This window comes from Thalassophryne amazonica, chromosome 7 (genome assembly GCF_902500255.1).
Source record: "Thalassophryne amazonica chromosome 7, fThaAma1.1, whole genome shotgun sequence".
Lineage (NCBI taxonomy): Eukaryota > Metazoa > Chordata > Actinopteri > Batrachoidiformes > Batrachoididae > Thalassophryne > Thalassophryne amazonica.
Genome location: NC_047109.1, coordinates 118441216 through 118585394, shown reverse-complemented (window position 1 = coordinate 118585394; position 144179 = coordinate 118441216). Strand labels below are relative to the sequence as shown.

The 144179-nt window shown below is 42.5% G+C and overlaps 3 protein-coding genes across 3 annotated transcripts; 1 reads left to right on the top strand and 2 right to left on the bottom strand.

The window, feature by feature from the left end:
* Window positions 1-13213: 13213 nt before the first annotated feature.
* LOC117514822 (trophoblast glycoprotein-like) lies at window positions 13214-27288 on the bottom strand. The gene is made up of 3 exons (XM_034175417.1): window positions 27284-27288; window positions 15403-15407; window positions 13214-14728 (listed from the first exon to the last, which is right to left on the bottom strand). The coding sequence occupies exon 3, from the start codon at window positions 14719-14721 to the stop codon at window positions 13648-13650; it is 1074 nt and encodes a 357-aa protein (XP_034031308.1). The 5' UTR covers window positions 14722-14728; window positions 15403-15407; window positions 27284-27288; the 3' UTR covers window positions 13214-13647.
* An 8846-nt stretch (window positions 27289-36134) lies between these two features.
* On the bottom strand, window positions 36135-37671 carry LOC117514821 (trophoblast glycoprotein-like). Its single transcript, XM_034175416.1, is given in 5 exon segments — window positions 36135-36595; window positions 36598-37084; window positions 37086-37501; window positions 37504-37561; window positions 37563-37671. Coding segments are annotated over 5 exon segments (1068 nt in total). The 5' UTR covers window positions 37644-37671; the 3' UTR covers window positions 36135-36569.
* A 7834-nt stretch (window positions 37672-45505) lies between these two features.
* Window positions 45506-139069, top strand: ibtk (inhibitor of Bruton agammaglobulinemia tyrosine kinase). The gene is given in 32 exon segments (XM_034175415.1): window positions 45506-45668; window positions 46421-47344; window positions 56906-57002; window positions 74490-74614; window positions 75663-75773; window positions 76693-76863; window positions 81205-81322; window positions 81707-81887; window positions 96523-96646; window positions 99171-99348; window positions 100603-100756; window positions 103162-103546; window positions 108050-108306; window positions 108388-108474; window positions 108553-108635; window positions 108871-108908; window positions 109074-109170; window positions 109302-109403; window positions 118466-118583; window positions 118841-118901; window positions 124953-125080; window positions 125788-125827; window positions 125830-125902; window positions 126747-126750; window positions 131110-131251; window positions 131538-131656; window positions 131849-131865; window positions 131868-131962; window positions 134836-134981; window positions 135297-135482; window positions 138156-138291; window positions 138600-139069. Coding segments are annotated over 31 exon segments (4068 nt in total). The 5' UTR covers window positions 45506-45668; window positions 46421-47008; the 3' UTR covers window positions 138759-139069.
* The last annotated feature ends 5110 nt before the right edge of the window (window positions 139070-144179 follow it).

Here is a 144179-nt window from a genome sequence, read left to right as displayed (position 1 = left end):
TTTATACTCTTGTATGACTTCCCAAAGTCTGCTGTACTTTTAAAGCATGTTTTGTTGGTTGTTTTGTTGTCCCTGTGTTGTCTCTTCCTTTGTCCCTGTTCCGGCCCCCTATCCTGCTCCTGCTCATCACTCTTTCCCTGGTGTCTCCCGTCTGTGTTGTTTGGTTGGTGTCTTTGGTCTTCTGGTCCAGCCCCTGAAGGGAAGGGTAGAGTTGTGTTCCACTCCTTGTCCCTGTCTGCATCCTGTTTGTTGAATGTTGTTGATGTTTTGGTCACGTTATCTTTGTTTTTCTGTTTTTTCCAGCTGCCTGCCAGAGCGCTCCTCATCATTGTCTTTTTAACCAATTTTTACTATTTTTTTCTTTCTATACTTTCTTTTACTTCATAGTTTTTAATAATTTATTGGCCAGTGAATACATGCTGCTTCACTCATTATTTATCGTTTCCCTGGTGTTTGGATTGCTTTTCCCGTGCAGGGTCCTGGCCATGGCAGAGCAGCTCCAGGGCTCCTTTGTCTGCGCCAGGGATCAGCAGGATCTCTGACGCAGAAGCCTGAACGGGGAAAGACATGATATCCCTAAAAACTGTGGACCGGGGCTGTAGAGCCGGGATGAAACGGTTGCAAAGGAAGAGGAGATATCAGTCGTATCTGCCTTCCATTGTGATGGGGACATAAGATTGCTGGTGAACAAAATGGACAAATTAACATGACTTATGAGCAGCGACAGTGTGTTTCGTGAGGGCTCAGTCTTGTGCTTCACAGAGACACGGCTGCACAACAACATACCGATGTAACAGTTTATCTTCCCCCCTGGGGGAAGTTGTCCTAGGATATCCTATCCCCCCCAAATTTGTCAGTATGTATGTTTGTTTTTTTTTTTTTTTTGTTTTGTTTTTTGGTTTGTCTGTAATTGTTGCATTTTTCACCTTTAACTTGCTGTACAGCACACAGTTTACATCACATAGCAGCCCTAGTAAAGTACCTTTCAGTACACAAAAGGATCAAGCTCAAGGTCAAGGGCACAGGAAGGTCAAACACTAAATTCAACTAAACAATTTTCCTGGTTGCAATTTTTGAAATTTTGCCTTCAAATTTGACATGCACATAGGGATAGGCCTTGCTTATAAGCCATTACCCGGGATAAGTGATTGACCTTGACCTTCAGTGTTTCATTTGTGGTCAAATGTCACCTAAATTCAGTCAAATTTCAGATTATAGCCCTAGTGGATACAAATGATTTATTAATATCTTTATGATATCTTTATTAATTCTTTCCAGTGAAAGAATTAGTGACAGTGAGTCTTTGTCCTTATTAGTTGCACAGGGAATTCTCACACGCTATTGTGCTCATTGTTTACATCCCACCAGCACCAGACACGTCGCGGGCCTGTGACATCATCACCTCTGCGACCGCGAGGCTACAGACGCTGCACCCCAGTACTTTCATTGCTACATCAACATCCCGTCCTACTTTCAAGCAATTTGTTGATTGTAAAACAAGAGACAGTAAGACAATAGACATCCTATATGCTAATGTCAAGGAAGCATACAGTGCCACAGCGCTCCGCCCGCGCCACAAAGCGAACCATAACCTGGTCTATTTAGAGCCACTTTACATCCCTGCAGTTCGGCAGCAACCTGTGATCACCAGAGTGGCTTGGAGGTGGTCACAGGAGGCTGAAGACAGTCTTTGTGGATGTTTTAAGGGGACCGACTGGGGTGTGCTCTGTGAAGCACAGCGAGAGGACACTGAATGCATTACGGACTGAATAACAGATTAGATTAACTTCTGTACAGACAATATCATCCCAACCAAGACTGCACCATTACCCCAGTAACAAATCATGGGTGACCAAGGACATCAAGGTGACACTGAACAGGAAGAAGGCTGCATTCAGGAGTGGAGACAGAGAGGAGGTGAAGAGGGTGCAAACTGACCTGAGGAAGATGATTGCAGAGGGGAAGGACAGTTACAGGAGGAAGCTGGAGAGCAAAGTCCACCAGACCAACATGAGGGAGGTGTGGAGTAGGATAAGAACCATCACTGGTCATGATAAGGTGGACCAGATGATGGAAAGACACATACATGAGGCTAATAAGCTTAAACTGTTCTTCAACAGGGACTCTGCCCACCTTCCCCAGCTCCTCTCAGTGCTCCCCCTCCCCGCGCACTCACTTCACACCCCAATTTGTACCATCCCACTCCTCCCAGCAACCTGCCCCCACTCCCCTCCCTCCACTACACCCCCATCCTCCTTGTTGCCTCCCATCACCATCACTGCAGAAGATGTGAGAAGATAATTTAGTCGCCTGTGTCCAGGCGGGTCCTGATGGTCTCGGCCCCAGAGTGCTGGGGAATGTGCTGTCCAGAATGGAATGTGCTGTCCAGCTTTTCTAGCACATCTTCAACTTGAGCCTGAGCCAGATGGTTGTTCCTGAGCGGTGATAAAACCTCATGTCTGGTTCCTGTGCTCAAGAAGAAGAACCCCAACACACTTAATGACTACAGACCTGTGGCACTAACATCACATGTTATGAAGTCACTTGAGCGGCTCGTCCTGAGGCACCTCCACACTGTTGTCGAATCAACACTGGACCCCCTGCAGTTCACGTACCAGCCCAACAGGGGAGTGGAGGACACCATCATCTTCATGCAGCACAGAGCTTATTCTCACCTGGAGGAGGCAGGCAGCACTGTGACAGTCATGTTCTTCAACTTCTCCAGTGCCTTCAACACCATCCGGCCTGACCTGCTCAGTGATAAGCTACATGACATGAAGGTGGAGGCTCCACTGGTGGCCTGGATTATCAACTACCTCACAGGCCGCCCACAGTATGTGAGGCTTCGGGACATTACATCTAACACCATCAGGAGCAGCACGGGGGCACCACAGGGGACGGTCCTGTCTCCCTTCCTGTTCACACTCTACACCTCAGACTTCAGGTTCTGGTCACAGTCCTTCCACCTGCAGAAGTTCTCAGATGACTCTGCCATTGTCAGCAGTGTCCAGGAGGCTGAGTACAGCAGTGTGGTGGACAGGTTTGTGGAGTGGTGTGGACTCAACCACTTGCAACTCAACGTATCTTCAGAAGACAGAAGACCCGAACCCAGTTACATCAATGTAACTGAGGTGGACATGGTGGACTACAAGTACCTGTGTGTCCTCATAGACAACAAACTGGACTGGACTGTAAACACAGATGCTGTGTATGAGAAAGGTCAGAGCCAACTGTACTTCCTCAGGAGGCTCAGATCTTTCAATGTCTGCAGAAATATGTTACAGATGTTTTACCACTCTGTGGTCTCCAGCGTCATCTTCTACGCTGTAGTGTGCTGAGGCAGCAGGCTGAAGGCAGCTGACATGAAAAGACTCAACAAGCTCATCAGGAGATCTGGCTCTGTCCTGGGGTGGAGCTGGAGTCCGTGGTGGGGGTGTCAGAGAGGAGGATGTTGAGGAAACTGCTCAGCATCCTGGACAACACCTCCCACCCCCTGCATACAACACTGACATCCTGTCAGAGCACCTTCAGCCACAGACTGAGGCCACTGAGGTGCACAACAGAACGGCACAGGAGGTCCTTCCTACCTGTGGCAACCAGACTGTGTAACTCCTCCCCCTTCTGCAGGATGAATACATAATGAAGAGAGTTATTCAGTTACTCAGAGTTATGTGCAATATTATTGAACAATCGTGCAAATGTCTTCCAGTCATTTCATATAAATTTGGTGTACTTACTGTAAAATAAATTAATAAATAAATAACATTGTTCACAGTTTACTGTTTTCTGTACTCTTGCAAAATAATTTCCTTCTGGATAAATAAAGTTGATCTTATTTTATCTTTTGTGCTTTAGCCATTTTTTCCACTTACCGGTTTTATGTTGTAGTTATTTGTTTTAATTACACTCACTCAGGTTCATGTGTTGTTTTCTCTCTGAACTTTGTTTTCTTGTTTGATGTGTGTTTGTAGGTGTGCCTCTCCAGCTGTTCTCTCTCACAGCTTTATCACATCGCCTGTACCTCATCTGCTTGTTTTGTGTCACTATTTATGTAGGTCACTGTTCTGGTTTGGTTGCTGGTGTGGAAATTGCAATGGATGAAAGAAGGAGCAACAATTTCCCATGTTAGCAATAAATTGCTAACAGCTCAGACCTGCCCATTAACCACACAGGGGTCCTGACAGGAAAACATCAGAGGTTGAGACGCGTTGATATGCGCTTTGCACATCTCAGTGTGTTATCACGTGTAAAACAGGGACCACACTCTAACCACAGGTGATGACACTTGGTATGGTGAATTATGTCCACTATGTTCATTACGTGTTGAATGTCTGCCACACTGGATTATTTTCTCACATTCCTTGTTCCTGTGATGTCATCTTTTGTCTCCTTTCTCGCTCCTTTTGTGATTCTTCTTCCTGACACTCCCAGCACAGAGCAACTCGACTACTTTCCCCTAACATTTTGGACTGCACTCCATCTTTGGACTTCTTCGGCTCTCCATTTGGTAAATAAAGCATGATTCATTTCATGTGTGGATTTCCTGTCTGCATTTAGGTTCATTTAAGAGTAATCATACCAAGGATTGCTGCAACTGAGAAATGCAGACTGACCAGGAAAATCTGCACCATTAATGTCCCAACTGGAGCCAACATTCCCCGTCCAAATGGCCAAAGAACCCTCTGTGCTCAGATCAGCGCAGCCGGTCACCCACACCCACAGACCTCAACTCCAACCCGACATGACTGGACGGCCCTTGTCATTTCTCCTTAGTGACAGATACTTTTTTACCTGGATGAGTGAGAACCTTTGATAAAGTCAATAAATGTCTTTGTAATGCTGTTATAAAAATTATATGAAACTCATAAGAGTTCTGTTAACATTTTTAGCTGTTAACATTTTAGCTGTTCATAATGTGTTATGCTGCACTCATGTTTTGGCTTTAAGTGGCAGATGGTACACTGGCTGGTCTGTCGTTTTCAATAAATGGTTGATGGAAAACTTATGTCACCTCTGGCTATGAGTTTGGCAACCGCACACTGCGAAGCCACGTACCATCAGCGGTTAAAAATGATCAGCTTTTAGCGCTTGCTACAACATCAAGGACAAACTGGATGTTGTTTAATCTTCAACAAGGAGAAAAGAGGGACCATGAGGAATGGTTTATTTAAGTGCAGAGAGTTTTAATCAGGTAACCGTGAACAATTTGTGTCGTATTACAAAGAGAAGTTAATCTACAACCTCACTAAAGGTCGATTTTTGAAGTGGCCATCTGAGCTGCACCTTCCTGTTTTAATCTAATGCTGTGCAAAGGATTAAAAATCTGTTGTGTCTTTCAGTGAAGTAAATTACTGTCCAAATCGTTGCCTGAAAATTGACGCACCTCACGTTGTCACCTACAGTCTGCTGCAACAGTTGCGTTATAAGAAGTGATGTGACGGCTATTCTACTGCTGACACGTGAAGGCAGCACTAATGAGATTGTTTTAGGTGAATGTGAATGACTAATTATTTAACAATAAACATGTTGATTATCCTGTTACGAATGCTTATATTCGGTGTTTCAACATTTCCCATAATGCCCCTGGCGGCCGGCTGCGCTTCCCAGAATGCACCGCAGTGCCAGCAGAGTTCCGCTGTCTCACTGCACATGTAAACAATGGCGAAGCGAGGATGTGGATGGCCTTAATTTAGCGAGTTCATGGGCGATCATCATGATTATACGCTCTCCCAAGTTGAGAGGATTTTCTAGGGGAGGTGCAGCACCTGTGATGGACTTCTGCTGTGCCCAGATGTTGTCTTACTGTCCATACTTCATGAGATTTGTTTACACTGTGAGTGCTCACCTCCTGACACCAGAACTCGGCTGAAACCGACCTCTCACATGAGTCACGGACCGCGAGACGGCGTGAGATTCACAACTGCAAAACACTGAATATTTTTGATAATACATAATGTTAATGATCCTCTTATAAAGACTTATGAGAGCCTTATTACTCAGTAACATGGATCTTAATATAATCTGTTACCGAAGTATGTTTTTAATCTTGCTCGTGTAGCGGCTGCTCTGGGTTGTGATTGTGACTCCTCCCCTCGGACACGCGACCTCCAGCATGGGAGGCGGACGCTCTGACCAGTCGGCTAAAAACCTCTAGGCTGAGTGGCTAGAGTATCCTTTAGGTGTGTGTTGGGGGCAGTGAGGCCTATTGGCTACCACATGCACAGCGCCTCCTGCTGGCCTCTGTCACACTAACAAATCAGCTAACAGATGAACTTATACAGGAAAGGATGATGTACATTTCCTGACATGTTGCTTTTAGGTAAATATGAATGACCAATTATGTAACAACAATTGTGATTATTAACACCTGCATAGTGTTATCACATAATAATGCTAATAAGCATCTTATGACTTATAAAGGCCTTATTACTAAGTTACTAACAATTATTACTAAGTGACTAACTCAGTTACAAATGCTTTGTTTCTGGTAACACGAATAACACAGTGGAGATGCTGGTGGACCCCGGGTTTACTGGGGACTGTAGTTTGGTCGCGATACATGGACGTAACATTGAAGAAGTGGATTCATGCAAATATCTGGGGGTTCACACTGATACCAGCTTAAGATGGCACACGCAAGTGTCAAGTGTTTGTGCCCGAGTCCACCAGCACCTGCACCTTCTCTATCAACTGAGATTGTTTGGTGTACATAGGAATATTATCTTGATTTTCTATACAGCAACTATTGACTGTGTGTTACGGTTCAGTATTACCAGCTAGTTTGGCAATTTAACGGTTAAATCAAAAACTCAAATACTGAATTTGAGAAAAATAGCTTGCAAAATCATTGGTGTGGTGTTACCTGTAACTCCCCAAGATATGTCTGAACAACCAGTTCTCAGACTTCAGACAATATTTTATGGGATGCACCTCATGTACTGCGTTCTGAAAATATTTTACTTAACTCGGGAAGGAGGTACAGAGTTCCTCTGTGTAAATATAGAAATATAACTGATACAAGCACTCGTTTATCCCACTGTCAGTGAAGCTCACAAATGAGCAGACGGCTCAGGCTGGACAGAAAAGATAGTTTAAGGTCATGTGATGCTGAATTTGCACTGAGATGCTGGTATGATTTTGTTGACTATGCATTTGTATTTATTATGTAACTGTTTTTATGCATGGGTGGAACGTATCAAATGTGCTGGATGTGTTGTTTGTGTGCTGGATGTGTTCAGATCAAAGACATGCTTATTTAGGGTCTGCTCCTTTCTCTGCCCCTGACCAAGGCAGCGTCTACATTTGGAGTTTTTAGCGATATTATATAGTCACGTGTCATGTTCACCGTTAAATCCTGTAATTAATATAGATGCTCTAGATGACTGTTACTGTAGATGACTAAAATACATGAGTTAATTCTCTCTTTCCATCCATCCATTTTCTTCCGCTTTATCCGGAGTCGGCTCACGGGGGCAGCAGCTCCAGCAAAGCCGCCCAGACCTCCCGATCCACACACACCTCCCCAAGCTCCTCCAGGGGAACCCCAATGCGTTCCCAAGCCAGCCGAGAGATATAGTCCCTCCAGCGTGTCCTGGGTCTTCCCCGGGGCCTCCTCCCAATGGGACATGCCCGGAACACCTCTCCAGCGAGGCGTCCAGGGGGCATCCGGAAAAGATGCCCGAGCCACCTCAACTGACTCCTTTCGACGTGGAGGAGCAGCAACTCGACTCCGAGCTCCTCCCAAGTGACGGAGCTCCTCACCCTATCTCTAAGGGAGCGCCCAGCCACCCTGCGGAGGAAACTCATCTCGGCCGCTTGTACTTGCAATCTCGTTCTTTTGGTCATGAGCCAAATCTCATGACCATAGGTGAGGATCGGAACGTAGATCAATCAGTAAATCGAGAGCTTTGCCCCCCTACTCAGCTCTCTCTTCACCACGACAGTCCGATACAGCGACCGCATCACTGCAGATGCTGCACCGATCCGTCTATCGATCTCACGCTCCATCCGTCCCTCACTCGTGAACAAGACCCCGAGATACTTAAACTCCTCCACTTGAGGCGAGGACACTCCACCAACCTGAAGAGGGCAAAGCACCTTTTTCCGATTGAGAACCATGGCCTCGGATTTGGAGGTGCTGATTTTCATCCCGGACGCTTGTTAATACACCATGTCCTTCAGTACTGTTAACCTTTGCAAGTTATTTGTAAGTTGTCACTTTAGATGAGCTCACATGGTGAAGTTAATGAACCATTAAAAACGTCTCAGTTGCTCATGAATTACAGTATTGGAATAAAACATGTATAACTATGACTTACTGATGAGAATGAAAGCATGAACAATGTTTTATAAAGGATGACCACAGCACCGACATAACAGCTTACAAATGCTGAATAAATCATTCACGGCCTTCAGTTATTCTAAAGTGTTTTTTAATCCTGCTAACAGACCGACAGTCAGACGTAGCCTCTTCCACCAACACGCCATAATGTGCTTTGTTTTAAATATACTGAAATAGAAAACTCAGGTTGTGTTGCTGTCTGGAAAACTGCGCTGAAATTTTATGCAACAATACTGCACAGCAAATTTCAAAGCAGCAGCAGGTTATGAAAGAGCAGCTTTTAGATGCTTCATGTTAGAGACGGCGCCATGTGCACGGAGGTGTATATCATTCAGTCATTTTTATCCATCGTCAGTTTGTATTGATAAACCTCTCATTATCGATCTGAATCCACTTAAACCTCATACGGCAGATGGATCTGTAGTTAACCAGACAGAAAACACTTTCTGGGATGCTGGTTCCCCAAAAACAGAGTCAGATAAAGAGCAAAGCCAATTGTTCTGGTTTCTGTTAACACCTCAGCACCCCCTGAGATAGAGTCACAATTTGCCTTCATCTGCATGTGCCGTGAAGCAATGAACATCTGCTACGCTTCAGCAGCTGTTGACGGCTCTGAAAGTCTGACAGTGAGCTTGTGTCTGTTGGCGCCGGTGTCGCTGTGAAGTCTGTCAGCTGGCTACAGCTCACACACATTATTTTGGGGAATTCACAGAGGAGCAAATTATTATTTTTTTTTAATTAACAGCAGGAAGTAAACTGGCGAGAAGATGACCGTTGGCTGCTGTCGTTACCTGCAGATAAAAAATCCAACGGCATGTCCTCTGCTCAACTTTCGCAAACCACCAAGGAGATTAAAACCGTCGCTGCAGGTGAGCGCGGAGCCACATTTGACACTGAAATAGCAGACATTTAATCAACTTAACCTCACTGCTGGCTGAAATAAGGTTCCATTTGACGTACGGTTTAACACAGTGTTTGTGAGGAGAACTCGTAAAGTGATAAATGGGTTTTTCATGACTGTTTCTTGGTTTGCACAAACTCTATTGGGCCATTTGCAGCCCAGTCTGATCAGACGGAGGGACCAATCTGTCAATGGGGGGACCGATCAGACTGTGACCAGCGCTTAAAGGTTTAAAGAGTCACAGCGCATCATTCATTCATGGCAGCGTTTATCACAGCCATCAGTCGACTCATCAGCAGTCTGCATGTGATGAAAATAAATCCCACGATCCATCAAGTCAAAAATAAAACGAAATATAATAAAATAGCAAATTAGTCTGTTTTGCCCCCATGTGGAGTGGAGATGCCACACTACACCGTGCGTGTGCTCAATGACCTGCTCATTAATATTTAAGTGCTCCACCTGTCAAACAATAGGGTTCTGCTGCCGATAGAGATGCAAACCAAGCCAGACTGAACCGACCTGAAGCACTCGGTGGAAACGAGACTGTCAGCATACACTGGACAAATGGTCAGGGTGCGACAGTGACATAACTTTACAAAAGATTAGCCCTTATCAAAGGTAACTTTTAGCTTAGCTGTGCCACCACGGGACAGCTGTTTTTTTTATAACACGAGGAGAACGAGCAGAGCATGAGCCAAAGAAGAACCTGTTAGATTCTGGAGCAGATTTGGATCAAGAGTGAATCCAGGATTGTTTGAAAAGTCATTTTCTCTAACATTGTGAGAATGGGCACTAACTTTTTTTTAAATTCCCCAGTAAATATTGCATAAATATTTATGAAAAAAAAAATCCAGGCATTTTTATTTTTCTAATGTCTATGAATGTGTCAAATTTTGCGTAAATCCAAATAAAAGTTTGGATGCTGTGCAACAAATTTATTTATTAATTTTCAATCTCTGTAGAACAAACCCTGCTAAGAACACGCCTGGAAAGAAGAGAAGATTTTTGGTCTCTGACTGTCTTTCTACTGATGCTTTTCTTTGGAGAAGTGATTCAACGTTTGGATGATCTGGATTTAGTTGCAGATTTTTTTTTTATGTTCATCATTTTCCACTGAGAGACAAAAAACATTTTCAACATATTGCCTTCTTTGGACTGAATTAAAAATTTGCACCAAGGTGAGGATTTGCCACGGTTCAGTCAGCCTACAACTCCACCTGGACCCTTTTTTTTTTTTTAAATCAAGAATTATTTTCCATGAACAGATTAGACCCTTTTATATATATATATTGTTCTCAGTATTTGGTGCTATGATTTTGATCATGACAATTTAACATGATAAGTCAGTACTCCTCCAGGATCGCACAACTGGACCAGGATCAGCCCATCTGGACCAGGATCAGCCCGACTGGAACAGGATCAGCACAAAGGAGAAGCCCAAAAAATGTACTTAGCAGTTATATCAACCAGTTCCAGAAAAAAAAAAGCGCGGTTGTTTAAAACAAGTTGCTACAATTAATTTCATATTGTTTACCACTTAAACAACCAGTGTTTTGTAGGACTGGTTGACATAACTACATGAAATAAATGCAAATTTCATTAGAGTGAAATTTGACCTCACCATCAAATCTGATGGAAATCCATTCATGAGACTTCCTGTTAACAAACAGCACAAAGCCTTGACAAGAAAACTCACCGAGAAATATCACAGAAAGGAAAGGCATCTGACACAAACCCTGCAGGTTCTGCACTCTGAGAGGTCTCCATATGTCCGATAGCTCGAGTAGAAAAAGCTTCCGAGTATTCTGATAAGAAAAACCCGTGGTGACAGTATCTTTAAATCCTCCAACTTTTTGTTGAAAGATTTATTATTCTCTCTCCTAAATCTAAAAAAAAAAAGACATTCTGAACAATGTATTTTATGAACAAGCATGACTTTCTTTGATGACTTTATCATGACACCACTTTGTTGTTGTTGTTCATTCGGCTGCTCCTGGTTTTGTTCTGGGTCTCCACAGTGGATACAGCCAGATCCGCATTGGTATTTGGCACAAGTTTTACACCGGATGCCCTTCCTGACACAACTCCAGTGTTACCTGGAGAAACATACACAGCCGCTGGTGTTCCAAAGAGGTCTCCCATCCAAGTACTAACCAGATCCTGCACTGCTTAGCTTCTGAGATTTGACAGAATCAGACTGACACAGAGCAGACCGGCTGTTTATCATGACACCACTTATACCAATCAGATATTTTGCTGATGAATTACACAGTGCAATTAATCAACAACTAGTCCCTTTAGAATTCAGGGGTGCCCAAGTTCGGTCCTCGAGAGCCACCTTCTGTTGTGTGGGCCGCTGAAGAGGAGGTACTGCTGGCCCACCACCACAAGATGGCGCCCTGCTTGAAGTGCGGGCTTCAAGCACGAGAGGGCGTTGGCTTTGCTGGAGGTGACAGCTGTCATCAATCAACACAAGCTGTCACCCATCACCACCACTACAAAGACCGGACTGCAACTCCACCTCCTCGCCGAGAAATCAACTACCATTCAGGTAATTTCTCTGCTGACTGACACTGTGTGTGTTTAACCTGAACTTCTATTTGCAGCCGTTTTCCTGGAGTGTTTCCTTATCTGGAGGATTGGCGTTTGGTGTGACAGCGACGGCTTCGCCTCACACCCCAACTCAGATAAGTGGTTGACCAGGAGCTGCATGAGTGTGTGTGATTGGAGGTGGAGGTTTTCCCTCCTTTACTTAATACAGACTGTGGGATTACTGAGTGTGTGAACTCACACTCATCTGGACTGTCTCTGTTCTCTGCCAGCAGTACCGGGTCTGACTGCTGAAGACAGCGGCCACCTGGGGCGCAGGGCTTGGCGGCTCCGGTGTTCTTCCGCTCCGTTGGTGTTGGAAGCTGTGTGGGGATCCAGCTCTTCTCTCGCCAGGCGTCTTCTATCGTCGAGCCTGCCCACACGTCACCTGGTGTATGATTGACAGTCACCATATTGTTATTGTCTGTACGTTGTTGTGCGATTCACAACATTAAATTGTTACTTTTTGGCTTATCCATTGTCCGTTCATTAACGCCCCCTGTTGTGGGTCCGTGTCACGACACTTTCACAACACCTTCCTGACACTCTTAGTTGTCTCCCTGCTCCAACACACCTGAATCAAATGAAAGACTTGTTAGCAGGCTTTTAATGAGCCTTTCATTGGATTCAGGTGTGTTGGAGCAGGGCGACAACTAAGAGTGTCAGGAAGGTGGCTCTCGAGGACCGAACTTGGGCACCCCTGCTTTAGATCGTCTCTCTAGCTCCACTGGTTGAAGACATAGTCGAAAATGTTTTCCACAACATGCTTTTGTTGACCTTGACCTTTGTCCAATTCTCTCCAAAAGTAATCATCTTGAGATCATCATCCCAAATAATATTCACACCAAGTTTGGTGAAAATCTGTCCAGCCATTGTTTAGTCATCTTGTTCACAGACACACGGAACCAATTAAAATCCCATGCTTCAAAGCTTGGTTGGTGCGCAGAGTAAAACATGGAGCCAGCGTTCTAAGTTTTCCCATAAGCATATTCTCAGAAAAATTTTAAAGCAGGTATCAACTAAAAACAGTTTATGACCAAAATTTTGGTGAAATCTTTTCATTATTTTTTAAAAAAATGACACCTGCAGGAAAAGACACACATGATCTAATAACCACTGACCTCCTGTCAGTTGGCAGAGGTATGATAAAAATAACGTTGAAGAAAGAGAATCAAATGATTGAGGCAAATGACCCCCCCCCCCCCCCCCCCCCACACACACACACACACACACAACTTTGGAAATGTGCTGCTCACATAATCTTTCCCCCTCAAGAATTTGGCCTCTGCTTAAATCTTGTCTCTCAGTGCTGTTACACCGTGGCCCACAAAAACCTTGACAGCACATTCCGCCGGCCCTTATTAGTCGAGACTGACACCAGCGGTCCAGTGGGATTTTATTGAGCTAAATATCTTCACAAAGAGAAATCAATCACATCAGCTTACTGCATAGATAACGATGCAATGTACACTATAGCCATTCGACAAAGGCTTCTAACTCAAACAAGCAGTGCAGCAGATAATAAGGATGCAACGACCAGCAGGACACGTCTTTGATCTACGGCTTTGACAATACCCCATCACCTAGCAAAAGTCAAAAAACAGAGCAGATCTCTCCTTCCCGCCTCAAAGAACATTTTGTTAATATTAATCGTCTGAATAGCACTGGGCAGTCACACCTATCGGATGCTGTCGATGACATGCTGAGGGTATGAAGGGGTTAACAAGGTGCTGTGACATCTACAGGAAGACTCTCATGCAAATCTCAAAGTGAAGAGTCTTTTTTGTTCTCACTATGATGTCCCAGTCCTCACTCACACATCTGAGTTGATGCTCAGGTTGGCCAATCGTGGGTCTGAGTTGATCTCGTACCTGTAATGATACCCTTCCATGTGGTCCCTACAAGCATCCCGGATGTTGTACATCCACCTCTTGATGCCTTTTCTGTTCAGGTAGAGCACCAGCAGGAATACGACACCAATCAGAGCGAGCACCAGCCCCAGAAAAACATAAGAGGTCTCCAGCACACCATCCATGTCACTGAAACACTTCAGCAGCGGCTGCTGGACTTGGAGCAGGGGCTGGTGCCTCAGGCCTTCTGGGTCTGCACAGGTCAAGTTCTGCATGTCGACGACTTGAGTGGAGTTTTTCAGCCACGCAACCATGTCATCGATGAAGCAGTTGCACCTCCAGGGGTTCCCTCCCAGGCGAATGCGGAGATCAGGTTTGAGGCTGAGCTCTGCCAGGGTGGTGTCGGGCAGTGCCGTGAGACTGTTGTCCCTCAGGTCGAGGTCACGTAGCCGTGGCACCTTCAGTGTGCCGTTCTGGATGGAGATGATGGAGCTGTTCCGCAGGCTGAGGTTGAGCAGGTTGGAGAGGCTGGTGAACATGTTGTCTGGAAGAAAAACCAGGTCGTTGTTGGACAGATCCAGGACACTGAGCTGGTGCAGGTTTCCCTTCTGTAGAAAGCTTAGGGCCACGTTCAGAGAGTGGTTCTGCTTGTGAAACGACCTGCTGAGGTTTAAAACCTGTAGTTTATTGTCATCAGGGAAGGCGTTCTCACCGAAAGTCTGGATTTTGTTGTTGCTCAGATCCAGACGCACAAGGTTTGGCAAGTTGTCAAACACCAGGTCGTCCACAAACTCCACCTCGTTCCCACTGAGATACAGCTCTGTTAACAGTTCCAGGCAGACTGGAAAAGACTTCACGCTGATGTTTGAAATGATGTTTCCTGTCACAAAAAGGATTTTGGTATTGTCCGGTAAAGAATGCGGAATCGCGTCCAAGTCCTGATTTTGGCATTTTACGGTTTGTGACGAGCACACACACTTATCCGGGCAGCATTCACAGGATATAACCAACACAAGGATGAAAAGTAAAGAAATCATACCGAAACTGTCTCGGATTTCCGCGAGTTTAAATCCGCAGACACTCTGTGCGCAGTCCGTGCGTAAAGACCGCGCGCGTCCAAACCAGAACGCCGCCTCGACCTCCCGCAGGGAAAAGTTTCTCAGCCGTACGTATCCTTCAAACACCGCTCCAAAGTCCAACTCAAACCCAGTGTAACTACCCCCAAACCATCCTCCTGTAGACAAATTCTACATCTCAGTCAGGATAAAGGCGAGAAGTTTGAAATGATCCTTTTCCAAACCTCGAGCTGCGCACAGTGTAGCAGCTACGCCAAGTTACTGAAATAAATGAGTCCCACGCAGAATGTGAAGTCGGTAAATTTGCGATGGATGTGAAACAAAGAACGAGCGATGCGTCCCAGAGGTGCCATTCAAAACCCAGCCTGCGCACTTCCAGCTTAGCGCGCTCCAAAATACAGAGTGAAAGACCGGAACAGCTCGGTGCAGAGCAGAGCCAGCGGGGAGCGTACCATTATCCCAGCAAAGCGGGGGGACACACCACCACATCACTGTCACATTTATAACGACCACACACACTGCAGCTTCAAATGACACGAGAATAATAAAGATTTAATTTGAATCATTAAATAAGAAACACAGACTGTTGAAAACTGTTGCGATGTGACGGTGGATGATGATGTGGTCCGGTACCTCGGGGACCTCTGCTCCAAGGACCTCTGAAAGCCCTCGAGGTCGTGTTCAGTGAAAAGACAAAAATTCAACAGGAAATTTATTAAACCAGAGTCGCTTGAATTGTTTTAAAAATGACTGACACCCCAAAATCCTGGTGAAATGAAGAGCCTGCAGGTCAGTGTGTGTCATTACATCTGAGCACAACATGCAGAAATCTGAGTGATGCCTTTTACAGCAAAACCATTTCATCCACTGTAATATGCAAATACACCAGTAAATCTTCAAAGCTCTTCTATTACCCACCCAGTGGGTACCTATGGAGTCAGTGTCAAGTGTTTGTCAGATGTATGCACAAGAAAAAAACGTATGCTTATTACAGTTTTTCTTGATTGTTTACACACATTTTCACACACGTGCACACGGCAAAACTCCTCAGTCCTACTGCATAATGAAACTTTACATTCAAAACAATGTTATTTCTACTCAAAATTGTATTTTGTTTTCAAATGACACACAGACCATCATATCAACAGACGTTTCTAAGAACCAGCTGTTGTGCTGAATATAAAACACTGTGATCATCACAGTGTTTTATATTCATTCATACATTTACATTCATACATTTACACATATTTTCCATCCATCGGTGATGGATGGAAATTATGTCTTCTGCATTCATCATAAAGACTGAGGCCTTTTTGTTCAGTGTCACATTCACTACAAACAGTACATACATACATACGTGTGTGTAAAATATATTAGAATATTGTTTTTATACTCAGAATGCACAATTACACAGTAACAAATATATTTAATTTCTCCCACAAAAAGAGTGTACATCCCAACTGACACAAAGCTGCACACACACAATATGGAGAATATGGAGGGAGATAAAGAACTACAAAGTGTGGGTGGGCAGACAGAAGACCTTCCTGACCACCTTGTGTAGGTAATCTTTCAGTTCTGCAATACAAATAGCAAAATACTGTAAATACTGTGTAGGAATACATTTCCCAAATGCTTGAAACATACTTTATTTTTACAGTCTGACAGAACAGTCCACAGGCAGTACTGTACTACTGTACTTGCTGAGTACTGTATTGATATGCAGTACTGCAGTTTTCGAGTAAGAGTAGATTTCTTACCTGTTCTCATTTCATGATGAATGCGACAGTGTACCTGCTCAGATTTGGCTGTATTCTTTAACTCCCTCGTTGTTTGACCACACAGTCAACCAGAGTGTCTCGGATCTCATCAGAGATTACGATCCAAAGCTGTCCTCGTCCTTTCCGCCCTCATCCTTTTCCTCTTGCTCCTCTGGCTCTGTTTTGCAGTGATGCCACCCATCGCTCCAAAACAGAGGAACTCACCTGTTGCCCTTTTCTGCTGGAGCTCTGATTGCTTTAGTAAAACTGTGAGACAAGGTGTTTGCCCATGTGATGAGTCAGTGTGCACAGTTGGACAATTAACTTCAGAATTTTAAATGACATGTTCCCTGTGAAAACAAGATATTTTCTTCATAAAAATTGTTCAAAATGCAGAGAATTATGTGTAGTGTTTTGAAAAAAATGTGTTTTACAACTGCAGTTTGAGTGTAAAGCAGGAACTGTGCTGGTAGCTGATCAGAGTCGGTTCAGGGGGTTTTGGTGCACAAGTTACTTGTTGTAGTCATTGTACCAGGATTTGTGTGTAAACAATTGTGAAAAACTGTAATACGCAAAACAACCCTAAAAGTATTGAGCTCACCTTGTATTCTTCATGAGATATTATGTTCACAACAAAAACCCTTTAACTCTCATTAATGTGCTAACACATGCACTAAATAAGCCTAAAAAGTTATCTGCTCATTTAAACCACAGGGAGTACCTATGGTGTATGTCTCAAGTGTCTACCATGTTTTGTTAATGAAGTGCCATTATCAGGTTTGATGGACAGAGATGTCTGGACGCAATTGCAGAACTTTTAAACCAAACAGCTCTGGTTAGTAAAAACGTTTACTGAAATATTCGGTGGGGTCCAGTACACTGCAAGGCAGTCCAAGATAAGCAAACAAATCCAAAGCATCAAGCACAAGGTGTGGTCAGTATGAAGAGGCAGGTGGTCAAAATACAACGTGGTAGCAGGACTAGGAAACACAGAAATCAGCGCTGGAAGTGCAGGCACAAGGCACAACAATCTGGCGGAGAATGAGTGCAACCTGTGAATGTTATGTGTCGGACGCAGTCGGAGAACCGAGCAGCGTTTGAGGTAGGACCCAGCATAAAGGAAACGGAGCACGGGTCAAAGGATAACAGAATTTAATAACATAACAGTGAGTGCTAAATTACTAACAAATAAGTGCGCGGTCTGGCGAGGTGGAAGAATGGTGCGCTCCCAGCAGCACAAACGGTCCAGAGCCAGAACAGTTCGGACCCAAGGACCCTGCCGACACCCCCCAGGTGGCCGCGACCAACCGAGTCTGTGAAAGAAGAAACCATCATGTGAGTCCACCACTCCACACACAGAGAGACCACTCAAAGGTGTACATAAACAGCAAACACTTCCTGGCTTAATCACCAATCAGCTTCCCACCCTGCAGGCATGGAACACCCAGTTCAATTCTCCACTGCAGTGGAAGCTGATTAAACGACTAACATAACAGCTCAATATAATAGGTGTGAGGGACACCACATTTACTGACTGTACTCATGTTAGTCACAAAAACCTAAAGTACCTCAGGAAGTGTGCTGACGAGCGTGAGACCTCACCCCCTCCTCTTTCACTGACCATGGCATCAAACCTGGTACAGTCTCTGCATCCATGATGATGAGATGGTTCTCTAGACGTCGATCTCACCCGTCTGGTCACAAGGTCGAGTCTCTGGCCACTACACACTGTGTACTCCAGACTTAAATGCAACCATGCCCACAATCCATAAAGATGCACCACAGCTGTGAGTCCTGACGAGCTGCACATGACCAGCCTCAGGTGATCAGGGTGAGGTCCTAATAACTCAGCCACACAGCCACTCAGTCCTGAACGCATGCCACCTGGAAGGAAAAACAGAAGACAGAAAACAGAAGACAAACAAAAGCCAGCCAGGCACGCCAGGCACCCCAGCCACAACAGTGAAGCTTCAATACACCCTGGTGATGAGCTACAGATTGGAACAGGTGTGTGGAAACTCCAGAACAGGGTGTGGCTCAGACAGTGTGCACCGCTCATCACCAAGCACCAAGAGGGACAAAGAAGAGAGATAGGGAAAGACAAAGCCCAAACAGGAAAAAACCCAACAAGGGAAAATGCACAGACAGAAAACCAAATCAAAACTAAACTAAGCAGAATAAATCAGAACCAAACATAATACAAAAGCTCAGAATCATGACAGTCATTCTCTCTCTCTCTTTCTCTTTCTCTCTCTCTCTCTCTCACAGACACACACACAGATGTAAGTATGATGACATGAAGGGCTGTATATGGTGTATTTACAGTATTGTTGGGACATTACTGTAAAACAATAAAAAAAATTAAGAGCTGGTGTGCAGATCCACACCAGGTCCACTTTGACACTGAAAAAACCTACTTACATGGTAATTACACATATTTTTATAAAACATGGTGGAAAAAGGGCTAATTTGGTCAATCCTCAAATAGAAGAAGAGAAGAAACAGTAAGTCCTACAGGCTCTGAAGCCCACTGGTAAAGGTGTGTGAAGTGGATCAGAGTCTACAACTCTCCCGGGAAAGGACACCAGTCCAGATTACTTCCCAATCAAGGCTGGTGCCATGCACAGCTGGGTGGACCAAGACAATGCAGATGAAGTGTCTTGGTCAAGGACACAGGCAGGTGGCATGATTAGGAATCATGCCAGGAATAGAGCCCATGTCTACCTATTGGGAGCTCCATGGAGCACAGAAAATATAGAGCAGTAGTCAGATGGATGGATGGATGGATGGATGGATGGAGTACAGATGGTTGGATACAGTGTTTTGGACCAGAGGAAGGTAAGCACCAATTTTTTTTTATTCTGGTAGAATGAAAGTCTATAGCACCAATCACAACAAAGTTGCCTCAAGCTGCTTCACACAAGTAAGATCTAACCTTACCAACCCCCAGAGCAAGAACACAGGTGACAGTGGTAAGAAAAACTCCCTCTGATGATTTGAGGGAAGTAAACCTCAAGCAGACCAGACTCAAAGGGTGACCCTCTGCTTGGGTCATGATACAGACACAACTTACCAACAACAATAACAATACGAATACACAGGAAATGTTTGGCGTCTATGCTGGTGCCCAGGATGGGAGGGTTGCAGGAAGTAGCACCACCCATCTCTGGTGGAGTCGCACCTTAAACAGAGAGAAAAAAACAATCAAACATCAGAAAGACAACAAATACAGTATAATTTGTCAGCATTAAGCAACAAGAAAAACTAAGGTGATCACCGGCCACTAGCCCTAAACTTCACTAAAAGACCCACAATTGGGTAAAGTTGAGGCCGCGGCACGCTCCATTTCCTAATAAAATGAATTAAAATCAGTAAAAAGCATAGTAACATACTATACCAGTATGTTGCCATATGAAAGGTGAAGATAAGTGCATCTTAAATCTGGACTTGAAAGTCTCCACAGAATCTGAATGTTTTATTGATGCAGGGAGATCATTCTACAGAACAGGGGCACAATAAGAGAAAGCCTTTAAAGCCTTATTAGCTTTTAAATAGTGGATTAATAAAATGGCATTAACAATACAATCAAAATTTACTCTGTTCTACTTCCCCTGAAGGGTAAAATATGAAAAGAACAGACGGACTTGAACTAATTACGACAGTGATGGTTGACACCAATACAGTCTGACGGTGACGTCATATATCATGTGGGGGCTTCCCCAGACTTGTGCAAGGCATTATGGGAAGCACACAGTGGCAGCCAATCAGAGTAGAAAGCTGGCTTGTCTCACTCTGGCCCATCCTCCAGCATGGCAGAACATGCTCTGAAACTGTGACGTTTCTGTGTAAATCTAACATGTTTCTCATAAATTATGTAAAAGATAGTGAGAAATAAAACCTTCTAACATGAAAAATGCAGTTTTTGTAACCTGATAACACCTCTGGAGTGTATCACCAGTTATCCATCTTCATGATGAAGTGGTACAGAGGAGGGTTTTCTTAAAAAGATGACCTGAAAGTTTAGCTACAAATTGCCAGAAGGTACATCTGAGATACAAGCCTTGATTTGATCTGTTTTGGTGAAAGAAAATCCTTCTCTGTTCTACTTGACTATGAAGCTAAGAGTAGTGATACAAAACGCAAAGCTTGCACTGTGCACAATTTCTCCAGTCACAGCCACGTAAGGCTATAACTTCTCCTGGGTTGTCTGGGTCTGTTGGTGGCTTTCCTCACTCTTCTCCTTCTTGCACAGTCACTGTTTTTGAGAACTGTCTACTCCATGCAGATTTACCATAAAGTGTCATACTGTTTGTATTTCTTTGTAATTGATGTAAATAAAGTCCAAAACATATTCAGTGGCAGCTTCACCATCAGAGAGCCTCGTCCACAACCACCACAAAAGACTCCAAGCTGTCAGTGATGTTAAAGGGGGCAACACACAGTATTAAGAACAGGGGGATGGAAACTTTGGATCAGGGTCATTTGGGTAGTTCTTTTGTCATTTTGATTTAAAAAGAGGAAACACAGCTGTTTGACAATAAATGGCTTCACCCAACCACTAACCATGAGTGAAAAAAAAGTTTTTGTGTTGTCATTCATATTCTCTTAAAAATGACCAAAAAAGCAAAAACATTCTGCCAGGGTATGTAAACTTTTGAGCACAACTGTATGAGTCCTTGGGTGTTATGTTCATAACACCCAAGGACTCATATGTAGACAAGTCTTATGCAAATTATTGTTTGGGTCAATAGGAATAGTTTGCACCATCTGTCATGTTTAGTTATCATGTTACAGGGTAACATATGTCACACGTCATAGAATCCAATGGACATCGACCTTGTTTGGCCTTTACTTGGAGACCAAACATCCAATTATTAATCCTTTTATTTCAAAAAATAATTTGCATATTTTTTTAATGAAATTGGAGCAACTTTAGCTTTTGTCACCCGTATAAACTGACACTGAGATTTGTTACCATTTCTGCTGTTTTTAACCAATAACTCCATAACATTCAGTCATAGATAGTCCAAACTATACCTTGTTGGAATTGTTATGATCAGACAAATAAGGTAGTATAGTTTTCAACATGATTGGAGCAGTTTCACATCTTGACCACTGTGTAATTCTTCAATGACCCCGAGCTGGCTGCAGCTGCCACCCTGGGATGGTGCTACTACATTTTTGTGTAGGCCATGATACACTGAGGCTGGATTTGTCTTTGTAGTGGAAAAAGACGCACCTGGAACTAAACCAAGTAGAGCCGAGTCGAGTTGAGCTGAGTAGTGCTGGATCTGTGTAATGGAAAAGGACCTTAAGTGTTGTGTCTTCACCTTAAGTGGTACCAGTTAGGTCAAAATTGATGACTGGCTCATGGACTAAATAGACAAAGCAGCTCATCCCACACTTCCCTCTCCTCCTCTAACTCTTTCTGGGGGATCCAGAGATGTTCTGAAGCCAAGTGCAACTCAGTTTAGACAACATGAACAAATGCAGAAAACATAAATTCAGAAAACATGTGCATCAATTTAGCAAGAGGTAGTTTCATCAAAAAGCATCTTGCAAATTGAGAAAATGCTTGCAAACAGAAAGAACACAAAACATTCTAACATACAGCACATGCAGCAACTTATTCTGATCATTCGTGTTAGTTATTTAGTTATTTTGCCACAATCAACAACCCAACAGAAGTACTAAACAGCACAAAACTCTGTTTCTGTGGAGATACATTTTTCACTTGTTTGGCTAATTGCTTACTCTGCAGTGAAAATGTCATTTTTTTAAATGAAATAATTAAATTAATTTTAATTATAGACTGATGTGATGTCTTCTAATTACTTCTTCAATCTGTTCAATTGTCCAAAAACCAAGACATATAAATCTACAGTGATGAGACACAGTGTTAGTATATTATTGTATTGTATAGCACAGCACAATATAATACAATATAATAATATAATATAATATAATATAATATAATATGTAACATAGGTCACGGGACACGAATCAGCTAATCAGATTTAGGATACACACGCTTTCGCCCAATCATACGTCTTGATGTTGTTGCTGGTTTACTAATCTGCAGACTCGCAGAAGCGATTAAAACAAAACAAAAAAAAGAAACCGTTATCGAGTCGTTCTATCGCATGTATCGTAATGTTGCAGTGGACTTACGTTGTTGATGTTGCTGAAGACATGTCTTCTTTTTTCTTTAACTAGCGTCAAGTAAGAAGTCGCTGTAACTACCTTCATTTTAGCGGCTAACGCTATCCGCGGTGATGTGTCAGTAGGCTAGCTAGCACTAGCTGCCCAGCTAGCTTAGCTGTTAGCGTCCTGTAACATGTTGAAACTGTCATGAAAGTGAACTTTGAAAATGAACAGAAATATTATTCTGCTCGGGACCCGTTACTGCTTCAGGCTGTCTAAACCTTCGTTGTTAAAATAGCACATTATCCGAAAGAATATGAGTGGAAACTGCTGAACTTTAAACGTACCAGGCTTCCTTATTATTATTATGATACGTGATCTCATCCCTCTGAGGTAAATATAACATCGTGCAGCCTGTTGCTTGTGCATTTTTGCTTCATACCATACAACATTGGATTGTAAAGTTTGTTTTTTAGCAGTTGTAGTTTTCATGTCTTACGTGGGGCTTTTAACCTGTTCAGGACTTTTGGGGTTCCTGGACCCCATGGCAATTGCTTTCTCCATATTGTGGTCACCTAAAGTTCTGAATATGGTTAATAATGAATTAATAATAGTAATGCATACAATTAATGATTATTCTCATTTGCTTGAATGATTGTTACTTTACAAATCTTGAAGTTTACAAAATGTCACAAAATAGTATTTATTTGTGGGAATATTGTTAATGGTCATGTTTGTTTTAAATGTATTTTAAATATGAAATTCATAGTCTAAAAGTATTCTTTTTTTTTTTACTCTGGCTCTAACTAATAATCTAATCTTATTCCTCAGGTACACTCTACAATTATGGAGTCTTGAAAAAGGAGCTGAGATTTGTGGGGGGGGGTGGGGGGACCCTTTCCCCTCAGGTTGATAGAGTGCTGAAGAAGGTCAGAGGACTGTTGAAATTATTGGCCTTTTGTAAATTATGTAATGACTGTACAGCAGAAAAAAAAAGATTTTTGCAATCAACTGATATGTACAACTTTTGTATAAAAAAAGAAGCACATAGATTTTTTTTTGTATTTATTCAATTCTTGATTGCCAGTGTATGCTGTGAGAACCTTAGGTTGTTGTCGTGGTGGTCGACATGGTGGACCTGAAACAAGTTACAGAAAGCTCTGGGGTCGCTAGGGTGCAGTGGAACCTCAACACAAGCACAATTCTAGCCTCCACAACCATCTTGACCTTGATGACATTTTTTTCTCTCCCTTTTGCAGCTTTCTTCTTCGAGTGCAGCCCTGTTATGTTTTTTAGAAATATTTTGGTTTGTTTCCAACCAGTTTTTGTTACTTTGAGTTTATTGTGATTGTGGGGGTGGGCTGTCCGAAGACTTGTGCTTGCGGAAGGAAGGAAGGAGATTTTTTGGCAATACCTGGATGGAGGTGAGGAGGAGTCTGGCAGCGCCAGACTGTATGCCCAAATGTCGCTCACTGCAGCATGCAAACGATGTTGTGGCGGCAATAACGCGTGGCTCTGAGGGGCAGCTGAAGGCCTTCTTGACTTCGTACTGCCACAGTGCAGCCACCCTGAAGGACGTGTTTGGTCGTACAGCCCTGCACCTGGCTGCCTCGCTGGGGAAAAAGGCTCTGTTGGAATGGCTGCTGGAGAGTAAGAATGCAGACCTGATGGTGAAAGATAAAGAATCTGGATGGACTGCTCTACACCGCAGCGCCTTCTACGGACAGATTCACTGTCTCCTGTCACTGCTCAAGGTAAGTCTGCAAAGGGGATTACAAAGTACTGATTCCTGCATCCAATGAAAAGTGTTAAGTTTATCTGTAAAACCCTGTCACATTCAGCAACATTCCAATTAAGTCCTCCAAAAATTGGGTGGGTGCAGTAAGAGCTTGTACAACATTGTAGGAATGCAGTAGAAACAGATAAGAACATGCTATGGTCTTCTCTAAACATTGGACATGTTTAACAAAATAAATAAAATGTGGTGAAGACGTGGTGAAATCGGGAAGCAGTAAGAACTTACTGACGTAGTAACTACTAGTGACGTTACGCTTGAAACAGACGGCTGGCCACAGTAAATGTCTTTCAAAGCAGATATGTCATTGCAAGATATTTTGGTGCCTCGCTTCACTCAGAAAAATCATGCGACTCCCCAAATGAAGCTTGGTTACGTCACACGTGTATCGACGACGTGTCACAGAGATGTGAAACTCTCATAGTGCTTATAAAAGGGCACAGTCCCTCTGTACTCATTGAGTTTTTTGAGAGGAGGAGAGATTTGGCGTGTGTTATGACAATAGTTTCACCGATTCACAACCAGAGATTTGGGTGAAATAGATTAGATAATCCATCATACATTTATACACTAACTTTGAAACACAGACATTCAGGCACTATACACACTGGTTTACACTATGCCACTTACACATTAAGTACACATACAGAGAAAGATTAATAGTTAGTGGAGCAGTGTAAAGTGAGTGTGAGAACATTAGAAAGTGTTTGTGTGATAGTCTGTAGTGAGTGTTTGAGAGTGTGAGGAAAGGAGAGATAGGGAGGATGGAGGCAGTTGTTTATCCAACTCTTTACAACCTGGACAAAATCCATCCCCATATGCCACTGACGTCTGTACCATGTGAGAGGGTCTTCTCCAAAACTGGAGAGATAGTAATGAAGAGGATGACTCAAATCCAACACCACTGAAATTATCTTGTTTTTAAATAAAAAACTTTTGATGCCCCAAATCCCCTCATTTTTGTGCAGCTATGGTCATAACAGTCCCTAGTTGTACAAGCATTTCTCAATTTATATCTACCTTATATCTATCACCTTTCCTTCTAACAACACTCAATAAGCATTTGGGAAGTGAGGACACTAATTGAGTTTTGGGTATAAAAGCTTTACTTTTAAGATTAGGCTTAAAACTTTCCTTTTTGCTAAAGCTTATAGTTAGGCTGGATCAGGTGACCCTGAACCATCCCTTAGTTATGCTGCTATAGACTTGGACTGCTGGGGGGTTCCCATGATGCACTGAGTGTTTCTTTCTCTTTTTGCTCTGTATGCACCACTCTGCATTTAATCATTAGTGATTGATCTCTGCTCTCTTCCACAGCCTGTCTTTTTCCTGGTTCTCTCCCTCCGCCCCAACCAGTCCCAGCAGAAGACTGCCACCTCCCTGAGCCTGGTTCTGCTGGAGGTTTCTTCCTGTTAAAAGGGAGTTTTTCCTTCCCACTGTCGCCAAGTGCTTGCTCATAGGGGGTCGTTTTGACCGTTGGGGTTTTTTCTGTAATTATTGTATGGCTTTTGCCTTGCAATATAAAGCGCCTTGGGGCAACTGTTTGTTGTGATTTGGCGCTATATAAATAAATTGATTTGATTTGAAAAGGAGCATCCCAAAAGACTCAGCCATTCACAAGCAAAGATGGGGTGAGGATCACTACTTTGTGAACAACTGCGTGAAAAAATATCCAACAGTTTAAGAACAATGTTTCTCAACGTTCGATTGCAAGGAATATAGGGATTCCATCATCTACAATCCATAATATAATCAGAAGATTCAGAGAATCTGGAGAACTTTCTACACGTAAGCAGCAAGGCCGAAAACCAACATTGAATGCGTGTGACCTTTGATCCCTCAGCCGGCACTGCATTAAAAACCAACATCATTATGTAAAGGATCTTAACCGCATGGGCTCAAACCATTGTCAGTTAACACAGTTCGTCGCTACAATCTACAAGTGCAAGTTAAAACTCTACCATGCAAAGCGAAACCCCATACATCAACAACATCCAGAAACGCCGCCGCCTTCTCTGGGCCTGAGCTTATTTGAAATGGACAGACACAAAGTGTAAAGTGTGCTGTGGTCTGATGAGTCCACATTTCAGATTGTTTTTGGAAATCATGGACGTCATGTCCTCCGGACAAAAGAGGAAAAATACTATCTAGATTGTTACCAGCACAAAGTTCAAAAGTCAGCATCTGTGATGATATGGGGGTGTGTAGTGCCCATGGCACTTACACATCTGTGATGGCACCATCAATGCTGAAAGGTACATCCAGGTTTTTGAGCAACACATGGTGCCATCCAAGCAATGTCTTTTCAGGGACGTCCCTGCTTATTTCAGCAAGACAATGCCAAGCCACATTCTGGACTGCATTTTTATATAGCGCTTTACAATAATGCCTCACATTCACCCCGATGTCAGGGTGCTGCCATACAAGGCGCTCGCTACACACCGGGAGCAATAGGGGATTAAAGGCCTTGCCCAAGGGCCCTTAGTGATTTTTCCAGTCAGGCGGGGATTTGAACCCATGATCTTCTGGACTCAAGCCAACACCTTAACCACTAGACCATCACCTCCCCTGCACGTGTTACAACAGCGTGGCCTTCATAGTAAAGAGTGCGGGTACTAGACTGCCTGCCTGCAGTCCAGACCTGTCACCCATTGAAATGTGTGGGCATTATGAAGCAAAATCCAACAACGGAGACCCCGGACTGTTGAACAACTGAAGGTCGGGGAAAGAATTCCACCTACAAAAGCTTCAACCATTAGTGTCCTCAGTTCCCAAACGCTTATTGAGTGTGTTAGAAGGAAAGTTGATGTAACACAGTGGTAACTACACTGTCCCAGCTTTTTTGAAACATGTTGCAGGCCCCCATTTGAAATGAACACATATTTTGCTCAAAAACAATAAAGTTTATCGTTTAAATATCTTGTCTTTGTGGGTATTCAATTGAATATAGGTTGAAGAGGATTTGCAAATTATTGTATTCTGTTTTTATTTACATTTTACCCAACATTCCAACTTCATTGTAATTGGGGTTTCTTTAAAAGAAAAAAGTCAAACGTTTCAACAAGCACATCGAATCTTTATTATTAAACATATGTAACAGAGCCTTACTGTTCCATGACACCTTGTCCTTTATTGTTACATGCAAGTGCTATGTTGAAGACTGGCCATCAGATGTCACTATATTTAATTGTATTAAATGCTTCAAAACACTGAACCATTTCAACACAATGACTTCATATTGATTCAGTGGTTGGAAAAGCTTCGGTTTCTCCATTGCTACTAACGACAGCATTGACATAGTAACGATGCAACTAAATCTTAGTAGTGACTTCATTAATGTAGTACAAAGGGTGTTCTTACTCTTTTGTCATTACATTCTTGCTACATCACTGGAGTTCTCACTAAAGCCTTTCTTTCTGCATTTGTGCTGTGACTATGGTACGTTCATGCCACATTGTAGAAGACTGCATTCCATTGTTAATGCATTTTTTCAGAGTTTACCACATTTATGACACATCGGCCGCAGGTTTCCACCACCTCTATGTGATTCCTTGCACCATCACTTCAGTTTCAACTGATAAAAATCTGGACAAGTGAAGTGGTTTCTACCAGCATAACTGCAGCATTTTGATTTTTATGCAGGTTTCACAAAGCAACTTGTGATACTAGAAGTGTGCATGCTATTAAGAGCTCCTGAAGCCGAGCTGTCCATCGTGCTGATGATCCATTTTGAAGTGGCCATCTGAGCTGCACCTTCCTGTTTTAATCTAATGCTGTGCAAAGGATTAAAAATCTGTTGTGTCTTTCAGTGAAGTAAATTACTGTCCAAATCGTTGCCTGAAAATTGACGCACCTCACGTTGTCACCTACAGTCTGCTGCAACAGTTGCGTTATAAGAAGTGATGTGACGGCTATTCTATGCTGACACGTGAAGGCAGCACTAATGAGATTGTTTAGGTGAATGTGAATGACTAATTATTTAACAATAAACATGTTGATTATCCTGTTACGAATGCTTATATTCGGTGTTTCAACATTTCCCATAATGCCCCTGGCGGCCGGCTGCGCTTCCCAGAATGCACCGCAGTGCCAGCAGAGTTCCGCTGTCTCACTGCACATGTAAACAATGGCGAAGCGAGGATGTGGATGGCCTTAATTTAGCGAGTTCATGGGCGATCATCATGATTATACGCTCTCCCAAGTTGAGAGGATTTTCTAGGGGAGGTGCAGCACCTGTGATGGACTTCTGCTGTGCCCAGATGTTGTCTTACTGTCCATACTTCATGAGATTTGTTTACACTGTGAGTGCTCACCTCCTGACACCAAACTCGGCTGAAACCGACCTCTCACATGAGTCACGGACCGCGAGACGGCGTGAGATTCACAACTGCAAAACACTGAATATTTTGATAATACATAATGTTAATGATCCTCTTATAAAGACTTATGAGAGCCTTATTACTCAGTAACATGGATCTTAATATAATCTGTTACCGAAGTATGTTTTTAATCTTGCTCGTGTAGCGGCTGCTCTGGGTTGTGATTGTGACTCCTCCCCTCGGACACGCGACCTCCAGCATGGGAGGCGGACGCTCTGACCAGTCGGCTAAAAACCTCTAGGCTGAGTGGCTAGAGTATCCTTTAGGTGTGTTGGGGGCAGTGAGGCCTATTGGCTACCACATGCACAGCGCCTCCTGCTGGCCTCTGTCACACTAACAAATCAGCTAACAGATGAACTTATACAGGAAAGGATGATGTACATTTCCTGACATGTTGCTTTTAGGTAAATATGAATGACCAATTATGTAACAATTGTGATTATTAACACCTGCATAGTGTTATCACATAATAATGCTAATAAGCATCTTATGACTTATAAAGGCCTTATTACTAAGTTACTAACATTATTACTAAGTGACTAACTCAGTTACAAATGCTTTGTTTCTGGTAACACGAATAACACAGTGGAGATGCTGGTGGACCCCGGGTTTACTGGGGACTGTAGTTTGGTCGCGGATACATGGACGTAACATTGAAGAAGTGGATTCATGCAAATATCTGGGGGTGTCACACTGATACCAGCTTAAGATGGCACACGCAAGTGTCAAGTGTTTGTGCCCGAGTCCACCAGCACCTGCCCACTTCTCTATCAACTGAGATTGTTTGGTGTACATAGGAATATTATCTTGATTTTCTATACAGCAACTATTGACTGTGTGTTACGGTTCAGTATTACCAGCTAGTTTGGCAATTTAACGGTTAAATCAAAACTCAAATACTGAATTTGAGAAAATAGCTTGCAAAATCATTGGTGTGGTGTTACCTGTAACTCCCCAAGATATGTCTGAACAACCAGTTCTCAGACTTCAGACAATATTTTATGGGATGCACCTCATGTACTGCGTTCTGAAAATATTTTACTTAACTCGGGAAGGAGGTACAGAGTTCCTCTGTGTAAATATAGAAATAGAACTGATACAAGCACTCGTTTATCCCACTGTCAGTGAAGCTCACAAATGAGCAGACGGCTCAGGCTGGACAGAAAAGATAGTTTAAGGTCATGTGATGCTGAATTTGCACTGAGATGCTGGTATGATTTTGTTGACTATGCATTTGTATTTATTATGTAACTGTTTTTATGCATGGGTGGAACGTATCAAATGTGCTGGATGTGTTGTTTGTGTGCTGGATGTGTTCAGATCAAAGACATGCTTATTTAGGGTCTGCTCCTTTCTTCTGCCCCTGACCAAGGGCAGCGTCTACATTGGAGTTTTTAGCGCTATTATATAGTCACGTGTCATGTTTCACCCGTTAAATCCTGTAATTAATTATAGATGCTCTAGATGACTGTTACTGTAGATGACTAAAATACCATGAGTTAATTCTCCTCTTTCCATCCATCCATTTTCTTCCGCTTTATCCGGAGTCGGCTCACGGGTGGCAGCAGCTCCAGCAAAGCCGCCCAGACCTCCCGATCCACACACACCTCCCCAAGCTCCTCCAGGGGAACCCCAATGCGTTCCCAAGCCAGCCGAGAGATATAGTCCCTCCAGCGTGTCCTGGGTCTTCCCCGGGGCCTCCTCCCAATGGGACATGCCCGGAACACCTCTCCAGCGAGGCGTCCAGGGGGCATCCGGAAAAGATGCCCGAGCCACCTCAACTGACTCCTTTCGACGTGGAGGAGCAGCAACTCGACTCCGAGCTCCTCCCAAGTGACGGAGCTCCTCACCCTATCTCTAAGGGAGCGCCCAGCCACCCTGCGGAGGAAACTCATCTCGGCCGCTTGTACTTGCAATCCTCGTTCTTTTGGTCATGAGCCAAATCTCATGACCATAGGTGAGGATCGGAACGTAGATCAATCAGTAAATCGAGAGCTTTGCCCCCCTACTCAGCTCTCTCTTCACCACGACAGTCCGATACAGCGACCGCATCACTGCAGATGCTGCACCGATCCGTCTATCGATCTCACGCTCCATCCGTCCCTCACTCGTGAACAAGACCCCGAGATACTTAAACTCCTCCACTTGAGGCGAGGACACTCCACCAACCTGAAGAGGGCAAAGCACCTTTTTCCGATTGAGAACCATGGCCTCGGATTTGGAGGTGCTGATTTTCATCCCGGACGCTTGTTAATACACCATGTCCTTCAGTACTGTTAACCTTTGCAAGTTATTTGTAAGTTGTCACTTTAGATGAGCTCACATGGTGAAGTTAATGAACCATTAAAAACGTCTCAGTTGCTCATGAATTACAGTATTGGAATAAAACATGTATAACTATGACTTACTGATGAGAATGAAAGCATGAACAATGTTTTATAAAGGATGACCACAGCACCGACATAACAGCTTACAAATGCTGAATAAATCATTCACGGCCTTCAGTTATTCTAAAGTGTTTTTTAATCCTGCTAACAGACCGACAGTCAGACGTAGCCTCTTCCACCAACACGCCATAATGTGCTTTGTTTTTAAATATACTGAAATAGAAAACTCAGGTTGTGTTGCTGTCTGGAAAACTGCGCTGAAATTTTATGCAACAATACTGCACAGCAAATTTCAAAGCAGCAGCAGGTTATGAAAGAGCAGCTTTTAGATGCTTCATGTTAGAGACGGCGCCATGTGCACGGAGGTGTATATCATTCAGTCATTTTTATCCATCGTCAGTTTGTATTGATAAACCTCTCATTATCGATCTGAATCCACTTAAACCTCATACGGCAGATGGATCTGTAGTTAACCAGACAGAAAACACTTTCTGGGATGCTGGTTCCCCAAAAACAGAGTCAGATAAAGAGCAAAGCCAATTGTTCTGGTTTCTGTTAACACCTCAGCACCCCTGAGATAGAGTCACAATTTGCCTTCATCTGCATGTGCCGTGAAGCAATGAACATCTGCTACGCTTCAGCAGCTGTTGACGGCTCTGAAAGTCTGACAGTGAGCTTGTGTCTGTTGGCGCCGGTGTCGCTGTGAAGTCTGTCAGCTGGCTACAGCTCACACACATTATTTTGGGGAATTCACAGAGGAGCAAATTATTATTTTTTTTTAATTAACAGCAGGAAGTAAACTGGCGAGAAGATGACCGTTGGCTGCTGTCGTTACCTGCAGATAAAAAATCCAACGGCATGTCCTCTGCTCAACTTTCGCAAACCACCAAGGAGATTAAAACCGTCGCTGCAGGTGAGCGCGGAGCCACATTTGACACTGAAATAGCAGACATTTAATCAACTTAACCTCACTGCTGGCTGAAATAAGGTTCCATTTGACGTACGGTTTAACACAGTGTTTGTGAGGAGAACTCGTAAAGTGATAAATGGGTTTTTCATGACTGTTTCTTGGTTTGCACAAACTCTATTGGGCCATTTGCAGCCCAGTCTGATCAGACGGAGGGACCAATCTGTCAATGGGGGGACCGATCAGACTGTGACCAGCGCTTAAAGGTTTAAAGAGTCACAGCGCATCATTCATTCATGGCAGCGTTTATCACAGCCATCAGTCGACTCATCAGCAGTCCTGCATGTGATGAAAATAAATCCCACGATCCATCAAGTCAAAAATAAAACGAAATATAATAAAATAGCAAATTAGTCTGTTTTGCCCCCATGTGGAGTGGAGATGCCACACTACACCGTGCGTGTGCTCAATGACCTGCTCATTAATATTTAAGTGCTCCACCTGTCAAACAATAGGGTTCTGCTGCCGATAGAGATGCAAACCAAGCCAGACTGAACCGACCTGAAGCACTCGGTGGAAACGAGACTGTCAGCATACACTGGACAAATGGTCAGGGTGCGACAGTGACATAACTTTACAAAAGATTAGCCCTTATCAAAGGTAACTTTTAGCTTAGCTGTGCCACCACGGGACAGCTGTTTTTTTTATAACACGAGGAGAACGAGCAGAGGCATGAGCCAAGAAGAACCTGTGTAGATCGGAGCAGATTTGGATCAAGAGTTGAATCCAGATTGTTTGAAAAGTCATTTTCTCTAACATGTGAGAATGGGCACTAACTTTTTTTTAAATTCCCCAGTAAATATTGCATAAATATTTATGAAAAAAAAAATCCAGGCATTTTATTTTTCTAATGTCTATGAATGTGTCAAATTTTGCGTAAATTCCAAATAAAAGTTTGGATGCTGTGCAACAAATTTATTTATTAATTTTCAATCTCTGTAGACAAACCCTGCTAAGAACCACGCTGGAAAGAAGAGAAGATTTTGGTCTCTGACTGTCTTTCTACTGATGCTTTCTTTGGAGAAGGTGATTCAACGTTTGGATGATCTGGATTTAGTTGCAGATTTTTTTTTATGTTCATCATTTCCACTGAAGAGACAAAAACCATTTTCAACTATTGCCTTCTTTGGACTGAATTAAAAATTTGCACCAAGGTGAGGATTTGCCACGGTTCAGTCAGCCTACAACTCCACCTGGACCCTTTTTTTTTTTTTAAATCAAGAATTATTTTCCATGAACAGATTAGACCCTTTTATATATATATATTGTTCTCAGTATTTGGTGCTATGATTTTGATCATGACAATTTAACATGATAAGTCAGTACTCCTCCAGGATCGCACAACTGGACCAGGATCAGCCCATCTGGACCAGGATCAGCCCGACTGGAACAGGATCAGCACAAAGGAGAAGCCCAAAAAAATGTACTTAGCAGTTATATCAACCAGTTCCAGAAAAAAAAAAAAGCGGTTGTTTAAAACAAGTTGCTACAATTAATTTCATATTGTTTACCACTTAAACAACCAGTGTTTTGTAGGACTGGTTGACATAACTACATGAAATAAATGCAAATTTCATTAGAGTGAAATTTGACCTCACCATCAAATCTGATGGAAATCCATTCATGAGACTTCCTGTTAACAAACAGCACAAAGCCTTGACAAGAAAACTCACCGAGAAATATCACAGAAAGGAAAGGCATCTGACACAAACCCTGCAGGTTCTGCACTCTGAGAGGTCCTCCATATGTCCGATAGCTCGAGTAGAAAAAGCTTCCCGAGTATTCTGATAAGAAAAACCCGTGGTGACAGTATCTTTAATCCTCCAACTTTTTGTTGAAAGATTTATTATTCTCTCTCCTAAATCTAAAAAAAAAAAAGACATTCTGAACAATGTATTTTATGAACAAGCATGACTTTCTTTGATGACTTTATCATGACACCACTTTGTTGTTGTTCATTCGGCTGCTCCTGGTTTTGTTCTGGGTCTCCACAGTGGATACAGCCAGATCCGCATTGGTATTTGGCACAAGTTTTACACCGGATGCCCTTCCTGACACAACTCCAGTGTTACCTGGAGAAACATACACAGCCGCTGGTGTTCCAAAGAGGTCTCCCATCCAAGTACTAACCAGATCCTGCACTGCTTAGCTTCTGAGATTTGACAGAATCAGACTGACACAGAGCAGACCGGCTGTTTATCATGACACCACTTATACCAATCAGATATTTTGCTGATGAATTACACAGTGCAATTAATCAACAACTAGTCCCTTTAGAATTCAGGGGTGCCCAAGTTCGGTCCTCGAGAGCCACCTTCTGTTGTGTGGGCCGCTGAAGAGGAGGTACTGCTGGCCCACCACCACAAGATGGCGCCCTGCTTGAAGTGCGGGCTTCAAAGCACGAGAGGGCGTTGGCTTTGCTGGAGGTGACAGCTGTCATCAATCAACACAAGCTGTCACCCATCACCACCACTACAAAGACCGGACTGCAACTCCACCTCCTCGCCGAGAAATCAACTACCATTCAGGTAATTTCTCTGCTGACTGACACTGTGTGTGTTTAACCTGAACTTCTATTTGCAGCCGTTTTCCTGGGAGTGTTTCCTTATCTGGAGGATTGGCGTTTGGTGTGACAGCGACGGCTTCGCCTCACACCCCCAACTCAGATAAGTGGTTGACCAGGAGCTGCATGAGTGTGTGTGATTGGAGGTGGAGGTTTTCCCTCCTTTACTTAATACAGACTGTGGGATTACTGAGTGTGCGAACTCACACTCATCTGGACTGTCTCTGTTCTCTGCCAGCAGTAACGGGTCTGACTGCTGAAGACAGCGGCCACCTGGGGCGCAGGGCTTGGCGGCTCCGGTGTTCTTCCGCTCCGTTGGTGTTGGAAGCTGTGTGGGGATCCAGCTCTTCTCTCGCCAGGCGTCTTCTATCGTCGAGCCTGCCCACACGTCACCTGGTGTATGATTGACAGTCACCATATTGTTATTGTCTGTACGTTGTTGTGCGATTCCACAACATTAAATTGTTACTTTTTGGCTTATCCATTGTCCGTTCATTAACGCCCCCTGTTGTGGGTCCGTGTCACGACACTTTCACAACACCTTCCTGACACTCTTAGTTGTCTCCCTGCTCCAACCACCTGAATCAAATGAAAGACTTGTTAGCAGGCTTTTAATGAGCCTTTCATTGGATTCAGGTGTGTTGGAGCAGGGCGACAACTAAGAGTGTCAGGAAGGGGCTCTCGAGGACCGAACTTGGGCACCCCTGCTTTAGATCGTCTCTCTAGCTCCACTGGTTGAAGACATAGTCGAAATGTTTTCCACAACATGCTTTTGTTGACCTTGACCTTTGTCCAATTCTCTCCAAAAGTAATCATCTTGAGATCATCATCCCAAATAATATTCACACCAAGTTTGGTGAAAATCTGTCCAGCATTGTTTAGTCATCTTGTTCACAGACACACGGAACCAATTAAAATCCCATGCTTCAAAGCTGGTTGGTGCGCAGAGTAAAACATGGAGCCAGCGTTCTAAGTTTTCCCATAAGCATATTCTCAGAAAATTTTAAAGCAGGTATCAACTAAAAACAGTTTATGACCAAAATTTTGGTGAAATCTTTTCATTATTTTTTAAAAAAATGACACCTGCAGGAAAAGACACACATGATCTAATAACCACTGACCTCCTGTCAGTTGGCAGAGGTATGATAAAAATAACGTTGAAGAAAGAGAATCAAATGATTGAGGCAAATGAACCCCCCCCCCCCCCCCCCCCCCACACACACACACACACACACAACTTTGGAAATGTGCTGCTCACATAATCTTTCCCCCTCAAGAATTTGGCCTCTGCTTAAATCTGTCTCTCAGTGCTGTACACCGTGGCCCACAAAAACCTTGACAGCACATTCCGCCGGCCCTTATTAGTCGAGACTGACACCAGCGGTCCAGTGGGATTTTATTGAGCTAAATATCTTCACAAAGAGAAATCAATCACATCAGCTTACTGCATAGATAACGATGCAATGTACACTATAGCCATTCGACAAAGGCTTCTAACTCAAACAAGCAGTGCAGCAGATAATAAGGATGCAACGACCAGCAGGACACGTCTTTGATCTACGGCTTTGACAATACCCCATCACCTAGCAAAAGTCAAAAAACAGAGCAGATCTCTCCTTCCCGCCTCAAAGAACATTTTGTTAATATTAATCGTCTGAATAGCACTGGGCAGTCAACACCTATCGGATGCTGTCGATGACATGCTGAGGGTATGAAGGGGTTAACAAGGTGCTGTGACATCTACAGGAAGACCTCTCATGCAAATCTCAAAGTGAAGAGTCTTTTTTGTTCTCACTATGAGTCCCAGTCCTCACTCACACATCTGAGTTGATGCTCAGGTGGCCAATCGTGGGTCTGAGTTGATCTCGTACCTGTAATGATACCCTTCCATGTGGTCCCTACAAGCATCCCGGATGTTGTACATCCACCTCTTGATGCCTTTTCTGTTCAGGTAGAGCACCAGCAGGAATACGACACCAATCAGAGCGAGCACCAGCCCCAGAAAAACATAAGAGGTCTCCAGCACACCATCCATGTCACTGAAACACTTCAGCAGCGGCTGCTGGACTTGGAGCAGGGGCTGGTGCCTCAGGCCTTCTGGGTCTGCACAGGTCAAGTTCTGCATGTCGACGACTTGAGTGGAGTTTTTCAGCCACGCAACCATGTCATCGATGAAGCAGTTGCACCTCCAGGGGTTCCCTCCCAGGCGAATGCGGAGATCAGGTTTGAGGCTGAGCTCTGCCAGGGTGGTGTCGGGCAGTGCCGTGAGACTGTTGTCCCTCAGGTCGAGGTCACGTAGCCGTGGCACCTTCAGTGTGCCGTTCTGGATTGGAGATGATGGAGCTGTTCCGCAGGCTGAGGTTGAGCAGGTTGGAGAGGCTGGTGAACATGTTGTCTGGAAGAAAAACCAGGTCGTTGTTGGACAGATCCAGGACACTGAGCTGGTGCAGGTTTCCCTTCTGTAGAAAGCTTAGGGCCACGTTCAGAGAGTGGTTCTGCTTGTGAAACGACCTGCTGAGGTTTAAAACCTGTAGTTTATTGTCATCAGGGAAGGCGTTCTCACCGAAAGTCTGGATTTTGTTGTTGCTCAGATCCAGACGCACAAGGTTTGGCAAGTTGTCAAACACCAGGTCGTCCACAAACTCCACCTCGTTCCCACTGAGATACAGCTCTGTTAACAGTTCCAGGCAGACTGGAAAAGACTTCACGCTGATGTTTGAAATGATGTTTCCTGTCACAAAAAGGATTTGGTATTGTCCGGTAAAGAATGCGGAATCGCGTCCAAGTCCTGATTTTGGCATTTTACCGGTTTGTGACGAGCACACACACTTATCCGGGCAGCATTCACAGGATATAACCAACACAAGGATGAAAAGTAAAGAAATCATACCGACACTGTCTCGGATTCCGCGAGTTTAAATCCGCAGACACTCTGTGCGCAGTCCGTGCGTAAAGACCGCGCGCGTCCAAACCAGAACGCCGCCTCGACCTCCCGCAGGGAAAAGTTTCTCAGCCGTACGTATCCTTCAAACACCGCTCCAAAGTCCAACTCAAACCCAGTGTAACTACCCCCAAACCATCCTCCTGTAGACAAAATTCTACATCTCAGTCAGGATAAAGGCGAGAAGTTTGAAATGATCCTTTTCCAAACCTCGAGCTGCGCACAGTGTAGCAGCTACGCCAAGTTACTGAAATAATGAGTCCCACGCAGAATGTGAAGTCGGTAAATTTGCGATGGATGTGAAACAAAGAACGAGCGATGCGTCCCAGAGGTGCCATTCAAAACCCAGCCTGCGCACTTCCAGCTTAGCGCGCTCCAAAATACAGAGTGAAAGACCGGAACAGCTCGGTGCAGAGCAGAGCCAGCGGGGAGCGTACCATTATCCCAGCAAGCGGGGGGGACACACCACCACATCACTGTCACATTTATAACGACCACACACACTGCAGCTTCAAATGACACGAGAATAATAAAGATTTAATTTGAATCATTAAATAAGAAACACAGACTGTTGAAAACTGTTGCGATGTGACGGTGGATGATGGATGTGGTCCGGTACCTCGGGGACCTCTGCTCCAAGGACCTCTGAAAGCCCTCGAGGTCGTGTTCAGTGAAAAGACAAAAATTCAACAGGAAATTTATTAAACCAGAGTCGCTTGAATTGTTTTAAAAATGACTGACACCCCAAAATCCTGGTGAAATGAAGAGCCTGCAGGTCAGTGTGTGTCATTACATCTGAGCACAACATGCAGAAATCTGAGTGATGCCTTTTACAGCAAAACCATTTCATCCACTGTAATATGCAAATACACCAGTAAATCTTCAAAGCTCTTCTATTACCCACCCAGTGGGTACCTATGGAGTCAGTGTCAAGTGTTTGTCAGATGTATGCACAAGAAAAAAACGTATGCTTATTACAGTTTTTCTTGATTGTTTACACACATTTTTCACACACGTGCACACGGCAAAACTCCTCAGTCCTACTGCATAATGAAACTTTACATTCAAAACAATGTTATTTCTACTCAAAATTGTATTTGTTTTCAAATGACACACAGACCATCATATCAACAGACGTTTCTAAGAACCAGCTGTTGTGCTGAATATAAAACACTGTGATCATCACAGTGTTTTATATTCATTCATACATTTACATTCATACATTTACACATATTTTCCATCCATCGGTGATGGATGGAAATTATGTCTTCTGCATTCATCATAAAGACTGAGGCCTTTTTGTTCAGTGTCACATTCACTACAAACAGTACATACATACATACGTGTGTGTAAAATATATTAGAATATTGTTTTTATACTCAGAATGCACAATTACACAGTAACAAATATATTTAATTTCTCCCACAAAAAGAGTGTACATCCCAACTGACACAAAGCTGCACACACACAATATGGAGAATATGGAGGGAGATAAAGAACTACAAAGTGTGGGTGGGCAGACAGAAGACCTTCCTGACCACCTTGTGTAGGTAATCTTTCAGTTCTGCAATACAAATAGCAAAATACTGTAAATACTGTGTAGGAATACATTTCCCAAATGCTTGAAACATACTTTATTTTTACAGTCTGACAGAACAGTCCACAGGCAGTACTGTACTACTGTACTTGCTGAGTACTGTATTGATATGCAGTACTGCAGTTTTCGAGTAAGAGTAGATTTCTTACCTGTTCTCATTTCATGATGAATGCGACAGTGTACCTGCTCAGATTTGGCTGTATTCTTTAACTCCCTCGTTGTTTGACCACACAGTCAACCAGAGTGTCTCGGATCTCATCAGAGATTACGATCCAAAGCTGTCCTCGTCCTTTCCGCCCTCATCCTTTTCCTCTTGCTCCTCTGGCTCTGTTTTGCAGTGATGCCACCCATCGCTCCAAAACAGAGGAACTCACCTGTTGCCCTTTTCTGCTGGAGCTCTGATTGCTTTAGTAAAACTGTGAGACAAGGTGTTGTGCCCATGTGATGAGTCAGTGTGCACAGTTGGACAATTAACTTCAGAATTTTAAATGACATGTTCCCTGTGAAAACAAGATATTTTCTTCATAAAAATTGTTCAAAATGCAGAGAATTATGTGTAGTGTTTTGAAAAAATGTGTTTTACAACTGCAGTTTGAGTGTAAAGCAGGAACTGTGCTGGTAGCTGATCAGAGTCGGTTCAGGGGGTTTTGGTGCACAAGTTACTTGTTGTAGTCATTGTACCAGGATTTGTGTGTAAACAATTGTGAAAAACTGTAATACGCAAAACAACCCTAAAAGTATTGAGCTCACCTTGTATTCTTCATGAGATATTATGTTCACAACAAAAACCCTTTAACCCTCATTAATGTGCTAACACATGCACTAAATAAGCCTAAAAAGTTATCTGCTCATTTAAACCACAGGGAGTACCTATGGTGTATGTCTCAAGTGTCTACCATGTTTTGTTAATGAAGTGCCATTATCAGGTTTGATGGACAGAGATGTCTGGACGCAATTGCAGGACTTTTAAACCAAACAGCTCTGGTTAGTAAAAACGTTTACTGAAATATTCGGTGGGGTCCAGTACACTGCAAGGCAGTCCAAGATAAGCAAACAAATCCAAAGCATCAAGCACAAGGTGTGGTCAGTATGAAGAGGCAGGTGGTCAAAATACAACGTGGTAGCAGGACTAGGAAACACAGAAATCAGCGCTGGAAGTGCAGGCACAAGGCACAACAATCTGGCGGAGAATGAGTGCAACCTGTGAATGTTATGTGTCGGACGCAGTCGGAGAACCGAGCAGCGTTTGAGGTAGGACCCAGCATAAAGGAAACGGAGCACGGGTCAAAGGATAACAGAATTTAATAACATAACAGTGAGTGCTAAATTACTAACAAATAAGTGCGCGGTCTGGCGAGGTGGAAGAATGGTGCGCTCCCAGCAGCACAAACGGTCCAGAGCCAGAACAGTTCGGACCCAAGGACCCTGCCGACACCCCCCAGGTGGCCGCGACCAACCGAGTCTGTGAAAGAAGAAACCATCATGTGAGTCCACCACTCCACACACAGAGAGACCACTCAAAGGTGTACATAAACAGCAAACACTTCCTGGCTTAATCACCAATCAGCTTCCCACCCTGCAGGCATGGAACACCCAGTTCAATTCTCCACTGCAGTGGAAGCTGATTAAACGACTAACATAACAGCTCAATATAATAAGGTGTGAGGGACACCACATTTACTGACTGTACTCATGTTAGTCACAAAACCTAAAGTACCTCAGGAAGTGTGCTGACGAGCGTGAGACCTCACCCCCTCCTCTTTCACTGACCATGGCATCAAACCTGGTACAGTCTCTGCATCCATGATGATGAGATGGTTCTCTAGACGTCGATCTCACCCGTCTGGTCACAAGGTCGAGTCTCTGGCCAATACACACTGTGTACTCCAGACTTAAATGCAACCATGCCCCAATCCATAAAGATGCACCACAGCTGTGAGTCCTGACGAGCTGCACATGACCAGCCTCAGGTGATCAGGGTGAGGTCCTAATAACTCAGCCACACAGCCACTCAGTCCTGAACGCATGCCACCTGGAAGGAAAAACAGAAGACAGAAAACAGAAGACAAACAAAAGCCAGCCAGGCACGCCAGGCACCCCAGCCACAACAGTGAAGCTTCAATACACCCTGGTGATGAGCTACAGATTGGAAACAGGTGTGTGGAAAACTCCAGAACAGGGTGTGGCTCAGACAGTGTGCACCGCTCATCACCAAGCACCAAGAGGGACAAAGAAGAGAGATAGGGAAAGACAAAGCCCAAACAGGAAAAAACCCAACAAGGGAAAATGCACAGACAGAAAACCAAATCAAAACTAAACTAAGCAGAATAAATCAGAACCAAACATAATACAAAAGCTCAGATCATGACAGTCATTCTCTCTCTCTCTTTCTCTTTCTCTCTCTCTCTCTCTCACAGACACACACACAGATGTAAGTATGATGACATGAAGGGCTGTATATGGTGTATTTACAGTATTGTTGGGACATTACTGTAAAACAATAAAAAAAATTAAGAGCTGGTGTGCAGATCCACACCAGGTCCACTTTGACACTGAAAAAACCTACTTACATGGTAATTACACATATTTTTATAAAACATGGTGGAAAAAGGGCTAATTTGGTCAATCCTCAAATAGAAGAAGAGAAGAAACAGTAAGTCCTACAGGCTCTGAAGCCCACTGGTAAAGGTGTGTGAAGTGGATCAGAGTCTACAACTCTCCCGGGAAAGGACACCAGTCCAGATTACTTCCCCAATCAAGGCTGGTGCCATGCACAGCTGGGTGGACCAAGACAATGCAGATGAAGTGTCTTGGTCAAGGACACAGGCAGGTGGCATGATTAGGAATCATGCCAGGAATAGAGCCCATGTCTACCTATTGGGAGCTCCATTGAGCACAGAAAACTATAGAGCAGTAGTCAGATGGATGGATGGATGGATGGATGGATGGATGTACAGATGGTTGGATACAGTGTTTTGGACCAGAGGGAAGGTAAGCACCAATTTTTTTTTATTCTGGTAGAATGAAAGTCTATAGCACCAATCACAACAAAGTTGCCTCAAGCTGCTTCACACAAGTAAGATCTAACCTTACCAACCCCCAGAGCAAGAACACAGGTGACAGTGGTAAGAAAAACTCCCTCTGATGATTTGAGGAAGAAACCTCAAGCAGACCAGACTCAAAGGGGTGACCCTCTGCTTGGGTCATGATACAGACACAAATTACACAACAATTAACAATACGAATACACAGGAAATGTTTGGCGTCTATGCTGGTGCACAGGATGGGAGGGTTGCAGAAGTAGACACCCATCTCTGGATGGAGTCGCACCTTAAACAGAGAGAAAAAAACAATCAAACATCAGAAAGACAACAAATACAGTATAATTTGTCAGCATTAAGCAACAAGAAAAACTAAGGTGATCACCGGCCACTAGCCCTAAACTTCACTAAAAGACCCACAATTGGGTAAAGTTGAGGCCGCGGCACGCTCCATTTCCTAATAAAATGAATTAAAATCAGTAAAAAGCATAGTAACATACTATACCAGTATGTTGCCATATGAAAGGTGAAGATAAGTGCATCTTAAATCTGGACTTGAAAGTCTCCACAGAATCTGAATGTTTTATTGATGCAGGGAGATCATTCTACAGAACAGGGGCACAATAAGAGAAAGCCTTTAAAGCCTTATTAGCTTTTAAATAGTGGATTAATAAAATGGCATTAACAATACAATCAAAATTTACTCTGTTCTACTTCCCCTGAAGGGTAAAATATGAAAAGAACAGACGGACTTGAACTAATTACGACAGTGATGGTTGACACCAATACAGTCTGACGGTGACGTCATATATCATGTGGGGGCTTCCCCAGACTTGTGCAAGGCATTATGGGAAGCACACAGTGGCAGCCAATCAGAGTAGAAAGCTGGCTTGTCTCACTCTGGCCCATCCTCCAGCATGGCAGAACATGCTCTGAAACTGTGACGTTTCTGTGTAAATCTAACATGTTTCTCATAAATTATGTAAAAGATAGTGAGAAATAAAACCTTCTAACATGAAAAATGCAGTTTTTGTAACCTGATAACACCTCTGGAGTGTATCACCAGTTATCCATCTTCATGATGAAGTGGTACAGAGGAGGGTTTTCTTAAAAAGATGACCTGAAAGTTTAGCTACAAATTGCCAGAAGGTACATCTGAGATACAAGCCTTGATTTGATCTGTTTTGGTGAAAGAAAATCCTTCTCTGTTCTACTTGACTATGAAGCTAAGAGTAGTGATACAAAACGCAAAGCTTGCACTGTGCACAATTTCTCCAGTCACAGCCACGTAAGGCTATAACTTCTCCTGGGTTGTCTGGGTCTGTTGGTGGCTTTCCTCACTCTTCTCCTTCTTGCACAGTCACTGTTTTTGAGAACTGTCTACTCCATGCAGATTTACCATAAAGTGTCATACTGTTTGTATTTCTTTGTAATTGATGTAAATAAAGTCCAAAACATATTCAGTGGCAGCTTCACCATCAGAGAGCCTCGTCCACAACCACCACAAAAGACTCCAAGCTGTCAGTGATGTTAAAGGGGGCAACACACAGTATTAAGAACAGGGGGATGGAAACTTTGGATCAGGGTCATTTGGGTAGTTCTTTTGTCATTTTGATTTAAAAAGAGGAAACACAGCTGTTTGACAATAAATGGCTTCACCCAACCACTAACCATGAGTGAAAAAAAAGTTTTTGTGTTGTCATTCATATTCTCTTAAAAATGACCAAAAAAGCAAAAACATTCTGCCAGGGTATGTAAACTTTTGAGCACAACTGTATGAGTCCTTGGGTGTTATGTTCATAACACCCAAGGACTCATATGTAGACAAGTCTTATGCAAATTATTGTTTGGGTCAATAGGAATAGTTTGCACCATCTGTCATGTTTAGTTATCATGTTACAGGGTAACATATGTCACACGTCATAGAATCCAATGGACATCGACCTTGTTTGGCCTTTACTTGGAGACCAAACATCCAATTATTAATCCTTTTATTTCAAAAAATAATTTGCATATTTTTTTAATGAAATTGGAGCAACTTTAGCTTTTGTCACCCGTATAAACTGACACTGAGATTTGTTACCATTTCTGCTGTTTTTAACCAATAACTCCATAACATTCAGTCATAGATAGTCCAAACTATACCTTGTTGGAATTGTTATGATCAGACAAATAAGGTAGTATAGTTTTCAACATGATTGGAGCAGTTTCACATCTTGACCACTGTGTAATTCTTCAATGACCCCGAGCTGGCTGCAGCTGCCACCCTGGGATGGTGCTACTACATTTTTGTGTAGGCCATGATACACTGAGGCTGGATTTGTCTTTGTAGTGGAAAAAGACGCACCTGGAACTAAACCAAGTAGAGCCGAGTCGAGTTGAGCTGAGTAGTGCTGGATCTGTGTAATGGAAAAGGACCTTAAGTGTTGTGTCTTCACCTTAAGTGGTACCAGTTAGGTCAAATTGATGACTGGCTCATGGACTAAATAGACAAAGCAGCTCATCCCACACTTCCCTCTCCTCCTCTAACTCTTTCTGGGGGATCCAGAGATGTTCTGAAGCCAAGTGCAACTCAGTTTAGACAACATGAACAAATGCAGAAAACATAAATTCAGAAAACATGTGCATCAATTTAGCAAGAGGTAGTTTCATCAAAAAGCATCTTGCAAATTGAGAAAATGCTTGCAAACAGAAAGAACACAAAACATTCTAACATACAGCACATGCAGCAACTTATTCTGATCATTCGTGTTAGTTATTTAGTTATTTTGCCACAATCAACAACCCAACAGAAGTACTAAACAGCACAAAACTCTGTTTCTGTGGAGATACATTTTTCACTTGTTTGGCTAATTGCTTACTCTGCAGTGAAAATGTCATTTTTTTAAATGAAATAATTAAATTAATTTTAATTATAGACTGATGTGATGTCTTCTAATTACTTCTTCAATCTGTTCAATTGTCCAAAAACCAAGACATATAAATCTACAGTGATGAGACACAGTGTTAGTATATTATTGTATTGTATAGCACAGCACAATATAATACAATATAATATAATATAATATAATATAATATAATATAATATGTAACATAAGGTCACGGGACACGAATCAGCTAATCAGATTTTAGGATACACACGCTTTCGCCCAATCATACGTCTTGATGTTTGTTGCTGGTTTACTAATCTGCAGACTCGCAGAAGCGATAAAACAAAACAAAAAAAAAGAAACCGTTATCGAGTCGTTCTATCGCATGTATCGTAATGTTGCAGTGGACTTACGTTGTTGATGTTGCTGAAGACATGTCTTCTTTTTTCTTTAACTAGCGTCAAGTAAGAAGTCGCTGTAACTACCTTCATTTTAGCGGCTAACGCTATCCGCGGTGATGTGTCAGTTAGGCTAGCTAGCACTAGCTGCCCAGCTAGCTTAGCTGTTAGCGTCCTTTAACATGTTGAAACTGTCATGAAAGTGAACTTTGAAAATGAACAGAAATATTATTCTGCTCGGGACCCGTTTACTGCTTCAGGCTGTCTAAACCTTCGTTGTTAAAATAGCACATTATCGAAAGAATATGAGTGGAAACTGCTGAACTTTAAACGTACAGGCTTCCTTATTATTATTATGATACGTGATCTCATCCCTCTGAGTAAATATAACATCGTGCAGCCTGTGCTTGTGCATTTTTGCTTCATAACATACACATTGGATTGTAAAGTTTGTTTTTTAGCAGTTGTAGTTTTCATGTCTTACGTGGGGCTTTTTAACCCTGTTCAGGACTTTTGGGGTTCCTTGGACCCCATGGCAATTGCTTTCTCCATATTGTGGTCACTAAAGTTCTGAATAGGGTTAATAATGAATTAAATAATAGTAATGCATACAATTAATGATTATTCTCATTTGCTTGAATGATTGTTACTTTACAAATCTTGAAGTTTACAAAATGTCACAAAATAGTATTTATTTGTGGAATATTGTAATGGTCATGTTTGTTTTAAATGTATTTTAAATATGAAATTCATAGTCTAAAAGTATTCTTTTTTTTTTTACTCTGGCTCTAACTAATAATCTAATCTTTATTCCTCAGGTACACTCTACAATTATGGAGTCTTGAAAAAGGAGCTGAGATTTGTGTGGGGGGGGGGGGGACCCTTTCCCCTCAGGTTTGATAGAGTGCTGAAGAAGGTCAGAGGACTGTTGAAATTATTGCCTTTTGTAAATTATGTAATGACTGTACAGCAGAAAAAAAAAAGATTTTTGCATCAACTGATATGTACAATTTTGTATAAAAAAAGAAGCACATAGATTTTTTTTTGTATTTATTCAATTCTTGATGCCAGTGTATGCTGTGAGAACCTTAGGTTGTGTCGTGGTGGTCGACATGGTGGACTGAAACAAGTTACAGAAAAGCTCTGGGGTCGCTAGGGTGCAGTGGAACCTCAACACAAGCACAATTCTAGCACTCCAAAACCATCTTGACCTTTGAGTGACATTTTTTTCTCTCCTTTTGCATGCTTTTCTTCTTCGAGTGCAGCCCTGTTATGTTTTTTAGAAATATTTTGGTTTGTTCCAACCAGTTTTGTTACTTTTGAGTTTATTTGTGATTGTGGGTGGTGGGCTGTCCGAAGACTTGTGCTTGCGGAAGGAAGGAAGGAGATTTTTTGGCAATACCTGGATGGAGGTGAGGAGGAGTCTGGCAGCGCCAGACTGTATGCCCAAATGTCGCTCACTGCAGCATGCAAACGATGTTGTGGCGGCAATAACGCGTGGCTCTGAGGGGCAGCTGAAGGCCTTCTTGACTTCGTACTGCCACAGTGCAGCCACCCTGAAGGACGTGTTTGGTCGTACAGCCCTGCACCTGGCTGCCTCGCTGGGGAAAAAGGCTCTGTTGGAATGGCTGCTGGAGAGTAAGAATGCAGACCTGATGGTGAAAGATAAAGAATCTGGATGGACTGCTCTACACCGCAGCGCCTTCTACGGACAGATTCACTGTCTCCTGTCACTGCTCAAGGTAAGTCTGCAAAGGGGATTACAAAGTACTGATTCCTGCATCCAATGAAAAGTGTTAAGTTTATCTGTAAAACCCTGTCACATTCAGCAACATTCCAATTAAGTCCTCCAAAAATTGGGTGGGTGCAGTAAGAGCTTGTACAACATTGTAGGAATGCAGTAGAAACCGATAAGAACATGCTATGGTCTTCTCTAAACATTGGACATGTTTAACAAAATAAATAAAATGTGGTGAAGACGTGGTGAAATCGGGAAGCAGTAAGAACTTACTGACGTAGTAACTACTAGTGACGTTACGCTTGAAACAGACGGCTGGCCACAGTAAATGTCTTTCAAAGCAGATATGTCATTGCAAGATATTTTGGTGCCTCGCTTCACTCAGAAAAATCATGCGACTCCCCAAATGAAGCTTGGTTACGTCACACGTGTATCGACGACGTGTCACAGAGATGTGAAACTCTCATAGTGCTTATAAAAGGGCACAGTCCCTCTGTACTCATTGAGTTTTTTGAGAGGAGGAGAGATTTGGCGTGTGTTATGACAATAGTTTCACCGATTCACAACCAGAGATTTGGGTGAAATAGATTAGATAATCCATCATACATTTATACACTAACTTTGAAACACAGACATTCAGGCACTATACACACTGGTTTACACTATGCACTTACACATTAAGTACACATACAGAGAAAGATTAATAGTTAGTGGAGCAGTGTAAAGTGAGTGTGAGAACATTAGAAAGTGTTTGTGTGATAGTCTGTAGTGAGTGTTTGAGAGTGTGAGGAAAGGAGAGATAGGGAGGATGGAGGCAGTTGTTTATCCAACTCTTTACAACCTGGACAAAATCCATCCCCATATGCCACTGACGTCTGTACCATGTGAGAGGGTCTTCTCCAAAACTGGAGAGATAGTAATGAAGAGGATGACTCAAATCCAACACCACTGAAATTATCTTGTTTTTAAATAAAAAACTTTTGATGCCCCAAATCCCCTCATTTTGTGCAGCTATGGTCATAACAGTCCCTAGTTGTACAAGCATTTCTCAATTTATATCTACCTTATATCTATCACCTTTCCTTCTAACAACACTCAATAAGCATTTGGGAAGTGAGGACACTAATTGAGTTTTGGGTATAAAAGCTTTACTTTTAAGATTAGGCTTAAAACTTTCCTTTTTGCTAAAGCTTATAGTTAGGGCTGGATCAGGTGACCCTGAACCATCCCTTAGTTATGCTGCTATAGACTTGGACTGCTGGGGGGTTCCCATGATGCACTGAGTGTTTCTTTCTCTTTTTGCTCTGTATGCACCACTCTGCATTTAATCATTAGTGATTGATCTCTGCTCTCTTCCACAGCCTGTCTTTTTCCTGATTCTCTCCCCTCAGCCCCAACCAGTCCCAGCAGAAGACTGCCCCTCCCTGAGCCTGGTTCTGCTGGAGGTTTCTTCCTGTTAAAAGGGAGTTTTTCCTTCCCACTGTCGCCAAGTGCTTGCTCATAGGGGGTCGTTTTGACCGTTGGGGTTTTTCTGTAATTATTGTATGGCTTTTGCCTTGCAATATAAAGCGCCTTGGGGCAACTGTTTGTTGTGATTTGGCGCTATATAAATAAAATTGATTTGATTTGAAAAGGAGCATCCCAAAAAGACTCAGCCATTCACAAGCAAAGATGGGGTGAGGATCACTACTTTGTGAACAACTGCGTGAAAAAATATCCAACAGTTTAAGAACAATGTTTCTCAACGTTCGATTGCAAGGAATATAGGGATTCCATCATCTACAATCCATAATATAATCAGAAGATTCAGAGAATCTGGAGAACTTTCTACACGTAAGCAGCAAGGCCGAAAACCAACATTGAATGCGTGTGACCTTTGATCCCTCAGCCGGCACTGCATTAAAAACCAACATCATTATGTAAAGGATCTTAACCGCATGGGCTCAAACCATTGTCAGTTAACACAGTTCGTCGCTACATCTACAAGTGCAAGTTAAAACTCTACCATGCAAAGCGAAACCCATACATCAACAACATCCAGAAACGCCGCCGCCTTCTCTGGGCCTGAGCTTATTTGAAATGGACAGACACAAAGTGTAAAAGTGTGCTGTGGTCTGATGAGTCCACATTTCAGATTGTTTTTGGAAATCATGGACGTCATGTCCTCCGGACAAAAGAGGAAAAATACTATCTAGATTGTTACCAGCACAAAGTTCAAAAGTCAGCATCTGTGATGATATGGGGGTGTGTTAGTGCCCATGGCACTTACACATCTGTGATGGCACCATCAATGCTGAAAGGTACATCCAGGTTTTTGAGCAACACATGGTGCCATCCAAGCAATGTCTTTTTCAGGGACGTCCCTGCTTATTTCAGCAAGACAATGCCAAGCCACATTCTGGACTGCATTTTTATATAGCGCTTTACAATAATGCCTCACATTCACCCCGATGTCAGGGTGCTGCCATACAAGGCGCTCGCTACACACCGGGAGCAATAGGGGATTAAAGGCCTTGCCCAAGGGCCCTTAGTGATTTTCCAGTCAGGCGGGGATTTGAACCCATGATCTTCTGGACTCAAGCCCAACACCTTAACCACTAGACCATCACCTCCCCTGCACGTGTTACAACAGCGTGGCTTCATAGTAAAAGAGTGCGGGTACTAGACTGGCCTGCCTGCAGTCCAGACCTGTCACCCATTGAAAATGTGTGGTGCATTATGAAGAGCAAAATCCAACAACGGAGACCCCGGACTGTTGAACAACTGAAGTCGTGGGAAAGAATTCCACCTACAAAGCTTCAACAATTAGTGTCCTCAGTTCCCAAACGCTTATTGAGTGTTGTTAGAAGGAAAGTTGATGTAACACAGTGGTAAACATACCACTGTCCCAGCTTTTTTGAAACATGTTGCAGGCATCCATTTGAAAATGAACACATATTTGCTCAAAAACAATAAAGTTTATCAGTTTAAATATCTTGTCTTTGTGGTGTATTCAATTGAATATAGGTTGAAGAGGATTTGCAAATTATTGTATTCTGTTTTTATTTACATTTTACCCAACATTCCAACTTCATTGTAATTGGGGTTTCTTTAAAAGAAAAAAGTCAAACGTTTCAACAAGCACATCGAATCTTTATTATTAAACATATGTAACAGAGCCTTACTGTTCCATGACACCTTGTCCTTTATTGTTACATGCAAGTGCTATGTTGAAGACTGGCCATCAGATGTCACTATATTTAATTGTATTAAATGCTTCAAAACACTGAACCATTTCAACACAATGACTTCATATTGATTCAGTGGTTGGAAAAGCTTCGGTTTCTCCATTGCTACTAACGACAGCATTGACATAGTAACGATGCAACTAAATCTTAGTAGTGACTTCATTAATGTAGTACAAAGGGTGTTCTTACTCTTTTGTCATTACATTCTTGCTACATCACTGGAGTTCTCACTAAAGCCTTTCTTTCTGCATTTGTGCTGTGACTATGGTACGTTCATGCCACATTGTAGAAGACTGCATTCCATTGTTAATGCATTTTTTTCAGAGTTTACCACATTTATGACACATCGGCCGCAGGTTTCCACCACCTCTATGTGATTCCTTGCACCATCACTTCAGTTTCAACTGATAAAAATCTGGACAAGTGAAGTGGTTTCTACCAGCATAACTGCAGCATTTTGATTTTTATGCAGGTTTCACAAAGCAACTTGTGATACTAGAAGTGTGCATGCTATTAAGAGCTCCTGAAGCCGAGCTGTCCATCGTGCTGATGATCCAAAGTTCGATCAGCACCAAGGGCAGCTCATCTTCAGAGGCTCACAGTTGATTGTTGAACATGCATGTGGACACAAGAAAACTTGCAGAATGTGAAAAGGCACAGTGGCACAGTATTTTATTTCCACCAGGTTGTTATTGTAAATAATTTTTTTTTCTTAATAACTTACCTGGTTAAATATAGGTTAAATCAAATTCATAAGAACTGGACGGACGCAGTGAGGATGTGTTAAGTGTGTGGTGTGATCTGATTGGTTGTAATTTGGTAGGAAATTAGAAGGAATGTGTTTGATGCAGTGACAACCTGGCCAGTTGTAGTAAGGATGTAGTATGAACTTGAATACTGTGCTTTTTTCCTTTCTGACCATGTCCTGCTTGTGTTCAGGCAAATTTTCAGGATCCATTGTTTTCTTTGTGTGAGTGTGATGGGGCCATATGGTGCAAAATGACAATATCTCAAGCGTTTAAAATCAGCTACTCTTGTTTAGTGTTCTAGCACTTATAATGTAACATCATAAGTTTCTCATTAATGTGTATTTAATGTAAAAGGGAAGAAAGCTGGGTTTTGGTCATTTCACAATCTGATCAGCTACAGAAACAATAAATACTGAAGCATATATGTGGGAATGTTACAGAACAAATCTGCAGCACAATACACATCTGGGCTATCTACACCAAAGCCCAGTTTGTTTCAAAAACTCAGTTTACAAAGTATTCTAAAATATGATTGCCATTAACAAGTGATAGTGATTTATTTGTTATAACAACAGAGGTAGGACAAATTGAGCTGACGTATGAGGAGTGTACCTTGTGTTCCAAGTCATGTTGACTGTCTTGAATTGTGGACTTGATTTTGGACTTCTAATGCAAAGACATCAGCATGTATTGACATTGACTTTACTCCATCTGTTAGTATGGTCAGCCTTAAAAAGTTAGCCCTCTGACTTGAGACCAGTTGACTGTTATTTGGTATTAAAAAAGTGTGTGCGTATGTGTGTGGGAAAGAAGTCCAACCACATTATGCAGGTCTTGGCTACTCTTCACTGGCTTCCGGTCCATTGCTGGGTTGATTTTAAATTTCTTTTAATTGTTTTTAAAGCCCTCAGTGGCCCCAGTGTATCTTTAGGAGCTTCTTTGTCCTTACAGCCCAACCAGAGCCTTAAGGTCTTCTGACCAACTGTTGCTGGAGGTGCCTAAAACCAGAATAAAGATGAGAGGTGACAGAGCCTTTGCAGCAGCTGCCCCATGCTCTGGAATAGTCTTCTCTTTACTATTAGATGATCTTTGTCCCTAGAGATTTTTAAAGCCTCTTTAAAAACCTATTTCTTTTCTCTGTTTTCTACTACTTTTTACTCTTTATTTTATTTTGTCTTCAGTTGTTTTATTGCCTATTGCAGTGCTATTGTTATTTTTAATTCATTTATTTCTGACTGGGGTTAACCTGGTGCACCATTTTAAATCATGTACAGCACTTTGGTCGACTGCTGGCATTTTAAATGTGCTTTAGAAATAAATGTGTTTGTGTGTATAATGTCAAGAAAGCTGGCATAAAATTATATATATACACACACACACACACACACTTGGAACACAAGGTACACTCTTAATACGTCAGCGCAATTTGTCCTACCTCTGTTGTTTGTATGGCTCTGTATATGTGATTATATGCAGGGGTGCACAAAACTGGTACTCATTATGCTTGTGCGTGCTAAAAATAAATGATGTGTAGCAGAAAACAAGGGAAGCACTTCATAAGAGAAAATGGCAGACTGTAGGAAAAGTGTTTCCCTTTGCTGTGCATCAGTGATGTTTAGCACACACGAGCACAATGAGTTAGTTATGTACACCCCTGATTATATATGCCAGCTTTCTTCAGTTTCAATTTATTTAATTTATATCGTGCTAAATCACAACAGAATTGCCTCAAGGTGCTTCACACAAGTGAGGTCTAACCTTACTAACCCCCAGAGCACCAGTGGTAAGAAAACTCCCTCTGAGGAAGAAACCTCAAGCAGACCAGACTGAAAGGAGTGACCCTCTGCTTGGGCCATGTTACAGACATAAATTACAGAACAATTCACAAAACGAATATACAGGAAATGCTGTTGGTGCACAGGACAGGAGGGCCTCCAGTAGGGACGTGATCACGATTCAATTCGATTCCGATTCTTGGGGTGACGATTCGATTCAGAATCGATTTTCAATTCAAAGAGCTCTGAGAAATAATTATATTACTTAAAAAATGTTTGTTTAAGAAAATGCAGCTTTACAAGGTTAATCAAGTGATTCTAGATGTAAATTTACTTATCTGCTTTGCTCGTTCAGAGTTGGCTGACAGTTTAGTGAAGCGCTGGTCAGTAGTCGGCATCAGCATCAGCCATAGACAGGATGGGACGAATCTTCACTATATTTCACAGGTGGAAGAAAGCAGTCCTTATAATATTTCTAATGTGGAGGTCAAAGGACAATGTAGGATCAAAAATTACCTCAAGGTTCCTCACTTTGTCAGTGTGATGTATGACACATGAGCCTAGGCTAAGCGTTAACTGGTCAAATCGTTGCCGATATGTCACTGGACCGAGAACCATCATTTTAGTCTTATCAAAGTTTAAAAGTAGGAAGTTTCTAGACATCCAGCTTCTCACTGATGCAAGGCAATCTTCTAAGGATTTTATGTGAATGACATTACCAGCAGTTATCGGCATGTATAACTGAGTAAGGTAATCCCAAAATGCCGCAACATGTGCCAAAGGGGTGCTATATAAAGGGAGAAAAGCAGGGGGCCTAAGACTGACCCCTGTGCAACCCCATCGTTCATGTCACTAAGGTTAGAGGTAGTGTTACTGTCCAAAACACAGTGAGAATGACTGGTCAGGTATGACGTCAACCATGCAAGGGCACTCCCAGTAATCCCAAAGTGATTTTCCAGCCTATCGAGTAGAATATGATGATCCACAGTGTCAAATGCAGCACTGAGATCTAACAGCAACAGAACTGTAGTGGTGTCTGAATCCATTGTAAGGAGAAGATCATTCACCACTTTAGTGAGAGCCGTCTCTGTGGAATGATATTTTCTAAAAGCAGATTGCAGTGGCTCAAAGAGATTACAACCCCTGGCAAAAATGATGGAATCACCGGCCTCGGAGGATGTTCATTCAGTTGTTTATGTTATGTGTCGGACGCAGCCCGGAGAACCGACCAGCGTTTGAAGGACTCAGTATAAAATAAGCAGAGCACGGTACAAAGGATAACAGAGTTTAATAAACATAACAGTGATGTGATAAATATAAAAGTGCGCGGTCTGGCGTGGTGGATTGCGGTGCGCTCCCAGCAGCGCTAACGGTCCGGAGCCAGAACCAGTTCGGACCCCAGGACCCCGCCGACACCCCCCAGGTGGCCGCGACAAACCGAGTCTGTGAATGAAGAAATCATTATGTGAGTCCACACTCAACACACAGAGAGAACGCTCAAAGGTGTACAAACAGCAAACACTTCCTGGCTTAATTACTAATCAGCTTCCCACCCTGCAGGCATGGAACATCCTGTTCACAAACTCACTGCAGTGGAAGCTAATTAAAACGACCAACATAACAGCTCAATACAATAAGGTGTGAGGGACACCACATTTACTGACTGTATAAATGTTAGTCACAAAATCTAACGTACCTCAGGAAGTGTGCTGACGAGCGTGAGACCTCACCCCCTTCTCTTTCACAGACCATGCATCAAACCTGGACGTTCTCTGCATCCACTGATGATGAGATGGCTCTTGAGACGACGATCTCACCCGTCTGGTCACAAGGTCGAGTCTCTGGCAAATACACACTGTATACTCCAGTCTTAAATGCCACCATGTTCCAATCCATGTAGATGCACCACAGCTGTGAGTCCTGATGAGCCGCAGGTGATCAGGGTGAGGTCCTGATATCTCAGCCACACAGCCACTCAGTCCCAAATGCGCACCACCTGGGAGGAAAACCAAAAGACAGAAACAAAAGACACACAAAAGCCAGCCAGGCACGCCAGCCACAACAGTTTAATTTTGTAGAAAAAAAGCAGATCACAGACATGACACAAAACTAAAGTCATTTCAAATGGCAACTTTCTGACTTTAAGAAACACTATAAGAAATCAGGAAAAAAAATTGTGGCAGTCAGTAACGGTTACTTTTTTAGACCAAGCAGAGGGAAAAAAAATATGGACTCACTCAATTCTGAGGAATAAATTATGGAATCATGAAAAACAAAAGAACGCTCCAACACATCACTAGTATTTTGTTGCACCACCTCTGGCTTTTATAACAGCTTGCAGTCTCTGAGGCATGGACTTAATGAGTGACAAACAGTACTCTTCATCAATCTGGCTCCAACTTTCTCTGATTGCTGTTGCCAGATCAGCTTTGCAGGTTGGAGCCTTGTCATGGACCATTTTCTTCAACTTCCACCAAAGATTTTTTAAGATCCGGACTACTTGCAGGCCATGACATTGACCCTGTGTGTCTTTTTGCAAGGAATGTTTTCAGTTTTTGCTCTATGGCAAGATGCATTATCATCTTGAAAAATGATTTCATCATCCCCAAACATCCTTTCAATTGATGATAAACCTGAGCATTTATTGATGATGTAATGACAGCCATCTCTGCAGTGCCTTTACCTGACATGCAGCCCCATATCATCAATGACTGTGGAAATTTACATGTTGTCTTCAGGCAGTCATCTTTATAAATCTCATTGGATGGCACCAAACAAAAGTTCCAGCATCATCACCTTGCCCAATGCAGATTCGAGATTCATCACTGAATATGACTTTCATCCAGTCATCCACAGTCCACGATTGCTTTTCCTTAGCCCATTGTAACCTTGTTTTTTTTTTTCTGTTTAGGTGTTAATGATGGCTTTCGTTTAGCTTTTCTGTATGTAAATCCCATTTCCTTTAGGCGGTTTCTTACAGTTCGGTCACAGACGTTGACTCCAGTTTCCTCCCATTCGTTCCTCATTTGTTTTGTTGTGCATTTTCGATTTTTGAAACATATTGCTTTAAGTTTTCTGTCTTGACGCTTTGATGTCTTCCTTGGTCTACCAGTATGTTTGCCTTTAACAACCTTCCCATGTTGTTTGTATTTGGTCCAGAGTTTAGACACAGCTGACTGTGAACAACCAACATCTTTTGCAACATTGCGTGATGATTTACCCTCTTTTAAGAGTTTGATAATCCTCTCCTTTGTTTCAATTGACATCTCTCATGTTGGAACCATGATTCATGTCAGTCCACTTGGTGCAACAGCTCTCCAAGGTGTGATCACTCCTTTTTAGATGCAGACTAACGAGCAGATCTGATTTGATGCAGGTGTTAGTTTTGGGGATGAAAATTTACAGGGTGATTCCATAATTTATTCCTCAGAATTGAGTGATTCTATATTTTTTTCCTCTGCTTGGTCTAAAAAAGTAACCGTTACTGACTGCCACAATTTTTTTTTCTTGATTTCTTATAGTGTTTCTTAAAGCCAGAAAGTTGCCATTTGAAATGACTTCAGTTTTGTGTCATGTCCGTGATCTGCTTTTTTTCTACAAAATTAAACAACTGAATGAACATCCTCTGAGGCCGGTTATTCCATAATTTTTGCCAGGGGTTGTGTATATGTATATATATATATATATATATATATAGACACCCACACACACTGTATGGGCATAAACTCCAGACTTTTTTTTTTCTTTTAGATTTCTTGCTGAACAAAAATAGATTTTTGTGAATTTAACTTCATGGTTTTTGATGTCTTTGCAGCATGGCGGCCTCCTTTCCACCCCGGACAAGGAGGGTCTCTCTGTTTTGGATCTTACAATGAAGGACAGACCTGCACATGTTGTATTTAAAAACACTGGTAAGACAATCTGCAGACATTTCTGGGTCATTCTGGTGTTTGGCATTTTTTACTCCTCCACAAATATGAATTTGGGCTGCAAATAATTAATAATTAATCTGTACATAATAAAACGTACAGTGTGCATAATGTCTCAAAATGATATAAGCCCCCCCAAAAACCCCAACTTAACTGGGATGTTCCGACACTGATGTTGTTATTGTAGCCATACTAATGTGTTTTTGTGTTTTTTGTGCACCCCAGTCTTCAGCAGTTCTTTGTTTTGCGTTGGATTTTCCAGCTGTCACACCCGGCTTGTTCTGGTGCTGAGCTGTGATAAAGCCTCTGCAGCACAGTGCGGAGTGTGTCGCATTCAGCACAGTCACTGGTGATTTTTGGCTCCTATTTTAGCTTTTTCCTCTGTTGCAGCATTTGTCTGCAGTGTTGTGGTTAAAACATGTCTAAATGTTTAAATCAAGAAATAATGTGTGACAATCTGGTGAGGATGGACCAGTTGCTCGTAATACAATCTGGTAAATTACATGAAGCGTTGAATTTCATGTAACAACAGAAGAGAACTGCACATTGCTTCAGCACAAGGTGCTGTCTTTATTCAGTCTGATTAAAATTAAAATGTGACTTACGATAATTTGGAACAGAGAAATGCAGTAAATCATCACATTTACAGATTGAGAACCATCTTGGAAATGACAAATGGGGATACTTTCTTTATCCAGACATGTTAAAAATATAACAAAACAAGAATAATCAATCTTGACAATAACAAATGACTTTTATGTAAATCATGTCTGAAAGGAGAAGGAATGACGTGAAAACTTTCTGAGTCCTATCCCTTCTTAAAAAAATAAAAAATATTAGACAGCACTTTTGTCCTTGTGCTCCAGCTGCTTTTCACTTAAACACAAGGTGTAGCCTAGTTGAAGAGTGTTCAGACAAACAAGCAAACAAACAACTGCACAACATAGAAAAATATTATACTCATAGTTTCACAATCTGCCCATTATGCTCCTGAATACACCTTTTCTCTGTGTGCTTCTTCAGCATTTGTTTGAATTTATTTACTGAGGTGCACTAACAAGAACTAAGAACAGTTAGTTCTTGTTAGTTCTTACTAATTTACTAATCTTACTAATTTTTTAATATACTGGTTCCTCTCAAGTTGTGCTGATTTTCTCTCATTGGGAACAACTGAATATAATTGAGTCATAAATTATTTGCTTTGTGGATAATTTGAGTCATTATAAAATCAACCAGATCTTTAAAGGACATATTGCACTAAATTCATAATATTTTGGCTCTTAGAAGTCGTGTGATGATATATGTGTAATAATTTGTGCACTTCTTTAGGGGAGGTGATGGTCTAGTGGTTAAGGTGTTGGGCGTGAGTCCAGAAAAATCATGGGTTCAAATCCCTGCCTGACTGAAAAATCACTAAGGGCCCTTGGGCAAGGCCTTTAGTCCCCTATTGCTCCAGGTGTGTAGTGAGCGCCTTGTATGGCAGCACCCTGACATCAGGGTGAATGTGAGGCATAATTGTAAAGCGCTTTGAGCGTCTGATGCAGATGGAAAAGAGCTATATAAATGCAGTCCATTTACCATTTACTTCTGTGAACAGTCTGTAAGCATACATCAAACTGCTACGGAGACTGCCGAAAACAAAGTACTTGTTTTTCGGAGTGCTTACGTCGCTCTGACCAAACGTCCCAGTGCGCTTTTGAATGGAATGTAGACAAACTGCTGCTGTTAAGAATGGAGCCGCAGATTAATTACAAAGTTTGCACAAGTGTGATGTTGTTTTTAATTATTAATTTGATAACTGTGTTAATTTCAATGTGGTCATGATAAGGGTGAAGAGTTGGGGGTGAAGCATGTCATCTTTTCTGTACAGAGCACTGAACTGGGTGGCACGTGTGACACTCATGCACTTAGACATTATAAAGAGTCAATGCCACATCGGCCGCTACTGCCTATTGGTGCTGACGAGCTGTGGGGCCACCATCTTAGACCAGTCGTCCGACCCACTCCTCTCAGTGCAGCACAGTGCATTTAATCCATCGTAACTCTCTTAATATTAAACTGATGTTCACGTTTTTTTACACAAATGTCATCCATGTAGCTATGATACAGGACAAATGGTTTGTCCTATTTAAATAGAAATTTAAATAAATCATAGTGGGATTTACAGTAATAGAATATTCTGATATAGCCTAGACTGTAGACAGATATTTTGCAAACACTGTAAACACACACATTATATATATATATACACACACACACACACACACACACACACACATACAACCCCTGGCAAAAAGTATGGAATCACCGGCCTCAGAGGATGTTCATTCAGTTGTTTAATTTTGTAGAAAAAAAGCAGATCACAGACATGACACAAAACTAAAGTCATTTCAAATGGCAACTTTCTGGCTTTAAGAAACACTATAAGAAATCAAGAAAAAAAGATTGTGGCAGTCAGTAACGGTTACTTTTTTAGACCAAGCAGAGGAAAAAATATGGAATCACTCAATTCTGAGGAAAAAATTATGGAATCACCCTGTAAATTTTCATCCTGCAAATTAACACCTGCATCAAATCAGATCTGCTCATTGACATTGACCCTATGCCATGACATTGACCCTATGTGTCTTTTTGCAAGGAATGTTTTTGCAGTTTTTGCTCTATGGCAAGATGCATTATCATCTTGAAAAATGATTTCATCATCCCAAACATCCTTTCAATTGTCCAAAATATCAACGTAAACTTGTGCATTTATTGATGATGTAATGACAGCCATCTCCCCAGTGCCTTTACCTGACATGCAGCCCCATATCATCAATGACTGTGGAAATTTACATGTTCTCTTCAGGCAGTCATCTTTATAAATCTCATTGGAACGGCACCAAACAAAAGTTCCAGCATCATCACCTTGCCCAATGCAGATTCGAGATTCATCACTGAATATGACTTTCATCCAGTCATCCACAGTCCACGACTGCTTTTCCTTAGCCCATTGTAACCTTGTTTTTTCTGTTTAGGTGTTAATGATGCCTTTCATTTAGCTTTTCTGTATGTAAATCCCATTTCCTTTAGGCGGTTTCTTACAGTTCGGTCACAGACGTTGACTCCAGTTTCCTCCCATTCGTTCCTCATTTGTTTTGTTGTACATTTTTCGATTTTTGAGACATATTGCTTTAAGTTTTCTGTCTTGATGCTTTGATGTCTTCCTTGGTCTACCAGTATGTTTGCCTTTAACAACCTTCCCATGTTGTTTGTATTTGGTCCAGAGTTTAGACACAGCTGACTGTGAACAACCAGCATCTTTTGCAACATTGCGTGATGATTTACCCTCTTTTAAGAGTTTGATAATCCTCTCCTTTGTTTCAATTGACATCTCTCGTGTTGGAGCCATGATTCATGTCAGTCCACTTGGTGCAACAGCTCTCCAAGGTGTGTTCACTCCTTTTTAGATGCAGACTAACGAGCAGATCTGATATGATGCAGGTGTTAGTTTTGGGGATGAAAATTTACAGGGTGATTCCATAATTTTTTCCTCAGAATTGAGTGATTCCATATTTTTTTCCTCTGCTTGGTCTAAAAAAGTAACCATTACTGACTGCCACAATCTTTTTTTCTTGATTTCTTATAGTGTTTCTTAAAGCCAGAAAGTTGCCATTTGAAATGACTTTAGTTTTGTGTCATGTCTGTGATCTGCTTTTTTTTTACAAAATTAAACAACTGAATGAACATCCTCCGAGGCCGGTGATTCCATCATTTTTGCCAGGGGTTGTATATATGATAGAGAAGCAGATAGTGGCAGTAAAGTCAACTAATTTAGGGCTGAAATTCACTTAGGGTACCAAAATGGTGGACACCTACCCCTCAAAATTAATTGTGAGTTAGCCTTATGGAAATGCCTTAATTTTGTAGCCAATACAATTCGTTAACTGGCAGAAGCAGCAAAAACATAATGGAATTTCATTTTTCCATAAAAATGTGGTAAAATATTGAACATATTTGTAAAATATACTGGTTTACAGACGTGTCATTAAGAAAAGTGACACAATAAACTCAGTTGAAGTTGAACATATTTATTGTCAGTCAAACTGGGAAAACAATAGACACTGTAAAAGGTGAGACTTTAAGGAACAAAAAAATACAACAGTAAGAATACAGTAGTTGTAATTTTAATCATCATGTACCTTCAAAAACATTAGCACTAAGAGTAGGAAAAACATTTTTAATATTATTCACATATCAGTATGTTTTTACAGTAGTGTTCAGAATAATAGTAGTGCTATGTGACTAAAAAGATTAATCCAGGTTTTGAGTATATTTCTTATTGTTACATGGGAAACAAGGTACCAGTAGATTCAGTAGATTCTCACAAATCCAACAAGACCAAGCATTCATGATATGCACACTCTTAAGGCTATGAAATTGGGCTATTAGTAAAAAAAAAAAAGTAGAAAAGGGGGGTGTTCACAATAATAGTAGTGTGGCATTCAGTCAGTGAGTTTGTCAGTTTTGTGGAACAAACAGGTGTGAATCAGGTGTCCCCTATTTAAGGATGAAGCCAGCACCTGTTGAACATGCTTTTGTCTTTGAAAGCCTGAGGAAAATGGGACGTTCAAGACATTGTTCAGAAGAACAGCGTAGTTTGATTAAAAAGTTGATTGGAGAGGGGAAAACGTATACGCAGGTGCAAAAAGTTATAGGCTGTTCATCTCCATTGCTTTGATCTCCATTGCTTTAAAATGGACAAAAAACCAGAGACGCGTGGAAGAAAACGAAAAACAACCATTAAAATGGATAGAAGAATAACCAGGATGGCAAAGGCTCACCCATTGATCAGCTCCAGGATGATCAAAGACAGTCTGGAGTTACCTGTAAGTGCTGTGACAGTTAGAAGATGCCTGTGTGAAGCTAATTTATTTGCAAGAATCCCCAACAAAGTCCCTCTGTTAAATAAAAGACGTGCAGACGAGGTTACAATTTGCCAAAGAACACATCAACTGGCCTAAAGAGAAATGGAGGAATATTTTGTGGACTGATGAGAGTAAAACTGTTCTTTTTGGGTCCAAGGGCCGCAGACAGTTTGTGAGACGACCCCCAAACTCTGAATTGAAGCCACAGTTCACAGTGAAGACAGTGAAGCATGGTGGTGCAAGCATCATGATATGGGCATGTTTCTCCTACTATGGTGTTGGGCCTATATATCACATACCAGGTATCATGGATCAGTTTGGATATGTCAAAATACTTGAAGAGGTCATGTTGCCTTATGCTGAAGAAGACATGCCCTTGAAATGGGTGTTTCAACAAGACAATGACCCCAAGCACACTAATAAACCAGCAAAATCTTGGTTCCAAACCAACAAAATTAATGCCTCGAAGATGTAATCATGAAAAACTGTGGTTATACAACTAAATACTAGTTTAGTGATTCACAGGATTGCTAAAAAAGCAGTTTGAACATAATAGTTTTGAGTTTGTAGCGTCAACAGCAGATGCTACTATTATTGTGAACACCCCCTTTTCTACTTTTTTTTTTTACCAATAGCCCAATTTCATAGTCTTAAGAGTGTGCATATCATGAATGCTTGGTCTTGTTGGATTTGTGAGAATCTACTGAATCTACTGGTACCTTGTTTCCCATGTAACAATAAGAAATATACTCAAAACCTGGATTAATCTTTTTAGTCACATAGCACTACTATTATTCTGAACACTAATGTATATTTAAACCAGAGAATCTTCAATAACACATGCAGTGGTTTACTGAAGTTGTAAAACACTATGAATAATTATATAGTCTTGAGATGTCCATCTATTCATTATACCAAGACATATGTGATGCAGTTAAATGACCAGTGTCAAAAAACAGGGTCATTCCATATGAAGTCATCCAAAATAAGGGGAAATCCCAGTTTTATAGTTTTAGAATTGCCTGGTTTTGATATATTTTATAGCTCGTGTTGAGCACAGTAACTAGGGATCATTCTTAAAAACACCAATTGGTGTTTTTAAGAATGATCCCTGTCACAAGCAAATCTATGCAAAGTGAGTTTGAAGTCAACATTAAGGAAAAATTCCGTTCATATGATTAATAACCACCTTTGCATGAACTTAAGTTAGTCCATGCATGGGCATGGCTTATATACAGGTAGCTACATGTTACTGTGCTTTGTTTATTCTGTGATACAGACATTGTTTATAATGTAGCAATGTATGTGTATAAATGCTGGATGGATTTCAGAATGGCTATCGTATAGACTGTCTTATATTTCCTGTACATTTCTGTACATTTTCATGTACATTTTGATTAAGGTGAGGGCATTTGTTTTCCCATCAGGCCTCTTTGTTAGATGTTGGTACCAGGTTTAATTTGAAGTTCCAATGAAGACCTTTCATTTGAGACCCACAAAATAAAAATCAAAAGATGCCCACATGCCCAAAAGGGGGTGCCAAAGGAACATATTTGGTAAAAATGGCCGGACAAGGGTTAATTTTGGGCAAAATCTGAGGACATTGTGGTGTTGTTCTTTGCATCCCAAGGAAGCCTAACATTAGTACTACCAACATGCCAAACAGCATTTTTTACATTACAAGGCAAATACGGTTAAATGCACAACAAAGTCAGCACACTTTCGGAACATTTTTGTCAAATTTCATTTTTTGATAATTAATGGCGTGGCCCCCAGGGGGTTAATTTCTTCAACTGTACATTTTACATAAACTTTAAGACAGAATAAACAAATTCTGAAAATATCAAGTTAATATCTTTTCTTGTTTTTGATTTATGGCCAAGTAAACATGGTCACAAACGGAATACAGAGGGTTAACACGGACACGCCCCCTTTTTAAAACCTCCATAGAATCTAAACGAAACAAGATATTGAGCTGCCGCCAAGACCATTCTTCTTCTGTCAACACTGGCTACAAAATATATCAAAACCAGGCAATTCTAAAACCATGAAACTGGGACCTTTGGTGATTTCATATGGAATGACCCAACAGACAAGTCTACGGGCATGGCGTTCAAGTTATAAACGTGTTTTCAGAACAAATATGGCATAACATAACAGTTTTTTTTCCAAATAAGTAAGTTGTTTTTCTTGTTTATTCTAAATCAATCAATCAATCAATCAATTTTTTTATATAGCGCCAAATCACAACAAACAGTTGCCCCAAGGCGCTTTATATTGTAAGGCAAGGCCATACAATAATTATGTAAAACCCCAACGGTCAAAACGACCCCCTGTGAGCAAGCACTTGGCTACAGTGGGAAGGAAAAACTCCCTTTTAACAGGAAGAAACCTCCAGCAGAACCAGGCTCAGGGAGGGGCAGTCTTCTGCTGGGACTGGTTGGGGCTGAGGGAGAGAACCAGGAAAAAGACATGCTGTGGAGGGGAACAGAGATCGATCACTAATGATTAAATGCAGAGTGGTGCATACAGAGCAAAAAGAGAAAGAAACAGTGCATCATGGGAACCCCCCAGCAGTCTACGTCTATAGCAGCATAACTAAGGGATGGTTCAGGGTCACCTGATCCAGCCCTAACTATAAGCTTTAGCAAAAAGGAAAGTTTTAAGCCTAATCTTAAAAGTAGAGAGGGTGTCTGTCTCCCTGATCTGAATTGGGAGCTGGTTCCACAGGAGAGGAGCCTGAAAGCTGAAGGCCCTGTCTCCCATTCTACTCTTACAAACCCTAGGAACTAGAAGTAAGCCTGCAGTCTGAGAGCGAAGCGCTCTATTGGGGTGATATGGTACTACGAGGTCCCTAAGATAAGATGGGACCTGATTATTCAAAACCTTATAAGTAAGAAGAAGAATTTTAAATTCTATTCTAGAATTAACAGGAAGCCAATGAAGAGAGGCCAATATGGGTGAGATATGCTCTCTCCTTCTAGTCCCCGTCAGTACTCTAGCTGCAGCATTTTGAATTAACTGAAGGCTTTTTAGGGAACTTTTAGGACAACCTGATAATAATGAATTACAATAGTCCAGCCTAGAGGAAATAAATGCATGAATTAGTTTTTCAGCATCACTCTGAGACAAGACCTTTCTGATTTTAGAGATATTGCGTAAATGCAAAAAAGCAGTCCTACATATTTGTTTAATATGCGCTTTGAATGACATATCCTGATCAAAAATGACTCCAAGATTTCTCACAGTATTACTAGAGGTCAGGGTAATGCCATCCAGAGTAAGGATCTGGTTAGACACCATGTTTCTAAGATTTGTGGGGCCAAGTACAATAACTTCAGTTTTATCTGAGTTTAAAAGCAGGAAATTGGAGGTCATCCATGTCTTTATGTCTGTAAGACAATCCTGCAGTTTAGCTAATTGGTGTGTGTCCTCTGGCTTCATGGATAGATAAAGCTGGGTATCATCTGCGTAACAATGAAAATTTAAGCAATACCGTCTAATAATACTGCCTAAGGGAAGCATGTATAAAGTGAATAAAATTGGTCCTAGCACAGAACCTTGTGGAACTCCATAATTAACTTTAGTCTGTGAAGAAGATTCCCCATTTACATGAACAAATTGTAATCTATTAGACAAATATGATTCAAACCACCGCAGCGCAGTGCCTTTAATACCTATGGCATGCTCTAATCTCTGTAATAAAATTTTATGGTCAACAGTATCAAAAGCAGCACTGAGGTCTAACAGAACAAGCACTAACAGAACAAGCACAGAGATGAGTCCACTGTCCGAGGCCATAAGAAGATCATTTGTAACCTTCACTAATGCTGTTTCTGTACTATGATGAATTCTAAAACCTGACTGAAACTCTTCAAATAGACCATTCCTCTGCAGATGATCAGTTAGCTGTTTTACAACTACCCTTTCAAGAATTTTTGAGAGAAAAGGAAGGTTGGAGATTGGCCTATAATTAGCTAAGATAGCTGGGTCAAGTGATGGCTTTTTAAGTAATGGTTTAATTACTGACACCTTAAAAGCCTGTGGTACATAGCCAACTAACAAAGATAGATTGATCATATTTAAGATCGAAGCATTAAATAATGGTAGGGCTTCCTTGAGCAGCCTGGTAGGAATGGGGTCTAATAAACATGTTGATGGTTTGGATGAAGTAACTAATGAAAATAACTCAGACAGACCAATCGGAGAGAAAGAGTCTAACCAAATACAGGCATCACTGAAAGCAGCCAAAGATAACGATACGTCTTTGGGATGGTTATGAGTAATTTTTTCTCTAATAGTTAAAATTTTGTTAGCAAAGAAAGTCATGAAGTCATTACTAGTTAAAGTTAATGGAATACTCAGCTCAATAGAGCTCTGACTCTTTGTCAGCCTGGCTACAGTGCTGAAAAGAAACCTGGGGTTGTTCTTATTTTCTTCAATTAGTGATGAGTAGAAAGATGTCCTAGCTTTACGGAGGGCTTTTTCCAGGCTAAGTGAAGATCTTCTAAATTAGTGAGACGCCATTTCCTCTCCAACTTACGGGTTATCTGCTTTAAGCTACGAGTTTGTGAGTTATACCACGGAGTCAGGCACTTCTGATTTAAAGCTCTCTTTTTTAGAGGAGCTACAGCATCCAAAGTTGTCTTCAATGAGGATGTAAAACTATTGACGAGATACTCTATCTCACTTACAGAGTTTAGGTAGCTACTCTGCACTGTGTTGGTATATGGCATTAGAGAACATAAAGAAGGAATCATATCCTTAAACCTAGTTACAGCGCTTTCTGAAAGACTTCTAGTGTAATGAAACTTATTCCCCACTGCTGGGTAGTCCATCAGAGTAAATGTAAATGTTATTAAGAAATGATCAGACAGAAGGGAGTTTTCAGGGAATACTGTTAAGTCTTCTATTTCCATACCATAAGTCAGAACAAGATCTAAGATATGATTAAAGTGGTGGGTGGACTCATTTACTTTTTGAGCAAAGCCAATAGAGTCTAATAATAGATTAAATGCAGTGTTGAGGCTGTCATTCTCAGCATCTGTGTGGATGTTAAAATCGCCCACTATAATTATCTTATCTGAGCTAAGCACTAAGACAAAAGGTCTGAAAATTCACAGAGAAACTCACAGTAACGACCAGGTGGACGATAGATAATAACAAATAAAACTGGTTTTTGGGACTTCCAATTTTGATGGCCAAGACTAAGAGTCAAGCTTTCAAATGAATTAAAGCTCTGTCTGGGTTTTTGATTAATTAATAAGCTGGAATGGAAGATTGCTGCTAATCCTCCGCCCCGGCCCGTGCTACGAGCATTCTGACAGTTAGTGTGACTCGGGGGTGTTGACTCATTTAAACTAACATATTCATCCTGCTGTAACCAGGTTTCTGTAAGGCAGAATAAATCAATATGTTGATCAATTATTATATCATTTACCAACAGGGACTTAGAAGAGAGAGACCTAATGTTTAATAGACCACATTTAACTGTTTTAGTCTGTGGTGCAGTTGAAGGTGCTATATTATTTTTTCTTTTTGAATTTTTATGCTTAAATAGATTTTTGCTGGTTATTGGTAGTCTGGGAGCAGGCACCGTCTCTACGGGGATGGGGTAATGAGGGGATGGCAGGGGGAGAGAAGCTGCAGAGAGGTGTGTAAGACTACAACTCTGCTTCCTGGTCCCAACCCTGGATAGTCACGGTTTGGAGGATTTAAGAAAATTGGCCAGATTTCTAGAAATGAGAGCTGCTCCATCCAAAGTGGGATGGATGCCGTCTCTCCTAACAAGACCAGGTTTTCCCCAGAAGCTTTGCCAATTATCTATGAAGCCCACCTCATTTTTTGGACACCACTCAGACAGCCAGCAATTCAAGGAGAACATGCGGCTAAACATGTCACTGGGGAGGGGCCCAGAGAAAACTACAGAGTCCGACATTGTTTTTGCAAAGTTACACACCGATTCAATGTTAATTTTAGTGACCTCCGATTGGCGTAACCGGGTGTCATTACTGCCGACGTGAATTACAATCTTACCAAATTTACGCTTAGCCTTAGCCAGCAGTTTCAAATTTCCTTCAATGTCGCCTGCTCTGGCCCCGGAAGACAATTGACTATGGTTGCTGGTGTCGCTAACTTCACATTTCGCAAAACAGAGTCGCCAATAACCAGAGTTTGATCCTCGGCGGGTGTGTCGTCGAGTGGGGAAAAACGGTTAGAGATGTGAATGGGTTGGCGGTGTACACGGGGCTTCTGTTTAGGGCTACGCTTCCTCCTCACAGTCACCCAGTCAGCCTGCTTTCCCGGCTGCTCGGGATCTGCCAGGGGGTAACTAACGGCGGCTAAGCTACCTTGGTCCGCACCGACTACAGGGGCCTGGCTAGCTGTAGAATTTTCCACGGTGCGGAGCCGAGTCTCCAATTCGCCCAGCCTGGCCTCCAAAGCTACGAATAAGCTACACTTATTACAAGTACCGTTACTGCTAAAGGAGGCCGAGGAATAACTAAACATTTCACACCCAGAGCAGAAAAGTGCGGGAGAGACAGGAGAAGCCGCCATGCTAAATCGGCTAAGAGCTAGTAGCTATGCTAAGCTAGCGGATTCCTAAAAACACGCAAAGTGAATAATGTGTAAATAATTTAGAGGTGATTCAGCAGAAGGAGTGCTTTAGTTAAGGCACGTAAAGATTACACTGGGAAACAAATCGTAATCTAGTTAATTAGATCAATCTAACTGCGCAGATTAAACAGCTAACAGATACAGAAAAACACCGCTGTGCTCCGGAACAGGAAGTGATACAATACCGCAGTGAGAGCCAACCACCAGTAGAGGCAAGCAAGGAGTGAAAACCAAGATAAATAAGAACACAATCAATTAATACTAATTGTCAAAAATATGTATCACTAAGTACCTTAATTATAGGCAATATCAAGTCACATTTAACAAACAGTGTGTAATTCTAACATCAAAATGGATAAAACACCAAACCATGTATTACGGTCCTACAAAATAAGAATATGTAGATTTTAAAATGTTTAGGTAACGCTATATATTTGGTCAGAAAGAACCTGGGAGACCTCAAACTTGTAAACAAGTAAAACGTCTATGGTCTACAGATGTGACATCGTACACAGCAGAACAAGAGTGGTTTATGTGGAGACAATGATGAAGAATACGAGGTCTGTCAATAAAGTATAGGTCCTTTTTATTTTTTTCAAAAAGTATATGGATTTCATTCATATGTTTTTACGTCAGACATGCTTGAACCCTCGTGCACATGCGTGAGTTTTTCCACGCCTGTTGGTGACGTCATTCGCCTGTGAGCACTCCTTGTGGGAGGAGTCGTCCAGCCCCTCGTCGGAATTCCTTTGTCTGAGAAGTTGCTGAGAGACTGGCGCTTTGTTTGATCAAAATTTTTTCTAAACCTGTGAGACACATCGAAATGGACACGGTTCGAAAAATTAAGCTGGTTTTCAGTGAAAATTTTAATGGCTGATGAGAGATTTTGAGGTGATACTGTCGCTTTAAGGACTTCCCACGGTGCGAGACGTCGCGCAGCGCTCTCAGGCGCCGTCGTCAGCCTGTTTCAAGCTGAAAACCTCCACATTTCAGGCTCTATTGATCCAGGACGTCGTGAGAGAACAGAGAAGTTTCAGAAGAAGTCGGTTTCAGCATTTTATCCGGATATTCCACTGTTAAAGGAGATTTTTTTTAATGAAAGACGTGTGGGCGGATTGCAGCGTCGGCTCGCAGCTGTCGCGATGCTCCGCCACAGGAAAAACACCTCTGTTGGAAGCCTTAAGGACAAGTTGTAACATGTCCAGCTGTTAAACAATTTCTCATATACTCACTCCACTGAAAGCCATCAAAAGCCGCCTGGATTTTACAAATGGTTATCAACACGGAGGTGTTTTTCCTGTGCCGCCGCACCGCGCCGGCTGCGTCCTGACGCGCAGACCCGTCCGCACGTCTTTCATTAAAAAAAATCTCCTTTAACAGTGGAATATCCGGATAAAATGCTGAAACCGACTTCTTCTGAAACTTCTCTGTTCTCTCACAACGTCCTGGATCAACAGAGCCTGAAATGTGGAGGTTTTCAGCTTGAAACAGGCTGATGACGGCGCCTGAGAGCGCTGCGCGACGTCTCGCACTGTGGGAAGTGCTTAAAGCGACAGTATCACCTCAAAATCTCTCATCAGCCGTTAAAATTTTCACTGAAAACCAGCTTAATTTTTCGAACCGTGTCCACTTCGATGTGTCTCACAGGTTTAGAAAAAATTTTGATCAAACAAAGCGCCAGTCTCTCAGCAACTTCTCAGACAAAGGAATTCCGACAAGGGCCTGGACGACTCCTACCACAAGGAGTGCTCACAGGCGGATGATGTCACCGACAGGTTTGGAAAAACTCACGCATGCACACGAGGGTTCAAGCATGTCTGACGTAAAAACATATGAATGAAATCCATATAGTTTTTGAAAAAAATAAAAAGGACCTATACTTTATTGACAGCCCTGTAAGTATGCATCAATGCTGAAGTAAGGTGTAAATAGCATGCAGAACACCTTTTGTCACCTTGACACTGAATTGATGCTTTACAACTTGTTGTAAATCATTTGATCCACTACATTGGATTTTAATTGGAAAATTGCAGAATAGTTAAAAAACCCCACCAGAAAACAGGATAAATAAAGCATGAGGTGGAGTGATATCGTGATATAGCAGGTGTAAAAGTTGTTTACTAATATTAGTAATCAATGGTAATAGGTTAGGAGACTCTGAGCACTAAGGTACTGTTTGGTCTACTGACGTGACGTACAATAATTAGTGAGTTTAATGGAAGATCGAGAACCAGCACCAAGCATGCTTAGACTGAAATTCATAAATACCATTGTGTTCAGCACCATTGTTGATACTGACAACTCGACAGCCAGTTTTAGAACAAAATTTCAAGAAGATCATCAGGAAATGGTGGTCTACAGACGTGACAAAACTGTTACGGAATTCACATCGATGGCAGTCATAATGCAGCCACTGAAAAATGCATTGAAACAGAGGTAATAATTCTGTTATAGCTGTAAACAATAAATATCCTGCGAAAAATAGAAGGCATGGAATTAGTAAAAACATACATTTGGAGCTTGAAACAGCTGTTTCAAAATGATATGTTTTCTCAACCGTTGAACATGTAACATATACGAGGGCTGTCCGTAAAGTATAAGTCCTTTTTATTTTTTTCAAAAACTATATGGATTTCATTCATATGTTTTTACGTCAGACATGCTTGAACCCTCGTGCGCATGCGTGAGTTTTTCCATGCCTGTCGGTGACGTCATTCGCCTGTGAGCACTCCTTGTGGGAGGAGTCGTCCAGCCCCTCGTCGGAATTCCTTTGTCTGAGAAGTTGCTGAGAGACTGGCGCTTTGTTTGATCAAAATTTTTTCTAAACCTGTGAGGCACATCGAAGTGGACACGGTTCGAAAAATTAAGCTGGTTTTCGGTGAAAATTTTAACGGCTGATGAGAGATTTTGAGGTGATACTGTCGCTTTAAGGACTTCCCACAGAGCGGGACGTCGCGCAGCGCTCCCAGGTGCCGTCGTCAGCCTGTTTCAAGCTGAAAACCTCCACATTTCAGGCTCTATTGATCCAGGACATCGTGAGAGAACAGAGAAGTTTCAGAAGAAGTCAGTTTCAGCATTTTATCCGGATATTCCACTGTTAAAGATTTTATTTATGAAAGACGTGCAGACGGATTGCAGCGTCGGCTCGCAGCCGCCATGACGCTCCGCCACAGGAAAAACACCTCTGTTGGAAGCCTTAAGGACAAGTTGGAACATGCCCAGCTGTTAAACAATTTCTCAGATACTCACTCCACTGAAAGCCATCAAAAGCTGCCTGGATTTTACAAATGGTTATCAACACGGAGGTGTTTTTCCTGTGCCGCTCCACTGCGCCGGCTGCGTCCTGACGCGCGGACCCGTCCGCACATCTTACATTAAAAAAATCTCCTTTAACAGTGGAATATCCGGATAAAATGCTGAAACCGACTTCTTCTGAAACTTCTCTGTTCTCTCACGACGTCCTGGATCAACAGAGGCTGAAATGTGGAGGTTTTCAGCTTGAAACAGGCTGACGACGGCGCCTGGGAGCGCTGCGCGACGTCCCGCTCCGTGGGAAGTCCTTAAAGCGACAGCCGTTAAAATTTTCACCGAAAACCAGCTTAATTTTTCGATCCGTGTCCACTTCGATGTGTCTCACAGGTTTAGAAAAAATTTTGATCAAACAAAGCGCCAGTCTCTCAGCAACTTCTCAGACAAAGGAATTCCGACGAGGGGCTGGACGACTCCTCCCACAAGGAGTGCTCACAGGTGAATGACGTCACCGACAGGCGTGGAAAAACTCACGCATGTGCACGAGGGTTCAAGCATGTCTGACGTAAAAACATATGAATGAAATCCATATAGTTTTTGAAAAAATAAAAAGGACCTATACTTTATGGACAGACCTCGTATATATATATGAGGTCTGTCAAAAAAAGTATCTGACCTTTTTATTTTTTGCAAAAACCTGATGGATTTGAATCACGTGTGCTTACATGAGCCAACCTTGAACCTTCGTGCGCATGCGTGAACTTTTTCACGCCTGTCGATTGCATCATTTTCTGGTAAGCAGCCTTTGTGTGGGACGTGTGTAGTGCGCTCGGCGGATTTTCATTTCAAGGAAGAAGACGGAACGACTGGAGCAGCGCCGCATCAAATTTTGCCAGAAACTGGGTGACAGCCAGGTGGAAACCATTTGGAAGATTCAGACGGTTTTCAGTGGCTTTCCAGTCGTTTGACTATATGAAAAATTGTGGAAGAGGTGGGCATGTCGCAGCATGTCCTGTGAGACTTCAACACGGAGGCGCTTTTGCGCCGCTGTCAGCAGCAGCATGAATTTCACAGCCACTCTTTTCATGGCCAAATCTTCTGTCACAGTGGAATGTGCTGAAAAAGTGCTGATGTCCACCTCTTCCACAATTTCTCGGATAGTCACACGACGGTCCCACATCACCACAGTGTTCACTTTGGAAATGATCCGGTCATTTCGGCATGTTGATGGCCGACCGGAGCGTGGCTTGCTCTCCACCGTTGTGTGGACGTCTTTAAACCGGTTGTACTGCTCCTTAATCAGTGTGATGCCCATAGCATCGACACCAAAAGCCGTCTGAATCTTCCGAATGTTTTCCACCTGGCTGTCGCCCAGTTTCTGGCAAGATTTGATGCGGCGCTGCTCCAGTCGTTCCGTCTTTTTCCTTGAAATGAAAATCCGCCGAGTGCACTGCACATGTCCCACACAAAGGCTGCTTACCAGGAAATGATGCAATCGACAGGCGTGAAAAAGTTCACACATGCACACGAAGGTTCAAGGTTGGCTCATGCAAACACGTGATTCAAATCCATCAGGTTTTTGCAAAAAATAAAAAGGTCCGATACTTTTCTAACAGACCTCATGTGTGTGTGTGTGTGTGTGTGAGAATGTATGTATATATATATATATATATATATATATATATATATATATATATATATATATATATATATGACCGCTCCAAGATGGCGGCCGCATTTCTTGTGCCTCAGCAACCAATGGGGCGTCTACTTTTTATCATGTTTATGCTTGTGCACATCCGTGATCTGGTCGAAAGCCCATATTCGTGACTTTTCCAAGCGTCTGCTTGCAGGTCCACTCATCTGAATGAATACTGTGCCATCAGTTTTGTATGAAAGTTCAGTAGGTTTCATGATCTGTTGTTGCAGTGTTCATTTCACTCCGTTGTTTTGCTGTTGTGCTGTTTCTGCGTTGCGTCACCCACCGAGAAATGCTGAGTAAAACATTTTCTGGAAATGCACCTGCTGACTTGCCTAGCGAGAGGTTTAGTTATTAGCAGTGATGTACGGTATTGGCCGCTAACCGTGACCACATGTGCGCGTATAGACTTACAATGACGAATACTTTGGTGTTGTGTTGGTGAACAGCATGTTAAATATCATGTGACGTCCTTTAAATTTGAGCACTGTAAGTGGGTTTGTTGTTTCTCTAGAAATTGTTTTATTTATAATTCTTATGGCTCTTTTTTGAAGAATGAATATAGGATTGTGTTTATTTTGTATGTACACGCCTGCCTTTTAACTTTCTAGTAATTGATAGAATAGAATAGAAACTTTATTGTTATTGTACATATACAGTCTGGCGCTTGGGGACCAACTCCAGATGTAGAGACGCTGTCTTGGTCAGGGGCAGAGAAAGGAGCAGACTCTAAGTAAGCAGGTTTTTGATTTTTGTAGGAAACTCGCACAGACACAGGGAGAACATGCAAACTCCACACAGAAAGGGTGGGAATTGATTCCACGACCTTCTTGCTGTGACGCACCGGTGCTAACCACTAAGCCACTGTGCAGCCCTTGGTCACCTGATTGGTCAGGTTAATAACTAATTTAGTTTCAGCTTGTTGTCAGGCTGACATCTTTCTGTACTACCTGACCTTTTGACTGTTATTATGGGAAATGTATTTCCTCCTTGCAGACCCAACTGAAGTGTACACTTGGGGAAACAATACTAACTTCAGTCTTGGGCACGGTAATCAGGAGAGCCGACAGCACCCTGAGATTGTGGACACGTTTGCCCGAAGTGGGATTTACATCAAGCAGGTAGGCTACTCTGTTAATCGTAACATTTTTGTGTTGTGTAACTGTAGAATTGGGAGGTGGGATGTTAAAAAAGAGCAAAAATTGAGGACTGTGTTTTTGTGGTTGTTTGTGTTAGTGTGTGACTTGGTGAAGGTGGTATGCACACTGTTAACATTTGCTGTCTGGCTGTGCCAGCCGAGCTACATTTTCATGCCATTTGTCAAGTGGAGGCTTTTAGTGTGATTAATATATCTGCTAGCACCAGTTTGTGTGTGTGTGTGTGTGTGTGTGTGTGTGTGTGTGTGTGTGTGTGTGTGTGTGTGTGTGTGCGCGTGTGTGTGTGTACTTGCCAGGTGTTACTTGTACAGCATTACATAATTTGAACTAAATGTTTGTTGCCATTTTCAGGTTTACCTTTGTGAGTACTCGTTAAATATTAATCTGTGGTTGTTTGCAGACATATCTGGGGTATTTTTCCGAACATGCAGATTAGTTTCATTAAGCTTAAGATGGCAGGCGATCTGGTTTCTTAACCACATAATGACCCAGTGGTACACTATGTAGTCTTTGTGCTCCCAGCCCAATCCAGCTGGTGCCACGGGGTTAAATATTAATCCCACAATGACACGTTTTAATTAAATGAACTACATCAGTGTCTATGCACATGTGTCAGTGTGACACTCCAGGAAACATCCCTGCACTCTTTAAAGGCTTGAAAGGAACCTTGAATTAGTAATGGTGTTTGCTTTTCCAATTGTTCCTGGCCTTTATTGGTGTAGTGTTTTACTACCACTACAAGAGAGTTTGGCTGAGGGACATGGAAAGACATGCACCCCAGCATCTGCCATATGAGGTCGAAATTATAATGGAAATGCAAATTTATCTTAAACTGGAGCTTTTGCTTGACTGGCTGAGATGCTGGCTGTGTCTCATACTCTTAACCCTTTAATGCCATACATATCATGTTTGATACATACATTTCATGGGTCAGGCATTTTAGGGTTAATAATTATAAATGACAAGCTAAAGGTTGAAGTTTTGTGTTTTATATATTTTTTTCTCTCTGTAGGTCGTCCTGTGCAAGTTCCACTCTGTGTTTCTCTCTCAGAAAGGTCAAGTATTCACATGTGGTCATGGACAGGGAGGACGACTCGGTCACGGAGATGAACAGACGTATCTGGTGAGGCTTGCTCTTGGGCATCCTTTCCACAGTTCCCTTGAGCGTTCTTTAGCGACCAGTAAATGGCATTTGCCACATTCAGTGGCACGTTTGGATCGTCTTTATACGTTTGAGATGTCACAGCTGAAGAAAGCTTGCAGTTTTGACCTTCTGCGGCTCAGCTGGCCACAGCATCACACACAGATTCATTAACTGACTATAAGAAATGAGTGTTATTGAACCCACTGTTGTCCTGATTATCTCTTTACATGAGCTGCTTGATAACCCTCATTTTGGTGTCTGATGGCACATTTGTCTGCATCATGATAACAGTGAGGGTTTTAACATGCTACCATCTGGACTGACATGGTTTATTCTTTTTAACAACCTGGACAAAATGTAACATGTTAGTGCATTAATTTGCTGTTTCACAGTTGTGAATCTCACTCTGTCTTGTAATCCGTAACTCACGCGAGAGGTCATTTACAGCAGAGTTCCAGTTTAGGGCACAATGTAAACACACCTTGTGAAGTCTGGACAACAAGATAACATTGGGGCTTGGCAGAAGTTCATCACAGGTGCTACACCTCCTCTAGATAACCCTCTCAACTTGAGAGAATGTGTCATCATCATCATCATAATTGCTCATGAAGTCGCTGAATCAGCGCCATCCACATCCTCACTTTGCCATTGTTTACATGGCTTTGAAACGCCGGAACTTTTCTGGTGCTGCGGTGCATTCTGGGAAGTGCACGGGGATTATGGGAAATGTAGAAATACCCAATGAGTATCATCTGTGCTCTACTTTGGTATGGAGTTTTTCCATGAAGGAAATTATTTGAGACAGTTTTTTGCCAGTTTGTGTTCTTGAAGGAAGCATTAAAGCCCTACTGTTAATATTTCTGTACACAAAGTTTATTTTTCTTAATATTCTTCCCAGGTTCCTCAGATGGTAGAGGGTCTGATGTCCCACCACTGCTCCCAGGTGGCAGCAGCTAAAGATCACACTGTGGTACTGACAGAGGAAGGTTACGTCTACACTTTTGGCCTCAACACTTTTCACCAATTAGGTCTAACTCCTCCTCCTGCCTCTGCACATGTCCCTAAACAGGTAAGATGAAGCAGGGAGCTGCATTTTCTAGATATTAGAGGGACAGCTGCTTGCAAGTAACTCTGATTACTAAATAAGAGTGACAGCACTATTTTTGTAGCAGTAGATGAGTGTGTTCTGCATCTGATGAGGGATCATGAGGGGAGAGTATGCTGTAAATTACTGCATGGAACGCTGAAAAAGACCTATGAGAGATCAGCATTTTTAATGTAACATTTTAAATAGTGACTACACGAGGGCAATAATTAGCCTAACCTGTGTCACCAAGTCCAACCTCAAATTTGTGCATGGTCTTAGTGGGACGGAGGCCAGCAGGAGTCACTGTGCATGTGGTAGTTAATAGGCCTCACTCCCCTGACAGCCAAAAGGATACTCTGGACACTCAGGCCGGAGCCTGGGTTTGAGCCGACTGGTCAGAGAGCCCACCTTCCATGCCGGAGATCATGCGTTTGTGGCCCCAGTGGAGCGAGTGGGAGGAGTCCATTAATATCACAAAGCAGGCGAGAAAGAGAGTATTAGGAGCTACATTAGCAAGGTTTAAGCAACAGCAGCATGTTTCATCGGGAGCCATGAAATCCTTGCAGCATTGTGGAGTACCATATTTTCCATCTAAGTTGGTTTAATAATTATAAAAAAAAGTTTTATTGACTTCTTTGGCTGCGTCTGCGACTTTGAATTGACTTACTGTGGAAAAAAGTATTGCATCATTATCATTGTCATTATTGCATCATTATCATAATGTTGGAAGCAGATGTGAAAAGTAGAAATTCTGAAGGTGCTTCATGTGTCTAGAAAGACTTTGTCAAATGAAATGTCCAACTCCAGGTGCTCGGTTGGTGTCCAGAGGCTCACGTGTATTCTGCCACATTAGTTCATACATTATAATTAACTAAAGATACCCACCTGGAGATCTGCTTTGACCTGCAATGCATGACCAGCCTGCTGTCTGTATTTCACCTGATGTTCAAACTCAAACCCAGGCTCGGTGATCAGGGACTTCAAGGCTTCTGCTGGCCTCTATGTCTGCCTTAACGTAAGTAAGTTGTGTCCTAAGACCTCTTTTAACAGAATGGGACCGACTTTATTACGGTGCAGGTCCTGATATGCATCAGAGCTTTAAAGATTGTTCACTGCCTCCCTGCCCAAAACGAGAGTATGTTATCTTAGGCCACTTTTTCACGTCGTCCTCCCACCTCTCTATATTTGTAGACAGCGGGATTGTAATGTTGTCTCCTTTGAGCTGTGGCAGCTGCTGTTTATGTCTCGAACCCTTGTAGAAAGTGGATTAGCACAAACGGTTAGCATATAAACAAACGCCAGTTCTGGTCCATACCGGAAGTCTCTGGTTCATACCAGACGTTCACGCAAAGCCTCATTGGGGGCTCAGAATAAGGTGGAAAACAGAAGGTGGTGATTAATGTATTGTTAAGCTGGATGCCAACCACACTAAAACAAGATGATGTGACTGAAGAGTGTGTACTGAGTCTTAAAAATTAGTAAAATTAATAAATTGTGCTCTCAAACTGAAAGATCACACTCTTGAATAAGGAGAAGAATTAAACTCTTCATGTTTTTGAATAAAAACAGGATAAGCATCATACTACTCATCACTCCACTTATTTGCACTTTATGGGGCAGCCAGAAATGCAACAAGGACTGCTAGGCTCTGATAAGGCGAACTACACTCAACAAAAATATAAACGCAACACTTTTGGTTTTGCTCCCATTTTGTATGAGATGAACTCAAAGATCTAAAACTTTTTCCACATACACAATATCACCATTTCCCTCAAATATTGTTCACAAACCAGTCTAAATCTGTGATAGTGAGCACTTCTTTGCTGAAATAATCCATCCCACCTCACAGGTGTGCCATATCAAGATGCTGATTAGACACCATGATTAGTGCACAGATGTGCCTTAGACTGCCCACAATAAAAGGCCACTATGAAAGGTGCAGTTTTGTTTTATTGGGGGGGGATACCAGTCAGTATCTGGTGTGACCACCATTTGCCTCATTCAGTGCAACACATCTCCTTCGCATAGAGTTGATCAGGTTGTCAATTGTGGCCTGTGGAATGTTGGTCCACTCCTCTTCAATGGCTGTGTGAAGTTGCTGGATATTGGCAGGAACTGGTACACGCTGTCGTATATGCTGGTCTAGAGCATCCCAAACATGCTCAATGGGTGACATGTCCGGTGAGTATGCCGGCCATGCAAGAACTGGGACATTTTCAGCTTCCAAGAATTGTGTACAGATCCTTGCAACATGGGGCCGTGCATTATCCTGCTGCAACATGAGGTGATGTTCTTGGATGTATGGCACAACAATGGGCCTCAGGATCTCATCACGGTATCTCTGTGCATTCAAAATGCCATCAATAAAATGCACCTGTGTTCTTCATCCATAACAGACGCCTGCCCATACCATAACCCCACCGCCACCATGGGCCACTTGATCCACAACATTGACATCAGAAAACCGCTCACCCACACGACGCCACACACGCTGTCTGCCATCTGCCCTGGACAGTGTGAACCGGGATTCATCTGTGAAGAGAACACCTCTCCAACGTGCCAAACGCCAGCAAATGTCAGCATTTGCCCACTCAAGTCAGTTACGACGACGAACTGGAGTGAGGTCGAGACCCCAATGAGGACGACGAGCATGCAGATGAGCTTCCCTGAGACGGTTTCTGACAGTTTGTGCAGAAATTCTTTGGTTATGCAAACCAATTGTTTCAGCAGCTGTCCGAGTGGCTGGTCTCAGACGATCTTGGAGGTGAACATGCTGGATGTGGAGGTCCTGGGCTGGTGTGGTTACACGTGGTCTGCGGTTGTGAGGCTGGTTGGATGTACTGCCAAATTCTCTGAAACGCCTTTGGAGACGGCTTATGGTAGAGAAATGAACATTCAATACACGAGCAACAGCTCTGGTTGACATTCCTGCTGTCAGCATGCCAATTGCACGCTCCCTCAAATCTTGCGACATCTGTGGCATTGTGCTGTGTGATAAAACTGCACCTTTCAGAGTGGCCTTTTATTGTGGGCAGTCTAAGGTACACCTGTGCACTAATCATAGTGTCTAATCAGCATCTTGATATGGCACACCTGTGAGGTGGGATGGATTATCTCAGCAAAGGAGAAGTGCTCACTATCGCAGATTTAGACTGGTTTGTGAACAATATTTGAGGGAAATGGTGATATTGTGTATGTGGAAAAAGTTTTAGATCTTTGAGTTCATCTCATACAAAATGGGAGCAAAACCAAAAGTGTTGCATTTATATTTTTGTTGAGTGTAGATAACACTATGTAACAAATTGTTATTTTGGTTTTGTTCCTGGGTACACAGTGTGTTTTCCTAACCTGTTATGCCTTAAATAAATAGAAAATAGCTGTTCTTCTACAGAAACTTTGCTTCTGTGATCAGGACAATATTTTGAAATTTGTCTGTTTTCAAGAATATTCTCGATTCGCCTTCACTACTACTGGGTAGTCTTCTATAACTGCTAGAACTGTCCAGAATTTTCTAGAAGTTTCCAGAATTATCTAGAAATTTCGAGAACCTTTTAGAACTTTCTAGAACGTTAAAAAAAATAAAATCAAAGTTTGTGCTGAATGTAGTCATTTTTCCATAGACTTTAGACATAAGCAGTTGAAATATAACACTTAGAAGCCACGAACAAAAATTGTGTTACATAGTGTAATCGTTCAGTTAACCTGTCAGTGTCCACAGTGTTATAGCGGCTCAGCGTTTGTTCCTGCTCTGATAACAAAAGCTATCTCGATGTAAGGAGGTCATATTGTGTACAGATAAAATCAGATTTTCTGGAAAAGTGATTGATTGACATTGTTTCTGATGTTTACTGCTTTTTGTTGTAGCCAGTAAATCAGCAGTATGCTCTGTATCCCCCCCCCCTTTTTTCCCTTTACTGTTGCCATTATAGGTACAGAATGCAATGTAAAATATATGTTTTCCTTTTTTAAACTTGATTTTATTTTCTTGTGTGACAGTTTGTTGACTGGTTACAGTTTGAGTTACTGCACAATGAGACCGACCTCACTGGGAGCTTAATTTTACTCTTGGCCTGATGGCTGCAATGAAATGTTAATAAATCATGAATTGACATCAGTGCAAAGAAAGTGTTTGGATTCTATTATTAAGCACTTTTTAAAATAATATTTGTATTTCTGTAAGAGACACTTTAACCGACACTGGAGGGCACGATTTCTCTTTGCCACATTTAAGTTATGTAATAAGTATTCAGCCTACCCAGTTAAGAGAACGTAAGATTCTACTTCTTTGTGCTGTAGTTTTGAGTTTTCCGCCTGTGCATGCAGGTGTTCTCCAAGATGTTAAAAGGGAGGACAGTGATCGGAGTGGCAGCAGGAAGGTTCCACACTGTGCTGTGGACCCGGGAAGCTGTTTACACCATGGGACTGAATGGAGGGCAGCTGGGTAAGCTGCACATTTTAAATAGAAACAAAGTAAATGTTACATGAAGGGAAAATATTCATGTGTTTGAAGTGACTGAAAAGTTTTAGCTTTTGAAGCTGAAACCATCAAATTGTGGCATGAGAAAATGGCCATACAGGTGCTACCATGACAGACTAAAGGCGTGAATTTGTTTTTGGTATGCATCTTTAATCACCACTAACTTTCTCTTTATATATTTGTGGCACAGAAAAAAAAAATAGTTTGATGCAGTGAACAACCTCTATTTTATGGGATAGGTGTGTCACATTTGCCTTTCTTTCATGAAAAAAAATATTCTGCTAAATGACTAGTCTCTACACAAGCTGTTTATATTTGTGAAAATTAAGGTTGTTTGTTGCACTTCAGGTTATTTGTTGGATCCCAATGGGGACAAATGTGTGACAGCCCCCCGGCAAGTATCGGCTCTGCACCACAAAGACGTTTCCATCGCCATGGCAGCAGCAAGTGATGCAGCAACAGTAGTTGTAAATGAGAAGGGGGACGTCTACCTGTTGGCCGACTACCATTGCAAAAAAATGGCCTCAAGGTGAATAGAACACACTCAGTGTTTGGCTGCTGGAGGTGTAGCAATATACAGTGATCTCATTGCTGCTGGACAGATGAATCAAAGGCAGAATGAAAATGTTGTAGAACACATTTTTACTCATTGTGGACTCATTTTTCACTCTACCTGCAAGTTTTGCACCTTTACATATAAAAATAGCTCAATCATGGACAGAAGTAGGTAGAACTCAAAAATGTCTTTTGTGCAGTTTAATACAATTACAATTTCAGAAAATATAAAAAAAATGTATGTTGAATTTTTGAAAACCTATTTTAAAAAGTCGCCTTTTTTTCTTATATCTTTTCAAGTGCTCACAAGCGTTACTGATAATGGAAAAGGTGGTGGTGGTGGGGGCTCCACATGCTCTAGAACAGTACTTGGAGAATTTGTTTTTGGTGCTACATCCTCTCTCGACTATATCTCTGTTCTTTCCATGCTCTTCTTTCACTCCTGGCCTTCGGTTCTGTAGAAGGGTTGCTGAGTTGTCATGTGATTGTTGGGCTCAGCTGACAATCACATCACATGTCATTTTTATTCTTGATGAAAAGTGGATAGAGCAAATTTTTGGGGGGTGTGTGTTTTGATGAGATGTGAATCCAGTTTTGAAGAAGTACAACTTTAAGCTTGATTTGGCAAATACCATATATATATATATATATATATATATATATATATATATATACTCAACAAAAATATAAATGCATTTTGTATAAGATGAACTCAAAGATCTAAAACTTTTTCCACATACACAATATCACCATTTCCCTCAAATATTGTTCACAAACCAGTCTAAATCTGTGATAGTGAGCACTTCTCCTTTGCTGAGATAATCCATCCCACCTCACAGGTGTGCCATATCAAGATGCTGATTAGACACCATGATTAGTGCACAGATGTGCCTTAGACTGCCCACAATAAAAGGCCACTCTGAAAGGTGCAGTTTTATCACACAGCACAATGCCACAGATGTCGCAAGATTTGAGGGAGCGTGCAGTTGGCATGCTGACAGCAGGAATGTCAACCAGAGCTGTTGCTCGTGTACTGAATGTTCATTTCTATGCCATAAGCTGTCTCCAAAGGCGTTTCAGAGAATTTGGCAGTACATCCAACCAGCCTCACAACAGCAGACCACGTGTAACCACACCAGCCCAGGACCTCCACATCCAGCATGTTCACCTCCAAGATCGTCTGAGACCAGCCACTCGGACAGCTGCTGAAACAATCGGTTTGCATAACCAAAGAATTTCTGCACAAACTGTCAGAAACCGTCTCAGGGAAGCTCATCTGCATGCTCGTCGTCCTCATTGGGGTCTCGACCTGACTCCAGTTCGTCGTCGTAACCGACTTGAGTGGGCAAATGCTCACATTCGCTGGTGTTTGGCACGTTGGAGAGGTGTTCTCTTCATGGATGAATCCCGGTTCACACTGTCCAGGGCAGATGGCAAACAGCGTGTGTGGCGTCGTGTGGGTGAGCGGTTTTCTGATGTCAATGTTGTGGATCGAGTGGCCCATGGTGGCGGTGGGGTTATGGTATGGGCAGGCGTCTGTTATGGACGAAGAACACAGGTGCATTTTATTGATGGCATTTTGAATGCACAGAGATACTGTGACGAGATCCTGAGGCCCATTGTTGTGCCATACATCCAAGAACATCACCTCATGTTGCTGCAGGATAATGCACGGCCCCATGTTGCAAGGATCTGTACACAATTCTTGGAAGCTGAAAATGTCCCAGTTCTTGCATGGCCGGCATACTCACCGGACATGTCACCCATTGAGCATGTTTGGGATGCTTTGGACCGGCGTATACGACAGCGTGTACCAGTTCCTGCCAATATCCAGCAACTTCGCACAGCCATTGAAGAGGAGTGGACCAACATTCCACAGGCCACAACTGACAACCTGATCAACTCTATGCAAAGGAGATGTGTTGCACTGCATGAGGCAAATGGTGGTCACACCAGATACTGACTGGTTTCCCCCCCAATAAAACAAAACTGCACCTTTCAGAGTGGCCTTTTATTGTGGGCAGTCTAAGGCACACCTGTGCACTAATCATGGTGTCTAATCAGCATCTTGATATGGCACACCTGTGAGGTGGGATGGATTATCTCAGCAAAGGAGAAGTGCTCACTATCACAGATTTAGACTGGTTTGTGAACAATATTTGAGGGAAATTTGAGGTGATATTGTGTATGTGGAAAAAGTTTTAGATCTTTGAGTTCATCTCATACAAAATGGGAGCAAAACCAAAAGTGTTGCGTTTATATTTTTGTTGAGTGTATATATGTGTGTGTGTGTATATATAGGGTGTCCCAAAAAATGTACAACATTTAAAACACTCGGTTTGACGCTTAAATGCTACAAAATTAATCACTTAATGTTTCTTTTTTACTTGCAGGGACCCTGAAGTTTATGTTGATGCCAAGCAAGTCTCAGGAAAATGCCAAGATTAATCATACTACAGCGAACAAAAATTATTGAGTTTTGGCACCAGACCAAGAGTGTCAAACAGGTGCAGTGACTTTATGCTAGACTGACAAAATGCAGGGCCAATACTGACACTGGTATGAAAAACTTCAACCTTTCAGCTTTCTATCCAGCCATAAATTGTCGTTTGGTATGCTTATGTATTTTGGGTGAAGGATGAATGCTCTGAAAACAGAAAGTTGATAAAAGCGCTATAAATGCAGTCCATTTACCATTTATTTAATTTACGAGGGATGATTGAAAAGTTTTGAGGCCGACCAAGAAGAAACTACAACTGACTTAATGTATTGTTTTATTTATTAACATAATCCCCATTTAAGTCCACAGTCTTTTTCCAGTGCTGCTGCAGTGCCTCAATACCATTATCACAGTCTTATCTTGGAGAACCACACCCTACTTTTTCTGGGTCAGGCTCAAAACGTTTCAGTCACCCCTCATAGGTTCTAGTCTGCCAGGTGGCATATCAAGCCAATATGTCATAGGTTTCGTTTTCAGTTTTAGTCTATTTGACTAGGACTCAATTCAATTCATTTAATTTATACAGCGGCAAATCACAACAAAGCTACCTCAAGGCGCTTCACACAAGTAAGATCTAACCATTCCAACTCCTAGAGCAAGCACACAGGCGACAGTGGCAAGGACAAACTTCCTCTGATGATTTGAGAAAGAAACCTCAAGCAGACCAGACTCAGAGGGGTGACCCACTGCTTGGGCCATGCTAACAGTTGCAAGGTTTTTACAAAGTTCTACAAAGCTGAACAAACAGAAAAGAGGAAATCAAAGCAACATCAAAAATAAAGTGCAGTTGTTGAGATGACCATGCAAGCATTTATGCCGCAGGCCAGGGGTTCATCCTGCACCTTGGGGTGCAAGACCTGCGTTCCTCCGTCACGCCATCAGTGGGCCTGTCACTGATAAAATTAAGCTGTGTTTACACATAATGACGACAAGCCACAAAGTACACATTCTTGGCCGTTGATCACGAATGTGATGATTTGAGGCAGAGGCGTCAGGTGTCCTCAGTAACTGCTGCAACCTGTTACCACGTGTTACGATTAATGGCACATGTTGCTGGAGAATTATCAGGAACCATTACGCACGGTCAAGAATACGTTTCTGCGCTGTTCAGCACATCGTTAAGTTCTGTCACATTGTGAATGAAGTGAATTGTCTCCACACACACACACACACACACACACACACACACACACACACACACACACACACACACACACACACACACACACACACACACACACACACACATATTCATCCATCAGCTGCTGAACAATTCAGATTGCTCCAGTTTGCTCCACAGCAGAAGAACTTTGTGACTGCATGTTTAGTTGGCCTCTGTGCCGTGGAGTGGCCCAGAGAGGAGGAGGAGATGGAGAGAGCCAGATGTGTGGCTTCATGCGGCTCTCGTCTCGCTCGTTTTCTCAAACATCAGGCACCTGCAGCAGGTGGAACAGCTGCAGGAGCGCAGAGGAGCATTAGAACGAAACTTTTAGACGACTTGGCATCACTGTCCTTCAGCATAATGCAGCATTGAAACTGAATGCACTGCAGCAGGATTTAATTGTGTGCATGTCAGAGACGAATGCTGTCACGCTCTATTAATGATCACCACTAATCAAGATGGATCAACACGCTCAGGTGCAACCTCCAAGACATGAGGGGAAATGAGGGTGGTGCGTGACATTTGTGGAAGATTTTTTTTGACAGCCAAACACATACTCCACAAATATCACACACCAACACATGCTATTAAGAAACCTATTCAGATGAGTTAAGTCACGTTAAAGATGTCAGGAATGTGCCAAGAATGATGCACATATGACATTCGTAACGCGTCTTGCCTATGTGTAAACGCACCTTAAGTTGTGGAGTCATGCCGTCCTTAACGAATCTGTTTGCTTTGACACAAAATTCAGGAATCATGCCATCCAGAGTAACAATTACTCCTGCACCATCTGGAGTATTTTCAATAATCAGGGAGGAAAAGCAAAACAGAATAATTCATTTTTCTGTCCTAAATCATCCACTATCCTGCAGTAGGCAAATTCTCTTTTCGGTTTGGGATTCATTAATAAAAAGCTGCACATTATATATAATACCACGCGGAGACCAAGCAGGTGCCACTTTTCAGTCTGGGAACACCTCCAGTATTCTAATTAAACTTAATTTGAATATCGTCAGGTAGGAAATCACCAGAGAGCTTTGCTGTCTTTCCTGATTTGCATAGTATGGTAATGTGGGTCTGCGTGTTCACTGAATATCATTAACATGTCATTGGATTCAAATGAATGCTGAAGGCATCTTCTATATTTAATATTTTTGCCCATCATTAATAATTGATTAGCTTTTCTGCAGTAAGTTAATTTAGTTCATAATACACCAGCGTGTTGTCCGTGGGGATCCATGGGCTCTAGATCGGGTCGTGTTTATAAAATGGGTAGCTGACATTTTTCAAGGGTGATAATAATAACCCTTCACAGGACAAAAAAACCATCTCTGTGAAGGGTTGTACAAACTGGAACAGCCTTCCAACATTTATACGAGACAGTCCCACCGAGTGCTTTTAAAAATGATCTTAAAAAATGGCTCAAAAACAATCAAACCTGGCAACACAGGTGAGATGCATTGTACGTAATCTTGTTTTGTTTTAATTTATTCATTGTAATTATTGTTTGTTATTGTGTGTCTGAGGACTACAGATGGAAAGTAGCTTTTAGCTAAATCTGGCATATTTACACTAAGGCATGAAAATGTACAAAGTGTTCATTAATGTGCATTGTCCTCATCAAATAAACAATAAAGAAAGAAAAGAAAGAAATTACGCAAAGTTTCTATGATGAGTTGGAGTCCAGAACGTTTTCAGAATGTTAGACCTCAATAGTTTTTAGAGGAACTCAACCCTTTTACTTCCTGTTAATTATGTAATTTTTTATGTTAATTTGCTGTCTTAGTTTATTTATAAATCATTTAGGTTCTTGTTATTATATACACACTATTATTATTCTCATTATTATTATTATTATTATTTTATTTTATTATTACTTCTGTTTTGTCATTTGATGCTTCAATGGGCCGCATTGGAAATAAGCATTTTCACTTTCTTGTCGTCCATGTATTTTGTGTTTACAATTATATTATGTACTTACATTGAACTTAGTGAATAATATCACACATGCACACAGTCATGCTTTTAATATATAGATGACTTACTGCCCCCTGCAGGAATGACGTGAGTCCAGAATGAAATTAACAATGTCCATTTTTGAGTGATGTTAGCTAATATGTGTAGTTTCTCCAAAAATATTAGTCTTATCAATGTTCCGTTTTGTTCATTCTCCAAAATACATAAGCATACGAAACAGCAAATATCAACTCTTCCCAGTTTGTCCCTGATCGAAGTTATACGCATGCATGCACAACTTTTGCTCTTTTCTGCATTCTGCCACAAGCAGGTGCTGCTATTTTTACACACCCACAAAGGGAAACGGTGGCGGAAGACATCAAACACAATACACTTTTCACTCATGGTAACAGCAACATCACACATAACTGAATAAACAATAAATCACTAACATTAACAGCACAACTAACATGAACCACAATAACAACATTTAAAACCCCAAAACCCTGAAGTCCCATGGTGCATTGCAGCACAACATCCAGTGGTGTTAGCTAATACTGCTAATTTCTCAAAGAATATTTATTCTATCAACTTTCTGTTTTGGCAGCATTTGTCCTTGACCCAAAATACATAAGCATAGCACATGTCAGGTCTTCCCAGTTTGTCCATGATCAAAGCCATGCACATGCATGCATGTACAGACACCGCTTAGCTATTACAATATAGGTACAATTGTATATAAACTATTGAGGCACCACATCATTAATAGTGCAAGATTGATGATTCTGGTGTAACACTGTTTCAATTGATGTCAGTACAGTTTTTATCATCACACATTGTCATTATTACCCCCTGCTGGCTGAAGGCCCAAAGGGGGATTATGTCGTGGTGATTTCTGTCTGCCTGTCCCTCCCTCCCTCCTAAAAAGGGTATAAGCATTCTGAAATCAACTCCTCTCATACAACCCCAATTCCAGTGAAGTTGGGACGCTGTGTGAAATGGAAATAAAAACAAGTCAAAAACAGAATACAATGATTTGCAATTCTTCTTTAACCTATATTCAGTTAAATACACTGCAAAGACAAGATATTTAATGTTCAACCTGATACACTTTTTTGTTTTTGTGCAAATATTTGCTCATTTTGACGTGGATGCCTGCAACACATTTCAAAAAAGCTGGGACAGTGACAACAAAAGACTGGGAAAGTTGATGAATACACAAAGAACACCTGTTTGTAACATTCCACAGGTGAACAGGTTAATTGGAAACAGGTGAGTGTCATGATTGGGGATAAAAGGAGCATCTCCAAAAGGCTCAGCTGTTCACAAGAAAAGACGTGGGCCAACAGTTTAAGAACAATGTTTCTCAACATTCAATTGCAAGAAATTTAGGGATTCCATCATCTACAGTCCATAATATAATCAGAAGATTCAGAGAATCTGGAGAACTTTCTACACGCAAGCAGCAAGGCTGAAAACCAACATTGAATGTCCGTGACCTTCAATCCTTCAGGCTGTACTGCATTAAAAACCGACATCATTGTGTAAAGGATCTTATCAAGTGGGCTCAGGAACACTTCAGAAAACCATTGTCAGTTAACACAGTTTGTCGCTACATCTACAAGTGCAAGTTAAAACTCTACCATGCAAAGTGAAAGCCAAACATCAACAACATCCAGAAACGCCGCTGCCTTCTCTGGGCCCGAGCTCATTTGAAATGGACAGACGCAAAGTGGAAAAGTGTGCTGTGGTCTGATGAGTCCACAATTGTTTTTGGAAATCATGGACGTTGTGTCCTCTCGACAAAAGAGGAAAAAGACCGTCCAGATTGTTACCAGTGCAAAGTTCAAAAGCCAGCATCTGTGATGGTATGGGTGTGTGTTAGTGCCCATGGCACGGACAACTTACACATCTGTGATGGCACCATCAATGCTGAAAGGTACATCCAGGTTTTGGAGCAACACATGCTGCCATCCAAGCAATGTCTTTTTCAGAGACGTCCCTGCTTATTTCAGCAAGACAATGCCAAGCCACATTCTCCACGTGTTAGAACGGCGTGGCTTCGTAGTAAAAGAGTGCAGGTACTAGACTGGCCTGCCTGCAGTCCAGACCTGTTGCCCATTGAAAATGTGTGGCACATTATGAAGCGCAAAATACAACAATGGAGACCCCGGACTGTTGAACAACTGAAGTCGTACATCAAGCAAGAATGGGAAAGAATTTCACCTACAAAGCTTCAACAATTAGTGTCCTCAGTTCCCAAACGCTTATTGAGTGTTGTTAGAAGGAAAGGTGATGTAACACAGTGGGAAACATACCACTGTCCCAGCTTTTTTGAAACATGTTGCAGGCATCCATTTCAAAATGAGCAAATATTTGCACAAAAACAATAAAGTTTATCAGTTTGATCATTAAATATCTGTCTTTGTTGTGTATTCAGTTGAATATAGGTTGAAGAGGATTTGAAAATCATTGTATTCTGTTTTTATTTACATTTTACACAATGTCCCCACTTCAATGGAATTGGGGATGTACTTTCCGTGGGAATTTTGTGAGACTTGATACAAGTCCTTCTTCTTGTTCTTTCAGCTGCTACCATTAGGGGGCGCCAGAACAGATCAGTCCTTTCCATCTCACCCTATCCTCTGTGTCTTCCTCTGTCTCACCAACCACCTGCATGTCCTCCCTCAGCACATCCATAAACCTCTTTGGCCTCCCTCTTCTCCTCCTGCCTGGTGGCTCCATCCTCAGCATCCTTCTCCCTGTATACGAGGTCTGTGAGAAAAGTATCCGGCCTTTTTATTTTATGCAAAAAATATATGTATTTGATTCATATGTTTTTACGTCAGCCAAGCTTGAACCTTCGTGCGCATGCGTGAGTTTTTCCACACCTGTCGGTTGCGTCATTTGCCTGTGGGCAGGCTTTGAGTGAGCAGTGGTCCACCCCTCTCGTCGTTGTTTCATTGCGAGGAAATGGCGGAATGATTTGGGCTTTTTTTCCATCAGAATTTTTTCAGAAACTGTTAGAGACAGGCAGCTGGAAACCATTCGAAAAATTTATCTGGCTTTCGGTGAAAATTTTACGGGCTTCACAGAGAATAAGGAGTGTTACTACAGCTTTAAGGACAGCCCACAGTGGTGCATGGTGCGCCGCGCTCCGAGCCGCCATCGAGAGGCAGAAACCACCACATAATTTCTAAACGGATGGCTGTGTGGAGCCGGGACCATCGTGTTCAATTTCTCTGGTTATCACAAGAGCTGGACATCAGCCATTTTCCGGCAGATTTCATTTTTAACAAGAGATTTTGTCAGAGGACAAGTTAGACAAGTTAGAGGACAAGTTGGGACATGCGTATCTCGGCTTTCAGTGCTTACCAGTCGAGTGAGTATAAGAGAAATTGTGGAGAGCTGGGCATGTCCCAACTTGTCCTCTAACACTCCAAAACGGAGGTGTTCCTTTGTCTCGCTTCATCAGCGAATCGGTCGTGACGCTCGAAGCCTCTGCGCGGCTTTCCATGACAAAATCTCTTGTTAAAAGTGAAATCTGCCGGAAAATGGCTGATGTCCAGCTCTTGTAATAACCAGAGAAATTGCACATGATGGTCCCGGCTCCACACAGCCATCCGTTTAGAAATTATGTGGTGGTTTCTGCCTCTCGATGGCGGCTCAGAGCGCGGCGCGCCGTGCGCCATTGTGGGCCGTCCTTAAAGCTGTAGTAACACTCCTTATTCTCTGTGAAGCTCGTAAAATTTTCACCGAAAGCCAGATAAATTTTTCAAATGGTTTCCAGCTGCTTGTCTCTAACAGTTTCTGAAAAAATTCTGATGGAAAAAAAGCACAAATCATTCCACCATTTCCTCGCAATGAAACGACGACGAGAGGGGTGGACCAGTGCTCACTCAAAGCCTGCCCACAGGCGAATGACGCAACCGACAGGCGTGAAAAAACTCACGCATGCGCACGAAGGTTCAAGCTTGGCTGACGTAAGAACATATGAATCAAATACATATATTTTTTGCATAAAATAAAAAGGTCGGATACTTCTCTCACAGACCTTGTACATTTCAATTTTCAGTTTCATTTTATTTACCTTTATATAGTGCCAAATCACAACAGAGTTGCCTCAAAGTGCTTCACACAGGTAAAGTCTAACCTTACCAACCCACAGAGCAACAGTGGTAAGGAAAAACTCCCTCTGAGGAAGAAACCTCAAGCAGACCAGACTCAAAGGGGTGACCCTCTGCTTGGGCCATGATACAGACATAAATTACAGAAACAATTCACAGAACAATTCACGGACGAATATACAAGAATTGCTGTTGGTGCACAGGACAGGAGCATCACCAACACAAATACAACCCCTGGCAAAAATTATGGAATCACCGGCCTCGGAGGATGTTCATTCAGTTGTTTAATTTTGTAGAAAAAAAGCAGATCACAGACATGACACAAAACTAAAGTCATTTCAAATGACAACTTTCTGGCTTTAAGAAACACTATAAGAAATCAAGAAAAAAAGATTGTGGCAGTCAGTAACGGTTACTTTTTTAGACCAAGCAGAGGAAAAAAATATGGAATCACTCAATTCTGAGGAAAAAATTATGGAATCACCCTGTAAATTTTCATCCCCAAAACTAACACCTGCATCATATCAGATCTGCTCGTTAGTCTGCATCTAAAAAGGAGTGAACACACCTTGGAGAGCTGTTGCACCAAGTGGACTGACATGAATCATGGCTCCAACACGAGAGATTTCAATTGAAACAAAGGAGAGGATTATCACACTCTTAAAAGAGAGTAAATCATCATGCAATGTTGCAAAAGATGTTGGTTGTTCACAGTCAGCTGTGTCTAAACTCTGGACCAAATACAAACAACATGGGAAGGTTGTTAAAGGCAAACATACTGGTAGACCAAGGAAGACATCAAAGCGTCAAGACAGAAAACTTAAAACAATATGTCTCAAAAATCGAAAAATGCACAACAAAACAAATGAGGAACGAATGGGAGGAAACTGGAGTCAACGTCTGTGACCGAACTGTAAGAAACCGCCTAAAGTGAGAATGTTCCACTGCTTCACACGGACAGGTTTTATTTGTTTGTCGTTAATGTGCCTTTTTTTGAGAGGCAGTCAAAGACACAGTTCTCTGCCGTGGACTGGACCATTAATATCTCCCAGTTTGCTGGTTAGTAAACTGAAGTTAATGTCCCTCATGTAAAGGAAAATAATAATATCCGCCGCTCTGTGTGTGTTGTGGGATTTGCTGCAGCTATCTGCCAAGTAAAGTTGGAAAGACGGATCATTCCGGAATCAATAACTTCAATCAAATAAATCAAATGACACCTCTTTCCACATGATGTATTACAGACATCAAACTACAACTGACCAAAACTGTTTTTTCCCCAAAATGAGACGTTGTCAATTCCGTGGGGGAGAACTTATCCAGGTGTCACAGTCTCAGCACTCCCCCAATCTGACCACAGCCATGCTGCAGGCGTGAGTATTGTAAGGGAGTATTGTACTGCATGATTGGGTTGGCTAGTTTTACGCTGGATGCCCTTCCTGATGCAGCTCTACTCATTTATCTGGGCTTAGGACCAGCACTCAAAGTGTACTGGCTGCACACCCCATGTGGCTGAGATTTGACCATCTTTAAGGGCCCCTTCACACATAACATGATTGAGGCATAAAGGAGGAGTCAAATGTCACTCATGAAAAACTGGAGCTGCCTCAAACGCCTCGTACAGCTGTCGCTACAACCATTCACGTACACCAGTGGCCGAAAGACAGCATGTGCCCTGCTCATGCGCATGCGCATTCGATCCCTCTCAGCAGGGGTCAACCAAATTCTAGGTGTCACACACGAAAATTTAACACTGCTTGCTGGACACTGAGAAAAGGCGTGGTCAGTCACGAGCAGCTGACCACATTCAAGCTGCTTGTAAAAATTGTCTAAGTGCCCCACGAGTGTGGCGTCACCAAGCTGCATCTGAGCACGCACGGCACAGCAAGGCACCTCTCAGCTGATCGCCGGCCAGCCATTCACTGACATCTGGAAATGACGGCTCAGTACATATGACGCGGTACGTTAAAAACACAGAGAACAGAGCCAGGACAAGTATATAAATAAATACTACAATAACTACATACACAATTACATAACAAATAACTGAAATAATGAATCACAGAACACAGAAATGGAGAGTGACACAGCTGTTTAGGGATGGTATTAAGATTTTATCTGTATCGATGCAATTATTGATTCCGCTTATTGATCCGATTCCTTATCGATTCTCTAATCAATACCTCTTGTGAATTTTCTGTGTACGAACAGTAGACTTTACAGGTTTTCTATGTCAACAACATTTTAAATTGGTCACTGTATCCTTGATCTCTGGACATAAATAAAAATAAATAAAATCTGTAGCTTTTGTCAAAAGCGTTTCCTTTCAGACATTTTGGCATGAATGTCTCTCCGTACCTCTGAGCTGAGCTCAGCCGGCTGCTGCACGTCAGTGCAGGACGTCTCATTTTGGGAGGAAAAAAAACGTTTTGATCGATTGCAGTTTGTTTGTATTACAACATTTGGAAAGAGGTGTCATTTGATTTAAACGGTGTTTCACTTTGAAGTTATTAATTCCGACTCATTCTCACTTGACTCGTCAGAGAGCCGCGCAGCGTTTGGAGCTGTGTGAACAGAACGGCGGACGATTCTCGTTTCTTTCTCACAACAAGACAGGAGTCCCAGTTAGTGACTTTAATCTGCACAAATGTGACTCATGATTGACATATTCAGGGATGAAAGTGGTGAAAAACAAAAAAAGCTATTCCAGACAATAAACTGCAGTGAGTGCAGCATCCATTTAGGTAAGAAAAAACCCAACTTTCCTTATTCATATTCATTCCAGTAGTATTCTGCTCTTACTAGGATGCAGCAGTTTTCTAGTTTGGCAGATAGTTCTGGAGGAAATCACTGAAGAAATTAACAAACTGAAAATATGGTTTGACCGAAACAAATTGTCATTAAACTTAAATAAAACAGGGATGAAGTGGAGGTGTGAGAGTCACTCGGTGTTCACAGGAAACACTTATTTATTTATGTTCATTGTTAGTTGGTTTTATATTTTATGTTGTGTTTTTAATCAGGTTCTTTTTGTCTCTTTCTCTAAAATTGTTTTGTAGCATTATTAGTTATTATTACTATTATTGTTGTTGTTGTTGCTATTATTATTAATATATGAATAAAAATAAATTTAAAACAATTACAATTTGACTCTTTTATGACAATGAACGCTGAGCCATTAATATACAGAAAACAAATGCACACAAATGTGCTGAAATGCGAACAGCTTAATGCTAACTTTAACATTGAAGATGCCATAGACATGGTAACGCGTTGTTTGAAGTCTTGTTTTTAAGTTATAAAATACATCTATCAACTGTTTCAGAAGACCATAACAGGTTGGTTTAACATAAAAAAGGTAAATATTACTCACAGACATATGCTCTTTGGGGTTTTAGCGGGGAAAATTAAGATAAAGCGAAATAAAATGAACTAACAAAGCAGCAGATCGAAGCACTGCTTCAATCTGCGAATCACTGCTTTGATTGGTTCAAGGTTCAAAGCAAAGCCGCGCTGCAGAAATGGTTGATTACAAACCGACTGCAGGGTCTGTAATCAATGTAGAGAAATTATCATTTTCCTGACAAACACCCCCACAAACAACGGCCACTCTGAAGGACCGATAAGGGAATCGTTAAGTAAAAAGGCTATTGATGTCAGTGGATCAAATGATTTCTTAACGATACTCGAAAAGAACTGGTTCCCGATACCCATCCCTACAGCTGTTGAGATCTGTGAATCACAGCTGGAGAACATGTATCGTATTTTGAAGGACATGACCTTACAACTCTATGCCATGAGGTGCGTGCATGTGCTTGCTGTCCTCACATGGTAATACATAAAACATATATCACCTTTGCCTTGAGCTGGAGCGGCTGCTCAGCTCGCACACCGGCAGGCTGCTCCATGTGAAAAGGACTCTCTGATCATGTGTACACACTCAGCTGGAGATCTGAATAAGTCACATCGCCCATGTGAGCTATAGTCCACATGACGCGGTGTCTATCCTTCGGCTCGCCGCTCACTGGACACGTGCGCGGAGCCGGCTGGACATGCCGGGCCAGCAGATGTGGACATGATAAGCGCACAGTGCTTCATTCCTGTCATTTCATGACTTGACGTCTATGACCATGGGTCATAAATTGTGGTGTTTTTTTTATGGTGTGTGGTGTTTATTTTTTCTCCACGGCAGCGGCGCGATGTGCTACCACATGTTCCAACTGCGTGCACTTTGTGCACGAAACTGTTGCCACTGTATAGTGCACACCTGTCCGACCATGTGTCCCTTCCGACAGCAAGTGGAATGTTTCGAGGTTCCCCATTTCGTTTTGTTGTTTGCGGGTTTTCTTCCAGTTTCTGCGTCTTTCGTCTAACATCGTGTTATGTGTTAAAGGGCCCTAAGGTTAACGCTCTGCCTGCTTCCACCCTCCTCATTCATCCGGGTTTGAGACGGGCACTCAGAATGTACTGGCTGCACACCCCATGTTGCTGAGTTTTGGTACAAATCCTTGTTATAGGTTGGTAATATGCATATTGTCATATTGTTCAAGTTGTGCCCATTTTACCAGAGTTATGGCCCTTGGTTAACAATAGGTTGGTAATATGCATATTGTGATATTGTACAAGATTGACACATTGTGGCACAGTTATGGCTCTTGATTAACAAACCTGCCAGTTTCATGAGTTGGTGTCTGTATTCTGAAATCAACATCAGATACCTTGAGATGTTACCAGAATGTAGCAAGCACTTGTACCAAAGCAGCATTTGCCAGCAGGGGATCTTATGCTCTCAGAGCACTCTTATTATCAAGTTTGTCAAACCGTGCTTTAAATGTGACACTAACTTTACTTTAAACTCTTTCAGGCAGCTCAACATCAAGAAGGTTCTGGTCAGTGGTGGCAGCCTGGACCACCGTGTGTCTCCACAGATCCTGAATGAGGGAGGAGGGGAAAAAGTCGTGATCTTGGCATTAGATGAAGCTGGCAGGGTGAGTGTTTGTTTTTCCACAGGTCCAAGAGGAATCATTGATTTCTGAAACACCACATGAATGAAGGAGTTTAATGCTTTCCAATGTTTCCTTGAGAATTTTTTCAGGCTCAGTGGTACTCGGCAAAAATTAACAATAAAACAAAAACCCGTGACTTGCAAGGTTCATTGTGCAGAAAAATGGGAGTCACTGAGAAATGCAAACGTGAAAGTTAAATGATGTGCTCATTATTGAGGAAATTCTTCTAGTCCTGCACAGCTTGATGATTGGTTTACACCCCACCTTGCAAAATTGTCATTTACCAATGAGTGGGTATATCGCATGACCAGGAAATTGTGTGTAAGGGAAAGACGTTGTTGATGCACTGTGGATGCACAGAAATTATGAAATGATTGCTATCCAAATTAATTAATACTAGGCATTAACTTTTTTTTGCCTCCTGGCCTGGCAGGGGTCCTCGTTTTCTGTAATACTGCAGTGCACCGGTGTCAGACTGATTCCAGAAGGGGCCAAGAGGGTGCAAGTTTTCTTTGCAACCAACCAGTCTACCAGGTGATTTCATAGATTAACATCACTTTCAGCAGACCAGATGAGTTCATCAATAAAATCACCTGGTGGAGTGGGTGGTTGTAGCGAAAATGTGCACCCTCTTGGCCTTTTCTGGAATTAGACACCCAGCTGTACAGGAAAGGCCACATCTAATGCCCTGTCACACTCAGCACAAATGAGGCCGACTGCCGCACGAATGAGGACTCGAACCACATTCGGGCAAATTTGAGGTGTATTCGAAGTCCTCTAACAGCATTCGCCACATTCGTGCGGCCAGAGCACATGCATTCTACACTCGTGGTGCACACGTGGTGGAAATGTTCTGGCACATCAAATCCTGGCTGAATGTCTCGATCATGCTCCCCGTCACACTACAGGCCAAATGAGGCTGAATGCCGCACAAATGGGCATTCGACCTACATTCTGCCAAATTTGAGGCACACTTGAACTCCTCGTACAGCATTCTTGAGTGCATCCCACACAGTCGGGCACATTTCATGCGGCTAGGCCAAATGTCGAGTACATGCTCACCAGTGTCGAGGTGCGTTAGAGGTGGAGAAAGCTTGTACGGCAGTTGCAATGCAGTCTGACTGCATTCTAAATGTTCTGATGGCATCAAGATGGCAATCAAAACAATCTGATTGAGTACGAGGGTAAATCTCCATGGTGAAGCATGACAAATCCTGCCGGCATGTCCCAATTGTGGCATGGATGAGCTGTATGTGCACCTCCGCTGGATCCCGTTCAGGGAGCGCAAACAAAATATTATGTGTGATGTCTATGGCACGCGTTCATCTTGTGAACCAGACGTGAACATTGCGCAATCAAACTGAAAACACAGTGTGTCACTGCGGGTCAGTGTGTCTTAGAGCTGCAGCGCACACATCTGAATGGGCTGTTATACCCATGATAAACCTTACATTACAGATACATTGTCATTCCCTCCCATGGGTTAGATAATGTGTGTTAAACATTATGATCATCATAGCTGTAACAACATGCAGGTGCACCACACTGTCGGCCCATGGTGAGTCTATGCATGTCACTGGCGAGGCACACCACAACGCAGCTGAATGGGATGTGACAGCTGTAATACACATATCATGACATGAACACCATGTACCTCTGTAGGAGGAATGACAGGGCAACTGGTTCACTGGCCCTTCACAACATAAATGGAAATAAAAGCTCACCTTCGGAACAGCTTCAGGTGCGTTTCACAGCGCAGGGTGAACACCAGCAGGAGCTGCAGCGTGTGGTGACCACCCTCTCATCCTGCCAGCATCATGAGCTGCCTGCATCAGCTGTCAAATGCTAGCTCACTTTAGTCAAATGTTGTTAAATCTATTGAAAAAGATCACATAGCCCAGAAATATGCTGAATTAATAGCAGACCAAGCCCACTCAACCAGCTTGAGGTTTGTTTGAAAAAAAAAAGATAAAGTAATGACTCCTGTATACATACATTTGAATTGAATTTTGAAATTAAATTTTGAAATTACAGTCCTTCTACTGTGGTGCAATAACAGTCACTGCATATGGTATACTGGTATACACTGCACAAGTTCTAAGCTAAATGAAAAGTTATAATAAAAGTATGTGGAAAATTTACATTCATATTTGACCAGTTTACTATTATTCATTTAAAATATGATTTTACAGTCAAGTGATTAAGATATTCTCCAGAAAATTGAGAACTGAGGACACAGATTTTTCTAAGAAAGAATTCTATGTCAAGCATCTACCAGAATGCACCATTTTTTTAAAATGTTTCTGTGGGAGTATGCCCCCAGACCCCCTAGAGGACTTTGCGCCTTCGGGGCTCGTGTTGTACAGCTTTGCTGCACAATCCATCCAATGCCAAAAAGGTTCCAGTCAGAAACAATTTCTCACCAGCATCCATGTGTAATGAAAATTGTACCACTTATTTGTGCACCCTTCCTTAAAATAATTCTTCTTTTTTTTATTTTTGCCAGGTGTTTTGCTGGCGTTCTGCAAACAGCTCTGTGAAACAGTGCCGCTGGGCATACGGACGTCAGGTTTTCCTGTCGGACATCGCTCTCAGCAAGGACAGCATGATGTTTGTGACTCAGGAAGGGGAGGGCTTCAGTGGGGTGTGGGCGTGTGAATACAAGAAGCATGGGGAGAAGAAAGGTGAAAAATGCTGTGTAGTATCACAGCGCTTTTAATAATTGTGGCTAAATGTAACTGAGCTAGGAAACATTTTGGTGCATGATGTGTGTGCTTCTGGGCAGTAATGGCTGCCGTTTGTGTTAGTATGAGGCCAATGACAAGTGTGCACACAAGTAACGTATGACCCACAAATAGGTGATGTTTGGTGGACAGTTCCAGTATAATGTCAACTCCCTGGAATAGGGCTGAAACGATTAGTTGAATAACTCAAATAATTTGATTGCAAAAAATGTTTCAGGGAAATTCTGTGCCTCGAAGTTCCATTTAACGTTGTAGTACATATGCCAGGCCTGGGTGGGGTGCTGTAGCATCCCCTGAGAAAAACAGACGACTAGAGCATGCGCACAAGCTGTATAAGAGCTCGTCAATGTAGCACCAAAAGCTACAGCTTTCCAACGTGACACACAGAGTACAATAAAGCCTTTTAAGAGAAAGAGGGTCCACGCTGATCATCTGAAATAGACTGACGGCAGTTCACTTTAAATATGCAGTGCTCATTTAAAGTGAACTGCAGTCAGTTGTTTGAAACGCCACTCGCCTTTGCACACATACAGCAGGACCCACTGCTGCCTCTTCAGGGCTCGTAACATCAGATCTTAATGTTCAGAGTCCGTTATATGCCCCCCCCCCCAAAAAAAAAAATTGCCAGTACTCACAAACGTACTTAAATATCCACTGTTTATTCTTTCAGCATTCTAAAGAGACAGTGGGACAGAGGGAGGGAGAGAGAATGCTGTTTTGAGAATGGAGCACATTTCCGAAAATAAAAGTACTTCATTTAGTCATATTTGGAGTCACTTGCACCGCTGTGCTCACGCTCAGGTGCAGCCTGGCTGACTGAGGATGACACCTACTGCCTGTGCTTACAGTCTGGTGTCAGGGGACTGCTGAATAATTACCCAAGAAAACAGGAAGGGATACACTCAATTTGACTATCACCGTGATGGTGCAGCAACATTGTGCCATTGCTTAGGGTGAGCCCTGGACTATTGATGTTGTTTAAAAATGCAAAAGTCCTCGATTAATCACCAGAATAATCAATAGAATACTCAAATACTAAAATAATCGATAGCTGCAGCCCTACTCTGGGGCAGAAGGGGACAGCATTAAATAGAACAGCAGTGCAGGTCAGATTGCTTGGAGAAACTACATAAAGAAAGCCTGTAAAAATTAAAGACGATATGAATTTGCCATCTGTTTTTCTTTTTATCTTAGAGTGTACTGTGGAGGTTTGTGGAAGTTCAGATGCTGGAACACCGTATGAGCGAATCCGCTTGGAAAAACTGCCCTGCGTTCACAGAGCTGTCAGCATCACCATGGACTCTAAAGGCCGAAACTTTGGAGTGCTTCAGTCTGACCCCAAAACATGGTAGGATTCATTCATTTTGACAACCATCATGACATATTAAAGTTGGAATTTCTTAAATTCCCCCAGACACATAGAGCAGAGCTAAGCTAGCAGTCGTGGGGAGAAACACGATGCCCAGTACATGGGCTTCAATGTGAGACAAAATATACAACAGGAAAGTAAAACCGGAATTAAATAAGAGACCCAACATATGGCTGATTCTAGAACTTTCTTGGTATTTTACACTCACCAACCACTTGGTCGGACCCCTTTTGCCTCCAGAACTGTCATAATTCTTCATGGCATAGATTCAGAAGATGAAGATGAGCCTTTATTGTCATTTTACATATATACATACATACAATGAAATTCATCCTTGGCATTTAACCATCCTAATTACAGTTAGACACAGTTCAACCACTAGGGGCAGTGTGCAGCCACAGTCTGGTGCCCGGAGACCAACTCCAGATGTAGAGATGCTGCCTTGGTCAGGGGCAGAGAAAAGAGTAGACCCTAAATAAGGAGGTTTTGATTATGGGAGGAAACCGGAGGAAACCCACACAGACACAAGGAGAACATGGAAACTACACACAGAAAGGCAGGGAAGTGATCCCACGACCTTCTTGCTGTGAGGCACCAGTGCTAGCCACTAATCCATTGTGCTGTCTTGTCTCAGAGTGATGCTGAAATCTAATTCATGCATTTATTTCCTCTAGGCTGGACTATTGTAATTCATTATTATGAGGTTGTCCTAAAAGTTTCCTGAAAAGCCTTCAGTTAATTCAAAATGCTGCAGCTAGAGTACTGACGGGGACTAGAAGGAGAGAGCATATCTCACCCATATTGGCCTCTCTTCATTGGCTTCCTGTTAATTCTAGAATAGAATTTAAAATTCTTCTTCTTATAAGGTTTTGAATAATCAGGTCCCATCTTATCTTAGGGACCTCGTAGTACCATATCACCCCAATAGAGCGCTTCGCTCTCAGACTGCAGGCTTACTTGTAGTTCCTAGGGTTTGTAAGAGTAGAATGGGAGGCAGAGCCTTCAGCTTTCAGGCTCCTCTCCTGTGGAACCAGCTCTCAATTCAGATCAGGGAGACAGACACCCTCTCTACTTTTAAGATTAGGCTTAAAACTTTCCTTTTTGCTAAAGCTTATAGTTAGGGTTGGATCAGGTGACCCTGAACCATCCCTTAGTTATGCTGCTATAGACTTAGACTGCTGGGGGGTTCCCATGATGCACTGAGTGTTTCTTTCTCTTTTTGCTCTGTATGCACCACTCTGCATTTAATCATTAGTGATTGATCTCTGCTCTCTTCCACAGCATGTCTTTTTCCTGATTCTCTCCCTCAGCCCCAACCAGTCCCAGCAGAAGACTGCCCCTCCCTGAGCCTGGTTCTGCTGCAGGTTTCTTCCTGTTAAAAGGGAGTTTTTCCTTCCCACTGTCGCCAAGTGCTTGCTCACAGGGGGTCGTTTTGACAGTTGGGGTTTTTCTGTAATTATTGTATGGCTTTGCCTTGCAATATAAAGTGCCTTGGGGCAACTGTTTGTTGTGATTTGGCGCTATATAAATAAAATTGATTTGATTTTGATTTGCTGCCATTCAACAGGTGTTGGAAACAGTCCTCATGGATGTTGGTCCATATTGACATCATGGCATCACACAGTCCTCCATTCAACCAGTCTGTCCATTCTAACTCTAACCTCTGACATCAACACAACTGCCGCTCACTGGATAGCTTCTCTTTTTCAGACCATTCTCTGTAAACCCTAGAGATGGCTGTGGGTGGAAATCCCAATAGATCAGCAGTTTCTGAAATGCTCAGTCTAGCATGCCTGACACCAACAACCATTTTCAAAGTCCCTTAAATCCTCTTTCTCCCCCATTCTGATGCTGAGTTTGAACTTCAGCAAGTCTTCTTCACCACAACTAGATGCCTAAATGTGTTGAGTTGCTGCTCTGTGATTAGCTGATTAGCCGTTTGTGTTAGCAAGCAATTGAACAGATGTACCTAATAAAGTGGCTGGTGAGTGTACTTCCTGATGGGAAGCACTGTTTGGAATATTTTGAAGCCTTTTGTGTTTCAAAGCGTTGTTCTAGAGTCTTTGTCAGAATGAAAATATCACCTGCTGTGCTGGGTCCTCATTACATCACAAAGTGTTTAGAAACAAATGTTCCATTTGATTTTTTTCCACTTTCACAAATGATAAGGATGACATTGTTTTGATTCATAAACAATACTTGTTTGTTTAAACTTTGCTTATTTGTTAAGAAAATGCGACTCCAAGAACTTGTTTTTGAAACTAAAATTATGTCACCAGTCTGGGGCATTCTTAGAAAGCATAATAGAGCACTGGGTGAATAAAACGGGGTTGTAGGAACTAGGTCTTTGTTGCAATCTATGGTCTGATGTTTTGTTGTTCCAGCTTGTATGAGATTCCTTTCATCTCTCCATCCTCCTACAATCAACACTTCCGGAATCTTCTGGACGAGGCTGATGAAATGGACAGCATCCACGATGTGACGCTTCAAGCTGGTGACCGTACATTTCCAGCCCATAAGTACATCCTTTCAATGAGGTCCGAATTCTTCCGCAAACAGTTCATGGCTGAGCGCAGTGTGATTGATGAGGAGCTGGACAGAGAAGTGAGGAAGAGCAAAGATGCTGTGGGTTGTGATCTACTTGTGTTGGAGAAAATTCCTGCAGACATGCTGGAGTATGCGCTGCACTTCATCTACACAGACTCGTGTGACCTGCTGGTGCACGGGGCCCAACCAAGAGTCTTTGAGGCACTGACGACTCAGAATCAGGTGAAGCCAAATTCACAGGGTTCTGAAGCCCATTTACTGAAAATATTGTGGTGTCGTGTATACTTTTTAGCAATGTTCCTGGGTAAAAAGGCCAAAGACGGTGTCAGTGGCTCTCACTCATCGCTGCACCACTTCACATAGATAGTTCTGGCCAACTGATTCTGCTCCGACATCACATAAAGCACTTGGTCCCAGCAGTAAACCAACAGAGTAGCACAGAGGTTACTAATGTGGTTGTCAGCACCTTGCCCTTTGCTTCACTAAACAGACTCAGAATTTAAATATAATGAGGCTGAGACCTGTTCAATTGTTAAACAATTAAGGAAAGGAAAAATGGTTCAATACAACACAATTAAACAAACAGATGAGTCTTTAATCTGAACTTGAAACACTCCAGAGACTCTGATTGTTTGATCTCAGCAGGCAGATTGTCCCAGAGAACAGGCACACAAAAAGAGAACGCTCTGTGGCCTGCTGACTTCTTTTTAACCTTAAGTACAAACAGTAATCCTGTGTCCTGAGAATGCAGAACATGGGTCGGTGTCACCAACCGAACAATCCCACCTAAAAAAAAGCCCCCCCGCCTTCATTGCACATGTGCCATTTCGGAGCGTCGGAAGCAGTTCACTGATTATCGCCTCGTTCCTGCTTCAAACTACACTCTAGTTATCATCTATCTCAGCGTAAGATATCTGAAGCTTTTATACAATCATTTACACATGAATTCACCATTATTTCATCATAAAAGATGAAAAATAGTAAGAAAAAGGCCCACACTATCCACTGTGACCAGTACTCTGCTACTTTGAAAAAACAGTTTTTGGAAATGTGATAATGCTTCTAGTTATTAGATAGTATTATTGTTATTGTTTTTGAGCTCTTTAAAATTTCTTCAAAAGTGGACCTTTGTCCCCGTGGTGGTGTTCCTGTTCACATTCTCACACTTTACCCTCTGGCTGTCTACTGTTTACCCCACTGTCGCCAAGTGCGTGCTCACAGGGGGTCGTTTTGACCGTTGGGGTTTTTCTGTAATTATTGTGTGGCTTTTACCTTACAATATAAAGCGCCTTGGGGCAACTGTTTGTTGTGATTTGGCGCTATATAAATAAAATTGATTTGATTTGATTTGATTTGGCTACTAGGGCTGGGTATCAATTTAAATTTCAAGAATCGATTCAATTCCAATTCTTAAGATTCTGAATCGATTATTTTGATCCGATCTGATATTGATTTGGGTTAGTGTTATTAAAACCGTTTTTGAGCTTTTACCTAATTGTCTAGTTATGCAACATAATACCTGAATTATTTTGACATTTGACAGCAAATTAATGAAGTATTGGTAGTTAATAATGATGGCTGTAAGACTAATGGCACGGACCAATCTCCCTCCCAGAAAGATTGAGTAGTATTTTGAAGGGCAGAATGACTGAACAGATCCAGGACAGCCAAAAGAGGGCACCAATGGCACTTGGTTCATTGGCCCTAACACAGGTACATTTCTACCCCCTTCCATGTTTTGGCCTGATGCCTTGTTTCTTTTGGCTTTAAAGTAAGGCAAAAGTAACAACAACAAAAAAAATACTGTTTACTTCACAAAATTTGGCCCTCAAAATGCAGACAGTAGTGTTTCAGAAAGTTATAAATTAAAACATTTTCTGGTGACAAACAGTCCCAGTTTGTAGGGGACTCTGACATCAACACTGATGTCAGAATGCTGTTCACTGATTTCAGCTCAGAGTTCAACACAGTTATCTTCCACCAGTCAAACTGAGCCGGCTGGGACTGAACACCTCACTGTGCATGTGGCTGCTGGACTTCCTGTCAGGGAGACCACAGGCAGTGCAGGTTGGCAGCAACACATCCAGTGTCATCACCTTGAACACGGGCGTCCCTCAGGGATGTGTGCCGAGCCCCCTCCTCTTCACCCTGCTGATCTACGACTGCACAACACCAACCTCCCCATTAAGTTCGTGGACGATACAAATGTGATGGGTCTCATCAGCAACAGCAATGAGACCCACTACAGGATCAAGGTGAACCACCTGACCTCATGGTGTGAACAACCCCTCCCTAAATGTGGAGAAGACAAAAGAGATTGTTGTGGACTTCAGGAGAGCACACACCCGACACCCCCCTCTGACCATCAACGGTGCTGCTGTGGAGAGGGCGAGCAGCACCAAGTTCCTTAGTGTGCACGTCACAGAGGATCTCTCCTGGACCACCAACACTACATCACTGTCCAACAACGCTCACCAACGCCTCCATCCACTTCCTCCACAAATTAAGAAGACCTAGGGCCCCACCCCCCATCATGTGCACCTTCTACAGGTGCGCGACTGAGAGCATCCTATCAAGGTGCATCACAGTGTGATACAGCACCTGCACCGCATCCTGCTGCAGGACCCTTCAGTGCATCATGAGAGCAGCTGAGAAGATCACAGGCACCTCTCTGCACCCCCGCCAGGGCATATATAGCACCCGCAAAGCCATCCACATCATGGGACGTCCCACCCACCCATTAAACTGCCTCTTCAGCCTGCTACCTTCAGGGAGGAGACTGCGGAGTCTCCGGGCCAGGACCAGCCAACTGAGTGATATTTTGACTCACCATGCTGTCACAGCGCTCAGCGCCCTCTCTGCTCTTCCCCATTTACCGTCCTGCCCCCCTCACACACAAACTCTGGATCCTGACCCCCTCAATCACTGACTTCTTCCTCCTCACACTCACCTCACAAACACTGAACATATAGTGCAGCAGATAACAGAATATTTACAGTGGAATCATTCAGATGGTGAAACAAGCACCAAATTTGGCACAAATACTCCTTAAACATTAGTCTTTTGAAAAAACCCGCTTGCCATTTGAATTTTCAAAAGGCAGCCAGGTAGGGGTCATTTGAGGATTTACACAGGAGTCAAAAATTGAAAATCCTCTCATCATATTGAAACGTATATCACGTTGTTTGTCTGATCATAATGATTCCAAAAAAGGTGTTGTTTGGGCTATCTAAGAATGAATGTTCTGGAGTTATGGGGTAAAAACAGCAAGAATGGTGACAAAGGTCAGTTTCAGTTTGTGCAGGGGTCAAAAGTTAAAGTTACTCCAGTTTTGGTAAAAAGTGCAAATTATTGGTTGAGCTAATAGGATTATTAAATGGAATAGTTTTGACTGTGGTGAATGCTTGGTCTCCACAGTAAAGGTCAAACAATGTTGACGTCCATTGGATTCTATGACATGTGACATATGTTACCCCATAACGTGATAACTATGGATGGCGCATGGTGCAAGCTATTCCTTTTTGAAACCCTATTAACTCAACTAATCATTTGCACCACCTTTTACCAAACTTGGAGTAACTTTAACTTTTGACCCCTGTACAAACTGACACTGACCTTTGTCACCATTCTTGACCCCTGTGTAAATCCTCAATTGACCCCTACCTGGCTGCCTTTTGAAAATTCAAGTGGCAAGCGGGTTTTTTCAAAAGACTAATGTTTAAGGAGTATTTGTGCCAAATTTGGTGCTTGTTTCACCATTTGAATGATTGCTTCAGTTATCTGCTGCACTAATACCTCCAAGGACTGCTTATGCACTACAGGCACTTTAAATTAGTTTGAATAAGATCATCAATGTTGAATCTCTCAACGGTCAAAACGACCCCCTGTGAGCAAGCACTTGGTGACAGTGGGAAGGAAAAACTCCCTTTTAACAGGAAGAAACCTCCAGCAGAACCAGGCTCAGGGAGGGGCAGTTTTCTGCTGGGACTGGTTGGGGCTGAGGGAGAGAACCAGGAAAAAGACATGCTGTGGAGGGGAGCAGAGATCAATCACTAATGATTAAATGCAGAGTGGTGCATACAGAGCAAAAAAACAAAGAAACACTCAGTGCATCATGGGAACCCCCCAGCAGTCTACGTCTATAGCAGCATAACTAAGGGATGGTTCAGGGTCACCTGATCCAGCCCTAACTATAAGCTTTAGCAAAAAGGAAAGTTTTAAGCCTAATCTTAAAAGTAGAGAGGGTGTCTGTCTCCCTGATCTGAATTGGGAGCTGGTTCCACAGGAGAGGAGCCTGAAAGCTGAAGGCTTAAAAGTAGAGAGGGTGTCTGTAGAATGTAATGTATGTATTGTAGAATTTACATATAAACTTGACTTGACATCCAGAAGTATTTGTCCAGTTCTTATCTATGTATCAATAGGGTGCACAACAGATTTATCAATAAGTCTTCTGAGGAAACTGTGGAAAAGCTGCCTTCCGCACCCCCGGAAACATCACTGTTTTATATTACTACCATTTTGAAATTACACACTTAACTGTTTAGATGCTTTTTAATCATCTATCATTCTGTGCGTTTCCAGTAGACAGTATGTTTTAAGAAAAGGCTCTAAAAGGAAAACCACACACACATTTCTCACACTACTGTTAAATAATGCATTATACATCGGCCATACTGGTTTCAGAAAAAAAAAAAAGCCATTTCACTGTCTGTCTGTGTTTGCCAGGATTCAGAGCCGGAGAGGCTTATCAGCAGTCTGCAGGGCTTGGACCTGAGAGGACATTCAGCTTTCGAGGTCTATCGCTCCTTTCCCTCTGCAACCAGCATTGATCATGACAAGGCCAAGAGCAAGGGCTCTAAGCCCGGCAAAAAGACGAAAGGAAGTAAAACTGACAAGCCTGGAGCCAACGAGGGTGGATCCAACCCTGTGAAAGCATTACAGGGTGTTGCGAGGAAGCTTGGCCTGGGCAGTCTGTCTGCACGGTGAGGAACAAAACGTCCTCTGCACCTGGTGCCCGTGTAAGACCTCTTTTATTTGTTTGTTTTTCTTCTTCTTCTTTGCAGTCTGGATGGAGTCAAATATGAAAAAGGAAGGATTAGTGTCATACAGAAAAAAAGTGGCAACAAACCAAAATTCAACCAGAAAAAATGGTAATGATGCGGGTTCCATGTCGGCTCCAGTACACGGCGGCTAATTATCATGAAAGTAATTAATGCTTTGTGTCACAGCTCTTACCTGTGCGACGTGACTCTGAAATCTGAAGATGGGAAAGAGTTTCCGTCTCACAAAAGTGTGCTGTGTGCAAGACTAGGTGAGAATGTATTATCTGCTGATAGACGTTCTGTTATTTACACACAGGGCTCTCTGGCACGGTGCCAAAGAAGCAGAACATCTCAGAGAAGCATTTGTCATTCCCTTAAAACCTTATCACTTGATATGATCTTGATGAATTTTTCTTTTTTGAGGGTGTCTCATTACAGGCTGCCTTTGTAATTGTTTCATATGTTGAATTTGAGCATGCTGTCCTTTTGTATCCTTGTCTGCAGAATACTTCCACAGTATGCTCAGAAACCCCTGGATTGAGGTCTGTCTTGCTTAATTTTCATGCAGTGTTATTCGTCATCCAGCCTTTTGTCATTTTAATGTTTTGTGTTCGTAGACTGTATGTTCTGAGCAGTGAGGTTACGTAAAAACATTTTTGAGTGTGTGAGGTGGAGGCAACACTGCTGTTGTGTTGTGCCCTCCTCAGGCTACATCCTGTACTGCACTGAAAATGCAGACAAGTTCAGAGATTCTGCAGGTCATCCTCGAGTACATTTACACTGATGAGTCTCCCACCATGAAAGGTAACTTACTGAGTTCATGGTGGTTTGTTTATGAAGCCTGATTTTATATTTACCGTAAGAAAAGGATGAACTGATGGATTATATTACATACAGTTTATCTGCTTTCCATATATGTTTGATTTATGTGACAGAGTCTCTAAATGTAGAGTTTGTCTGCAATGTGTTGGTTGTGGCTGACCAGCTGCTCATCCCACGATTGAAGGAGATGTGTGAGGTCGTCATCACTGAGAAACGTAAGTCCTGTCTAGTCTGTCCAGATGCCTTTTTATCAAGTCACTCTGCAACATTTCTGTCATTTCACACCAAAGAACCAAGAACCAATTAACTTACAGAATTCAGGAATTACTAAGGCTGAATCTCAATTCTACCCCTTGGCCCTTCCCCTTACCCCTTCCCCTCCGTTTTGCGCGGGCACGAGAGACAGAGGGGTGTCTCAATTCTCTTTTTGGAGCGAGGCGGAGGGGTAGTGGAGGGCTTCAAACCCCTCCGAATGGAGTGAATCTGGATGCACACTCCGTTTGGAGGGGTAGGAGGAGCTTACTGCTGTTTCCGAAAAAACAAACATGGCGCAGAAAGAGCCGCACAAATGAAGCGGCGTTCATTACATATTACGCTGTTTAGAAAGTTATAACTTGCCAAAAAGCTTTACAGGCAGCTGTCTATGACAGCAACGTGTATGCTGCTGGATGCATGTTGAGTATATTGTCGTTCTGAAGAATATCGTAACTTCGCTCGTGCGCTGAGGCGTTAAAATGCATATACACACGAACGCTACGATAAGACACTTTTATATCTCACAACGGAGAAAATCATGATAAAGTGTAAGCACGTTAATTTGTATGTTCATAAATCTTTGGATAATATCAATCCCTGCTGTTGGATTTCAAGGTCTGTAACACGTGTGTGTATTTAGTAAACAAACAGGAGTCCTGAACACACTCGACTCCTAATAAGCTTTCAGGCAGAAAATGAGAAGTTTCGTTAATGGGAATAAGTTGGAAAATATATACACACACATGTATATGTGTAACACATAACCTGACGTACTAATAGACTGATATTATTTGTCAAGGACATTTCTGAAGGAAATAGGGCTGGATGCAAAAAATGGGCGAATTTGAAAAAGAAATATAAGGTTAACAGAAATAGATGCAGCCCAAAACATACATACAGGTGCTGGTCATATAATTAGAATATCACAATAAAGTAGATTTATTTTAGTAATTCCATTCAAAAAGTCAAACTTGTATAATGTATACATTCATTGCACACAGACTGATATATTTCGTGTTTATTTTAAATAAACTGTTTTATATTTAGTATTTTATATGATTGTCTTTTTTTATTTATTTTATTATTTTACTTCTTTTACTTATTTATGTTTTAAACTTTTTTATTGTGTTTTAATCTTATTTCATTTTATTCTGCTTTTAAATTATGTTTGTGAAGCACCTTGAGGCGATTAGTTGTGATTTGGCGCTATCCATCCATCCATCCATTTTCTTCCGCTTTATCCGGAGTCGGGTCGTGGGGGCAGCAGCTCAAGCAAAGCCGCCCAGACCTCCCCATCCACACACACCTCCCCCAGCTCCTCCGGGGGAACGCTATATAAATTAATAAATTATTATTATAAATTATTTTAATTACTAATTAGTTAATTATCAATCAATTAATGATTAATCAAATAATATTAATTACTATTATTGATTAATTATTATTAGTATTATTAACAATCAATTACTAATTAATTATTAATACTACTAATTATTATTATTATTATTATTATAAATTACAAATTAATTAACATGACATGATTGCGATGCATCAAAGAAATCTGCAACTTCTGTTTCTTTGCATTTACACCGAAAGGCAAGAAAATAAAAAGAGCAAACAGGCTACTGCAACAAGTTGCATTTCAATTGCCATGTTAACAAACAGTGAAGACGGCAGATTGACACGGGCAGTTTTTTTTTCTCCTAAGGCGGATGGGTGTCTCAGTTCATAGGGCTAGAGGCATACCCCTTCACCTTACCCCTTGTTTTAAAGGGGTAGGCGTAGGGGTAGGGCCAAGGGGAAGAGGAAGGGGTACAAAAGAGAATTGAGATTGGGGGTAAATCTACTGGTTGCAGTTTGTAAGACTGTGCAATCAGTCCCTGGACTGATGCAAGACTCTTTGAGGCCACACATGCACACAGAGAACAGTCCACAAAACTGCATCACATTTGCACATTTCAAAACTGCAACAGCAGAGTTTGTAGAAAATGGACAACACAAAAAGTGTAGATTGGTGAGCAAGTGCAATCTTTTGCACAAGTCATGTGAAGTAACAAAATAAAATCTGCATTTTTATCTCAATGCTGCACATCCTGAAGCAGCAGGACTTCAAAATAAGTTAGATCACAGTTATCAACATTTTTATCTTTGATGAAACGCTATAGAAGCCACTTCCTTGATGTTTCATAATGGAGAAACATTAGTGCATTTGCAAACTGTGGGGAAAAAATGTATAGTTCAGGGCCCTCACGTATCAAACTGTGCATAGAAAAGGCTCTAAGCGCTGTTGTATGAATGAAATTTAGTGTGTGAGTCCAAACACACACAAAAAATCCAGGTTTATCAAACAGGCCATTTGTATCCACATCAGTATGTAAAAGCTGTTGATAAATTCCACATGTTCTAAAGCATGTGCTTGTGCACGTTCATGGTCATTTTCATTCAGAAATGCTCTCAATTAGGGAATAACCCTGGTGTGTCTGAAGATTTGCGGACGTTCAGGCTGGTTATACAGTCGCAAATTGAGTTTTACAATGGATATTTGCTCAAGTGATTTTTTTCTGCAGACCTGACAGTTGGTTGAAGTCTGTGACTGTCATGTTTGGAGGCAGAGGGAAACCAAACAGAGATGGAGATGCAAAGGACAGACTGGGTGATGGATGTGTAGAAGATGATAAGCAGTTCCTGGGGCAGGTTGAACTTCCTGAGCTGTCTGAGGAAGTGCATCCTCTGCTGTGCTTTTTTCCTTATGTAGTCTATGTGGGAGGTCCACTTCAGATCCCATGAACTGGAAAGTGTCCACAGTAGACACAGTCTTGTTGAGGATGAAGAGGGGAGGGAGTGATGGTGGGTTCCTCCTGAAGTCTGCCATCATCTCCACAGTGTTGAGCGGGTTCAGCTCCAGGATGTTCTGATCACACCAGAGGACCAACTGTTCCACCTCCTGTCTGTATGCAGCCTCATCACCATCCTGGATGAGACCAATGATGGTGGTGTTGTCCACAAATTTCAGTTTAACAGAGGGGTTTCCTGAGGTGCAGTTGTTTCTATAGAGGGACAAGAGTAGGTTTGTTGTTGCTGTATGTTTTGGTCTGCAGAAGGTTTTGGTCTGCACAAACAGGTCCTTACAAAACTGATGTAAGATATCACAGTGTCACAAAGTTTATGAATGTCTGTGGATGCAGCTTCAAAGACGCTCCAATCTGTGCAGTCGAAGCAGGCCTGTAGCTCCTGCCTCGACTCATCCGTCCGCTTCTTTACCGTCTTCACTGCAGGCTTTGCAGATTTAAATTTCTGCCTGTAGTCATGGTAAAAGCAGCAACCGCGTTCCACTGTGAGAAGACTTGGTGCGCGTGGACGTCCATTAGGGCGTTTGGACGAAGTGCGTATGAGGCAGGAATCGTGTGCAAACCGTGTGAAATCGTCCCTGCCTCTAACGCCTCATACATCTGTTGCTACAACTATTTGCGCAGACCAGCGCCTGAGAGACAAACTGTGTGCTGTGCGAACCCATTGATCCGTCTCGCGACAGGTGTCGGCCAAATTCCAGGTGACACGCACAACCATCTAACATCGCTCACATGGCACTTAGAAAATGTGTGGCCAGTCACACTCTTCACACGACAACAGACTGCAGACAACCACTGTCATACTCACAGTGAAATTTGTCTAAGTTCCCCACGAGTGTGGCTTTGGTGTGTGCGGTGAGAACTGACAGGAGGTGTGGCTATGACAGCAGCAGCTGTGGGGATCTGTCATTCTGGACATTCCAGCTGGACAACACCTACTGTGTTTGGACAGACATGGAGTAACAACTGTCCACTGTGAGGTGCGTGTGTCTGATTGCTGTACTTACGTGGACATAAAAGCATATCGCCGTGGCGACAAGCTGCAGCGAGCGAGCGTGCGCACAAAGTGGACATTGACAGCCTGCCAGGTTGAAATGGACCGTCAGATCAGAACATGCAGAGGGCGATCTGACCGTCACATCACTCACGTGAGCTCTGTTCCATATGATGCGGTGTCTGTGCTGCAGCATGCCGTCCACAAGACACACGTGTCAAGCAGGACGCGCGGCCGACTCGATGCACCGGACCAGCAGATGTGGACATGATCAGAGCACACTGCTTCTCATTCATGTCCTTTCATGACTGTCTGTCTGTGACTATAGGTCATCACCAGAGGAACAGACGGATCATATTTGTATTGCTCGCTTGATAAATGCTATGTTTTTATATGGTGTGTGATTTTTAAATTTTTTTTGTAATACTTCCATGTCCTTCCTGATATGAGGCAGATTTCCTCAGCTTTCAAAGAACAGCTCTATAGCTCAGTGGTAAAGTTGCTGACTGATAATCAGAGCTTTGGGAAGGCGCGGGTTCACGTCCAGTGGGTGGTATGTGTTTTTCTTTTTTTAATTATTCCACATAAGTGGTGCGATGTGGTCCCACAGGTACCAGCTGTTTTTTTGTTTTTTTTTAATTCCACATGATGTGGTGTGCCTCGCATTGTTCCTGCTTGAAAGACACCATGGCCTGCATGAGCTCTCGCACCAGGATTGTGCATACCTGCCCATTGGCACGATGTTTTGTGGTCCGCAAATTCAAACCGTTTTGCGCTGTTTCGCCGTATTTGTCCAAACATCGTCCAAACTTTGCACTATGTATGAAGGGGCCTTTTGTCATGAACGCAGCCTGTTAAAAACAATCTGCTAGAGGCCCACCTTTGTGCACCCTTATAAGTGTTGTTATCGATGCTGTAGCTCCTCTAAAAAAGAGAGCTTTAAATCAGAAGTGCCTGACTCCGTGGTATAACTCACAAACTCGTAGCTTAAAGCAGATAACCCGTAAGTTGGAGAGGAAATGGCGTCTCACTAATTTAGAAGATCTTCACTTAGCCTGGAAAAAGAGTCTGTTGCTCTATAAAAAAGCCCTCCGTAAAGCTAGGACATCTTTCTACTCATCACTAATTGAAGAAAATAAGACAACCCCAGGTTTCTTTTCAGCACTGTAGCCAGGCTGACAAAGAGTCAGAGCTCTATTGAGCTGAGTATTCCATTAACTTTAACTAGTAATGACTTCATGACTTTCTTTGCTAACAAAATTTTAACTATTAGAGAAAAAATTACTCATAACCATCCCAAAGACGTATCGTTATCTTTGGCTGCTTTCAGTGATGCCGGTATTTGGTTAGACTCTTTCTCTCCGATTGTTCTGTCTGAGTTATTTTCATTAGTTACTTCATCCAAACCATCAACATGTTTATTAGACCCCATTCCTACCAGGCTGCTCAAGGAAGCCCTACCATTATTTAATGCTTCGATCTTAAATATGATCAATCTATCTTTGTTAGTTGGCTATGTACCACAGGCTTTTAGGGTGTCAGTAATTAAACCATTACTTAAAAAGCCATCACTTGACCCAGCTATCTTAGCTAATTATAGGCCAATCTCCAACCTTCCTTTTCTCTCAAAAATTCTTGAAAGGGTAGTTGTAAAACAGCTAACTGATCATCTGCAGAGGAATGGTCTATTTGAAGAGTTTCAGTCAGGTTTTAGAATTCATCATAGTACAGAAACAGCATTAGTGAAGGTTACAAATGATCTTCTTATGGCCTCGGACAGTGGACTCATCTCTGTGCTTGTTCTGTTAGACCTCAGTGCTGCTTTTGATACTGTTGACCATAAAATTTTATTACAGAAATTAGAGCATGCCATAGCTATTAAAGGCACTGCGCTGCGGTGGTTTGAATCATATTTGTCTAATAGATTACAATTTGTTCATGTAAATGGGGAATCTTCTTCACAGACTAAAGTTAATTATGGAGTTCCACAAGGTTCTGTGCTAGGACCAATTTTATTCACTTTATACATGCTTCCCTTAGGCAGTATTATTAGACGGTATTGCTTAAATTTTCATTGTTACGCAGATGATACCCAGCTTTATCTATCCATGAAGCCAGAGGACACACACCAATTAGCTAAACTGCAGGATTGTCTTACAGACATAAAGACATGGATGACCTCTAATTTCCTGCTTTTAAACTCAGATAAAACTGAAGTTATTGTACTTGGCCCCACAAATCTTAGAAACATGGTGTCTAACCAGATCCTTACTGTGGATGGCATTACCCTGACCTCTAGTAATACTGTGAGAAATCTTGGAGTCATTTTTGATCAGGATATGTCATTCAAAGCGCATATTAAACAAATATGTAGGACTGCTTTTTTGCATTTACGCAATATCTCTAAAATCAGAAAGGTCTTGTCTCAGAGTGATGCTGAAAAACTAATTCATGCATTTATTTCCTCTAGGCTGGACTATTGTAATTCATTATTATCAGGTTGTCCTAAAAGTTCCCTAAAAAGCCTTCAGTTAATTCAAAATGCTGCAGCTAGAGTACTGACGGGGACTAGAAGGAGAGAGCATATCTCACCCATATTGGCCTGTCTTCATTGGCTTCCTGTTAATTCTAGAATAGAATTTAAAATTCTTCTTCTTACTTATAAGGTTTTGAATAATCAGGTCCCATCTTATCTTAGGGACCTCGTAGTACCATATCACCCCAATAGAGCGCTTCGCTCTCAGACTGCAGGCTTACTTGTAGTTCCTAGGGTTTGTAAGAGTAGAATGGGAGGCAGAGCCTTCAGCTTTCAGGCTCCTCTCCTGTGGAACCAGCTCCCAATTCAGATCAGGGAGACAGACACCCTCTCTACTTTTAAGATTAGGCTTAAAACTTTCCTTTTTGCTAAAGCTTATAGTTACGGCTGGATCAGGTGACCCTGAACCATCCCTTAGTTATGCTGCTATAGACGTAGACTGCTGGGGGGTTCCCATGATGCACTGTTTCTTTCTCTTTTTGCTCTGTATGCACCACTCTGCATTTAATCATTAGTGATCGATCTCTGCTCCCCTCCACAGCATGTCTTTTTCCTGGTTCTCTCCCTCAGCCCCAACCAGTCCCAGCAGAAGACTGCCCCTCCCTGAGCCTGGTTCTGCTGGAGGTTTCTTCCTGTTAAAAGGGAGTTTTTCCTTCCCACTGTAGCCAAGTGCTTGCTCACAGGGGGTCGTTTTGACCGTTGGGGTTTTACATAATTATTGTATGGCCTTGCCTTACAATATAAAGCGCCTTGGGGCAACTGTTTGTTGTGATTTGGCGCTATATAAAAAAAATTGATTGATATAACTGAAAAATCAAAAAAAAAATACATCTGTGTGATCAGGCAGCCTGAAAACAGTGGAGAGGTCTGCATGCACAGCGAGAGCTGTAACGGGGTTAAAACAGTGTGCTGCTTTTTTTACAGAGAACAGATTCTGCACACATTAAGATCCATAATCCGACAAACTCTCCCAAAGTAAAATAAAGCTAAAGCCTACCAGCTACACTAAGAGAACAAAATACAAAAGAAAAAAACTCAACAGGGCACTCGCCCAGTTGTAGAAGGATTTCCAACATTAAATATGTAAAGTGCACTCCATCAAATAAGTCCTCACACATGGATCATTCAGGATCACCAGCCAGAGAACATTGTCCCAAGGCAGCACTGCCATCAGCTCCTCACAAAGTTCTCTTACATTTCTGGCTCGTTATAGAGAAAGTCCATTATCTCCTGAAAATCACGTATTCCGACTTTTTCCCAATGTAAGAAATCCATCTGCATGTTCAGGCAGCCTGTAAAAACAGCGTCGTGGAGACATTCCGCGTGCACTTTCACAGCAGCAGTAAAATAGCATAGTGCGACACAAACAGCAGCGTAAGCACACGTTAGGATCCAACAGACTCTGAAAAAGTTATGAGTTTTGGGTGAAGTGTGTCGCCTCCACTCTGTGCATCCTCTGTAAATCCAAGCCATCACTTTCGAATGAAAGCTCAGAAGCTTTGTTATTGGATGTAGCAGCGTTTGTTTCACTCTCTGTCAGTCATCGTGATGTTTCTGCTTTTCCTAAAATTTATGTCACACACCGAGAAATGCTGAGTAAGACGTTTTCCAGGAATGCACCTGCTAACTTGCAAAGCGAGAGGAATAATTAGCAATAAATTATATCAGCAACCACTAATTATTACTGCATGTGCACAGATAGACTTGCAGTCGTGAATACTGTGATGTTGTGTTGCGAACCAGAATGTTAAATAAAGTGCAACATGTACTTTAATTCAAGCAAATAAACTGTATAAGGACACCAGCAATGCTTTCTAGCTGTAATTTCTCTCTTCTACCACTAGATGCTGTGTGTGCACATGGTCAGAGCTGTTCGTATTTTTTTGCTGTACATGCTTACTCCAGTCAAGGGTCACGGGGGGCTGGAGTCATAGGGTGTGAGCCGGGGTCCACCCTGGACAGGGCACCAGTCTGTCACAGAGCCATGTATAGACAGACAAACACATTAACACTCACACGGTCACCAGTCTACCTAACCTGCATATCTTTGGATGTGGGAGGAAGCCAAAGCACCTGTATAGAACCCACGTGAACACAGGAAAAACATGCAAACTCCACACAGAAAGGGCTGGGTGGGAAGTGATCCCACAGCCTGCTTGCTGTGTGGCAACAGTGCTAACCACTAATCCACCATGCCCGTATCCATTTGTGTATCTAGGTCTAAGATCAACTCGATATTCCATACTTTGCGTAGAAATATTAATGTGCACGGTTTAAGTACAAATCTGTGCATATGAACTGTGGATAAATGAGGCCACAGGATTCTTCTGAGGAAAGCAGTTTGCAAATTGTCTAAAATGTTGATGCAAAGGGGACTTATCTCCTCTCTTTTTTATCTTAACATGTTTATTCACATTAAGTGAAAGTACAAATTATTTGATTTTTGAAGTGTAACAGCAGCAAAGTCTTTCTGTTGGGGAAAAATGTACTGAATTTACACTTTCTGTGCTTTGTTTTAAAGCTGCCAGTTTCCATAAGCGGTCATTTAAATGTGGTTAAATGTGTAATGTTAGAAACAGGATAATGTCAGCGTACCAGGAGACCATAACGACATGAGTTAGCTGCTTGTTTCCCTCTCGTCAGTGACGTTAAAGAATGCTGCCGAGTTGCTGGAGTTTGCTGCCATGTACAGCGCTGAACAGCTGAAACTCTCCTGCCTGCAGTTCATCGTGCTCAACATGGCCGCCCTGCTGGAGTCAAAGTCAGAGTCATGTCAAATATCACACTGTCTGTCTGAAAAAAGAAAAAACAAAACACTTTAGTGTTGTTGACTGTGAGAATTTTGTTTGTACTTTCACAAAGATCCTGTTGTGATAAATGATGTTCTTCATTGTGGCAGTGGTTATAAATAACATTGTGTTCAGCATTATGTTTTAAACTGTATTCATCAAATACCCAGATGAGGAAAGAACGTAAAAGGTCTGCTCTTGTCTGTGCTGTTTTGTTGGCTCTTTCCAGAGTATTGGATATTCTCAGTGATGAAGTCCAACTGGAGCTTTCAGCAGCCTACAAGAGGATGGTCAGTCACTCTACATCATCATTTCCATGAACTCATTGTTTTTCCTCAGTGATATGATGTGTTGTTGTTGTTGTTGTTTTTTTAATATTATTACTTTTTTAAGTTGTAAAACTGAAAACGAGAGTTACGAATGTAACTACGGTTCTATGAATTCCGGATGACCACCAGAGGGCGGTGCTTTAGCACCTGGATAACTACATGTGCGCAACACAGAGGTCGAGAATATATACCAACAAAGTCACACCATTGAATGTGACCTGGGTGACGTCACTGGTTGTCTTTATATACCAGACGCACCCAGCGCTCGCTTCTTTTCGGAATGAACTCGCAAGACTCTGAGTGACAAGCAACTCTGGCGGTCATCCGGAATTCATAGAACCATAGTTACATTCGTAACTCTCGTTCTATTTCATTCCTCCTGACTGCCAGAGGGTGGTGCTTTACCACCTGGATGACTTAATACCAACAAGGTCACGAAGAGTCACACTCACCTCGCATCAGCAGTGGGGAGTGGAGGCAGACAACACCACCGAAGTCACCGCAGGAGGAGCGGCCACATTCAGTCTGTAATAGCGGGCGAAGGTACAGGACGAAGCCCACGTAGCAGCAGCACAAATATCACTCAAAGGGACACCTCTCAGTGCAGCCCAGGAGGTGGACACCCCTCTGGTGGAATGGCACGTAACCTTAGGAGGCTGAAGACCTCTGGACCTGTATACTTGTAAAATGGCATCCACGACCCAATGTGAGAGTCGCTGCTTTGAGACAGCACAGCCTCTTTTGTGATCACCGTAACACACAAACAGGGCATCCGTTTTCCAGATTCTGGCAGTCGCACTAATGTACTGCTTCAACATTCGGACAGGACACAGGGAACCTGAAACAGATAATCCTGGATCAGAATGAGGGACATACACAGCCAAGGAAACTGGCTGATTAACATGAAAAGTTGAAATTCTCTTGGGTAAAAAGGACGGATTAGGCCACAGTGTAACCCCAGATCCGTCAGAATTCCATCGCAAACAGTCCCCAGCGACTGATAGGGCATGGAGCTCTCCCACCCGTTTAGCCGAAGACAGTGCAAGTAGAAAGGCAGTCTTCACTGACACCCATTTAAGATCAGCACTTTCAACTGGTTCGAAAGGGGATAAGCTTAAACCCTCCAGGACTAGAGGAAGGTCCCATGAAGGTACGCGTGCAAGCCTTGGAGGCCGCAAACGTAGAGCACCTTTCAGAAAACGACACACTAAGATGTGTGAACCACTGACCGGCCATCAACGTAGACGTGCCGGGCAGAGATTGCAGCAACATAAACCTTCAAGGTAGCGACAGAAAGTCCTTTCTCCAGCAGTTCTTGTAAATATTTGAGGAGAACAGGCACAGGGCAATGCTCCGGGTCTAACTTTTGTTTCTCACACCACCGCGCAAACAGCTTCCATCTGTTGTCATACAAAGCCCTGGTAGAAGCAGCACATGAATTAAGGATAGTCTGAACAACAACCTGGTCACAAGACCTTAACAAGGAGTCTGGCCCCTCAACGGCCACACATACAGTTGAAGGCGTTCTGGGTGATGGTGCCAAATCCTCCCCTGTAGCTGTGACAGCAAATCCTTCCTCTCCGGGAGAGCCCAAGGTTCTCCCTCGAGGAGTTTGTAAATCATGGGAAACCAAATCCTCCCAGGCCAGAATGGAGCAACCAGCAGCACCCTGTGGCTGCTCTGATCTATCCTGTGCAGTGTCAACATCAGCAGCGGGAGAGGAGGGAAGACATAAAGGAGGCAATCCGGCCACGAGTGAGCCAATGCATCCTGCCCCAGCGGGCTGTCTGGTTCCAAGAGGGAGTACCATCATGGGCAATGTGTCGAGGTGCTTGAAGCGAAAAGGTCCACTTACGCTGCACCATATTTCTGCCAGATCATTTGGACCACAATCGGGTTCAGTCTCGACTCTCCCGGTGGTGGTTTCTGTCTGGAGAGTAAATCCGCTGTGCTGTTCTGTACACCGGGCAGATGAACTGCTCTGACACTCTGAAGGCGAGGCAACGCCCATAAGAGAAGCTTCCGAGTTTCTGCCAATGAGTGATTGGACCTGGTGCCCCCCTGATGGTTTATGTGATAGACTGTTGACGTGTTGTCCGACCGGACAAGAACATGTCTTACTCTCAGGGCCGGGAGGAAATGCTTGAGAGCCAGTCGCACAGCGCGAAGCTCCAGCACGTTTATGTGTTGGAGTCTCTCCTGGGGACTCCAGACACCCCTCACCATCCTGTGATTCCACACGGCCCCCCAACCTTTGAGTGATGCATCTGTAACAACCACCTCTCGGCGAGAAGGAACAGAGCCTAGAGGGACACCCTTGCAGATGAAGTCCACGTTCCCCCAGGGTTTGAGGTGCAGAAGGCAATGGTTGGAGAGTCGTACAAGCCTGTGCTGATGCAACTTTGAGTTGAGGCCTAGGTTGTTGATCCAAATCTGTAGGGGACGTAAGAACAGAAGTCCCAAAGGTACCACTAGCAACATTGCAGTCAATTTGCCCATCAGCCGGAGCAGCAAACCAAAAGGCAGCGTCACAGCCCGTTGAATGTGTGAGACGAGACGAATTACGTCGTCCACTCTCTGCGGGGATGGCGATGCAGTTATAGTCAGGGAGTTGATGGCAATGCCGATGAAGGTCGTTTGTTGACTGGGAACAAGAGAACTCTTTGCAAAGTTCACTGTGAGTCCTAAATGAGAGACATGGTTCAGTAGAAGAGCTGTGTCGTTGTGCGCCTGCTCCTGAGTCGGAGCGCAGACAAGCCAATCGTCTAAGTAGGGTAGGATTCTTAATCCAAGAGCTTGCAGTGGGGCTAGTGCTGCAGCCATACATCTGGTAAATGTACGAGGGGCAAGAGAGAGGCCGAAAGGAAGCACCCTGAACTGGTATGCCTGACCTTCGAAAGCAAAGCGGAGAAACTGCCTGTGATGAGGCGCCACTGGCACATGGAAATAGGCGTCTTTTAAGTCGACACTTGTGAACCAGTCTCCTGGTGTGATAGTTAGAAGGATGTCTACTGTGCAGAGCATGTGAAACTGCAGCACTTTGATATAACGATTCAGACGTCGGAGATCGAGGATAGGACGAAAGCCGCCATCCTTCTTTGGAACAAGGAAGTAAATTGAATAGAACCCCCTGAGTTGGTCTGAACTGTGAACTGGCTCTATGGCCCCCTTCTCCAGGAGTTCCAAAATCTCCCGTTGTAGGGCAGCAGACTGCACCGAGTTGGAAACAACAGTCATCGTCACCCCATTGAACTTTGGAGGACGATATCTGAACTGAATTCTGTAACCTTCGAACAAGCTTGAAATGACCCATGGGTCTTGAACTTGAGCCTCCCAGTGGCTGAGTTGATTTCGTGAGAAACGGCTGGGGGCCAAACATGGGCAGTCAGACCCGACCACCTCTGCCTCGCATCCCTTAGGACCTCTGGGCGCGATTACTGGAAGCTCTGCGACACCGTTCAGTTCTCAGGGGTCTGCCCGTAGGCTCACGAAAGGCAGGCTGCTGGGAGAGCTGGCCCTCAACTGCAAAAGCACGTGCAGCTCTGGGAGTCGGCGGAAGCCTGGATGTAGAGTGAAAAGCTGTAGCACGTCTGACTGGCTGAGGTCTGGAAGACTGGTGTAGGTCAACAAACTGTTGCCGAGATTTACTAGCCGCAACAGCATGCTCCAAAGTTTGTTGGGCCGCAGGTCCAAATACTTGGCCTGGAAGAACCGGCAGCGAACGGAGTGTGCCTCTGCAGGATTCGGATAGGGGGGACTGCGCAAGCCACACCTGACGTCTAGTGATGGTAAGGGTTGACATCAGTCTGCCAAGCTCTCTGGACATATAAGCAAAGGTTTGGAGTGAGGCATCACTAAGACTTTGCGTAGTATCATCAACCTCTGCCTCCCTCAAAGACTTTGAGAGGGCAAGGGCTAAATGGGACAGTGAGTTGCCTAGGCGACCGATGCGAGCAGCTATGTCATAGCTTTTGGTGAGGAGGTCATCAGTGACCCTACACTGAGGACGTGGGCAGCGGGCATCCGGCCGAGCAGCATCAGCTGGAGCCACAACCAGGTTCGCAGTAATGCTGTCAACGGCGGGCATACGGTTCAGACCATACTGCGCTGAATCGCACATAGAGCTAAGGGCTCTGCAGTCCTGTGATAGATCGGTCAATGATTTGGGGTCCGCCCAACATCGGTGGAGCTCCTCGATATATGTTGTGAAACTGGAACGTTGAACTCAGGCTTCTGAGTGACTTTGAAAAATGCACTTGAAGCGGTGGTTTCCGCAGGGGGATTGTCGACCCCAAGCCTGGATAAAGCCAACTGAACAGCTTGCTTGACGAAGAATAGTCCAGGTCCGGTTTGCGGCATGGACTCTGCCTCAGAGGTATGAGAGCCCACTAATGAATGACTTGGAGAAAGACCCCTCTCATCCTCATCCTCCACACAGTTTATATCACTTGTCATGTACAAGGAATCGGTTGAAGCAATAGACACGACATCTTCCTCCTGCTGAGTAACTACATTGGTCTGATCAGCCTCATTAGGGACAACAGGAACTGTCACTGCATCCCTAGGCTGTAGATTCAGAAGCAAGCACTTAATCTGAGCAAACTCAGAAGTCAACGTTTTGACCTTTTCAGCCAAAGCATGGTCATGAGTAACCTTCTTAGCAGAAGGGGCTCCTGCATGTGGGTGTTTACGGCGCTTTGGTTCCTTCCTGGGGCTGGAGGCCAAAGTCGCACTAGATATTCCACTTTCCAATGCCGCAAGTCTAGCAGATCTCTCTGCCAGTGGCATGCTGGCACAATTAAGGCAGTCATCGCCAGTCAGGGCTTCCCTCAGGTGTCCGATCCCAAGACAGGAGGGGCAAAACATATGTCCATCATCTGGGCTCAAGGGAGCCAAACAGGTACTACAGCCATGCAACAAAGGCCCTGTCAACACTGTGGACTGCGTGCAGATGGCTAACGCAAGCCCTGATGGTTACAAATGGAAAGACAAAGCGTGAATCACATGCAGTGTAAATAGTAACACGAGGCACAGAGCGTGAAGCATTCACAGCCGTCGACACGAGGCACGGAGCGTGAAGCACTCACAGCCGTCGACTTGACATGAGGCATGGAGCGTGAAGCACTCCAGCCACAGACTTGGCACGAGGCACGGAGCGTGAAACACTCACAGTGTAAAAGCTAATACAAGGCCCGGAGCGTGAAACACTCACAGCCACAGTAATAACACGATGCACACAGCCGAAAAACTCACAGCCCAAGTTCTAAGTCACTTAGAGCAACGACGACAACACTAGCTGCTAGCGGAGCTGTTAAACTTAGCAATGGTGGCAGTGCAGACGAAGTACTTCAAGGAGTGGAAAACACTCACGGCAAGCCCAACACAGTACACTATACTGGTTCTGATACACACACTACCACGTAGTTAACGGGGTTAGTGACACAACTAAACAAATAGCCAGCTTTCATCGAAACAACACAGCTAATGTGCACAGAGTAAAATACCTAGCAGGGCAGCGGCAAAGGCGCGCACCCGGCGTTTAGGAAGGTGTACTCACGACAGGCGTCAAAGAATACAAAAAACGGTGACGCCGTGTCTTGCAGCCTCTGGAGGACGTGTGCAGTGCACGTAGCTCCAACCGAAGATGGGTTGCGAGGTTACAAGCGAGAGCGGGAATCGCAGCTAAATGCGTTCTCAACCTCTAAGAATGCGAGAATGTAGAAAAGAAGTGAGCGCTGGGTACATCTGGTATATAAAGACAACCAGTGACGTCACCCAGGTCAATTCAATGGTGTGACTTTGTTGGTATATATTCTCGACCTCTGTGCTGCGCACATGTAGTTATCCAGGTGCTAAAGCACCGCCCTCTGGCAGTCAGGAGGAATGAAATAGAACTCACTTTTTCATCTCTACTTTGGATTTAATTGAATGCATCGTTTTTTTGTTAACTGTTACTTACAATACAGGTGGGAATCTTACAGGTTTATTGTTGTATTATTGTTTTAAAATTAGATTCCAGCCATGCAAAAGAGGGTTATCACCCCTAACCCTGACGCCCCAGACCTCAGTGTGTACGAGGACGAGGATTTGGACTCTGCATTCAGCCCCAAATCAGAAGAGGAATTAGATCACTCGTACAAGTATGCAAATAGTAAAAAATTTTATCAGTTGCATTATTTCGCAGCATGTCCACCCCCCCACACCCCACCCCACCCTGACAGAATGTCTGCCAATACAGATTTAATGGCTAAGTAAAGGGCTTGAAAATCAGTTTAGGCTGTTGCTGTGTGACTTAGTTTCTGTAAAACACATCATGGTTCTTCCTGTGTGAGTGCAGACTAGACGACTGGTTCTCAGCTGTGCTTGTGGAAGCTCTCCGCACAGCATAGTTTCCATCTTTACTTGTTCAGCACACACCAGATTAGCGAGGTGGCTCCACCTGATCCAGGTTTCCTCACACCTCTTGTTGATATGTAGATATGTTTGGTGTCTGTGAGCACTTATCAATGAAATGGTTACATTGATATCTCTCCACTTTGCCTCTGGAGTCCTTGCTGATGAGGTTAAAGGTGAGCGTTGAGTGCGTTTGTTGCTGTCAGTTTTCGTGTTAGTAAAATTGTTATGAAGAACGTCCTTGGGACTAATCAATTTGTGTGAACCCTGGAAGAAAAGCTACTGTAGAAATCTGTAGCTGTAAGACAGCTGCACCTTCTCAGAGCTTTATTTACAACAGCTATGTTAGATAAATTCCTTTTCCTCTGGGTGTATTGTACATCTGATTGGATAGATTTATTTTTTAACTGCCTCAAATGAGTGTCTGTTAATGAGCGTGCATCAATCTTCCCAGGGAAACGCTAATAAAGAAAGCTAAGATGAAAGCTACTAAAGGAAACCGAGGCGGCGCTCTGACAGCTCTGGAGGCTACACCCTCTCAGATATCATTCAGAGCCCCCCCGGTGCAGGTAAAAACACACATACACACACACACACACACACACACAGAAAGTCATCTGTCTTGAGTTTGATTGTTTTTAATACCTTGAAAACTTTGACGACAGTGAGATTGTAGAGTACAACAATTTGTCTGTTCTGTCTCAATTAAAACTAAAGCCATGAAAATCTTCCAGCCAACTTTCATGTCTGCAGGAGTTTTTTTGACATGAGATTATGTAGCACAGTGTCACTGTAATTTCCTGCTGTGGCGAAGCTTGATGCTGTTATCTGTAGCCCAAGAATAGTCCAAACACAATTAAAATGCATCTGTTGTTGAACCATCCATGAACGTTTCAGATTTGTTAACTAGCTAATTGTACCCATGGGCATGAAGATATTAAGGGTTGGGTCAATCTGACATTTGACCCCCATGATGTTGACTGTGACCCAAATGATTGACCTCTGCTGACCTTGCCAGGCCAGTTCTGGAATTGACCCAACTGTGTGCCACATTTGGTCCATATTGGGTTGAAAATACAACCCCAAGTCCAATGAAGTTGGGACGTTGTGTAAAATGTAAATAAAAACAATACAATGATTTTCAAATCCTCTTCAATCTATATTCAATTGAATACACCACAAAGACAAGAGATTAAAACTGATAAAATTTGTTTTTTGTGCAAATATTTGCTCATTTTGAATGGATGCCTGCCAACAGGTTTCAAAAAAGCTGGGACAGTGGTATGTTTACCACTGTGTTACATGACCTTTCCTTCTAACAACACTCAATAAGCGTTTGGGAACTGAGGACACTAATTGTTGAAGCTTTGTAGGTGGAATTCTTTCCCATTCTTGCTTGATGTATGACTTCAGTTGTTCAACATTCCGGGGTCTCCGTTGTCATATTTTGCACTTCATAATGTGCCACACATTTCAATGGGCGACAGGTCTGGACTGCAGGCAGGCCAGTCTAGTACCCGCACTCTTTTACTACGAAGCCACGCTGTTGTAACACGTGCAGAATGTGGCTTGGCATTGTCTTGCTGAAATAAGCAGGGACATCCCTGAAAAAGACATTGCTTGGATGGCAGCATGTGTTGCTCCAAAACCTGGATGTACCTTTCAGCATTGATGGTGCCATCACAGATGTGTAAGTTGTCCATGCCATGGGCACTAACACACCCCCATACCATCACAGATGCTGGCTTTTGAACTTTGTGCTGGTAACAATCTGGATGGTCTTTTTCCTCTTTTGTCCAGAGGACACGACGTCCATGCTTTCCAAAAACAATTTGAAATGTGGACTCATCAGACCACAGCACACTTTTCCACTTTGCGTCTGTCCATTTCAAATGAGCTCGGGCCCAGAGAAGGCGGCAGCATTTCTGGATGTTGTTGATGTATGGCTTTCACTTTGCATGGTAGACTTTTAACTTGCACTTGTAGATGTAGCGACAAACTGTCTTAACTGACAATGGTTTTCTGAAGTGTTCCTGAGCCCACGCGGTAAGATCCTTTACATAATGATGTTGGTTTTTAATACAGTCCCGCCTGAGGGATCGAAGGTCACGGACATTCAGTGTTGGTTTTCGGCCTTGCTGCTTATGTGTAGAAAGTTCTCCAGATTCTCTGAATCTTCTCATAATATTGTGGACTGTAGATGATGGAATCCCTAAATTTCTTGCAATTGAATGTTGAGAAAGATTGTTCTTAAACTGTTGAACTATTTTTTCACACAGTTGTTCACAAAGTGGTGATCTTTGCTCCATCTTGCTGAGCCTTTTGGGATGCTCCTTTTATACCCAATCATGACACTCACAATTAGTGTCCTCAGTTCCCAAACGCTTGAGTGTGTTAGAAGGAAAGGTGATGTAACACAGTGGTAAACATACCACTGTCCCAGCTTTTTTGAAATGTGTTGCAGGCATCCATTTCAAAATGAGCAAATATTTGCACAAAAACAATAAAGTTTATCAGTTTGAACATTACTATCTGTCTTTGTGGTGTATTCAATTGAATATACACCCCTGGCAATAATTATGGAATCACCGGCCTCGGAGGATGTTCATTCAGTTGTTTAACTTTGTAGAAAAAAGCAGATCACAGACATGACACAAAACTAAAGTCATTTCAAATGGCAACTTTCTGGCTTTAAGAAACACTATAGAAATCAGGGAAAAAAATTGTGGCAGTCAGTAACGGTTACTTTTTTAGACCAAGCAGAGGGAAAAAAATATGGACTCACTCAATTCTGAGGAATAAATTATGGAATCACCCTGTAAATTTTCATCCCCAGAACTAACACCTGCATCAAATCAGATCTGCTCGTTAGTCTGCATCTAAAAAGGAGTGATCACACCTTGGAGAGCTGTTGCACCAAGTGGACTGACATGAATCATGGCTCCAACATGAGAGATGTCAAAGGAGAGGATTATCAAACTCTTAAAAGAGGGTAAATCATCATGCAATGTTGTAAAAGATGTTGGTTGTTCACAGTCAGCTGTGTCTAAACTCTGGACCAAATACAAACAACATGGGAAGGTTGTTAAAGGCAAACATACTGGTAGACCAGGAAGACATCAAAGCGTCAAGACAGAAAACTTAAAGCAATATGTCTCAAAAATCAAAAATGCACAACAAAACAAATGAGAATGAATGGGAGGGAAACTGGAGTCAACGTCTGTGACCGAACTGTAAGAAACCGCCTAAAGGAAATGGGAATTTACATACAGAAAAGCTAAACGAAAGCCATCATTACACCTAAACAGAAAAAAACAAGGTTACAGTGGGCTAAGGAAAAGCAATCGTGGACTGTGGATGACTGGATGAAAGTCATATTCAGTGATGAATCTCGAATCTGCATTGGGCAAGGTGATGATGCTGGAACTTTTGTTTGGTGCAGTTCCAGTGAGATTTATAAAGATGACTGCCTGAAGAGAACATGTAAATTTCCACAGTCATTGATGATAGGGGCTGCATGTCAGGTAAAGGCACTGGGGAGATGGCTGTCATTACGTCATCAATAAATGCACAAGTTTACATTGATATTTTGGACACTTTCTTATCCCATCAATTGAAAGGATGTTTGGGGATGATGAAATCATTTTTCAGATGATAATGCATCTTGCCATAGAGCAAAAAACTGTGAAAACATTCCTTGCAAAAAGACATAGGGTCAGTGTCATGGCCTGCAAATAGTCCAGATCTTAATCCAATTGAAAATCTTTGGTGGAAGTTGAAGAAAATGGTCCATGACAAGGCTCCAACCTGCAAAGCTGATCTGGCAACAGCAATCAGAGAAAGTTGGAGCCAGATTGATGAAGAGTACTGTTTGTCACTCATTAAGTCCATGCCTCAGAGACTGCAAGCTGTTATAAAAGCCAGAGGTGGTGCAACAAAATACTAGTGATGTGTTGGAGCGTGCTTTTGTTTTCATGATTCCATAATTTTTTCCTCAGAATTGAGTGATTCCATATTTTTTTTCCCTCTGCTTGGTCTAAAAAAGTAACCGTTACTGACTGCCACAATTTTTTTTCCTGATTTCTTATAGTGTTTCTTAAAGCCAGAAAGTTGCCATTTGAAATGACTTTAGTTTTGTGTCATGTCCGTGATCTGCTTTTTTTCCTACAAAATTAAACAACTGAATGAACATCCTCCGAGGCAGGTGATTCCATAATTTTTGCCAGGGGTTGTAGGTTGAAGAGGATTTGCAAATCATTGTATTCTGTTTTTTACATTTCACACAACATCCCAACTTCATTGGAATTAGGGTTGTAAAATTCCTTCACTTTTTGTTGAAATTAATTATTTCAGAACATTTAGTGGGCCATTAACATATCAAAATTGGTAGAAATCAGCAAAAGGATCTGGGGTGCAGCAGTACAACAACAGTATATCTTTTTACCGTTATAGACAGATACGAGGTCTGTTAGAAAAGTAACGGGCCTTTTTATTTTATGCAAAAATATATGGATTTGATTCAATATGTTTTTACATCAGCCAAGCTTGAACCTTCGTGCGCATGCATGAGTTTTTCCACGCCTGTCGGTTGCGTCATTCGCCTGTGGGCAGGCTTTGAATGAGCACTGGTCCACCCCTCGTCGTTTTTTCATTGTCAGGAGAATGTCTGAACGACTGCCATTTGTTGCATTAAAATTTTTTCAGGAACCGTGTGAGACAGCCAAGTGGAAACCATTCGATAAATTCAGATGGCTTTCTGTGAAAATTTTATGGGCTTCACAGAGATTAAGGAGTGTTACTACCGCTTTAAGGACAGCCCACAGCGGCTGAGGGCGCGCCGCGCTCTGAGCCGCAATCGACAGGCTGAAATGACCATTTCATTTCTAAACGGATGGCTGTGTGGAGCCGGGACCATCATGTGCAATTTCTCTGGTTATCACAAGAGCTGGACATCAGCCATTTTCCGGCAGATTTCACTTTTAACAAGAGATTTTGTCATGGAAAGCTGCGGGAGGCTTCGCAGCGTCACGACGGATTCGCTGATGGAGCGAGACAAAGAACACCTCCGTTTTGGAGTGTCAGAGGACAAGTTGGGACATGCCCAGCTCTCCACAATTTCTCTTATACTCACTCAACTGGTAAGCCACTGAAAGCCGAGATAGACATGTCCCAACTTGTCCTCTGACACTCCAAAATCGCGGCTGGGAGCGAGGTGCGCCCGTGCGCCATTGTGGGCCGTCCTTAAAGCTGTAGTAACACTCCTTATTCTCTGTGAAGCCCGTAAAATTTCACCGAAAGCCAGATAATTTTTTCGAATGGTTTCCAGCTGCCTGTCTCTAACAGTTCTGAAAAAAGTCTGATGGAAAAAAAAGCCCAAATCATTCGCCATTTCCTCGCAATTGAAACGTACGACGAGAGGGGGGACCAGTGCTCACTCAAAGCCTGCCCACAGGCAAATGACGCAACCGACAGGCGTGAAAAAACTCACGCATGCACACGAAGGTTCAAGCTTGGCTGACGTAAAAACATATGAATCAAATCCATATATTTTTGCATAAAATAAAAGGTCCGTTACTTTTCTAACAGATCTCGTATATGTCATGCATTCAGTTTTCTAAAACGCTTTGATATGCACCACATTGATATGAAAGTAACCTAAAATGGAAATTACTGAAGGTACAGTAACATTGAAAATGCCTGTGGACCCTAGAGGGACAAAGTATAATATTTCAATATTTCGTTTTTGTTTTTTTTTTCTCCCCACTCTCCCTCAGTGTTCCTCCTGCTTGTTGAAGTCAGACAAGGCCAACTCAGCTGAGTCCCTGCAGGAGCTGCTGACCTCAGACTCAGAGGGCAGCTACATGGGGGTGGGCAGTCCTCGAGATGTGCAGTCACCCATCTGCCACGACACAGCTGAGGTTCTTAATCAAAATCAAAACCACTGCATACATGATTTCTCTGGAAAAATAATTGAGCAAATGCAACATTGTAGAATTACATCTTCAAAATCTACAGCATGTTTGCCCAACCATAAATGAAGTTGGTACAGAATTAGACCACAAGTTCAAAATTATTGTGGTGTGTGTGTGTGGTGTGTGTGTGTGTGTGTGTGTGTGTGTGTGTGTGTGTGTGTGTTGTGGCTACACATTTTGGCTAAAGTATTAATGGACAGTATTTAATGATTTCATTAAAACTGATGTGTAGCTTTGTCAAGATGAGAAGACTTTCAGTCAGAGGCTGAAGACTCCACCCAGCGTCTTGAGGAACGACCTCCCGACTGCCCCCGACTCTGCCCCACAAACTGTCCCCAAGACCCAGCTGTGGTAAGATTGATTTACTGCTTGTGCCATTTGAAAGACAGATTTGCTTCCAGTCTTGTTGCTGCCTTTGATTCACCTCAGTGAAGCTGTGGTTGGCTTCAGTATTAGCACTAGACTTGACCTGTTTGAGAGTGAGGTTTGGAGACAGAGGAGAAAGATAAAATTGAGCTGATTTGCATTGTTCATTATTTACAGTCCTGTCCGTCCACCACCTGTTTGGATTTCAGGACCATCATGGACATGGAAGCCAACTCTCTGCAGACCCTTGGAGCAACACCTAAAAGTCCTGGAAGGCAAGCGGTCACCACTGTGTTTCATTTACTGTCCACTTGGAATAATAAAAGTAGTCATGTTGTTATGACTACCTGAAAGTTGATGTCATGTCTGTGGGAATTAAATCTGCAATATTTGCAGATTCTGTAAGCTCACATGAGCTGAAAAGTGCAAGAGACATTTCTGAAAATGTTCTGGGTTGAAGCTAGCATAGCCAACTTCATGAGCAGATAGCTCAGTGGATAATGAGCTGCTCAATTTCAATTTCTGGGCTTCAAGAAGACGCAGGACTAACTTTGTTTTTAACATAGGAGGAACAAAACAGTCCAAGCATTGTGGGGTGGGTCTGATTGATGTGTCACATTTGCCTGTCACCAGGAAAGACACTGTGGAGCAAATCTGACACGGTGTCATATATTAAAACTAGAGTCTGAGATCATTGAGCCGATAATATCCTTACATGAACATATTGGCATTGGCTTTATTTTTGCCGAGATGAAAACTTTTATTGTTTTTCAATTAAAATAAATTTATTTCCTTCATATAGTGCCAAATCACAACAAAGTTGCCTCAAGGCGCTTCACACGAAGCAGGGTCTAACTTTACCAACCCCCAGAACAAGAACACAGGTGACAGTGGTAAGAAAAAACTCACTCTGATGCAGGGCTGTGAAAACTCCATGGATTTCATCATGGGGAGGGGGGGTGGGGTGTTAGTGATGTACTCTTTAATTGTGAACATCACTGAGTTTTTAAAATGCTTATCTCAAAGCGTTCTCCTTTTTTACCACATCGTGTAAGTTTTATAACTCCGCGGACACTGATCTGTGTGTTACAGATAAAATCAGTTTCCTCTGATCCGCAGAGTTTCGCGGAGGAAAAATGCCACTTAAAGTGTAGCTGTTACGACAGTTGTCGTAAAGCAGGACTGGTTGGTTGCTGCGGCAACGCTGTGTGGCTCCTGTGCGCCGCCACAGCTAAACTTAGCATGTGGACATCCCAAACTTTTAGAGCTTTCAGGTTTTTAAAAGAAGAATTGTGCAGCATGTCTGTGTCACGGAGCGACGTCGCACAGGGAGAAGATGGTGAGAAAGACGGTTTGAAAAAGTCTGATAAGGACAAGAATCCGTGGAATCGTCGCTGGCTTCATCAACACACCTGAAAGATAAAAGAAACGGGAAAAGTGAACTGTGCCCTCTCAGGAAACACGGTAAAAATTTTTATCTCCCTGGATACATTCTGCTGTTCAAACAGGATTTTAGACAAGATTATGTGACTTTTGTCACTAATCTAGACTTTCTTTCATTGTAAAAAAGACGTGGCTTTGAATGGATTTAGGCTGCATGAATTTACACATTTAGGATTCAAAGGATTCAAGGATTCAAAAGAATTTTATTGTCATATGCACAAAGGAACATGTTCCCTGCACAATGAAATGTGTTACTGCATATAACCCATCCTAATTGCCAGTTAGGAGCAGAAGTCACCTTTAGGCACCCAGGGACCAGCTCCAGATGTATGTCTTGCCTTAGGTCAACAGCAGGGCTGAGCAAACCATGACCGGCCTCATGACGACAGATGAACACACATAAGCCAGCCTGAACACATATATCACATTTACCATGATTTTCCAAATATTCTACAAGCTTTTTCTTTTTCTATTCTTTTCAGTCTTCATGAATTTCATGTAGTTTAATTGTTCTGAGTTAATGCATAATTTTGGTTTACATTTAAATGGAAAATCATTCCAGGTTCCTACTTCCACGTCATATTCTGTTATTTAAACATTATCATTGACAGGTCAATAAAAGGTTGAATGTAGGATCATTTAAATATCCACTATTTTGAGATTTGTTCTTCCAGGAGATGCTGTAAAAGTATCATTAGATAAAAATTTAATTCTGGGGCCCCACAGGGCCTAGACCCCGGCTCCTGGGGAGCTGTAACCCCCCCCCAAAAAAATTTTCCTCAGATTTCACAATTGTCATTTCACAGCCTGCTGATGATTTGAGGAAGAAACCTCAAGCAGACCAGACTCAAAGGGGTGACCCACTGCTTGGGGCCATGATACAAGCACACTAGACAATACAAATATACAGGAAATTTTGGAAGTCCATGCTGCTGTGTCAATATGTCAGTCTGGGTTTGAATCCCACTCCTGCTTCATGTGTCCTTGGACAAAATACTTAATCTGAATTGTCTCAGTCCATCCAGCTGTAAACATGGATACCAGCCGTGGCTGGAGAAGTAAATGTGAGGCATCGTTGTAAAGAGCTTTGAGCATCCACTTGATGGGCAAATACTTTAGAAATTCAGTCCTGCACTTGAAGGAGTCACAGTACAGCCACAGAGCACCAGTGGAGTTATGAAGAGGAAAATCTACCAACAAAATCTGTAAGGTTGACCTGGTGTATGTGCCTGCAACATGTGATCCATTCCCACAATTAGATTTATTTTGTTTACCCAGATAAACACACAGTAATGTTGCTCAATGTATTACTTTTAAATTGGCGCACAGTGTGTGCACTCATCTCAGCACAGTGCTGCATTTCTTCTTCCACAGCAGAGAGGAGTGCACACCAACATGTTATTCTGTGGTTCTGCAAACTCTTCATCATGTTGCTGCATTCATGACACAGGACTTCCACATTGTATCATTATGTAGTTTATGCTCATGTTAATGTTTCTTCCTCGTTCGCTTTGAATGCCCACTTCTGCCATCATTCTGCGTGCGCACGACACGCAACACCTAGGAAAACCCGTCCTCAATGATACCGTGGGATGAAAAATTCCTACCATGTGGCAAATTTTTCCCGGTATATTGGCCAATCCCAACACGAGGCCCAATATTTCTTTGTTGTGTCAGCTGACTACATTTATGAACATAACTGTTTTTCCATCTGCTTCTAGTGGCATGAAACACTCCCCGGTTCCACTAAACTATCGCAGAAGCAAAGAAAGATGTTGGCTCTGTCCAACAAGGAGGCGAGTGTAGAGCCTGCTGCACCCAAACCGGCCCTGGCACTGACCCCGTCTAAGAGCAGCATGAAGGCCTGGTGAGCAAACACAATCATCTGCAAACACAATCATCTGATTTTCACATCTTACTGGTGATGGCAACTAAAATGACAAATATTTTTTTTAAAACAAGGAGAGATGTTTAATGATTTTATGTCTACGTCGGTGGGACTGTTGTGTCAGAGATTGCTATTGATCCGTGAGACACTGCAGGCACTTAAATCAGCTGTTAACGTTTTGCTTTCCAAATTAGTTCCCTCTTCAACCTGACAGACATTACTGCTGAAGAAACACCCATCCACATGTCAGCATCACGTGCCGGGCCATCATCACCATTTATTTACTTTCTGCAGGGCATCCGCAGTTCAGTCTCCACCCACCTCAAATTCATTTTGGACACTTTTGGAGGAGGAGCACCAATTGATGAAACTGGGGCAAACAGGAGTCCAGAGGACCCCCAGTCCTCAGGGCCCCCCAACTGTTACCAGGAAGGTCACTTTTAAATGTGCTGAAGGCAATGAACCAGAAAGACCCAGTGGGTAAGTGTGGGACATAAACACATGATCAACGCTGGCACTTCTTCATAAGAGAGTCAAACGAAGGAGGAGGGGATAAAGGATCATTTAAACTGTTAACACTCATTAAGTCATTTTTAACTTTAAAACAAAGTAAAGCAAAAGCACACATTTATAATTCAAGATCAACACTCCTTTTGCTATTCATCTGCTGACTCTTGTTGTTGTAGTGCTGCTGTTTTCCACTTGATGGCACTGTTGATGTGTTTTGCAACAATTGAGCCCACATGCATTTATTTTACAGAAACGCCACAATGATTTCACTTATTGTTACTTATTGAAGAATTACAGAAATAATGCATCCACCAGTAAATCTCTCCACATAAAAAAATCTAAATGTGAAACTTGTAAAATCTGTATTTTTCTGAGGACATTAAACAGGACCAAATCTGGACACAATCAAGACTAGAAGTAATGAGTTTGTGCAGATCTTTCCTTCAGAGAAATGCATTTATTGTTTTTGTCGGAGTGCACAAGTTGAACACAAACGCTGAGCGACAGATTCTACTCTCGTGGGAGAGAAAGAGCGATTACGGCGATGTGCTGTGAATGAGGTGAAGTGCACATGATGACCGAGTGCGTCCGGGCCGCGCTGCCGGCAGACCAGTCACCCCCGAACTTTACGACATCACCGAGCAGCTGGACAACACAGAACACACACACAGCCGTGCAAAACTCTGAGCATGGTTTGGATTGTTTCATCAGGCTGTTTATTTGCATAAATAACTGGTGTGAATAAAAATGTGGGGTCAGAGTTGAAAATCTTCTTCAAGTCTTGAAAATGACAGTGTTTTGTGAGTGCAGGAGGTTTTATCTGATGTCAGATAGCAGACTTCCTCTTCTGTTTGTTTGCCTCAACGTCACGCTGTGGTCTCCAGCAAGGGCTGCAAGATACTCAGCAGCTGTGTGAGGCTTGAGATATTAATCAGAGCTGATAAGGTTCGACGACCACAACGAGTGCCTTTCTGCCATCACAGAAAAAGCACTTTATAAGTCCTTGTGTGTGTGTATGTGTGTTTTTTTTGGCAGCGTTTCCATACACCTCGTCCCACTTCATGTTTCTCACAGGTTTTTGTACGGGACTGGTCCCACACATTCAAAAACATCACTTTCAGGAGAATTTAATGTGTCACAGTGGGAGTTTGGAAATATATTTAATCACTATTATAACACACTGTCAATGTAGCGGTCTCTAATCCAGACCCAACAAATCCAGAGGAAAAAAACATGCTAAGTGTACACAGTAAGAGCTGCAGAAAGCTTGAATCATCTCGTGTGTCATGTCACATAGATAGTCAGCATCCTGTTGGATGGGGAACCAGTAATTGTTTTACTTCCTGTGATGGAGGAATATAAATATTATAAGCGGAAATGCTGCACACGTGTGTGCTTTGTGATGGGAAAATATGACCTGTGATTATAAGTAAGACAATACTGACATAATACCAATGGTTTTACAGTGCAGCACCTTTTATTCCTGAAATAAACATTTGGGGAAAAATGTATAATCACAAAAGAGAGAGAGCGAGAGAGAGAGAGAGAGAGAGAAATGATCTCTTTGCCTACAATATTCTAGTTTTTTGGGGGGTGGTTTTTTTAAAGTTTTGTTTATATTATTATCATTGTATTTTTACCAACTAATTTTTTTTCAAAATTGTAAAAGTTTTCTGTTAGTGTCTACAAAGTAATAACACCATTTAGGAGTTTTTGACTTTTTTTAAGAGTGTAATTGCTCACAAATTACTATATAGGGTAACTGGGTATTTTGTCTAGGACTGCTGTTGCAGAAAGTTTGCTTTGACATTGTCTGTTTAGCTACAGTTCCTTCTGTAGTCCTGAATGCTAATATTTCACTTTCAGCTACATATTTTTAGAACTAGATACAGAACAATGCAGCTTTATTTTCTTTTCCAAGTAAGATATATGATACAATCTCATATCAGAAACAGTACAGAATAGAGGGTTAAAAAAGCAATATCATAACTACAATCACATATTTAAAGCACCAAGTCATTATTTATTTATTTAACCTCATTATGAGACCAATATTGCCCTCATCCCAACTTCTTTTTTAATGTGATGAAGGCCTGAAATGCAGGAATGGATATACAGTGCATCTGGAAAGTATTCAGTGCTTCACTCCTTTCACATTTTGTTATATTACAGCCTTATTCCAAAATGGAGTAAATCCATTTTTCCCTCAAAATTCTACTCACAATACCCCATAATGACAACATGAAAAGGGTTGTTGTTTTTTGTTTTTTTTTACCATAGAAGAAGAGCTCTCCTTGTTGGTGCATTGCTGCCACCTGCTGCATCATTCTGTTATAGCAGCACTAAGTCCTCTCCAGTCCTGTGACAGATTTTTTTTCATGCGATCGACTAGAACTCAGCCTGAGATCGACTGGTTGGGCACTCCAGCTTTATGCGATTCATATGTTTTCTGAATCTCATTTTATGTTTTTGAAGGTCATTGTTTATCATGTAAACAATCTTCCCGGTGACAGACGGCTGCTTCTCAGCTCAGAAGGTAACTGATGGGTGGAAAAAAAAGAAAAGCTTTCCTGGTTAAATTCTGGCTATGGGCAGAATCACTGATACTTGTCCTGTCTTGTTCTTTGTGTCCTCCTCTCTCAGGCCCTGGGTGCTTGGAGGAGTCAGCAGCCCCCCCTCCTCTTCCTCCATGATGACCTTTGCCTCCATAGTGGAAGAGGAGAAGCAGCAGGAGGCGGCGCTGATCCGCAGCCGAGAGAAGCCGCTAGCGCTCATTCAGGTGACGCGTTTTGTCCTCACTCGTGTGTATGTTTTTGTTTCCTGTCCTCTACTGGTCTGACAGATGTCCATCTAATGAGCAGCACATCCCCACAGTGCTGCTTAGAAACGAGGTGCCTCCACTTGTCTTTTGACAGCCGTCACAGCTCTTCTCCTGCTGTTTCCAGGCTTCTGTCAGCACCTTGACAAAATCACCTCCCACCTGTCCCTGCCCCCCAGCCTTCCTTGCGGCTTTCTGCTCATCAGCCTGTAAGACAGCATGCTGATGATGAAGTTCTCACTGTCAGGCTTTTGCTTTGTTTCTTGCAGATCGAGGAGCGGGCCATCCAGGACCTGCTGTCTCACTACGGGGCTCGTGACAACCCAGAGGAGCTGATCGTGGTGGAGAGATCCACTCGAGGGCCCATCGCCGCCCCCACCTGGAACAACGCTGATGTGAAAATGGTCACTACACAACATGGTCTGTAATGTTCAGCGTCTCTGCTCTTTCTTACCAAAACTGTCATCCTTCACGTTTGGCCTCAGAGAGCAGGACGCCTGTTTACACAGTGTTACTTTAGGTTTTGAGCTGGTGTGTGAGTGTGTTCTATTTTAAATGTTGGAATAACTGAATGTCTTTGTTTGTGGGTTTATTTGCTGCTTGTTCTGAAGAAAGAGTCTAATTATGTAGTTGCCAAAGAAATGGAGATTCTGGTGGTTGTGTTGGGTGAGTGGACGCTGTGTGTCATTATATTAATGGTGCCAATGACATTAAAACTGGCTGTTGCACCTGAAAAGCACAGTGGAATGTTCATTTCTTCTTCTTTTATTTAAACATTTGTCATTATAGTGTCACAGCGTCTGTCCCGGCCACACTAACAGCACACGGTTGTGACGCCGGCGTACCTTTAAGTGCAGATCACCAGTCAGTTTGTTTTCCCTAACTGGAATCAGACTTGGAGAGAGAACATCAAACCACAGTTAGAGACCGGGGAAGCTCCAGTGTGTTTGATGAAGCGGTGTCAAGTTTTTCTCTTTTTCGGGGGATTCATGCTGCTGTGAGTCTCTTCTGATCAGCAGTAAATACGATCCCCAGTTGACAAGTGAGGTTCTCAAACTTGTTAGTTTGCACTAGCAACCAGTAGATGTGTGTAGGTGAAGGACTACTGATTATTGTTTATACTTTTTTTGTTTGTTTGCACTGCAAAGGCAGATGAATAAGTATGTGCATTTGTTCGGCCTCCTTCTTTCTTGCTATTGTATTAAAATAAAAACACCAAATTGTAGGTGCACTCACATCCTCTTTCTTCTTCTCTTTCTTCTCACATCGTCCACATTAAGTGTCAGCGTTTTATCATCCACTGATGGCAACGTCTCCCGTTGACTCTAAATGAGATATAAATGCTTTCCCATGTTAATGGTGTGTTGAATTGTGTGTGTGTGTGGGGGGGCTTGAGAATGAAACCGTTGATAAAATTTGGGGGTCCGTGTCCTGATGGACCTGTAATGTTTTCTGCAGGCTCACACAGGTGGAGGGGTCGGGTGGAATGAGTCCTTTTGGGTGTCGTCTCCTCCCGTGTAGATGTGAAGGTCTCGTTCTAAAAAACACCTCGACTTGTTAGAGGTAGTTTACACGCTAACGAACAGACAGTTATGGATGCTGTATTCCATTTTTGTTGGTATAAAGCCTTAAATCCTGCACATGGTAGCTTTAGAAGTTAGTGTTGGATACCAAAAATATTTTACAGGGGGAAAAAGTATTTTGTATAAAGATGAGTGTTTGATCCACTTTTGTCTTGTGTCCAACTCCTCTCATCCAGGTCCAGTGTGTTGCTGCTGTTTCTATGTCTGGATTTTAACTTTGACACCAAAGAATGTTGACTTTCGTGCTTTAAACCTGTCTGGTGTCACTTTGGATCGCTGCCCTGCCAAAACATTAAGACTTCTCAAAGGGTTTTTTTTTTTTAAGTTTTCATTGTCACAGCTTCTGATCTGCTCCCTTTTTTCTTCCAAATAACCTTTCCGTTGTTGACAGTGAAACTACTTCATGTGCAGGGCTGCTGTGGTTTTTATTCCAAATAACACAAATTACACTCAACAAAAATATAATGCAACACTTTTGGTTTTGCTCCCATTTTGTATGAGATGAATTCAAAGATCTAAAACTTTTTCCACATACACAATATCACCATTTCCCCAAATATTGTTCACAAACCAGTCTAAATCTGTGATAGTGAGCACTTCTCCTTTGCTGAGATAATCCATCCCACCTCACAGGTGTGCATATCAAGATGCTGATTAGACACCATGATTAGTGCACAGGTGTGCCTTAGACTGCCCACAATAAAGGCCACTCTGAAAGGTGCAGTTTTGTTTATTGGGGGGGATACCAGTCAGTATCTGGTGTGACCACCATTTGCCTCATGCAGTGCAACACATCTCCTTCGCATAGAGTTGATCAGGTTGTCAATTGTGGCCTGTGGAATGTTGGTCCACTCCTCTTCATGGCTGTGCGAAGTTGCTGGATATTGGCAGAACTGGTACACGCTGTCGTATACGCCGGTCCAGAGCATCCCAAACATGCTCAATGGGTGGACATGTCCGGGTGAGTATGCCGGCCATGCAAGAACTAGGACATTTTCAGCTTCCAAGAATTGTGTACAGATCCTTGCAACATGGGGCCGTGCATTATCCTGCTGCAACATGAGGTGATGTTCTTGGATGTGTGGCACAACAATGGGCCTCAGGATCTCGTCACAGTATCTCTGTGCATTCAAATGCATCAATAAAATGCACCTGTGTTCTTCGTCCATAACAGACGCCTGCCCATACCATAACCCCACCGCCACCATGGACCACTCGATCCACAACATTGACATCAGAAAACCGCTCACCCACACGACGCCACACACGCTGTCTGCCATCTGCCCTGGACAGTGTGAACCAGGATTCACCCGTGAAGAGAACACCTCTCCAACGTGCCAAACGCCAGTGAATGTGAGCATTTGCCCACTCAAGTCGGTTATGACGACGAACTGGAGTCAGGTCGAGACCCCGATGAGGACGACGAGCATGCAGATGAGCTTCCCTGAGATGGTTTCTGACAGTTTGTGCAGAAATTCTTTGGTTATGCAAACCGATTGTTTCAGCAGCTGTCTGAGTGGCTGGTCTCAGACGATCTTGGAGGTGAACATGCTGGATGTGGAGGGTCCTGGGCTGGTGTTGTTACACGTGGTCTGCGGTTGTGAGGCTGGTTGGATGTACTGCCAAATTCTCTGAAACGCCTTTGGAGACGGCTTATGGTAGAGAAATGAACATTCAGTACACAAGCAACAGCTCTGGTTGACATTCCTGCTGTCAGCATGCCAATTGCACGCTCCCTCAAATCCTTGCGACATCTGTGCATTGTGCTGTGTGATAAAACTGCACCTTTCAGAGTGGCCTTTTATTGTGGGCAGTCTAAGGCACACCTGTGCACTAATCATGGTGTCTAATCAGCATCTTGATATGGCACACCTGTGAGGTGGGATGGATTATCTCAGCAAAGGAGAACTGCTCACTATCACAGATTTAGACTGGTTTGTGAACAATATTTGAGGGAAATGGTGATATTGTGTATGTGGAAAAAGTTTTAGATTTTTGGGTTCATCTCATACAAAATGGGAGCAAAACCAAAAGTGTTGCGTTTATATTTTTGTTGAGTGTAGTTCAACTTTGTACTTTGAAAATCTGAGTTGTCCAACATCACTCCACATTTTGCAGCATATTCCTATCACTTTCATTCCTTATTTTCTGCTGCTGATCTGGTGTCACTGACCAAACTGCCCCCCCCCCCCCCCCAAACTAAAAATCAGTCTGCCCTGCCTTCACTGCGCATGCATCATTTTGGAGCATCAGCAGCGAGTCACCGATTATCTTAAAACAGGGCAATACAAAAAAAAAGACATTGAAAATACCAGGCTTTGTATCACCCCGCTTTTCATCCAATCAGGAGCCCCATTTCTCAGCCCCACCAATGACATAGCCCCATTTTGTGTTACCCTGGTGACGAGTGTGGAATCCTGATACAGCATCCAGATCATTTCATTCAACAAAAATGTTTGATTAAGGTCAGGGAGTTGTAGCCTCCCTAGCAGAGAGAATTCTACAACTTGAGTCTCGTACTGAAGTTGAAACACCAAGAACTTAGTGAAGAGGACACTTGTGACTTTACAGAGACATAAGAACAAGAACACCCCCAGGAAAATGGAGAGTGACGTGAACTTGTTCACTGAATGGCTGAATGGAAACAAGGAGAAGAGACAGCTCCCTGTTCTTTCTCCAGTGGAACTTAACAAATGGAGTTGATGATAATTATATGGTTCTTGTTCTTTATTTTTGATGTAATATATGTAATATGATAATATCTTATTTCATGTCTGTTTCTGCATCACACCCCGATGTATCTGTATCAGCACGAGCTTCAGACTCGGGCTGATACAGATACAGTAGTGTTCAGAATAATAGTAGTGCTATGTGACTAAAAAGATTAATCCAGGTTTTGAGTATATTTCTTATTGTTACATGGGAAACAAGGTACCAGTAGATTCAGTAGATTCTCACAAATCCAACAAGACCAAGCATTCATGATATGCACACTCTTAAGGCTATGAAATTGGGCTATTAGTAAAAAAAGTAGAAAAGGGGGGTGTTCACAATAATAGTAGCATCTGCTGTTGACGCTACAAACTCAAAACTATTATGTTCAAACTGCTTTTTTAGCAATCCTGTGAATCACTAACTAGTATTTAGTTGTATAACCACAGTTTTTCATGATTTCTTAACATCTGCGAGGCATTAATTTCGTTGGTTTGGAACCAAGATTTTGCTGGTTTACTAGTGTGCTTGGGGTCATTGTCTTGTTGAAACACCCATTTCAAGGGCATGTCCTCTTCAGCATAAGGCAACATGACCTCTTCAAGTATTCTGACATATCCAAACTGATCCATGATACCTGGTATGCGATATATAGACCCAACACCATAGTAGGAGAAACATGCCCATATCATGATGCTTGCACCACCATGCTTCACTGTCTTCACTGTGAACTGTGGCTTGAATTCAGAGTTTGGGGGTCATCTCACAAACTGTCTGCGGCCCTTGGACCCAAAAAGAACAATTTTACTCTCATCAGTCCACAAAATATTCCTCCATTCTCTTAGGCCAGTTGATGTGTTCTTTGGCAAATTGTAACCTCTTCTGCACGTCCTTTATTTAACAGAGGGACTTTGCAGGGGGATTCTTGCAAATAAATTAGCTTCACACAGACGTCTTCTAACTGTCACAGCACTTACAGGTAACTCCAAACTGTCTTTGATCATCCTGGAGCTGATCAATGGGTGAGCCTTTGCCATTCTGGTTATTCTTCTGTCCATTTTGATGGTTGTTTTCCATTTTCTTCCACGCATCTATGTTTTTTTTGTCCATTTTAAAGCATTGGAGATCATTGTAGATCAATCAATCAATCAATTTTTTTTATATAGCGCCAAATCACAACAAACAGTTGCCCCAAGGCGCTTTATATTGTAAGGCAAGGCCATACAATAATTATGTAAAACCCCAACGGTCAAAACGACCCCCTGTGAGCAAGCACTTGGCTACAGTGGGAAGGAAAAATTCCCTTTTAACAGGAAGAAACCTCCAGCAGAACCAGGCTCAGGGAGGGGCAGTCTTCTGCTGGGACTGGTGGGGGCTGAGGGAGAGAACCAGGAAAAAGACATGCTGTGGAGGGGAGCAGAGATCGATCACTAATGATTAAATGCAGATGTGGTGCATACAGAGCAAAAAGAGAAAGAAACAGTGCATCATGGGAACCCCCCCAGCAGTCTACGTCTATAGCAGCATATCTAAGGGATGGTTCAGGGTCACCTG

Bases quoted from the DNA above. Each gene is read 5' to 3' on its own strand.
- LOC117514822 (XM_034175417.1), bottom strand. From the start codon at position 14,721: ATGATTTCTTTACTTTTCATCCTTGTGTTGGTTATATCCTGTGAATGC.